The sequence below is a fragment of the Rhopilema esculentum genome, chromosome 7 (assembly GCF_057945365.1).
Source record: "Rhopilema esculentum isolate cy_ngs chromosome 7, ASM5794536v1, whole genome shotgun sequence".
Taxonomy (NCBI): Eukaryota; Metazoa; Cnidaria; class Scyphozoa; order Rhizostomeae; family Rhizostomatidae; genus Rhopilema; species Rhopilema esculentum.
The window spans coordinates 14,349,674-14,493,852 of NC_142821.1; the positions used below are offsets into that span (position 1 = coordinate 14,349,674).

The following is a 144,179-nucleotide window of genomic DNA, read 5'->3' on the forward strand; positions in this document are numbered from 1 at the left end:
TTAAGAACCCCTGGTTTAGATAAAATGCTCTCTTTGGAAGGGAGTGATGAATGAAGAGTGAGGGTAACCTATGTTTAAAGTAAAAAACACTAAATTAAAAGCTTGAGTGAAATTTAACGTGTAAAAACCAGCCTTCAATTCGACTTGCTGAATTAATGCAGGTATTTGTAGGTATTTGTAGGTAGTTTATAGGTATTTGCCTGTCATTTTCTAGAAAAGGGGCTAGCTGATCATTAAGGGAATAAGGTTTTAGAATTTTCTAAAAGAGTGGAACTGTAGCCTGTCTCAACAGGCACTAGAGGGTATGCAAAAGTTGGGATGGTATCTTGCATGTCTGCAGGTATTGGGTTTTTGTCTTATTATCTTGTTTATTAGGAAGGACGACGTTTCTAGTTTGCTTGATCCGATTTTGTTTGATTTATTGTAGCTTTTTTGATTTTCTTTTTTCTTTTTTAGAAAAGTCGACACGAATCAGTCGAAACTTCAACGTCACAGCTTCCTTCGACGTCATCTATTCCCTCAGGAGACTTGGATCTTGGATGATTTGTTGCGCGCAAATAAAGTTATTCCAATCTGGTTAAACATCAACCGTTTGCCAAATAAATTTGGTTCAACAAATTTGGCTAATTTTATTAACAACTATTTATCGCCACCTCTGTGCAAAAACGATATTCAAATTGGTTATTTAGGGTTGTGCTAGCTAGCTTCCAATATCTTGTAGATAGAGTTATTAATGTGCTGGTTGCCGAAAGAATTCGATTCATTTCATACTAGACTGAAAAACATAATACAGTTAAGGAGACCTAATTTATATGAAGTGATTGTGGCCTCGAAAATCATGCATTTCGTGTGCTTGAGAGAGCTACAGGTTGTATGGGTTCCATATTTTGCCATTCTACAGGTTCCACTTCTATGAGAAACGGGTGGGTCTTTATTTTTCGTATGGTTAGATATTGATACTATTGTGAGCAAACTTTGATGGTGCACTCCTTGAAATTGTAGAGAGTAAAAAGCTTGAAGCAGTGGCGGACACCTGGGGGCGATGGCCCCCAACACTTTGAAAGACAAACAATGGGAAAGTATGACACCATCTTATCAAAGCAATTAACTCGCCACCCCCTCCCCCTATATTTGGCCAAGTGTCCGTTACTGCTGAAAAGCCAGATTAATTACCAACTCACTGGTATGAATTGATTTCATTTTTATGAAATTTTTGGCCAGCTTTCTATCTCGTTTGGAGATAACGTATCCTAAGTAGTGAGTCTGTTATCCAGGTTAGAGATAACGCTGAACAACTGTATAATACAATGTTATTTTCAATTACCCTAAGTTATTCTCTTTACAAAGTCTGGCCTCGTCTTTCTCTAGCAAGTTCATATAAAATGTATCATTTTGGAGCTACAAAAATGAACTGTGAATGAATTTGACGTTATTAGTGTCAGAGCCCCTTCCTCCAGCCTGTAAGATACTATTCACCCAAAATGACTTTGTATAACGAAAAAAGAATTGACATAAATTATCATATATAAGCTACTCGTGTCCAGACCTATTACAGCCTGAAAATCCAGAATTTGGCTTCTTCCTGTTTGATTTGCCGAGTATGTAGTATAATGATTTGGAGTTTTCAAACTTAAAAGGGTCATTGATTTTAATGGGGTTGGGGGTCGAATTATACCCCTTTTGTTTGTCGTAGGGTAGAGAGTGTACTGTCTGTTGAAGACCTTCTATTTATGTTTATTTGTATTATGCAGACGTCCTTCATCGTAAAAGAGTGATATTGAAGTGTTTATGTTGGCATTTTTTGTGGCTACCTCCATAACTATGCATACAAAAGTTGAACGAAGTTTGTAATTTCATTGACTTCTCCAAATAGAATGTGCTGAATTGACAAGCCTGGACGTCAAGCCGCGGTGTGGCAAAAGTAAGAATTAAAGGGATATGAAAGAGGGGAGTTGGAGCGAGGCCAGGAGGAAGGTCCTTTACCAAGTGCCGTCGTTGCTAGGTGACAGGGTCCACGAAAATTTTGTATCTGTAATCAGCATGAGAAGGTGATTCCAAAGCAAGATGTAGACGAAGCGTTTTGTGAAGACAGCAAATTAATGAAAAAATTTAATTTAAAATCTGCCTATTCGAATCTGTACACTTTGTAGTACAAGATGACTGCAACCTTACTAACTGGCTCTACCAAACGTGGGCTCGCTTTTTCAAAGCTCTATATAACCGTTGGTTTACTGTTGATTACAAATACTGATTACTGATGACAACTTTGAAACAAAGTTCGAATATGGGTGTAACGCTACTTTTGCAAAAGACAGATTGTGTTCCATTGTGTTCCATATCCTTCAGCAGCATGAAAAAACGGCGCATGCGCTTGATGACGTCATTATTCTTAAATGTGAACCAGTTGTCGGAATATTTGCAAGCGGTGCCCCCTTTGACCAATGGCTTTTACTTTGATTTCAAGGGTATCTCTCAAAGCCATGCTTGGTATGAGCTGCACGCTGCTCTTGACAAAATTAGAATCTGGGAAGAAAATAGTTTTAAAAATTGAACAGAAGGGGCAATTTAACCACCAACCATCTTTGTCAAGGAAATTATTTACATTTTTAGTTAGGAAAAAGCCGGTATCGGGATATCGTTGGCCATGTTGCATAAACAGAAAGGTTAGGAACAAGGTAACTAAACCAACACTTTTGTCTATAAGAGCAGTGGTGGCGCCGGAGGTGGGGGAAGAGGGGCTATAGCCCAGCCGTCAGAAGATATACGAAGGAAATTTATAATTTTGTCAGAGAAAAACTTTTATGAAAGAAAAGGAGTAACTGATTACAGAAATCCCATTGAGTATAAATGTACAAGCAGGTAACTCCCAGGTAAATACACCATATCGGGGAATTCTCTCTTTCGGCATACCGAACGACAATCGGACAATCAATGTAAGTAAAACTCTTAAAGACCACTGGGGCATAACTTTAAAGATAAAGAACCAAAACATCTATAGAAACAACCCTCTATACTTGAGGACACATGGGTGACACCCCAAGATTTCTGAATCTGTTCTTAACTCAGCAGATGCCGCAGCATTCTTTGTGCTTACTCGGCAAACATGGTGGTGGCATCAGTGCCGGATATAGGGGGGGGTGGCAATTAGGGGCAGTTGCCCCTCCCTCACCGAGTTGGAGCAAGTCTGGCGCCCCTTTCTTGAAAATTGTGCGCCCTTTTTGAAGAATGAGAATCAGGTGAAAAGGTTTCTGAGACTTCAAGGTTCTTACAAAGTGAATACAGCGTGCACTCGTCATCAATTTCTGAAACTTTTTCAGCGCCCCCACTAGCAACTGCCCCTCCTTTAAATTTGCTCTAGATCCGCCCCTGGGTGGCATTAATTAAAAAATCAATGATAGTCGAGGATAAATTTAATTGTTTTCACTTTCATTTCGATTTGTTCTTCTTCGCTTCTCGGTATGTTAATTTCTATCTCTTAAATGGCAAACTGTAACCAACAAGAAGCAAACACCACATTACAATTTTTCAGGGTTGGGTGCGCGAATGACGAGTAAATAAATTGAGTAAAAAATTGAGTAAAATTAGGTTCCTATTTCTATTCTGTTCAATAATTAAAGGCAGTCTGTCCCCTCAATGATTGGCTTATATGAACAATGGGTCTTCCCGCCTTAACGGATTTGGCTGGTCTAGCTGCGGCAGTGGACGACATTTGAAACTGCGAGCAAAAAGCTATCAGGAATGGCAATAATATTCAATTACTGGATTTGATTGGTGATGGTGAAAACATTTCCTCTCGCTATTGACATATCTGTCGCAAAAACCAAACAGAGAACAAAATTTTTCCAGCCACAGCTTCACTTCAACTGGAACACAGCCACTTGATTCAAAAGCTCTAGAATCCATGTTGTCTCTGATTGGTTTGAACCGTTTAATTATCTATCAAGCTCAACGGTGCATAAATCTTACTCCCCTGAAAAAAATTTTGAGCACAATAGGGGACAGACTGCCTTTAAATGACGTCTTTTTAATTATTCAGAAATGTTTAGAATGTTGAGAATATAGAAAATCACGGAAAAAGATCTACAAAGAACTTTCTTGATATTTGTCTTTTGTCTTTTTATGGACACTTTGTTATAAAAACCCCCACAAAAAGGTCCCCGTTTTTTTGCCACTGGGATTCCATGTTTTCTCTCCGGTTGCCTAGCCCCCTGTCAGAAGGTCAAGCTCATCCGTCGGAGAATTTCTAGCGCGTCAAGCTCATCCGTCGGAGAATTTCTAGCGCCATCAGTGTATAAGCGGCTTTGAAACGTGCTTGTCGGAAAAAAGTTTGAGATCGGGCGGGGGCCAGTTTGCCGGAAATAGTTATACGTCAAGGCACTAGAAAAAGCCCTGTTATGTATACGAAGATTGTGAATCATTTGGTTTGCATTGATTCTACGATATATTTGACTGAGAACAATTATGTTGTCAACGGAAAAAGTTGTTTTGGATCGAAAAGTGTTTGACAATTAAGCTCGGACAAATTCTACATACGTGCTTTGAGGTGGAAGCTGTAGAGAATCTAGCCATCAGTGTATAAGCGGCTTTGAAACGTACTTGTCGGAAAAAAGTTTGAGATCGGGCGGGGGCCAGTTTGCCGGAAATAGTTATACGTCAAGGCACTAGAAAAAGCCCTGTTATGTATACTAAGATTGTGAATCATTTGGTTTGCATTGATTATACGATATATTTGACTGAGAACAATTGTGTTGTCAACGTTGTTGTTTTGGATCGAAAAGTGACGAATAAGTTCGAGCAAATTCTACATACGTGCTTTGAGGTGGAATCTGTAGAGAATCTAGCATTAAATTCTGGGGGGGGGGGGGCTAGGCGGGGACCAAAGGCTCAGTTATAGGGGTCAACTCTAGCCAATGCTGTGCAAACTAGTAGAATGTGAAGCAGTGGCGTGGTGGCTCAAAATTAGCTACAAGATACCGATTTTTAGTGCCCTTTAGATAAGTGTGTCTTTGGTACAGCTCTATCAAGGCTGTTATCATTATGCCAAATAATTTTATTAGTGGCGCAACGAGCAGCTGCTTACCCAAGGAAAAATTGTTGCTGGAAGCCCCTAAAGATGCGGGACCCTTTGTTATTTAGATAAAGGTAACTTTGGGCTTAACTCTACTGAGTTTTATCTGCTATCTAAAAATGAAAGGACAATAGCTTTGTGAAGTTGATTTGTAAAATTTTTCCAAAGTAGTTATGTCTTATATCCAACCTCTACAGGATTAAGCAAATAATACTGTTACACAGAATTTCAAACCATAAAAATTCGATAAGCAAAAGTAGATTGCCAAGGTATACTGGGAGAATAGTGGTATTTCCCTACGCTGGGTTCTAGAGTGAAAAGGGTTTTCAATGGGATGCAGAGAATCTTGGTTTGGGCTTACCCTGCGCACTCCACCCCAAAAAGGTGTATCTTCCTGATAACATATAGTAAATATAGAATTTAAATGCTTGTCAAGAATGATTTTTCTTGGTAACTGCAGAACGGATTGCCAAAATTTCATTGATTATCAGGGTCCCTAGCTTGTTAAATAAATGCAATAAAGATCGCATTGAGAAAAATAAGGAGAGCAACCCTTACAAAGTCAAAAACGATTGAACAACTTTGAAGAAACATTGAATTTTCAATAAAAACTTTCGAAAATGCTGGGGGGGGGGCAAACACGGGGCAAAGAAAATTTCTGTTGAGGCACCTGGCCCCCATGGTCCCGTCCCGTAGAAACACCACTGGAGGTGGAATCTGTAATTTGGCAAGTACCGTAAATCCTCGATTTGCACATAGCCCCCACCCCCGAAAAAGCCCTATCCAGGAAGTAAACGTCATCAATAAGCTCTAACACTCGAATAAGCCCCCACCCCAACATGCCAATTTTTGAGTAATAAAACGTGCCACGGGGTATAATCCAAATACACGGAAAGATATGCCAGTTTACCACGTGACTGATAACGTATTCAATCAGTAAATGAAAAAGAACAAAACAACAGACAATGACGATATAAATATCAAAATTTTGGGCTAAAATTTTATTTTTGTGCTTTGATGTTTACTTTGATATGATATTTTATAAAGGGAGTATTAAGTAATATTGCAAACGAAATGATTTTGAAAATTTAAAAAAAGCTGCAAAACAATCTAGTTTTATGACAAGCTGAAGAAGAGTTTTATGACAAGCTTAAGCTCCTCTCGAGTAAGCCCCCTCGAATCAGCCCCTCTTGAATAAGCCCCTCTCGAATAAGCCCCTTTCAAAGAAGCCCCTTTCAAATAAGCCAATAGACTCAAGTACAAGCAGCTTAAAATTCTGGGCAGGGAATGGACAAGAAAAGTTCACTTTTCCCCACCATAAAGCCGATGCACCACACCAGTCCTACCTTAGTAACATACGAGAGGGGAAGAGAAAACATGGCTGAATTAGGGATTAAGAGCTTAGTCTTTCCTAAACGAAAAATAGCAAGAACTTTGAAATGAATCCCGTGATGTAAACTGGCCCTAGCCTAAACCAATAGAATAAATAAGAATCTGAAGAAGCACACTACGCCTGATATCAAAAGGGGAGGGAGGGACGGGAGAAGAGAACAGCGTGGAAAAAGCATACGAAGTAAGCAAGATAATCCCGACCCAAAGAATAGAGTGCCAAAGTGATGACGTAATAAAAATCTATTTTTAGAATTTCTAAATTTTGATCCCGGAATCTGAAAGAGCATCATGAAATACCTTTAAATATGCAAAATCAGTTAAAGGCATTACGAATTGGCTGAGATATGGCCACTTGAGCACAGGCTCTTGCCCCATCAAACCTTTGTAATTTGGTCTTGGTTCATAACTTTATGAACTAGGCCAGAATAACAGTAATCCGTTAGCAAACTTGAAATCTTTTATTGGTTATATCTCGTCCAATTTGGAACATATCTAACTAATTCTGCAAGTATTTTATGCTGTTCTTTCAGATTATGTGGCCAAATTTGAAAAATTCTAAAAATAGATTTTTGATGAGGTCACTCTTTGGTACTCGCTGTGTCCAAAGTCCAAACTACAGAACTCCTTTTTTCTATTATTCCCAATAGCATCAAAGAAGCACACAAGGACTTAAATACCAAACTGAAGCATGAAAAATGACATCCAAATGAGAATAATACAAATAATCTAAAATAAGAACCCCTAGCGAAATCAAGTACTACAACATCCCTTGTAAATAAACTCTGATAAAATTTCACTTGATCAGCATTATACTAGTGTATATTTTGACAAAAATCGATAATATGTTATCGTTCTAGTAGTAGTACGGAGTGCCGAGGTCAGATGCAATTTCAAAAAATGGACATGAACAAAGGCGACAACATGTGATAGAATAAAGTCACAGACCCAAAAATTGCCTTATATCTGGCAATTAATTACAAACCCAAGACAGAAAGTATCTTAGGGAACCCTGTTCTGTTTGGTAGAACCCTGTTCATTTGAAAAAATCTCGAAAAAATTTATACACAGCAAAAAGTATTCTTGTTCGTTCCCACATCAAACATCTAACTTTTTACAAGGAAGAGACAAATCATCAAAGGGTATCGTGCTGCATCTAAGAAGGCGGAAGCCCTCGCAAAAATTTACTCAGGAAAGAACAGGTTACTTTTAGCAGTGACAAACAGCCTCAGTGCCCTAAGTCTTCACCCTCCAGAGTCATCTGAAAATATGTAGGCAGGGAAGGCTGTCCCAGCAGTCACTTAAACAATGTCCCTTCATTGAATTGCAGATACAAATTCTCACAACCGGAAGGCGAAATAGCGATTACTCTGAAAAAATATACTCTGATGAGGCCCGCTATGCTGGGGCGAAATATTTGCTTACATGTTATTTATTTTCAATATTTTGGTTTTTCACATTAAATTTACATTGAATTTTTTATTTGTTATATTAGGTTGGCTCTCGTAATAGAGTTTTCAAGTGTGACGTCAAAAAAAACTATTCTTACAATTTTAAAATTTTGACCACATAACATGAAAGAACACCATAAAATACTCACATATATGCAAAATCAGTTAAATTTGTCAAAAATTGGGTGAGCTATGGCCAGTAGAAGATTTCAAGTTTACTAAACGGATTACTTTGAAAAAAGCAAACATTTTACAACATACTTAAAGCTTTTTCGTCTGACACTCCTCAGAGCATAAAACGTCAGAATAGGTTCCGAAAAAAACACGTTTGAAAAATATATACCCAGTTGTGGATCGAAATAGGCCAATCAGAAAAACGCAAGCACAAGACCGGTATAGTTGACCAATCAGTGCCGCGAGCCTAAAGAAAAATTATTAGTAGACAAAATGAGTAGACAATTATGTGTAGACAAAAGGAGTTCGTTTTCTCTCTTGGACTCCATTGGTAATTTTTCTTTAGGCTCGCGGCACTGATTGGTCAACTATACCGGTCTTGTGCTTGCGTTTTTCTGATTGGCCTATTTCGATCCACAACTGGGTATATATTTTTCAAACGTGTTTTTTTCGGAACCCATTCTGACGTTTTATGCTCTGAGGAGTGTCAGACGAAAAAGCTTTAAGTATGTTGTAAAATGTTTGCTTTTTTCAAAGCCATTTTCAAATTCTGTACCGCAAAAAAAACGGATTACTGTTATTTTGGCTGAGTTCATAAAGTTATGAACTGAGACCAAATTACAGAGGTTTGATTGGGCCAGAGCTTGGGCTCATCTGGTCATATCTCAGCCAATTCGTGATACCTTTACCTGATTTTGAAGATTTAGAGGTATTTCCTGATGCTCTTTCTGGTTATGGGAAAAGATTTCGAAAATTCTAATAATAGATCTTTCTGACGTCATCACTTGACAACTCCATTCTGCGATATTTTTTCCTAAAATTTCTAACCCTGTCAATTATATACCTCATAAACTGATGCAAAATTAGAAAAAATTGCATATCAGTTGAAAGAGCAAACAAATATAATTACAAATTTAATGGTATATTTTATGGGCGATTTTCAAAAACATGAAGTTTGGATTGTTCCTTTTTTCGAGCAAAAATAAAAAAGATGAACCATATTTTACTGCGGAGAAGCTTGAATCAAAGTTGTCGCTATAATTAAATTTGCACCAGATTTCTGTATTCTTGACTAACAAAACTGAATCCTTGAAATCAATTGCAACATTAATGATATGACTTGCACCTATATTTGTTAAAATAGCCTCAAAAAGAACATCTGACGCTTCTTGAGGCCGCAGCCATCTATTTGCACCTCTGCGGAGGCTTTTGCAAGAGGGGCCTCAGTTTTATGTTGACCATTTATATATCCTAATGTCGGAATAAGTGTCAAAACAAAGTTGCGGAAATTTGGTCACAGACCCTAAGCAATTTTCCCTTACTAGTTGTGTATATGCAATCATTCAAACTATCCAACGACACAAAAAGACTGATAAGAAATTGCTCATTCGTGAGATGTTTATAATTAAATATAGGGTTGCCAACACGGAATTCGTCCAACGAAATATGAACTCACTTGTTAAGGGGGGGGGGGGAGGGGCCAAAATAAATCTGAATTTGAGGGAAGGGGCTGAGCTCCCCTTTCCACGGCACCACAAATTTTCAGTGATGAATTTCAACGGATCAAGATTCAGATATTTCATCACACTACACTGATGATCACCTCTCAGGTGTCCTTCGCATATCCACCTCTAATATTTTAAAATGGATATTGCGTAGAATAAATTTATCGTTGGTTTGGCCCTTCTACACAGTTCACGTTTTTTCATATGGCCCATTGTAAAAATAAATCATCCACCCCTGTTGTAGAGCATGTGGAATTCAATAGCAAGATGTAAAATTGAGAATTTATTTTCGTCAACTGGAAGATGGATGTGTTATATAAGCTTCAGTTGAAGAACTTTAAAGTTTTTTGGAAATGTGGCGATCTTGAGCGAAGTCTTAAAAACATGGATATAAAATTAATTTGGGGGGCCTCTTTTGGACGGGGGCCATCAGTTATAGAACAAAATGTTATGCCACTACTCACGTTCTTTATGGTACATTTAACTTGGGTTGTGTAATAAAACTTTGTGCCCCACTTGACACTCTGGAACCCAGGGCAATGAAACTCTAGTACTGCCCAGTAGCGCCGCCACAGGGGAAGGACTGGGGGACACGCACCCCCAGTTGCAGCAAATATTTTGTATTTCGTCTTAATTCGATAAGAAAATGTTGGGGGAGGGTTAATATTTTGGCAACTTAATATTTTGTGATGTAATCCTATTATTTTCCATCTGCATTTACGTAACCAAAAGTTAGTCATGGGCGTTACCTTCAAGTAAAATTGGTGTTCCTTGTTGATAAAAGGGCGTTTTCTGGTAGTAAGAAGGGCGTTGCCTAACATATTTTGCTTTATCCGCCCCAGATCTCAGTGGCTGGCGCCGTCATTGGTACTGCCAGAGGATGGGCTTTGCAAACTATATTGCACTTCAGGCCCGATCTTCAAACGCATCAAAATTTTAAATTTTGGCAATGTTCATAAAATAGTAATGTCTCTTGAAAAGGAATTACTTGAAACAAATAGACACAATACAAGACAAAATTCCCATGGTTTTTCTTTTCAATCTGGCTCCTTACTAGCTTAACAAAACTTTCCTACATTCGATGGCCTAAAAATATGAAACTCCTCACAAAGTGATATAAGAATACGCGTAAAAAAGCTCTTTAAAAAGCTGATGGAAATTCATCTCACACAAGATTTTTCAACTGTCTATGAAAGCTGACTCAATTATAACTCTGCATCCCTTCCTTAAATTCTCTATATGATGTGACCCTATTAGAACACGTCATTAAATACTTTAGTTATTGTCATAAATTTTGGCTTTTAAGTAATACCCACTTTCAATTAACTTTGTTTTATTCTAGGTACTGTTTCATTAAATCCCAAATGGAATCTTCCAAATATCACCAATCATACTGTATGTCTCGGGCACATGACTTTTGTATTTCTAAAAACAACTTGAGTTCAAATTTGATTTTGAGATATCACTGATTTTTTTATTAGATTGGTACTTGATTGGTTGACTTCTCTACATGATTTCCCCTTCTCCTGCGGAGGAGCCTAGGATGGGAAGCACTGGCGCGTGGATGAAAAAACCAACCAAGGATTCGTGAAAGAAACCGGAATAGAAAGAATTAAATTGTTTTGTAATGGGATGGAGTTATTTGCGCAAAATCACCGACTCAAATAAGGAAGCCAACACATTCACAAATGTTAAGTATGCGGTAAAACGTCAGCGAAACGGTTTTATCGGCTTGCGGAAATAAATGTTTATTGACTAAAGCTGGCCTACTCCCAATTTTTCTTGCAAATTCATTGCAGCAGATTAAATTAAAATGTTATTGATGATGAAGAAACTTGTCTCATTTCAATGAATGAATATGTACAAGAATCAAAAGTCTTTTGAATGGGTGCATATTGCCCTGAAACGCTTCAAAACCCAGGTAAAGTGTTATTCTCTCGTGCATGGCTAGTTTGCCTACCGTTAGAGCAGGAAATAGACCTGGCGCTACACACCTACATTTCTATCGTGCATTTTAAATACAAACCGAACACCGGTTTACTTCAAGATTTCTTCATTTTGTTTTTTAATGCAATTGTTGAGATATATTTATATATAACTCGTTGAGCTACAGGTCTAAAAATAGTTTTGAGGTCTGGTTAAATTAATTTATCCATCAACAAGTGAACTCGTTCAAAATTGCGAAATGTTTATTAAGCGAAGGGATTATATTTATTTACTACCAAAAACTGTTATTTATGTTAAATACCGTAAAACTGGCGCTTTAAAATTGTAACAAGAAATTAAGTGGATTTTGATCCAAAGCTAGAGGAATAATGAATGCCTTTGTTTCCTTATGAATTGAATGAAGTGCCTCATCTACACAATTTGAAACCACAAATCGCCAAATAGGATTTTATTACTTTCAAATAATCCCTGCTTTGTTTAAAAACTTAAAATGTGAATTTTTGCCAAGTATTTCTCCTTGTTAGTTGACAAATCCCAGAAACCCAAATAAAACAGTTTGCTGCTTGACCTGTTTGGATTCTAATTGCCACAAAAAGCAAATGAACACCTTAATAGGGATCTTCTTTTGTTTTGGGGTCAATCTCCCATATTTGATAATAATGTGTCCTGAGATTGGGATATAAGAATTTTCTTAGGGTAAGGAAGCAAGAGACCAACCAGTTTTATTACTTTGACATCTTTTTAGAAGTTAGACATAATTATGCAAAAAATTCTTGTCCCTGTTAAAATGCTAATGCCATGGCTGCATCTCACATTAGTTTTTTTATTTTAGCTGCCATGCTATGGGGATCAAAGCTGCTTGCAATCAGAGCAGTCAATAAGTCTTGTGCGCCAAAGTCTTATCAACCTTTCACAACACCAATTTACTGCCATTGTCACAGCTTTGACAACCTTCATCAAAGATGTCAACTATTTGGTGAGCTTTTTTGACACACACTTTCCTCTCTTTTATAATTCATTATGGAAATATGCAAGTGGCTAATTTTGTGCAGGTTTCACAGTTAAACCTTCTTGATAAGCACTAGACTCGGAACACACCCTCAAAGTTGCTAAATTATTATATCACCAACTTCCAGAAGCAGTAAGATCAATAACAACAGTTACCCTAGGAAATCAAGGGGGGGGGGAGGTAGAGCTGGAGATGGCTTGCACCCTATGTTCAATTTCCTTTGTTTACTATCAAGTCTTTGGAAATCAAAGCTATTTCCAAGAACCAACAAAATAATTATTTTTGGCTGAATTTTTAATATTTATCTTAAAAACCTTGAGCTAATCAATTTAACCTAATTATAAGATTGCCAAAGTTTGTTTCATAATATTATTCTTTCATAATTTCCATTAAGCTGTGAGTAAAATGTACAAAAGTTGAAAATGATAATTTTAGAATTAGTTGCTTTGGTTATTTGTCTATATGATGTATATTATTCTTTTTTCAGCATTCTCAGTCATCTGAACAGCAAGAAAGAATGTGTCTCTCAAACATAATTGTTTTGGAAACAATCCTACAATGCTTCAAAAAAGTAAAGCTGTTTTAGGAATATTTTGTTCTTTTTTAGAAAATTTTATCTAAATTCAAACTTTCAGATATTCATCATTCATTTTTGATTTCCTTTAAATTTTGGCTAAAAAGATATCATCCAATGGTTTTTAAATATTTATTTTTGTTCTTTAATTTTAAGTATATTCCTAATAACATACAATTTCTTTTTTCATACTGTTTTTGGTCCTTCAAAATATAGTCCAATCTTATCTTCATTACCAATTTTAGCATGTGAATTGCAATGCCGCAATGTCGGATGATGTTGTTTCCAAGCAGCTCTTGCCAACTTTTTGTCCTGTAAGTGTTAGTTTTGGTTTTTTTATGAATACAAAAGTTGGGAATTTATCCCATTAGTCAACCATTCCATGTTGACAATAGGCTTTGCTGCACATTTTTATTTCAGAAAACTTTTAGAGTAAGTCCTGCATTGCCCATTGGAAAAAAAAGAATAGTCTAATTGTGTGTATACTAATGTCATTAAGTCCTCTGGACATAGTTTTTGGTTAATAATTGTTTGATTTGTCACTGATTCAAGATGTGATTGTTTTGGAAAGAAAATACATCAAATGTAAAGTTTAAATCTGTATGTTTTGAAGACTTTAAACATTGTGATATATCATTTGAAATCTTTAGAACTCATTATAAGGTACACATTTTCAGTAATAATTAAATTGAAGAAACCCAGTTTTGGTGAGATTTTAGAGTTTCATTCTCACTTTTAAAAACAAACAAAATCAAACCAGATAAGACCAAATGTTTTTCATTTATATGTTTTCATCCTTTTTTTATTGAAGATTTCTTTCTTGTTGTGTATCAGCTTTCTTTCCATTTTTATGATGCAGTTTGCCCTTCAACAAGAAGCTGCTGGTCATTACAAAAAGATGTATGAACTTAGCGGAAGTATCTTGTCTAAAATCAGCCAGTTTCATTTCACTGCAGTTTTCAATAGAGTCATGACTAGGTAACCAAAAAAGTTCTTTCTAACACAATATTCATTTATTTATCCTATTAGTGGAAAAGTGAATCATTATATGACATATTTTGGCTCATAAATCTTTTATTTGAAAATTAACAAGGCCTGTCAAGTATTTAGTTATTTGTTTGTGTAAGTGAAATATTGTAGTGATTGGTAGTGATGTTCCATCCAAGATGCTCTGAATAGCCTAGCCTCCTTTGGAAAAATCTATACAAAAGTTATAGACAGTGTTTGTTACTTCTACTTTAATCATCAGGGTCCGGATACTTATGCTTTCAATAATTAGAGTTGACCTAGAACCCTGAAATTTTGGTTGTGGGCTCCTCTTATGAAGCCTTACACCCATACAAATTTTCATGAAGATCCATGAGGGCCACTGTGCAAATGATGTCTTTTTGGGTACACTTGTTATGGAATATCCCGTATATGAATTGTTCCAAACAAAATATAAAATTATTCCCCAAAAAAAGTTGTTTTCTTTAGTTAAATATCACAGAAGTCTTGTAAGCTGATTATTTTTTTTTAAAAAAATCAGCTATTAAGGTAAAGATATTCCCAGGATTATTTGTTTTTATTTCAAGGATTACACACTTGGCTGAGGCAGGAGAAGATGGCACATCAACAGTGGATGACATCGTCTTGATGAAATTTCTTCATGTTAACAGGAAATCATTGGTAACAGTTTTGAGTGGTAAGACACATCTACTTGGTCTTTGTATCATCATTAATCATAACCATCTTTTGTCATTTTGATTATGGTTATCAGTCAGTGACAGTCATCACCATCAACAACACCATTATATCAAATGTTCCTATTTTGCAACTCATGTTTTGGCACTTTAGTAAACTCAGCGCATAAGAAACTCATTCATTGGGACCAGACAGTACAGTTTCTTTTTAAAGGAATAAATATTGATGAGTTCGTGATGAGTTTATCATAACACGAAGAAAAGAACCAGATTTGCCTGAAAATAAATAAAAGGTATTTATTTTTACAGAAAGTAACGAGTTTTAAAGAGCAGTGTTTTTGATTCATTAAATTGAAAGCTAGTTCTAAAAACCACTGATAAGAAACTGGGAAGAATTCAGGCTCAACACTTTCTTATATTTTGGTACCTTGCTTTGAAATGGTCAGCCTGCCGTTTCTTATAATGAGTTTCCTATACACGGGTTTTTACTGTTTATACTTCATCTTTCTTTCTCCTTCAGAGGTTGTAAAATTTTTCAAATTGCTCAAGAAGCATTCGCAGCTGTCCCTGCTGAAATCTCTTGACAAGGTAAGTGTATATCATAAACTAGCCATCATAAACAAAACTTAGTAAATTGACCGTGTATTTAAAGAATACGCTTTGTTGTGAGTATGACAGGGTAGGGCATCATCGAATTTCACGCAAATAAAAACAGTCATCCGAACATGACAACAAGATCGGCTCTGTGTAGAAAAGAAGTATCATTTAACACACTTGTTAAGAGTCGTCTTAATCATTTGAGAATATATTTCTATACATGAGCTGGTCGTATAAGTTGTCACTCGGTGTAACAGCAAACGTGGCTCATCTTTTCTTTAGAAAATTAAACATCTAACATTTCAATTGCTCTTTGCCCCTGTGCATCGGATACTGTTTTGTCAAAAAGACAGCGCATTCAAGGACATGCATTGAGTATAAACATAATTTCATTTGAAAATATAATTTTCGATGAAGAAACAAATGAGGAGCAACATATTACGGTGTGGGTGTTACGAAAGATTTAGAAAGAAGTTTTATAAAAGTCGGATAAGGATGATTAAGAATAAAGAATCTCGAAACTATTGCTTTGTTTTGATTTGAAAAGATCCACTGTAATGACAATTGAAGCTGAATGCAGCCTTCATGATATAAGGATTATTTTTTTGTTTTCAGATGATCTGGAACTGGATTGAGAATTACCCTGAGCAATTTGGAGCTTTGTACAGGGAACAACAAACCCAGCTTTCGGGTAAGTTTAGACATTGTAGTTGGGTATTTTTCATATTGGAGTTGTTTATCTGTTGCTCGAAAGATTGGAAAGATTAAACGCTAATTGGCAATAGTTTACTTTTAGTCAGTATAATTGCTATTATTATGATAAATGGTATTAAGTCTTGCGAAAAGGTCATCTTCTGAAGTGAAGTAGATTTATCTGTTTAGATTTCGGAGAAGGAATTAAATTTTCTTTTTCCGAAAATTTGTGGAAATCTTTCGTTTGTGATTTTTTTCTTTTTTTTTTCTACGAATTCCCACATTCGTTTTTAGTGGTTTTGATTTTTGATATCATTAGAATGGATTATGTCCTTTTTTTAGCATACGTAAGAAGTGATTTTATGCAGAAAGTGAACACCTGCACATATTTGGTTGCTTCTCATTGAAATATTTCACGAAACGCGGATTAGAAATCCCTTAGTTAGCAATGCAGAACAGTATGAATAAGGGGCAGTGTGGATACAAGATTCACATCATTCTTTAGATATTAAAAAAGACAACTCAAAATGGAAAGTTTTGTTTATTATGACAAGTTTATTAAATAATAAAATAGAAAGACAAGTGAAAATTTTGAATTTTTCCAAGTATTAAAATAAAGAGCAACATTAAGGTCAGGTCATCCAACCCAATTTTCTCATTACCAATAAAACCTTTTGGTCAACTGACAAAACGAACGAGCGTATCTATAACTGAAGGCAAAACATTTGGCACTAAATGAATCTCTTTTTCTGCTTGACAGATGTCAGTGACAAGTTGTTTGTCGTTGTTGATGTTTTCTCTGAATCTTCAAAGAAGCGCTCGGCAACTTGGCCTGTTCAAGTGATGGTGCTTCTGTTGTGTCAGGTAAGGAAACTTTATGGTAGAAAGCGATCGAATATACAGGTGTTTGTAGCTTGGAGGGGGTTGAAGCTTCGTATTCAAAGCTGTTTCGCTGCGTTGAATTTGAGGGTTTTTTCCGACTCACCTTCAGGTTTGAGATTGTGCTTCTTTTGCCCTATGATTTTATAATTTCATTGGCCCATTGTTAAAATTTTAGCACTGTAGAGCTTTACATTGAAAATTATTGTTTCAACAAGAAAGCTCTAACATACATTCAAACTTTGAACCAGAAACTTGAAGGAGAGATTGAATCCAATATATTTTGTTGATATAACTGTTGCTCGCAAAGATTGCCTTGATATTGCTATTGTGTCTCACTTGATGAATAGTGCCAGTTTAGGCCTATTCGTTGTGATGCTGTCAGACAGTGTGTCGTTGATGTGGTACATTTAATTTTCATGCCCTGTCATTACACTCACTTGCAGTGTGAATTTTCTGTTATTTTTGGGCCATATACTTGTCAAAAGCATTCTTGTTAATTTTCTTTGTCAGCAATCTGTTCGAGAAGCGGCTGGTAATGGTGAGCTATCGAAAGGGCAGAATTATCTAAAGGTAATTTGGAGATCACATTATGTTCACTCCATGTGAAGCTTTCTGTACAATGGCATTTATTTACCTATTTATACAAGTATGTACGTAAACCTCTATAAGCATAAAACGTTTCATCGCCCATCAGCAATTCTATGACGTTATTTTAAATTTTTCACGATATGAAAATTGTCCATAAATTTTACACCATTCTGCATCTACCAATGAAATATGAGAATTACATAAATTTTTTGGCTCTTCTTTCCACCTACATTTCATACAATTCAAAATCAATCCTGTCCTCAAACCTTGTCTCAGTAGTACAAAGTAGTACCAAACCTTGTAAGTTTATCGCCATTTTTTTTGTAGAGAACATTTCTGGACAACCTGAAGAAAGCCCTAGTAAGCGGCAAAGCTACTGCCGAAAGCTCAGTCATTGCGTGTGTTCAACTTTGCAAAGCATCTACTTATATAAACAGGGAGGATAACGTCGTGTGCTTTCTTGTCGCGGAGGTTCTCAACGAGCTTAAGGTAATTTTAGAAATTTTTCCTTATCATGTTGGGTTTAAGCCTAAGTTTCTGCTTTATACATGTACACTTTGTTAAGTGTGTTAAATTTTGCTCTAATTCTGTGATTGATTTTAGAAGAATTCTGAACGTGAAAGAAACAATGAGCAAAACGGAAAATTCCAGCGAATATTTGAATCAAAAATACCATATTCATTACAACTCGTTAGCAACAAAATGGAATTCAAATGATTAAGTTATTATCAGTGATAGCACCAGGAGTAACTGGGCTAGTTTGATATTCTTTAAGTTCGATACTATATCAGCTTTCGTGATGTTTGTGTTTTTGGTTTAAATATCTTATGTGTATCAAATTGAATTAAATTGCTGGGAGTAGACTTAAAGAGCAAGACATCTTTTTTCTTAAACCTTGAGTTTCTCGCCTAATTTGATCATTAGGCAACTGAAAACCACTCCCCAAACTAGATTTTATGTCAAATATGCTATTTAGTCATGTTCCCGGATATTCGAAAACTTTCTTCAATTATTTTTGTTGATTGAAGTAGTTACCTATTGGCTACTCGGTAATTTTATTGTATTTTTCTTTTGTCTATTCAGATTTTTTCTCTTTGAAATCGACCACCCAAAACAGTGAGTGCTATTCAACCCCCTGCTGTGAGAGTTTGCCCTCTTTTTGAAACATAAAGATGCTGATCAATTATTGTTTTCGTTACCTTTTCGTGCTATTCTTGATTTTTTTTGTCTTTTTAGTCCCTGCTGTTCAATTCCTCAAGGACGTTTACATTCTCCCAAAGCGTCTCGGTTGTTGATATCATGACAGACTGCTTTGTTGCCAGTTTTCGCATCAATTTTCGTAACAATCAGCATTTCGAAGTTTGCTTCCAAATCGACGCCCCATTGACTTTCCAGCTGTCCCTGGTGAAGGGCCTTTACCGTATCGTCAAAGAGGTTCGTGATTTTGCGGTTATAACACGCATTTTATAAAATTGTCAATTTTTATAAAGTAGATTAGCTTTTTGTTCTCCTCAATTCTAAGTTCAACATTTCAAAATTTTTTCCTCAAATTGTAATATCTCTTTGTGTATAGGAAGCTTTTTCACAAACTAAACAATATATCAAGAAGTAACCAATATCTTCCTTCAAGCATTTTGTAAAAAACTGCGCTAAAAGAGAACAACTATCTCACATTTTTGAATGTCTGAATGTCCAAGCACAATTTGCATTAGCCAAAGACCTAGGGTGAATCTGCTTGAGAATCGTTGGTGCACCAGCGCGTTTATTGGCTGTGATTATAAAACCCATCACAAGTAAGGTCTTTTTTTCGTGTTGGTATTTGAAAGATCCTTTTATGCTTAAACCCACGCTGGGGGTGGACATCGCTGATTGATCAAACAAAGACAAGTTGGCCATTATCCGACATCTCATACTAAGTGTAGTTTAGGAACGAAGGCTATCGAGCTATTTTGAAGCGATTTATTAAATTTAAGGAAATTTCACCATCATTGTACCAATGTACTATGAACATTTGCTTTTTGGTCTAGCTTATTTATCTGCGGCTTGTATCAACGTACATGTTAAAGGCAATAAAATCCGTCACTTCCACTTTCTTAATGAAACTGAGATATGATTTGTCTCCGTGGAAGAGGTCTAAGTTTCGTACATTGTTCTTTTCTTAGAAACCGTTAAGGTGGTGGCCCAAAGTGGAAGTATTGTACAGCAAGGCAAATCAGCTACGAGCTTTGTTTCAGGTAATGCTTTGTATTTTAATGAAGAGTAGAGACCAATTGATCGGTACAATGCATTTGATAAATCACATTGCTCGTTGTAATATAAATTTTTTATCTTATTTCACATGTTATAATTCACCCTGCTTTGAATAATTTCTCTAAGAATATTCTTTTTTGAATTTTTTCTCTATTTTCGTTAGGCCTCGATTAAAAAGGTGACAATGGCAGATGGGCAGGCAACAAAATCTTCGCATCGCTCATCGGTAGGTTTCATCGATGAAAACTTGATTTTCAGGGTGCAAAATTTTCTTTTGTACATGAATTATTTCTGGTGTAAAACGAGTTTTTGAAAATTTATGCTATTAAAATTAATGTTTACGAACAATCGATGTTTGAGAACACCTTTTGTGAAGGTCCATTGCAAATTCTAAAAGTCTTACAAAAATATATTTTTAATCAAGTCTGATTAATAAATTTTTAGTTTTCTGTATTTTGGGCAATTTTGCTTAGCACTCGTTTACCGTCCACTTGATCAAAGTGGCCATTTTCTCACAATGTCAAGCACTTTGCACATTCTTTGTCAATGTTAGGACCATTTTAAAATAATTTGTTCATACCCTTCACTCACCTTCACTGAATGAACAGCTAGATCCATATGCTTTAAGGGCGTTGATAGTTCGCGAAAGGAAAGTACCGAACAACGGGACTTTTGTTTACGTTTGAGCCAGCGCAAGTAAAAAAGGCCCACAGCATATTATGCAGCTTCCAAACAAAGATACTATTATAGAGCAAGCGAGGTTGTTTATCCAATTCTTTTAATCTTCTTTAGATGATGAAAATCAAAGACAGGAGGAAAGACGACGAGGCTAGTCAGTTGCAAAAGGAGGCCCAGTTGTTGCTGTGGCTCGTGAAGCTGTTTAATGCAGACCCAATGCTCGCTTTGCACGTAAGCAATTTTTGCCTTGTGTGCCTGGCTCTTCTATCGATACGACCAAGTAGAACCTGTCGCTTTTATTAAGCGAAATATGCACAGGAATCAATTCAATTGCTGAATTTAGATTTAGATTATTAAATGTTACATATGAAATGTTAATATCAAATTTGTAAATAGTTAGCTAAGAAAAATCATTTACATGTAGCATAACTGGGCTGTAATGTATTTTCCTTAGTTTTTTAATGTTGATATCAAATTTTCCGATAAATAATTAAACATCGCCTATTTTACTTTGCTTGTGTTGATACAAAGTCAAACACTTTCTATACCCGCTTGATTTCTCTATGCCCGCAAGGTGTCTTAATGGGTCAAAAAAGTTGTGCCTCGATAACCAGCTCAACTACTTTACACATTCGATCCACTGTCTCTACGTATCCTATTCATGTCAGTACTGTTAGTTTCATTAAGTTAATCTTTCTTTTATCCTTCAGAATCCAGAGAGAGCTGGCCACGAGATCCAAGCCAGCTCCATGCAGTTTATGGACGGTTTAGTTTCTGTTGCAATGTGCGACAATATTCCTGACGTAGCTGCGGAGGCAGCAGAGGTAAAAGTGACTTTATTCCTTTACTCTAAAGTTAAACAGGAATCGATTGAATGGTTCTGAAAAGATTAATGTTTGCAGCACACAGGCCCGTTAGTATGCTTAACTTTGAGAAATAGCAGATAGATTTAAAAATCAAATTATTTTACATTCAGCCAAAAAGCCATCATTTGCCGGCATTTTCGTATCCAACCAATTTGTTTCTTGCGCTTTCAGCCGTGGATCTAGATAGCTATAAATTCAGTTTTTTTATACCTCGCATTCTTTACTTGTTGCCTAAGCCCATTGAGAAATGCCAAACTTTCCTCTTTGGTTGCTCTTGGATATCATTAATAATTTTAATTTCAGACATTGATCTGTTTGCACTCAACGGACAATGTTGAATTGTGGAACCCTGAAGCCCCGATTGCCACATTTTGGGAGATCAGGTATGCGATTTTCCTTAATATGCATTGGTTCAGTACCATGGTGCAAAAATTTGTATCAAATTTTATTCAAATAACGGCAGTTGTGAAAACCGAGAGGATGATTTCACGTTTTTTAAGCTATGATGTATTATACTAAGGAGAATATCGCAAGTTTTACGGCTGTTCAAAAGTTTGGTCCGCAAAAGTGCCCAGTTTATCTGAAACTACCATGGATTGGCAACACTTCCTTGCAATTTGAAAGTCAGATTAAACAGGCCATCACAAAATGTTTCTTTGCTTTCCATCTCCGTATTGTTTACAGCAATAGGAGAGCCCTTCCATTCATTCAAAAGGATTGCGTTCCTACCAACCAAAAAAGTTTCGTTGTTTATGAATTCATGTGTCAGTGTGATTCTGGCTTCGTAGGACGCACAACCCAAAGGTTGGGGGATAGGATTAAACAACATGTTCCTTCCAGTATAAGAAACAAAACTACCCCTCAAAGAAAACAGCCTCCTCGATCTTGTAGGTCTAGAAACACTGTTAAAACAAGAGATTCTGCCATCGGTCAACATCTTTAAGATAACCCAGATTGTGCAAAACTCTATAATGACGACATGTTTCAGATATTTCGCAGAACCCGTCGTCTTTCCATCTAGAAGTTTTGGAATCGATCTACATACAAACGAAAAAACCGTCATTGTTTAGACAGAAGGAGTTCGTTTTCTCTTTTGGACTCCAGTGGTAATTTTTCAATAGGCTCGCGGCACTGATTGGTCAACTATACCGGTCTTGTGCTTGCGTTTTTCTGATTGGCCTATTTCGATCCACAACTGGGTATATATTTTCCATCTTGTTCTTTCGGACCCTTATTCTGACGTTTTATGCTCTGAGGAGTGTCAGACAAAAAAGCTTTTAGCCAGTATGTTGTAAAATGTTTGCTTTTTTCAAAGCCATTTTCAAGTTCTGTACCGCCCAGAAACTGTTAAGCTATGATAATGGGATATATACTTTGAACAACATTATCTGGTACAAACCGGATGTTCAGTGTATTTTTTTGCGAACTGCATGGATACCTTTTTTTGATAATAATTACTTGTATTTTTATCCATTTCTGGGTGTAAATCGAGGCACTACATTTTAGACGATCGTTTGTTCGCTGTTCTTATAATTCTTTTGTTTATTTCCGCATTTCAAGAAAATAAAGATTTACAGAATGTCCTATTATTGGTTAGACTAGACTAGACTAGAAAGTATTTATCTCGCCATGTAATTTTTATCTCCTGGGAGCATTTTTACCCGAAACGGTTTTCAACTTCGTATATTTGATAAATATATTTTGTCTTTGTAGCTCCCATGTGATTTGCAACATTGCCGAAAAACTTCAACAGGAAAAGATATCTAATCAATTGAGCAAAATGAAGTGGCTTCAGCAACTTCTAAGAAAGAGAGTCCAATTTCTCAGAAAACACAAGGTAAATATTCTTTTGGTGGTTGTGGGTCCACAACTGGGTATATATATTTCCTAGCGTAGAGTTTACTAAATTTTTGCTCTTTTCAGAGCCATTTTCAAAACACAAGGTATGCGCTTTTTCCATATCTAAATTATCAAACCTTGTTATGTAGCAGAGCGGTCGAGGGAGGGCGGGAGGTGTCGGGCATTGCCATCCGTCAATGGAATGCATATCTTTATTTTTTCAACGGGAGTAAGCAAATTTCAATTTACTTGATTCCATTTTGAACTGTTCTTTTGGGTTATTCAATGGTGAGTTATTCGAGTTGATTCTCAAGCAAAAATGAAGCCAATAAGAATGTAAGTTTAGTTTTATTGCAAAACAAATGAGCCGTTTACAAGACTTGCTAAGTTCTGTAGATAGCATATTTTCTTGGCAGTTTTGATTATTTCATATAGATTGTTGGTCTTTCATTGCAGGAGCAAGCGGCCATTGGGACTCACATATCCGTTTGCGCTAAAGCAATATCGAAACTCGAGGTGAGGGTCTGATCACAATCTGGATAAATATCTCTCTCTGCATCATAGGTGTTGTAGGCTAATGAAAATTACTGTTTATCAGTCTGTCATAAAGTGCTCGATTCCGTATAGACAGAGCTGCACACGCTATTTGGTGTATTAGAACCGCCCAGTTCTATACACTGAATAGGTTGTATAAATAATAATAAATATAATAAATAATTTGTTCAAAAATGGCATACTAAATGAGCGTCTAATTGCTATAAAGAAGCTAATTAAGGCCAACTATCTATGAAGAATTGGTATAAAATAATTATATGGTACAATGTTAAAAATTTTCAAGTTATAATATTCTAAATAAAACCTAACCCAGCAATAAATATTCTACATAATCTACAGTCGCATTCTACAGGGTGTGCGCTTAATTCTTTTTTAAATGTTGCCAATGATTGGGACTCTCTTATTTGCCACAGTTTTTGACCTAAATATCTAAGATTATTTTTAGTTCGCAGATCATAATGTACATTTCTTGTTTCAAAAATCTCACTCATGAAACTAGGGTTTAGGTTATGTAGCAGGCTAGATATTTTCATGATGTTGAGATGCGACTTTTAGCAATCTTCTTGGTTGCCAGCTTGGTTTAAGTATTTGTTGTAGTTAGCGTATTGGCAGGGAACTGCACGGTTGTAGTTTCAAGTCAAAAGGAAATCGACTTCTTAATATATCAGCAACTATTGTGAAGTAAGCTTTGGTTAATCAAGGTAGCAGCTTAGTAGATCTAGTTCAAGCATGATACAATTGTCAATAGATCTAAGTTTAGGTGCTTCTAAAGCCCCGTCCAAACGCTCTCGACTTGGTCGGGCTCTAGTATTCACAAAATACGCCTACCCACTGTGTATTCAACAATAGCTTCTTTTTTAGGTGATATTTCTAATGTCGCTGTGGAGCTCGGAACAGAACTTAGTGCTTTTGTCAATGGAATGTTTTGCCTTGCTGAACGAAGAGGCTAGCCTCGTGATGACGCTGGATGGCAACAACCAGATACATCCTCCTCCGCTGTACACCGTGTATTACAAATTTGGCCACGAAAGTCAGCAGGTGACTACTGGTCGGGCTGCATTGCAGAAAAGGGTCATGGGTATTTTGAGACAGGTGAACGTAGCAACTGCAGGAAACCTCGAGGTTTGTGATGCCATCTTGACTTAGCTATTTTTCTTTCACTCTTTGTGTTATGTCGGTACAGCCAAGTTTCTGCCAAGTCAGCCAAGTTGTTGAGAGATGGTACAGCCAAGTTTCATGCTTATGCCACAATTGTATTTATATCATTAGAATAAGCCTTGGCACCTGTGTTTATATTGTGTTTCGTCCTAGATACCAAGTTCAAAGCAACAGTTTCAATCATTCATGAATGCCATGTTTATGAAGGTTCTTTAACAAGGTTTTTTCAATGTCATGTATTTCAGTGTGTGTAAAACATTTTTCTCATTCAGGCCTGGGAATTGACATTGAATCGCTGGCATAAGTTGACACAAGCCTTAGTCCATTATCCTGTGAAAGAATTTCCTCCAGTCGAGCCTTGTAAAATGACGGGCCTTAAGAAGACTGGGTCGGGTGTTTTTCCGCAACTACCAAATGACCTTCTCGAAGTAAGAACTCAAATACTAGAATTTTTCTTCAATATGATATACTGTAATGTATCGAAAGAACGCTCTACTTATTATTGTTGTCAAGACCATTTCATGCATGGTTGTTTAGTGACCCACTTCAAGATTGCGTATAAAGCTTTCCTTTGTTGAAACGGTTAATGTGCCTGTGAAATGAAATTTTACTCAAAGTTTTTTTAAAAGAAATTGAAACTTCTATGTGGTAGAATCTGCACATTTACTAAAATGAATTAAAACATACAATCTCACAAGTTTGATTTCTTTGTGCACTGGCCTAGGCTATACTTTGTATCATGCGTCAATGATGCCATAGGCGACTTTTTGTGTCAGCTGATTTTATATCTCTTTCTTTGCAACTAGATGTATCTTGCTGAGTGGACAAACATGACTGGTTTCTTATGCTCTCTTGGGGGAATTCACGAAGAAAATGAACCAGGGTATGTGTGAAATATTAATTTTGCTAAGAATGTTTACAGTTTATTGTGATGTTAGTTGCTTTACTTTCATTTATCTGATTGTTTCAGTTTATCTCCTTTCTTTCTCCTCCTTTCCCCCAACTGAGAAACGGTTGTTTAAAACCAAAGATGTGGCTGGTGCAGTGCTCATGGATTTATCAAAAGCATTTGATTGTTTACCCAATATACTTCTACTAGCCAATCTAAAATCTTATGGCTTCAGCGACAACGCAATGGAATTTATATATAGTTATCTAGATAAAAGAGTACAACGAGTAAAAATAAACTCAGATTTTAGTGATTGGATGGAAACAAAGCAAGGAGTTCCTCAAGGATCAATCTTAGGCCCTTTGCTTTTCAATATTTACATAAATGATATTTTTCTGCATTTGAACAAAAGCAACTTATGCAACTATGCAGACGATGCTGGCTCTAGCCAGGATTGCTTCGTATATGGACGAATCTAAGCGAATTATTTTAATGAAAACGTTCATATTATCATATTTTAATTATTGTCCTCTTATTTGGATGTTTTGCAGTAGGAAAAGTAATAATCGAATAAACCGGATTCATAAAAGAGCAATGAGAATAGCTCATGATGATTATGAATCAACTTTTGAACAACTTTTAATAAAGAATAAAACAATAACTTCTCATAAGAAAAATTTACAATATCTTGCGGTAGAAATTTACAAAACATTTAACGGATTGAATTCACTTTTTATGGATGAAATATTTTCCATAAATGAATGCCCATATTCCTTAAGAAACTCCCAATTCAAAACAGCGGAGCCACATAAGAAAATATATGGATTTAACAGCGTATCATACAGATGTAGCCAAATATGGAACTCAATTCCAAATGAAATAAAGTACTCCCCTACTTTATCAATATTCAAGAAAAAAATCTCAGAATTTACATCGTTTAATTGTACTTGTAATCTTTGCAAGGAATATGTTAGCAACAACGGTTATATTTGATTCATATTATATTTTAGCGTTGGTAATTTAAATTAGTTGGTTTTAATTAGCTTGTATAGCTAGCGATTGTACCAACTTTAAATAAAGAAAGAACAAAAAAATGTAGAACTTCTGGAGACGGTTTCAAAGTACTTGAAATCTTATTGGTGCGACGTCATGCGTAAACTTTTATACACTGGCTTCGTTTAATTGAATATTGCATAATTTCCTGACACATAATCTGCATATCTATAGATAAATATAAATTATATATATTTATAGATTATGAACAATAAAATTTTTATACTTAGCTAATTTTTCTAGATATAATTGGCGAGAAAAGACATTATGAGTGCAAATGCTTGATTCTAGTTCTCAGGGTGAATTGATATAAATGTTTAGCAGTTGTTCCTTAATTGACGTTATCTTTGATCGAAAATAAATGATCTTCATTAGACCTTTGGCAAGGACATCAAGCATCGTGATACAGAAGTCATTTACAAGTGGCAACTTCGCGCCGACTTTGGCAGAAACCTTGCCAGATTCCCCTGTAAACAGGTCAGTGAATTGTGATGTCAAAAATCCACCATTTGTTCTCGAACTACAAAGAATTATGTTCAAGTTTTGCTTTTCTCTTTTCTAGGCCAAAGGCTAAAAGTTTTTCGGTTTTTGCTGCTTTTTCGCTAGGATAAGTTCCTAAATGTTACATTTATCAATGTTCCTCAATGCAAAATTTTCAAATGAAAACATTGTTTAATCTTTGATTTGATTAAAATCTTACCCATATCTTTCATCGTCAGGTTTATTAGCCAGTTGCTCACACTTCTGGTTTGTCAAAACGAGCAAACAGCTCTTCAGGTTCGAAGTGGTGTCAAGGAATCCCTTGGAGTCGACTTGAGTCCTGCTCTATTCAGATCTTTTTTCACTTTGACAAAGGCAACGAAGCACTGTTTTTTCCCAGAGGGACAGGTAATGCCTCTTTTCTTAGTCTTTTGTACCGTTTTTCGATCTATTGTCATAAAGGCAGTTTCCGCATTCCAATGTGGAAGTTTTCGTTCTCGTTACTTTCGATTATTTATTCAAAAAGTGTTTTAGTTTCTTTGTGAGTTCTGAAAAAGGAAAATGTTTTAAGACGCTATCATTTTTTGTCTTCACATGCCCACCTCATTTTATTTTTGCGTTTTTACGTAGGCCAGTTGAAAGCTAAAAACATATGTATAAAGTGCAAGTAAAACCCTGAAATTCGAAAATACCCTTTAAATTGCTTATTACGTAAAGAACACTCGCCAAACTGGCTAGCCAATATAATTTTTTCTTAGGTTGAAATCAACGAATCCAACACAGTCTACATCGAACAAATAATTTACATTTTTAAAAGCATGCTGGATGCTAAGTCAGATCAAGTTACTCTCATGTTAGGCTACATGCCAACAGAGGAATTGATTTTGCCAATTATAAAGTAAGTACGATTTCGTGTTTTTCAAACTCTTTTTATAGACTCTTCAATTATTGTATTTGTTCAGTTTGTTCAGTAATTTTGATGATTTTTTTTATAAACAAATCCATTACAAACATAGTTAATAGGAAGTTAGCATGGTATTCGAGTCCGAAAACACTGCTTTGCATCATTTATCAATACCAATTTATCTTCCAGGTATGTAAGGGCACTTCCGGTCACAGTCCAGAGCCTCATCATCAAATCGAAGCTGTGCCAGCTCGTTGAAAGTGTGAGTTACTTAGAATACATCTCTATGAGGACATTGGGCTGTTATGCAAAGAAACGTGCCTTAAGTTTTCAAATTTGATAAACTATTTTGCTACCCTTATGGATCAGATTAATTCTGTTGGTTTAGTTTGCAATAGATAGTTTTGTTTAGAATGTGGCCTTTTATTTTATCTAATTTCTTGTATCAACGAAAGTTTATTAAACTGTTTTGCTTCCAATCTAGATCATGGCACGACGGGTGGATTTAGCTTTTCGCCAGGAAATGAAATTTAGAAACAAATTGGTTGATTACATCACCGAATGGGTTTTGCATGCGTCCACAGAAATAGAAGAAGTTGCTCCAGAAATTCTTGCAATCTCCTGGTTCGTAAATCGTATTCATTTCTATTGTTTCTTGTTTATGTACGCCTTGCTCACTTTTCTTGCATGTTTTTACTTATCTGTCTTAATTTGATGGATATAAGAAGTGAGAGTCATAGAAACTTCATTGTTATTGTTATTTAAGGAAAAAATTTGAAACAGGTTGACAAGTAATAATATAGACATAGACAAGACATAGAGAAATGATGTGGACAAAGGTAGAAGAATATTCTTAGAAATGATTGTTTTTTTGTGAGTGCTCGTTGCCGTGTAGACAGAGCTGTGAACGCTATTTGGTGTTTGAAACAGGACGATTCTTTGTTGCAACTCTGAGTTTCACGCTTAATGCGATCATCAAACATCCATCATCATTGATGTAGAGTTATATGGATGTTGTTATCAATCAGAAATTTATAAATATACAGTCAGCTTCAAAGTTGCTTAATTATTTGGTTGATACCAGGAAATTTATTGATTGCCAAACAAATCTGAAAATTGTCCAGGAATGATTATGTAGAACTGAACAGATAAAGTCAAGTTATTATTATTTATTCAGAAACTGCTTAATTTCTTTAACAATCCCTACTTTTAGGACATTAGATGAAGCAGCGATGAAAGCAATTGTGGCACTGCTAAAAAGCTTGCCTTTGCAACCAGAAAATGTGGAGTCAGATATCACTGAGGCAAAATCATCCTTATTTCTTAAGTACGTTATCTTTGGTCAGTTTCTTTTCAACTGCTTTAAATGTTTTTGTAGTTATTGGGAAATTTCTGGTATTGGAAGAGGAGTTTCTAAAAGAAAGGGAAAATATTTTCAAAAATGCTACCAATAGATGGAAATTAATGCTCATACTTACCTCTCTTCTTCTACGCTCAATTTATGAACTTTGCTGTCCTTTAATCTTGCCATTGTATTCTGACTTTTTCTGGGTAACAGTACATATTTCAAAGCTTTTGCATCGTCTGAACATCAATCTTTACAATTAAGATTGCCGTTCATTACCAAGGCTTTGATTTACAATGTGACTGGTTTTTTGTTCAAGCATTGGATAGAATAAAATTAAAAAAACTTTAGTTTGGTATAAACTTAGCACGTCACCATTTTTTGAAGTATACATGTAAATTTGTAACCCAAAAGAGATAATCTCCTTGATTGAAATCTCCGTTACAGTAATACGAATCTAATCTACTTTAGTAATTTGTATCTGCTTCTTCAAGGTACTTCACGCTGTTCATGAACATTCTCAACAAATGCTACGAAGGCCACGACGAAGGCTCGGTAAGACCTGGTGTCCCTGTGCCGCATTTTATCAACCTGCGAGGGAGCACGGTCCAAGCGATGTCAAACATGCTCAGCGCAAACATTGACAGCGGTCTTATGCATTCTATAGGTATTTACTTGGTTTTTCAAATTTATTCCTTGTTTACTTAGCATAAATATGCAATCTTTATCGTAACCATTCACACATAACATTGTTTGTCGCACATAACAACTTTATTCGATACCAGTATACTCATTGACAAATAAACTTTAATGTGTGTAGGTTTTTTCGAATTTGGAAAGCCGCTCTTCAATGGTCTGCAAAACACTGTCATTAAAGATACATGTCAATCACACGTCCTCATTTCTAGGTCTTGGTTACCACGAAGACCCCCAAACGAGGTCAACCTTCATGGAAGTACTGACGGATATCCTGAAGCAGGTGAGAGATTTCAACAGTCAATCTTCTTTTCGTACACTTTGTGACAAACATTTAAATTCCCAATTGGGTCAAGAGGTTCCCACCCAACCCTCCCGTAACTGGAGTCAAAAAAGCACTTACCCTTTCTCGGTTCGAATAACCTGAAATTTGCAAGCCTTGGTTGTATAGAAACGAAAAAGACAGCATTTGGCTTGGGTAGCTGAAATATTTTGTTTTGACGACCTTCCTTGCATTTGTCATTCATTTGACAGCTAACTTTTATGGATTCTTTTTGCAACGGTCACGAGGTTCTTGTTCTCAGAAAACAGTACCTTTGTATGTGCTTTTCAAATTCTTAAATTTTGCATCTTGCCCTGAGTTTACAAGACCTGGCCAGCTATAGTTAGACTGCAACTTTCTTTTAATTTCTTTTCAGGGGACGGAATTTGAAAATCTTGCTGACACTGTCCTGGAGGATAGGTTTGAAAGGCTTATTGGTTTGGTCACGTGGTTAAGTGAGGATGGGGATCTGCCAATCGCAATGGCTCTTGCGAATGTTGTCCAATCAGAGCAGCTGGTATTTACAAATATCTTTGATTTCATTTTTATAAAGCCAGAACAAAATAATGATCCTGTATTAAGATTCTACGCAACTTCCCCCGCCGAGAATATCTTTTGAAAAAGTGAATCTTTAAAAAGACATGCTCTAATTTTTAACTTTTACTTAACTAACTATGTTTTTAAAGCTTGAAAATACAGTGCTGTAAGAATATTAGATTATCGAGTTTTAAGCAAACTGGTACGAGCCTTAACGTCCAGCTCTTTTTCAAAGTTTTGTAGCTCTTTTAGTTTTTTTGTTTGGTCACAATACGGGAGTGGATGGAGAAAGTTTGAGTAGACGAAGATCGGGGGTTATGGCATCTAATAATTTAATTGTTTGTTTTATGTTCAAATGTCAAATTTCTGCTGAGAGGGAATATTTTTGTGACAAAGGAGTCGCTCAACTTTTCATTCATGTTTTCATTTATTGTCCATCATTTCTGCAAAGCTAAGTTTTTAATTTCTAGTTTCTTAATCTATTATTAAATTGTTTACCTTTTTCTGTGAAATGAAGACAATTTTTATCACATTTGCCAAATTTTTCTACTTTTATTTTTTGTTGCAGGATGACTTAACTCAAGTTTTTGTCAATGTTTTTGACTCTAAGAGCATGTTGTCCGAGCTGCTGACAAATCTTTTTCGGCAAGAGGTAATCAACATTGTGCATTGTAATCAAAATTTATATGAAAGTTGGCGATTAGAAATATTTATTTGATTTGTGAAATATAGAAATATTTATTTGATTTGCTATCGACAACTTTTGCTTTTGGACTTTGTATAATTCTCTTTCGTTTTCTGCAAACAAACTTATGATGTCTACGAGGAAAAATGTAGGGTATACCCAAAGTGTTCGGGATTCGCTGTATTTGAGTCAGATTGTCATTATTTTTGTTGAGAACGTAGCCATTTATTGTCGTTTTTGTCGAACTTTTGATTTTCTGTCAGAAGCGATCGAGTAGCAGTCAATAGATACTTTATTACTGGGGCTTTGAACTCTCTAACCCCTAAAGTCACGAATTCCCACGCGGGCTTTCAGGCTCGTAGACCAGAGCTCCTTGGATTCAGAGTGCACGATGCGTTTTCTTAGGCCAGTTCTCAATGGCTTACAAACAGTATCGTTGGATGCTCGATGTGAGTTTTATATCATGATAGGTAGAGTTGGCAGAGGGCATGCAGACATTGTTTCGAGGTAACAGCCTGGCAAGCAAGGCAATGGCATACGCATTCAAGCTCTACGGCTGTGGGTATCTACAGGAGCTGTTGTCACCTTGCATGGCGATTATGGTCCATGAGAAAGAGAAGTCGTACGAAGTAGACCCAACCAGGTGAGGGCTGACTTAAACTTGCTTGGGAGATCGGCAGAATAAAAAATATGATTGATTAATCTTTGCTTAGCTCCTTTTTGCTCGTGAATGTGCGTGGAAGACATTTTTCAAAGTTTAACACCAAAAAATTACTTGGAAAATATTCGAGAAACATACAAAGAAATGATAGTTTACTTAATGGTCTGAGTTTAATTTATGTGTGTATATCTTATCTATCCAACTATTTGTTCACAGGAAGATATCTTGCTATTTTCTATCAAATCTAAAAAGCTAAAAGAAAACTACTAGAGATAAACCCTAAACTGTACCAATTGCAAAGGAAAAGACAAAGTTCATCAAAGTTCCACTATGACTCGCATGTTTAAGAACGAAAATGTAAAAACGTGCTTAGGTTCGACATAGCCTTGTTATTAGTCTCGTTGTCTTTTCATTTTCCTATGCTTCCTATGTAACGTGCTATGCTTCTATTTGCAGAATCGAAAATGGTGATGATATAGAGGCCAACACGAACTCAGTTCTAACTTTGGTGAAGATGCTTGTTAATCAACTGATTGAAACTAAAGAAAGGTAACGGAAAGTTCATATTTTGCCAATTTGTGATTTTTCATTCCATTTCTGAATCTTTTTTATTCGCACTTGTTTTCACCAGATCTCAAGTCATCACCACATTGCAGTTTTAATTTTTTCGTACATTTTCAAAAATTTTTCTTTTTATGAATTGTTTTCCTTTGCCTTCGATAGTTTCCCGGAAAAGCTGACATGTCTTTGCCACTGCTTAAACAAGGTTTGCTATTTTAAAAATTTTCAGTAACTCAGAGATTTTTCTTATTAACATTAGAATTTGTTCTTCATCATCTGAAAAGATTTTCCAAGTCAAGTAAGCCGAATTCAAACCCAGTTCCGTTCGTTTTAATAATTTCATACTAGTTCAACTTACAACTGCAGAGTTGCACAAATTGTTTGAAGATTTTGGAAGTTAATTCTATGTTTTACCTTTTTAAAAATTCTGAGGATAGTCACGGATAAAGTTTCTTAACAAGATATGAATGGTTGCCAAAAATTGTATAAATGCAGATCTTCGTCGACTTCTTTTTTATTCTTCAAACTGAGTTCCTTTTCTGCTATATTGTGTTTGAAAACTTTCAGAGCCTATTTTACAATCTTTTACTGCAATTTTACAATCTCCTGAATTGAGACTTTTCGTCCAATAAGTCACAGTCACTAGAAGTGAAAACAGCACTTTGATCATAAAGCATAGTTATTATCTAATTTTGAATGCTTCGAATTTTGAAACCAAACTTAGATTTTTTAACTGCCCGTCTCTAGGCAGTTCAAGAATTTTAACTCCTGAAATAATATATAAGACATGCATTTTACCCTGACGGAGAGTTGTTTCATCATAGTAAGCAAATCTTACCTGATTTGTTTTTGATACCGCAAAATTTGAAGATTGTACTAAATACCGGAAACATATCATACTAAAGTATTTTTCGTCCGACAATCTTAAGAGAATAAATGTCTGATATCGACCGAAAGTAAGCTGAAAATTCATCTGATTTAATCTTACCTTACTAACATTCCGTTTTTCCCGCCTCTTATTTAATCAGCCCTCTTGTCGACCCGGCCTCATTACGACGCTTCTTTGTTTTAGGCCGTCCAGGAACGATTTCCATCGGAAACTTACGTCGCTGTTTCAAGCGCTGTCTTCCTCAGATTTCTCAACCCAGCAATAGGTATTCCAGTTAAATCTTGCCTTTATTTTGCCTTTATTAGATAATTTAACCGATAACCGTTTGACCTTACATTTAAAGGTCATCCTATGATCTTTAATTTTGGTTCCCCTATGGTCTTAGGTTAAGGTTGCCTAGTGACCATGTGATTATCATAACCATCTTCCTTTCTGTTTTAGTGTCTCCACATACATTTGGATTTCTCGAACATCCTCCATCAGATAAAATGCGTAGAGGCCTGCGGTACATCTCCAAGGTGGGTCTCATTTTATTAGAGACTTTTTTGATCTCAAACGTTCTTGTGACATATGGTTTGAGACAGTCATTTGTAGTTTTAACTTTATGAAATGGCTCCGGGGTAGTCACAGTTTTTGCTCCCCGGAGTATCGCTCCCTGTTTTGTTGTAAAGTAGTTATTGTTAGAAGTGTTGTCTGTAGTTTATATTGTAACTTTTCAGTTTAATGTAAAAAAGGTATGTTATTGTTCGCAGCTTTTTCATAAGGTCACAGTTTGACACAGCTTTGCGAATCTCGAATTATATGCGAAGGCACTCGGCCTAAAGGTCCGTCCATGCTACCCCTTGATACCTTGAAACCTTTCAAAATAAATGCAAAGGTATGCTTTAGGACTGACTGTTTAATTTCTTTTCTCTAACTGTTATCTTGGGTAGTGGTCATCCCCTAGTCGTTACTCGATCAGCATATAATTTAGATAATCATCATATCAGAATTAAACAGGAACTTGCTCTCTAGCTATCTTACGCCTTATTTTTATTTTTTTCCTTCGTTTTTACAGATTCTGCAGAATTTAGCAAACCAGATACTATTCACAAAGGAGCCGCATATGGAAGTTTTTAATAACTTTTTGACAGACCATTTTGAGAAAGTGCACGGGTGAGAAAAAGCTTGATTTTATATGACCAGTCAAAATTAATTCATATTTTTAATGCATTTGTGTTGAGAATCTACTAGCAACTACAAACGTGCTCAGAAGTATATCATTAAGGTTACGGTAAACGTTTTGAACACGAAAATTGGTTTTTCCTTCCTAAAGGCCAAACGGCTCAAGAAATCTGGATAAACTATATATCATTCGATGCACAAGATTATGGCGTATCTAGCCAGATAACAATTATTGGCAAATAATGTTAAATGTTATTTTCCATGCGAATTTACTTGTCAAAAAGTGTACCACCTTCAAAAGCTATTATGTACCCTTGCGTTTGAGGTAACAAAATCTGACTTAGACCAGCAGGAAGTGCAGGTCCTAAGCTACCAAAGTGTGTCTCAGATTTTTTAAATTCCTCCTCTTTATGAAACTATACCCTGTCAAAAATTGGCAAATAATTTTTCCACCCTCCCGCAGCTGTATTTGGGTATAAAAGACGGACCAGAGAAAATAAAAAAAATTTGAGACACACTTTGTTTGCCCAACGTCTGCCCTGGCCGTGTGCAAATTTTCGAGCCATTCGATTGGTTCCTTGGGTACATAATAGCTTTTTCGTACCTGCATGTAGAGGAATTTCGAGTCCGGAGAAAACGGGATTTTACTGATCGCACTTGCAAGATACACTCGTAAACCACAGTGTAATCCGGGTCAAGTCACTTGAAGATTTAAGATCAATAAGCCTGTTTAAATAAACACGGCCGTTCATTGGATATATGGATGTGCCATGCGATATTGTAAATGAGACATGCGACCACAACCGCAAAGCAACGATAATCGGCTTAACAGGTCAAGAGATTTTCAGGCCTCAACTAAAAGTTTTGATAAAGAAATTATGGAAACCTTCGGTTACATGGGATTTTTTCCACTTTCAAAATTTCTGTTTGTTTCAAATTTGGTATCATTGTGTGCCTTGAAAGTTCGGCTACTTGAATGTGAAAAAATCGAAAAAATGATGTTTTCATCAAGAAAACGTTTACCGTAACCTTAAGTTGGTGTATATTGCAACTCGAATTTACTCAACGTTGTTTTAAAATAGGGCCCTAAAAGTATGAGTTCCACATGGATCACACCTTGGCCCCCTTCTTTTTTTTATCACTTCCATAATATAAGAATGGCCTTCAATACCTTTGGGATTCTTTCATAATAGCGGTAACGAATCCCTTATGTATTTCAGGTTTTTCGCCGCGCTTTCGGCAAATTCCCTGGAGACAAAGGCCCAAGTCGACATCGAGTACTCCATGTTTAATGACTACGATATCGCTGCACTTCACAAACTTTTGTGGGCAAAACAAGAGAATATTGGACAATATTTGTCGGTGAACAGGTGGGTCGCAATGTTCTTTGCATCTTTGGTATAAAAAGGGCTAAAAGACCTTTTTTAAAACTTGTAAGCCTAGGTCTGTTGGTACATTAATTCACCGTCCAAAAATGTATATACCTTAGATTTCGAGAAACCACAGGCTGACTTCTTTGATGAAGCACCTTGTTATGAAGCACCTTGTTATGAAGCACCTTCTTTGATGAAGCTCTTTTTTGCGTGACAAATCATAGCGTTTTTAAAGGACATTGTCCTCTGAGCCATCTGTTCTTACCAGACACCTTTATCGCCAGGCATTACCAAGAACATAAATTTCACAATCAAAAACATCTTTAGATCAGAGCCTTATTTTAGATCCATTGACCCTGGGCCTATATGCCACGTGCACTTTTGAGGCACTACCCATGAAGAGCTTGACTCTTGAAAAAGAATGTTCTCTACTTGCAACGATCTACTGAAGTAGATATTCTACTTCTGTGTTTCTCTCACGTCCGTTTTTTATGTATTCTTAAACCAATTTGCAGTTAATTTTATTGCAAGGGAATTTCCAGTAAAAGCAGCTCCTCGCATCGATGGAAGTAAAATTTCCAGTACAAACAGGTCCTGACCCTTAGGACTTGTTTTTCTTCTTGGCCTAAATGGGATTTTGCAAAAAAATTACCTTGCTTTATTTGGTTTTCCCAGGTAAGACAATATAATGTGCTAATTATCGGATCATCACAATCGATAAAGATTCCCCCCCCTCTCAATACTCACGTGAGCGATCGTACGGAAGGTGAATGCTTTGTTAAAGGAGCCTTGTTGGTTGTAAAGGACAAGCAGTTTGTTCTTTGACACGAAAATTTGTTAGACCCATGCCTTGGACTGTCTCAAATCTAATTAATTAGGGGACAAAATGAACATTTGGACATATATGCTTGTTGCTAGCGTATTAAAGAAATAAGAGTTAATTTGCACCTTTATTGTCCTTCACACCATTAACCTTAAATGCATTGCCTCCTTATTTGCAGAGACTACAAATCTGTAGGCAGAGGTCCTTTCGAAAGATTGGTGACACTTCTCGCTCATTTGGGACCACCGGACCATCAGCCTTCCAAGCTTCAAAAAGGAACTCTGTAAGTTTCAGTTTCAATACTTTCTTTTTCGATTTTCTTAGTAAAACAGTTACGTTGAGATGAAGAGTGCAGCGATGGTGATCATTTACCAAGAGGTGGCAATAGAACAAAGCATAAGTTCTGGAAAACTCATGTTTGCATTTTTTTGTTTTAAGCTAATGTTTTATCATAAAGATTTATAAGAGATATCATTTCTAAAAAATCTTTTCTAAATGGGTTGCATGTCAACTAGAACATCAGATATTTTTTCCATCTTTTATCTCAAAGTTTCATTTTTGACATAGAATCCTAATATTTAGCTAACCCCAAAAACTATCAAATTCGAGAGTATTGTCCCGAAATGGATCCTATTTGTGCTGCTTGAAACACGGCACCCAATCTACATAAAGGATGGCCGATTTTTATGCTTCGAGCTAGAAAGACTCCTAAATTACAACTGCAATAATTTTACCCAAACTTTAAAAAACCCTACATTAAAGCAAGACTCTTTTAAATATCAATGCATTTGTTTACATCACTAGTTTTCTATTGCAATGAAATTTGACACCTTTGAGTTCAGCCTCTGCCCTGTATTGGTCTATTTTCTTGACATGGATAAACATTGTTGCTTAGTATAAATATATGCCAGTTCCAGTGCAGTTTAGTATCGAATAAAGATGAGTTCAGATACATCGTTAAGAGTAAGGATCGTAAAGGGCCTTATTTTACCTGCAGATGGCATCGAACAAGCAGCATGGGCTCGAAATTCCGAGAGTTCATGATGAAACACGCAGGACAAAACAACGATGAGCTGCAGGCAATTAAATCGCTTCAACTATTCTACCAGGTAAGCCATTGCTGTCTAATTCTTTAGCAACATCTTCTGTTTGCTATTTTGTTTTATTCGGTAAAATATGCTGATTTCAATGTAATTTTTCATATTGAATCATTGTCTTAATTTTTAGGAGGGAAAGTCCAAAGCTGGAAATCCTGTTTTCTATTTTGTTGCAAGAAGATACAGGTATCTTTCGAAGTTTTCTAAGATTTTGGAGTAAGAACAGAACATTGATTTTCTAAACCTAATGACCATCATATCGAATATAATAAAATGACTCTTAGCATCTTGCGCTAAATGGCAAATTCGTTATTTCATTTTTGTTTAGGAGAAGAACAAATTAAAATCTTCAAAAGAGTAAGCCACGCCCTTATAGTAAATTCTAAGATCATGAGCGCTGAAATCGATAGCTTTTTGGCATGGTTTTGGCAGCAAGAACTGGGAATAAGTTGCTCACTAGGTTCTTCCGCTTCCTCTTCTCCGAAAAATTTCCTTTAAAAATACTGAATGCCAAACCTGGTCGTGTAATTAGTTGATGCTTAACTCATACGTTTCCGCATTGATTTAGTGTCTTTGCATTTTGACTGATGGCAAAAGTTGACCAACATGCCATCAAAGATTCAATGATTGTCAATTGAGAACTGTAATCTTGGTACGTCAGCTATTGCTGTTTTTAGGAGTGGGCTTGCTACTATAGATTAAGTTAATTTGAACATACCTAAAGATGCAATTTGGAAAAAAGTATATCCTAGTGCAACATTGTAGTCATTTCATATCTAATTCCGGCCAGTTTATGTTGACAGCTTTTCAGAAGGGTGTGGCTATTATCTGCAGAGAAAATGGATTTGAGCATACATGAAAATCATTTTACTAAGCAACAACATATACTTGAGCCATTTTAACCATTAACATATAAAATTTGAATATTTATCTCCAGAGCCGACCAAATTAACGATGAAATCCTGATCTACCACGTGTTCTTAACACTCCAACCAGTATACGGCCAATCATGGGAAGTCATCTTCGATTTCACTCACACAGGGCCAGATAACAGATTCAAGGTTTGATTCTGTTTGATGTTGGCTGCGTATTAATGTTTTTAGAAAGCAAAGAGGAAATAACATTTTGATTAAGATGGAGATGACTATGTATTGGGCCAGGTTTTAGCATATGTATTGTCTGTAGCAAGAGGTGTATGTAATTGTTATTACAGTTATTAAGAAACTCTAAAACTACAGATGGTATAGTTTGTACCGTGGAGAATATTGGACTGACTTTCCACGGAAAATGTATAATATAACTATATGTCATGAAAAATTGCTTAGAAAATTCCTGAAATGTCTTTCATACGTCTTTGCTTGCAATGACATCGCATCGAACATTTCATTCACAGCAATGATTACCTAGTACATTTATTTTTAATCGATGAACTACAAATTACAATGAATTTTTAAAAGGGAAACTACAATCAGTGGATAGCTTTTACAACTCCATCTTGCAAACCATGATTTGCTTGTCTTCCCATTAGTTTTCGTTAAGCAGAAACATGCGATTGATTAAATCTGAATAATCTCAGCAACTATTCTTCGTTGCATTTTAGCCGGAAACTTTGGCAAAGGCTTTTGCTGTTCTCCCAGAAGCACAATTCAAAAGCTTATCAGTAATCTATGTATACAACGTGAATAGCAGCGTGCGCCAATTTGTTAAAGTCCACGAACGCACACTCGCTCCCTTCAAGGTACAAGTGTTATTTTACTCATTAATATTTTTCCGTTGTTATTTATTATTAACGGTTTCGTACATATTTATTTCTATAATCACGGTTATCATGTCTATGTCAACATGTATCGATTCATGAAATTGGCAAAGTACAGTGAAACATCCCTATACTCTGTCGCACTGCCCAATTACCCTTTGTTGTCGGAAGTTGTCTGTTGTTAGGACACTTTTTGAAAAAATGTTTTATCACAGGACGAAAATTTGAGAGGTTTGGTGTACAGCGAAACAGCAATCAATATAGTAATTTAATTATCATCCATCGACTTATATGTTATTTCCAGCCCAGAGAATCTTATGTGACGTGTGGAGAACAAGGAGCCAGAGAGAGAGGCAGTAGGTTCCCTGAAGAACTCTGATCTGAACTCACCAACTGACTCACAAATTAACGTACTTATATACAAACTGAAGTGCTGAAAGTAAATATACTGAGTAAAGATGTGTTTGGTATATGTTGTGGTGATGCAGCGTGATGTAATGGAGAAGGAAAGATCTAGGTTCAGAGCGGGAGGAGCTGAGTCTGCATGACTTTGAGGGATTAAATTTCAAACAATGTAAAAGGGGATGTCCTGTTGTATGCGATGCCTTGAATGACTCAAGGGGATGTCACGGTTATGGCATGATCGATGAGAAAGAAATAATAACGCATACAGGCCTAAGCAGAGCCACTTCAAAGTATTCGCTAATTGGAGGTTTCAACCGATCGATTGATTAGTTGGTTTAGGATATTCATCAGTGTTTAGTGTCTAGTCTTCGTTATTTTTAACGTGATCTTTTGTTTATATGCAGGGAAAATCAAACGTGCTGTTGATCGACTCTTTGAATCGCTTCTATGACTACCTGGCACAGGATGAGCTCAAGCTGCCCAATTCAACAACTTCTTTAGAAGACGACCTAAAAGTACGTTTTACGCATTTTTATCGTGCTTGCTTTCTTACTAAAACTTTATATATGAATTTCATATATAAAGTAGGTAATTGTAAATAAGACTGTCATTATACGTCAGCAATTGTACATTATATATATGTTCATCTTGCTAATTTTTCTGTTCAAATCTCGTGTTCAAGGCTCTTGAGCTTGTCTTGCTACAGTTGAACTTTTCTCGTTTTGAAATCTTTACCACATTGTCTGCTCTTTACGTTACGAATTCAACAATTATTATAAATTCAAGCACAAACTAATGCTACAAAGGATGTCAGTAAAAATGTGAATTTCTTTTTCGAAATTATTATTTTTGATATATAATGTGTTTACTGCAAGAATATCTGCCTGTTCACTTTACTGATGATTTGTGTTTATTTCGAAAGGTTTTCTCGGCTCAGCGAATCAACAAAGGAACTGTTTTTATCAAGGTAAATTTAAAATATTATTGAATAATGTTGTTCGTCTGTTACTTTAAGTGATATCGATAGCTTTTAAATATTAAAATTTTTAACAAAACTATTTGCTGGTTATTTAACATTCTAAAGATCTCATTGAAGTATATGAGAAAAATGTTCTTCAAACGAACGTGCCTCATGCCCTTATGCATGTCAAAGCATTTGTTTTCGTTGCTACGTAGCTTTCAAAGGTATCTTTAGGACACCGAGAGGCCACCGCTATCGAGCAGTGGTCTTGTACTTTCTCTCGATGTGACCACACCTCATGATTCCTATGCCTGGAATTACCCAGAGCTGGCGACTCTTCTTATTCTAAGTGCAAGTTTGGTCATGCCAGGGACTCGAACCACGGACCCTCGGATCCATAGTCCGCGGCCCTAACCACTGAGCCATCCTCACAGCAGAGTCCAGAAAAATGGCGAACCTTCCTGCGGCCAAGAAAATGGTGCTATAAAACCTTTCTAATTTTTAATAGGTTTAAAATGAGCATATTTTGGAGATTGGGGGCACTCAACTAGTTTCCTCTCCTCGCAATTCTGTTTCAGCTTGTTCTCAACAATCTATATTTTTTAGACGGATCGATTTTTAAGAAAAGCGTGCCACAATTTAGATGAATAGATTATAAACAGTCTGTGCCTGAATTTTACAGTACAAAGCAGTTCTGCAAACACAATCATATGGAAAAAACAGGAGGTTTATATATTTTGTAAACATACTTTCCTTCTCTTCACATTTGCTTCTTCATGTTGCATAAAGTTTAACATGGCAATTTAACATTTCAGGTCGGACCAACTTCAGTGCAAATACAAGCAGCAGAAAAAGCGAAAGTTCTTGGTTATACCTGTTCTGTGAACGACGTGTTTTATGCATCAGAAATTGAACAGGTGAACTACTTTGCGGGCTGCATATGCCATTCTGGTTCTCTTCTTCAATTCTGTCTACTTTTGAGCAACTTTCGAGACCCAATGTATTATCGCCTTCGAGTTTATTGTGTTCCCGTTATCTATTCAGCTGCAAGGATTCAGATGCAGGACTTAAGTATTCGAACATGAGAAACATTTGCCGATAGTCGTACACACTTTTTGTTTATTGAGCGAGCATCAAACCCGACATCGCAGAAAGGAATTTATCTTAATAGGATTGTAAGAGTTGAATCAGACTGGTCTCCACTGATTTCCTGAAACTTTCCTCGAATTTCCAGATATTTTATCTCAGATGAATTTGCAGAACTCTTCAACAATTTCCACTTATTGAACCTATTTGCATTTATTTTGATCTTGGGACATTGAGCGCCATATCGATGTGTGTTTTGCTCAGCTTTTGTTCTTGCTTGAACCTTCGCCAATTCTTCTCTAGGCCTACTTTCAAGAAGATCTTCTAGAACTGCATTTTTCAATTGGAGGACCTGGTCTCCGGTTTATTAGCGCAAGTGCGGAACAAATAACAGTTGCTGTGAACCGAGTCATGTCAAGGTGGAAACTTTCTCAACCGGTAAGAATTATTTTCTAGAACCCATTCACTAATTCTCTTTTGACTATTAGTATGCACCAGCACGTCAGCGACATAATTGAATTGATTACACATTTATATTAGAAAATAACGCTTAAGCTTTAACTGTACCTCTGTTATCATCTGTTTTTCAAATGTAAGTCATTTTTCTCTCTTGCTAGCCAGTAAAGCCTTATATTTTAAAGTTTTATGAACTGTTCTTGTATGTATTGAGAAACTTTATTTCAAGTCAATACATCTTCCTAAGGGTTCCAAAACATCGGCAGCTGAAAAGAAAATTCGGCCCAAAGATGTCCCAGGAACGCTGCTCAATATGGTTTGTCTTTTATTGTTGTTTTTGGCCAATCATTTCGATTTTATTTATTTATTATTATCCTGTTTAAAAAACAAAACATAGCTCCTTAATTTATTCGATTTGCTTTCTCCAATCTACTTTTATGTTTAGTGTTTAAATATCATCACAATATCTGTATTTTGTATCAGCTTAATGATTTTTTGTCAAACAATTTTAGGCCTTGTTGAACCTTGGAAGTAAAGACCCAAGCCTGCGTTTAGTAGCATATAATTTGCTCTGTGCATTGACAGCTACTTTCAACCTGCACGTAGAGGAACGACTTCTAGAAGCAAGAGGTAAAAAGCAAAGTTTGCGATACAAACCTCTTGCGAATGGCCTTGTAAAATTACTAAGGCATCGTTGTTTTTTTCTTGTGTTTAGACGAATGACAAATACTGGAAATTTTTTATCTGAGGTGCATTTGGAGGAATTCTAACGAATCGATAAAATGCCTTAATGCCTCAATTTCCAATTGATCGTTTACAAACATCTTTTCTTCGGTATTTTCAACCATTTTTCTAGATGATTTTAGATTCAAGCCAATTTTTAGGGTTTAATGCAACGTCATAGCGTAGTAGATATTGTTCAAGGTGTGAGAAATTTGCAAGTCTGTGACATTTTTAAATCTTTGTCTTAGAAAGATATGGCCCGACTTGAAATTGTTTGTAATGAATGTGTTTTCTTTGACTGCTTCGGTATTCCCTTGTGTCCTATAAAGGACTCTCTCGAATTTAGTTCTGCAACCACTTACTCAAAGTTTTTGCGTCTAATTTTTCCAAAAGTCTTGTGCAATATTAACGAAGTAAGTATCACAGGAATCACGCAACATGGCTCAACGTGATTTTCATCCCCGGCTTAAATATGCATGTTTTCACCTTGCTGTAGTGAAATTAGGCGTAGTGAAATTGTTCTTGTCTCTAATTGTTTTTTTGCCAAATGCAAACAGAACGGTGATGATTAAATGCACACAGTTTTACAGTCTAGAGCATTTGATGAATGTATACATTTTGTCGCATACAGGACTATGTATCCCAGCAAACAACACGATGTTTATAAAAAGTATAAGCGAACAGTTGGCGAAACGAGAGCCCAATATGACATTAGAGGTGAGTGCCTAGAGCTGCTTAAGAAGTTCTCTTGGTTGTTAGGATTGATAGAAGTTTTCTGCAGTTGTAGATTGTAAGGTTTAATCGAAGAAGAGGGCCAGAATAATCACGTTAACAGTTTGCAATTCTTTATTCGAATCAGAAACAGTTCGGCTATCCGGAATATTCATTCGGAATGTTAAGAGTATTTTCTGTGAAAATGCAAATATGAGCTGGCCTAAATTTTGTGTAATATTTGTGTTCTTATGTTAAAAACAAGTATCTAATTAAAAAAACTGGTGTTAATTTTGTAACCATCAAAAGTATTTGCCAGCTGCTATCTTGAGTCTCGTTCTGTATTTCTGCATTCAACATTGTATTTCGAATCGAAGACTTCCTGTAATCTTATCACCATCCATGAAATTTTTCATCATATCTTTTTCAGTTCTTGGATGAATGCATAAATGGTTTTAGTTTATCAGACTTTGAACTGAAGCACCTCTGCCTAGAATATATGGCCCCGTGGTTGCCGAATTTAACAAAGTACGTTCTATTTTGATTTGTGCTCATGCCAATATGTGCCTTTTTTCCTTATTCTTATAAAGCTACACATGACGTTGTTGGCTCGAGGATAGAACAGTTGCGACTATAAACTTAATATAATGCAAATTTTTATCATTCTGTCGGTTGTAAAGTGCTTGTTAGCGACACACGGAGCCCTACAGAACGGTTGTATTGAACAAGACGGACTTATCTACAACTTAATTTGATCATCAGGCAACATAGATAAACGTATGAGTTTTACGTTAAATAATGATCTTATTGGCTGTGACACTCTGAGACACAGCCAATCAATGCGTTAAATTACAATGTATGTGGTTATCTACGAGCCTCATATTTACCTGTGACGTCGAGCAAAAGCACCAGAGTTGGTGATGTTCTGTCTAACAGCCTACTCGGAAAAGCTGGGAAGATTCTTCTAAACTCATCTGAGAAGTATCCTTATGGCTCTCTTTTTTATTATTGAGACATTTTCAAAACTGTTAACCGAAATTTGTTTCTTCCCACTTAATTGCCATATGGACGGTTTCAGATTTCGGTATTTCTAAAAGATGCCCTTATGTGCCTTTCTCCAAAGAAAATTTACTTTGTATTTCTAATTAAGATCCTGTATATTATCAGATTTTTTTATCGGCATGCAAAACTTCTTCTTCATGGTATGAATTCAAAGTATACTACCTAGCTGCATTAAAATTGTAAAATTTTAATTGCCAATCTGAATCGGAACCTTTTCATTATTTTTCAAACTGTAGAGTTTTAAAGTTGTTATAAATTTTGTTTCTCTCCAGGTTTTGCAAGTGCGTTTCTGATGACCCTTCGCGAACAAAACTTTGTCAAATTTTGGACAAACTAATTCAGATGACAATCAAAGAGCGACAGGTGAAATTACGTCATTTTTTATCTCGCTACCAGGCTACCAAAGTGTGCCATCATAGACCTGATATGCAGTCTGTAATTGAGTTCCAGCGATGCTTTAATCTTAGGGTCCACAGGGTAGATTGATGCCCTGAACCTCGTAGTGGGTCTAAATGTAAACATTGTACGTGTCATTAGCCATACAGAATATGCCATGTATTGTAGAAGCCTAATCTGGCTACATTGCAACTGGAGCCCGTCTGTTTATTTCCAATGCAAATTATGTTTCTCGAACCATATTATGTCGTATTGTAGATGAACCCGTCGATCCAGGCGAAAGTTTGGGGTAATATTGGAAAGCTTCCAGAATTGTTGGATGTCGTTCTGGACAGTTTTATCAAGGTTGGTATTACTTTCATTATTATATTAACATAAAAGTGCTCTAGGAAACCTGTTGAAACCATTTATTGTAACGTTAAACGATTCTACTCATCTTGCTGTGAATTTATCCATAAAATCTTTTCATCGAGCTAAAAGATAAGTTGTAGTTGAATCTAATGGTATTGTTTTCAAGTACGTTGCCTAAATGACCTTGATGTTAATGTGACAATGTTTAAATATGTTGAAATCAAATTTTTATTTCGTTGTTTTTCTCCGTTCAACAGACCAGTGCGACAGGCGGCCTGGGCTCCTTAAAGGCGGAAGTTATGGCAGACACAGCTGTGGCGTTAGCTGCTGCCAATGTCCCTTTGGTTTCCAGCAAAATCATAAAACGGCTAAACACTGTGAGTTAATTTGTTGTCATTGCCCAGTTGGCGTGTAAATGCTTGTCCACTGCAGACAGATGGAAAAGCTGAATCTGGAACTCAATCGACATATCGAGAGAAGCAGTTTGTTATACTGGTTAATAGGCTTGTTGTAACCATGATATATGGAAAAATCACAAAAATGATCTTTTCGTCTTCTTACGAATGTGTAACACAAAGAGGTGTCTTAGGTCCAATCCTATTCATTGTCTTTGTTGATGATGACACAGTCTACCTTACTCTTGCCAAGACGGATTGTCGACGAATTTTGTTACTCAAAGGAAAAACTTTGTTACTCATCGTAAGCCCCGTAATTGACTTTAAAGGGGCAAGATTCATCTGCATACATTGTCCCCTCCTTCAGTGGCTCACCAGATGCGTCTCGCTGTTTGAATGTTTTTTCAATAGAATCAGGACAATGTCATGGTCAAGTTAATTGTTTAAAAGTTTTCTTGCTGTCTTTACTGACACGAAATCATTTCATTTCAGGTCCTTGGTCGAACCAGCATGTCACCAACGGGAAGCTTAGAGCGTCACTTGATGTGGGATGACATTGCCATTCTTGCAAGATATCTCCTTATGCTGTCATTCAATAATTGTTTGGATGGTAATGCCATTAGGATACATGTTGTAAACATTAATTTCTGGATATCAGTCTTGATGAGCTGAGCTAACCGATTTTGCAGAAAGTGCCAAACCAACAAAGAAAGTGAACGTGAATGAAGCGTTCATAATCCGAGAAAAATATCCTTCTCCTCAAATAAACACCAGAATCGCATAGCGCTCTTAAGATTGCATGATAAAGTCTGTTTTCTCTGAGCAGTTTCTTCACAATACGAAAAGTCAGAACCCATGGGTCGATAAGATGTGAGAAAGAGTTGATATATACTGGAGTGTAATGAAGAAATGTGATTTTTTATCGTATTCTCAAGAAACTATTTTTTCAGCTAAAAAGTTTAATCTCATTTCTTCTTTACAGTGGCCAATCATCTGCCAGAGATCTTCCACGTGATCACTTTGCTTGTATCAACTGGACCCCTGTCTCTAAAAGCCTCCATTCATGGGCTGGTCATCAATTCCTTGCAGTCACTGCTCACGTGCTCAGGAATCCATTTCAAAGGTGCGTTTGCTATTGGTTGCTTTCAACAAAGACAATCAAGAAAAAAAAAATGTGTTTAGCGTTTTTACTTTCGCCATGTTACCTAAAGGAACGCCAAAAAATGCCTCCAAATATTCAAAATCATGCCATTGAAAGATTCAAACTTGCAAAAGTTTACAGTTTAATTTTTCTTTGTCCAAAAGGTTTTAAACCGAGACCAAATTACAGGGGTATGATGGGGAAAGAGTCTGCCCATGTGACCATATTTGTAAAACCGTTAAGCAATTTGGCACATTCAGTGGTATATGATGCTCTTATGTTATGTTATGTTATGTTATGTTATGTTTTGTTATGTTATGCTATGTTTTGTTATGTTATGTTTTGTTATGTTATGTTATGTTATGTTATGTTATGTTATGTTATGTTATGTTATGTTATGTTATGTTATGTTATGTTTTGTTATGTTATGTTATGTTATGTTATGTTATGTTATGTTATGTTATGTTATGTTATGTTATGTTATGTTATGTTATGTTATGTTATTGTTATTGTTATCAAAACTTCAAGAGTGTTTAAAGTGGTTTTGAAAAAAGCAAACAATTTAAGTCATACTAAAGCTTTTCGTCTGACACTCTCCAGATTATAATATGTCAGAACAAAGATCGAGAGCAGATAAATTTTTCATTCTATTTTCTGGCGTTTTATAATCTGAGTGTCAGACAAAAAGTTTTAGCATAATTCAAAATGTTTGCTTTTTTTCGAAAAAGTGTTAACACGAAAAGAGTGTTAAAAGTATATTTTTTAGACGTCATCACTTATGAACTCTATTGTTTAAATAATTGTTTTGCTAACATCATATTGCATGTAATGTTGTCACCTTTTATACATTATTTGCCAAAACATGTGTTAAGAGATAATGAAGCAGTGTTAACAAAATTCTTCACCTTTTCATGAAGTTTTCAAAACCTCCCTATGAAAACAATCAGTGGTGAAGATTGAACTTTTCAGTGTTAGATCGACCCCAGTGGATTTTCCTAATTCATTATCTGAGTGGCCTATCCTGTTCAGTTCCTTTTGTCACAGACTCAAATTAATTTTTCAAGTAAAGAGTCTAATCAAGTAAAGATCTAATGTACTTTTGTTGATTTATTTTTAAAGGCAGAACACAGAAGTTGCTTAAAGCTAGACTGGAAGATTTTTCCGAGCAGAAATACTATCTTTTATTCGGTAAGTGATTTAATTAAAATGTTACTTGTTAGGAATACCAAACAGGACGACTTCAAGTAAATACATGTTTTAAGGTTTGCTAAAAAAACTTGCGATTTATTTTTTGTTTATCAATATTCACTATAATAGTTGAATTTATCAATAGTTTGTCTTTAAAAGTGGTATACATGTTTCACAGTATTGAGGCAAGTTGTCTTTAACTATGTGAATATGTATTTTCTTGCTCAACCTGTTGATATACTCGAGCATTTCAAGACCATAAAGCACCAAGTTCGACCTGATAGCGATCTTGGCGTTCAAATAGACTCGATCACATAAAGAATAGGTTAAAAAATGCTTAAGTATAATCTTGTTATTATTCATCAAGTTTTTCCGAAGACGCCACTTATGTATATTTTTTCGAAGGAATCTCTAAGGTGAAGTCAGCTCCTGCGAAGGCATTCCAATCGTCATTTGGTCGCAGCCGAAGTCGTACGTTCAATGCAGAATCGGAGGATGATGGAATTTCTATGTCAGCTCTGGAAACGATTGTGGAATCATTACTTGAGATTATGGAGGTAAAATGACCTGCAACTTGCCGTGCATACACTTATTAGTGGATTTTGTTTTGATTTATAAGCAACTGGTGCAATTTCATACAATGTTGATGCAGATAACATTCCATAATCTTTTTAAGGATGCACTGTGACGTAGTTACACTATGTATTTAGGCATATTTTAAAGTCAGATTTCCATTGATTGTTTAAAGAAAATGTCTTCATTCATAAATTCTCTTTATCGGTTTTCTTGTTATGCTTCATCTCAACACAGTATTTTTCTCTTTGAGGCGTGTGCTATGGACATCCCTAACTGCAACTGGGTTCGGCGGTGGCACGAATTGGCTCTTGGGTAAGGCAATTATATTTCAGTCATTTTCTTCAAAGGGTTTTTGCAAAGGATTGTTTTTGTTGTTGTGTTAAATCTAGTTGCGTATCATGTTAGTATGATATTGTTTTGAAATTCAGGTAGGGTTTGGATCTATTGAAATCTAGTGTCATTTTTATAAGCGGGTTGTATTTTGAGTTCAATACTAGAAGGAGATCTTTTTCTTTTTCACCAATAAAGCACAGCTAAATCAGTGCATCTACCCATAGGCAATAGAACTCAATCAGTCTTAAGCTTTTGTCCTCTGCCCCATGTGGTCTGCTCCATCGCAGCAATTCATAATCTAAGGACAGCGTATCATCCTTATTCACCGGGAAATGTCCATCAAAATACCTATTACATTTCAGATTCGCGTATACCCACAATCCCGCACTGCAGTCTCGTTCCATCATTGTCCTTGGCTGCATAAGCAAGGAAGTTGACGACACGTTTATTAGAAGTTTGCTGCAAGTTTTAGTCAAGGTAACTTATTTTTTTAGGTATTTGTCATTGCCCTGTCTTTGCAATTTTTGCATACTCCTTGTTATCTTTAGAATTTTCTGTTTTCGAACGCCATTTTCATGCTACCTTCATTTTTCTTTCAGAATAGGTAATCCATGATTGTAATCTTCTATCATGCCTCTCTATATATAAACAATTCCTTCATTTCATACCATTTCTTCAGGCTGTCGGGGTTTACAATGAAAATCGCCTTATCGAGTCAGTGATAATGTGCCTGGCAAAGCTTCAACCATTATTGCCGCAGGTTTGCTTCTAATATTTGAGTGACGTTAAACATAATAAAAAAATTGCATGTACTTCGATCATCTTTCATGTTTGCTGGATCGTTTCTCGTCGTTTTGGCCCTTCCTGCCTTCTGTTTATGATTTAGGTTTAACTACTAAGAACACAAATATTTTACATTCTTACGCAGTCTTGATACATTATTAATACATTATCTTTTTTGCCATTTTATTAAAGCATAAATAAAGAGTGTTTTTATTAGTTTCTCATTCAATGTTTTTTCAACGAGTGTTTTCTGCAGGGGTCAAGGTACCACAGAGGACTCTTCTGGATTGCTGTTGGAATTTTGCAGGTATAAACTTCTTGTCGTTCTCCGCTTTAAGCTTGCTTCTCCTACGTTTATAACGACGCAGACACAATAGCGAGAGGACGAGTGTTTGCAATGCTTTGCTTATTAAAGAATAGCTGAAGCCGAGTGTTTCGAAAGTCAGACTTTATCACTCTGTTTTATACAAAGTGTCGTGTCATAAACTTCACTATATTTTGTCCTGTTTTTCTTAGCAATTTTACATCATATTATTTTGCCTTTTGGCATCTTGCCTTTTGGCATCTTGCCTTTTGGCATCTTGCCTTGTTGTATCTCGCAGCTGTTGTATTCAAGCAAATACGGGCCCATGCTTCGATTCATACAAATTTGTTTCCCCTTTTTATCCCGCTAAGGTTCAGTAATATGTTAGTTTATCAGTTCAACTTGCAAGATTTCTTTTTTCAAATTTTTGACTTCAGAATCATTCTAGAACTTTAGTTTTTTTATTTGAAAGTACTTTGTAACTGATGGTGAAAAGTTTCTTTGGGAAGATTTTTGCCGTGAAATCCTTGCAAGGCTAATAAACTGTACAAGCTACAATGCAAGCATAAACAATGTGAACTCGAAATGTTGGTTTTAATCCAAATAAAATTTGATCCATAGTAATTTCCAAATTGAAGCCATAAATTGAATGATTTTATTGCTATCTTACTTTTATATTTTTTCTTATAGTTGGCAGAACTTACCCTGTATCCATGTGGCCTAATTTTGTTGGAAAGATCCATCATGACTCTTGATAGTCACGGAGATTTCGACAAAGAGGTGAGACTAGTTGTCATGGCTCCGGTAGAAATGACGTCAAGGGTTTGATTTTACTGTTTTTATGTGCTATCGTCTGTCGTTTTCACCTGTGTAGAACAGGATGTTTCCAATGTGCAGCTCACCTTTTTTCATAAAGGCACTACCTATATAATATCACGCACTACATGACAGTCTGGTAAACAGTATTTTCACTTTCAAGTGAGTGCACGTATACTCTTTTTTGTGTTGCAGAGTCTAAGTGATGTTTTGATGGCTGTACGAACCAATGGAACGCTGGATTGGGTTTGCAAGCAGATGGATCATGTTGTTGGTCTCAGCTTTAATACGGACTTCAATTTCGCTTTGGCCACCCATGTATTGAAAGGTAGCTAGACTGTGTATAGCAACAGTTTACTGTGTTTAGTGATGCGAAAGATATCAAAGGGATGTGTTTGATAGGTCTATGGTAGGAAAGATGTTATTAAATGCGAAAAACAATTGCTCGTTTTGCTAAAACAAGAAAACAACTGGAGTCAAAATGTTGACTTCATGATTTTGGCTACATATTCAAGTTTCCAAAGTATATGCAAGTTGTCTTATTCTACTTAACATCATTCTTATTGTAACTTCCATTTTAGGCCTTCGACATCCTTGGGCAAAAACCAAATCTTTGACTGTTAGAATCATGAACCTACTCCTTGATTCATGCAGAAAACGAAAAAACTGGTGAGTGAGTACTTTTATCGTTTGTTATCATCTCGTCAAGCATGAAACCTCTTAGCCATGTAAGAGAAACGTTTATGAAACTCATTTTAACAAATCAATGTTTTCTCGTGCAGCAAAGACAAATTTGTTGTCAGCAAAGAGACTGTTCCGTACCTTGCCGGTATGTATGCTTGAATTTGTATTTTATTCACTTCAAGCCTCTTTGCTTTTCTCCATGACCGAATATGCTTTATCCTTTATCACTTCACAAACCTGCTTATTTTCCCCTTCTAGGTTTGCTTCCAATTTCAAACGAAGTGAGAACCCGCCTTCACGCAAGCAACAGGGCATCGACCTACTTCAAAACGATTTCCAAGAATCCACTGTGCAGCTCTATGGAAGACATTGCAGCCTCGTGTACACCGGATATTTCCATCGTAATTTCGCCCCCGGCGGAGATCACAGATCGCCTTGATGAGTTCGTGTGGCCTTCAGATTGTCACAATTTGTTGCTCGATCCAAGTATTTTGGATGACAATGCGTCAAAAGCTCTTTTGCTAGTCTTGCTGGTAAGAGAATCGCAAAGTGATTTAATTTAATTTACGCAACTGATTGATTACAACATGTTAGAAGATTTTGATCCCAAGCTAAAGTAACTAAGGTGCTAAAATTGTCTTGAAGAAAGTCAAGCCATCACTTGTCAACGTGGTAGGATTTTCAAGTACCTTTGAGGTATTATGGGTTTTACAAAATTTATCTTGCAGGTTAATCTGCGTAAATGTTATTCCAAAACACTTACTATAAAATGCGCATGATAACCTTTACAATCTTTGCCTTCCATTCTTCGGCCTTTTTATTTCCGTTTGTCATCTAAAGAACCAGATCTCTCAGGGCATCTACAGTGGTTTTTGCATGCTTCAACGTAAATCATCCTAGAAAAATTCAACGCCTAGCTGCTAGAAATAATATTTGTGATTGCATCTTTCATTAAGTTAAAAAAACATTATACACGGTTCATTCTAGGCTACACTGACTGAGTTCACAACTGACGATGCAGAATTGCGTATTTTATATGGAGTATTAGCTGAGGCCAGCATTCTTTTTCCTGAAGTCTTCCCAGTCACGTGAGTACTGTGCTAGCCACCATAACATCAATTGACATCAGTGATTTGATATAAAACTCTTGCGATGGTATTGTCTGCTATTACTAGTTCGCACGGGGACTGGTTTTGTAAGGTGTAGTTGATTATTGTTTTTGTGGTCTAAGATCATTGCAAATGGATATGGTGTAAACAAATGCTGTAAAAAACTACAAGTTTAACACAGTTTAGGCATATGCACATAAGCTGTAGTGCTCAGTGGATAACAGCAACTCTTGCGTGAAACTTGGAAGATTATATTGGATGACGATCAAGTCTTTTTTGGCACAACAGCAACCGCGTAAAGATCACAATTATAATTCAGCCCATTGACTGTATGCTATGCTAAGAAAGCATAGTATTGGTTTTATATTGATATGAATGCTACCCTGTTGTGTCCCCTTAGACATCATCGGTGCATACCTGCTTAGGCCAATTACAGTACTTTTTAAATGGGCAAACCAGAAACTATGTTATAACATTTCCAAAGATGTTGTTCCTACGAATGTTTTCTAATTCTATTTATTATTCAGAGAGTAAGCATTCACCTTTCCTTGTAGGTTTTCAATCCTCAATCGTAAGCTCTGCAATGTCTTGAGCCATAGCGATGACCCAATAACCTTGGCTGCTGTGCACACCATTGTTCAGTCTACGTCTGCAAGCTCGCGTATCGAAGCAACCATCGACTTGGAATATCTTGGCAGTGAGTTGAATGGCTTCAAATATATCTTCTTCAATCTTCTGGGCAAAGTTTTTATATATTTTCAACTTAATGAATATAACTCAGTACCAGTCTGTTGTCTATTGCTTGACGGCATGTGAGCATAATTTTACGAGCTGCCCTAGTCGCAATGGACCACAGTAAGAATTCAACGTTGAGTTGCAACTTTAACCGTCTTGTTCTAGAAAACCCTTTGTCATTCGGTCTTCCTAATCCCACCTTTTTGTAATTCTGATTGTACGAAGATTTGTGCAGTATTGTTTTTTCATATCTCATTGTTCGGTTCTAGCCTGCAACTTTTCTGGATTGCACACATTCTTAGGACCATTCTCGGAGGTAAGCAATGCTTTTTCATTTCTTATAAAGAGTTTTACAGCATTGGTGGATTTCTAGAAAGATTTTTGGTCCATGGTCTCTGAATTATTTACATTCGACCCTGCTTATAGTCACTTCGCTTAAAGTCGCACTACTGGTTGCAGTCACATAAAACTTAGACCCAAATATGCAAAACTATTCAATTTAGCTCATTTAACAGTCACACTCGACTTATAGTCACAGGTTTTTAAGCAACATTTTTTGTGTGACTTTAGCCGGAATCTACTGCATATAGTTGCATAGAAGTTTATATAAGTTAGTAAAGCATTCTGGGAAACCAATTGTTTTTTCTACTATAAACCGATATGGTGAGCTTGGATTGTATCTTTCCACAATTGATATGTTGTGATGAATACAAATCTCTATGTAATATTTTCAATCAAATACCAATTACATTTCTGGGTCAGCATGAAAAAGTGCAGCACAACTTATGGTTTTGTCATCTTTTTCTTCTTGGTTTTGTTTATTGATTTTGCCAGTTCATTAAGAATAGTTTTGAAATCTAAAGTTATTTTTTTCATGAAACTTTTTCAGTTTTGGTCAATTTATTTTTTCATCATCGTAGACGCATGACCAAGCTATTGCTCCGCACATGTTTTCGAGGTTAATCAACGCCTTCGTCGAGGAATACAGGCCCAACTCCTTTTCGCCAGATATGCGATCCAATTCAGCACTGTTCTTTCAACCAAACAAAATCCGTGATGACGGCGCTATAGTTGCAAGCTCCTCCTCACTCAGTGCTATCCCAAGTCTGAGCGAGATGAGGCGCAATTCCTCTTTTCAGCGGTCAGGCTCGTTGAAACCTTCGCAGAGGACTAGCCCGAGAAAAAGCCAAAAGGAAAGAGAAAGTTGCCTGCCTGTTAAAAGGTGACCAATTATTTTTCATGCTAGCTTTGTATTTGATTATGATTGTTATGACAACGAGGAAAGCGCTCTCTAAAGAAGTGATTGTTGTACCTATGATATGCATCAACGGCAGTATTCTGGTGGACCCATGTAAAGGCTACAATGGAGGTAGGTCACTGAAGGTATGCCAGCCGACCTGTGTCACTGAACGTATCTCAGTTGACTTGTGTCACTGAACGTATCGTTGACGCATGTCACAGATGCCTGTCAGTGTTCAAACAGAAACAGTCTGGAATGGCGTCTCCTTCAAAAAAACTGCGTAACTCTCATTCATAAAGCAATTATGTTGTAATTAAGTTCCAATTTTATTTGAATTTTAAGAAATAGGTGCTCTTTGTTGGAATTGACGTTCTACTTTTGACACCACAATGCAGTCAGTAGGAAAAGGATAGTCCTGGGTATTAGACGATAATTTTTTTACTCTGAAGATTAAGCCTACCTTGGACAATTTTCTATGATAAATGTTACTTGTTGGACATCAAATAATCCCTTGCTTAGATATCATCAGCTCAGTTTGCAGGAAAGCAATTTTGAATTTCTAATGCTTCAGAGCTTTTTCATCTGAAGGCCTTTTTGAAGATACCATATTCAGTCTGCAAGAAAATAGTGTATGTACCCGTTTACTTGATCTGAAAATATCAAACACCCTTCAAACTGGTAGAGTTAGATTGTTTGCGAATATAATCCATCGAGTATTCATTTAACACCTTTGGTCTATTTTCAGTTGTATTTTGCTGTTATGTTCATCCATCCAAACAATTAGATTAATACAATCAAGTTTGTTATCCACTTTCGTAGTTCATCCATTGTACCTTCACATAATCACCCATTACGCGTCAAATGTGTGGTTAATTTTCTAGGAACATTTACAATATGTAAATTTTGTATGTCTTGTTAGATTTCTAGTTTATATTTTGTAAAATAAATTTCAAATTCAATATTTCGAAAATAATGCATCAATTCATTAATGGCTTAAAACATATTTTAGATTCAGTCAAATATTGGTTTTAGATTGTCGACTTTGTAAATATGCAGTCATTTGATTAATATATATGAATATATGTATAAATATTTAAATCGATGTATGCCAAGGCATAACTTGGTTTTTTGTCAACGCCTCTTTGCCTTTATAGTCATGATTTTATAAATTTCATTTCCATTTTTTGTCCTTTGTTACCAATACTTGTAAGGAACAGCCGCCAAGAGGGGTCTTTTCACTGCAACACCCCCTAGAAAAAAGGGCTGATTTGTGGAAACATATTGTCGTCCACTGCCGGAAATTACAAGCACCTTTTTCATCGAAAGGCTATTTTAAGGAGATCTGTTATGCTATAACCCCCCACACGACCCCCCATTCCCCCCCACACTACTCCCCACACCACCCCCACACCACTCTCCCACACAACTCTCCCCACAATACTCCTTTCCACATTACTCCCCAGATACCATTCCCCCCACAGCACTCTCCCCCCCACAGCACTCTTCCCCCACACCACTCTTCCCCCACACCACTCTTCCCCCACACCACTCTTCCCCCACACCACTCTTCCCCCCACATTACTCCCCCCATACCACTCCCCCCATACCACTCCCCCCCACACCACTCCCCCCACACCACTCCCCCCACACCACTCTCCCCCACACCATTCCCCGTTTTATCGGAGTTTCAAATGCCGCAAAGTACAGATGGGATCAATTTTATCGATTCAAGAATGACCAGCAAGAAAGAAGCGAGTAGTGAACCGTGTCAACTTATGAACATGCAATTTGAGCCTGGTTCCTTTTGAGAGATTGAAATCAAAAACAGGCATTTGGTCTACTGGTCAATGTCATGTTATCTTGCTATCAGGCGTTAACTGGATTTATAAATTTATCAACGCAATAAGAAAATTAATAGATACAATTTGATAATGATGAGATACTAGTCTTACTTTCCTTGAAGGTTTAATGCAAATAAGCGTGAAATGACAAAAATTAACATCGCCATTTAAAAAATGTTGTTGTGATTCCGCGACAAGCCATTCAAAACAAGAATCCACTCTTTCCTTTTTAAATCTCGATGAACGACATTTCATTGTCGCTCGTATAACGTTGTTTGCTTGATAAGGATGTAACCTCTACTGGCTTCCATAAATCATGTTTCACTTCCTCATGTTGTGATCTATTTTAAACAGAGAATCCCAAATTGTTTGATGCATCGATGAGTGCATCTGGTATTACAGCTCAGCTCATTTCCGTCCTCGAAAAATTGGCCAAACTTTTATGGTGTGTTGCCCATCCCAGCTCTCCCGGGACCAGTTGCACTTAGTCCGCTCTTTTTTGGTCCGGGTTTTGGCTTCTTCTCATTTTTAAATTGCGATGCGTTTAAGCCTTTCTCTCCAGCAGAAGAACCCGCTTGAGTTTTGGCGTTCTTTGACTTGATTTTCGAATCTTTGTACTTATTCGCTGTTTTTACGAGATTCGCTGCAAGTTTCGCGACTTGTTTTACCGACTTCGCCTGTTTCTGTGCATCAGCGTCATCCTCATTGATAGTGCCCTCGTCTTTTCGTACAATATCACTCTTTTTTGCGCTTTTTTTCGCCTCCCCCGCTTCATTTTTAGATTCTTCGTTTGACTCTTCTTTCTCGTCATCAAGTGATTTTAGTACTTCTTTCGCCCTTGCAAGAATCGACTTTACCGTGTTTGGCTCCGAAACCTCGTAACTTGGCTCGTCGACTGGTGTTTCGATGCTTGCTTTTGGTAGAATCTGCTTCTTTTCGCCTGTAGCTGCAGCTGGAACAGTCTCCTGCATTTTCTTCGACGCATCGGTTTCTTTCATATCCATTGCCGGTGTCTCTTTCTGCTCCGTTCCGCTCGGTATCGACCTAATAAATCCCGCCGTCGTGCTGGCCGGTTGTGGCACCAACTCGGCAGTTGCCTTCTCGTCTGTTTTCACCGCTTTCTTCGCAGAGCTTTTTGATTTGCTGCTGCTGCTTCCAGACGCCTTTTTGTTGGTTGATTTTGTTTCCTTCTCCTTCTCCTTCTCATCGTCACTGTCCAATGCTCCCTTTTTGTTGTTGCTGTTTTGTGCTGGCTTTGTCTGAAGTTCGTTCAAATGCTTTTCGAGAAGACCCATCAGTTCCTTGGATGAAGTATCTAAACGAATTGGGAAAACTTGCTTATTACAACGATCAGTGTTTGTCACTGCCACAAGAAGTTGCTCAGTGAGGGGAAATTTGAAGGAAAGGCAAGTGGAGGTATTTAATCTTAAACATTTTGCCAAAAATGCTTGTGCTTGCGTTTAAATTTTTGCGTAGAATGAATTTTCCGTTGCTTGGCATAACGTAAACAAACCAATTTCAATTGACAATTTAAGAAGCTGTTTGGATGAAATCTCGTGATCAGGAGTTAAATGAAGAAAACTCCCTAACATTAGCTGTAAGGTGTGGCTTTATCCCTATTTGTCCCGCAGGAAAGGAGGAACACGCAAAAGTAAAGCAAAAACCTCACCCTTCAGTGAAATTGGTTTTAAGCTATAAATACTTATTGGTGAAATTTAATTGAAAAGTAAATGCTCTGTTGGTGAAATAAGATCACTCGAAATTGTGGGATATTGTGAGGGATCTTATTACATTTATTCGTACTTTTCCATTAGCTGCTACTACTGTAAAGAACGCCTACTGTAAATAAATGAATTATTATTATTGTATTACATTTAGCTGGTTCAAGTCGTAGAGCCAAATGGCACGGGCATAGTTTGTAAAAGGGTACATCCATTCGGATGCTCGACTCATGCACAAGCTTGTCAAATGGGTAACAGGCATAATATTCAAGTGAATTCGATGTGAGGAGACGATCAGGAGCTAGGCTTGCAATTACTGAGTCACCCCCGTTTGCAAATGTGGAATAGTGGTTTAAAGTTGTAGTTAAAGAGAATAGCAGTTTCATGTTATTGCGCATGTTCTTTGGCTGCATTTATGGTTGGTGGGGGATAACTCATTCGCTGGAAAGAAACCAAGTTTGCCACTCGAGCCACGTCACGCCACTTGAAAGGAATACCAATTAAGAATTCTCACCAGCAAGGAGTTTGTTTTCAACAGTTGCGTCTACATCATCGTCCACGTCAATTGTCTTTGCCCCTAGTTGCAATATAAGTAAAAGAAGGTGAGATGTTTGTAAAATGCATTTTACGGAGAGGTAATGGATTTTCCAACATATTTGTTCATAAACCTATATGAAATAGCTCTTTAAGCTATGGGCATAGACCTAAAGGCCACAATAAACCCAATTTTTTTGTGTAAGAAACATTGTGTATTAAACTCAAGTATCTCTTTAAAGCGAACCAGACGTAAGCAATAATTTAAGGAGTTTTAACTTTTACAGTGTTCTTTAATCATTTGTAAAATAAAAAACTTTCCAAAATCTATTTTGTTGGTTGGTACATTTCGCTTGATTTTCATAGTTTTAACTCCTTACAATTGTAGTTATTCTGAATAAATGACTGCCAATTTTTCTAAGCGGCGTTAAGAAATATTGGAAAATAATTTTACTTTTTGTCCGAACTCAAGAAACCAAGCTAAAAATTCATAGGACATTTTCTTTAAAAAATGAGCGTTTCCTTAATAAGAACTAAACTTGTTCTTGCAATTTCCTTTGAAAGAAGTAGATTTGCAGAGACAGCGAAAGACAGAAGTTGAACAATAGTTTTGTTGTTGAGCCCATAGATTTGGACATACCCTTTGTCGAAGAGGATCTGCATGCATAGTTCAGTAGTAAGTACAGTAAATTTCCTGGGCACACAGTTTTTTTATCTTCCAACTCGTCGGAGGTTGCTTTAACTATACACGAGCTTTGACCGTCGCACTTCTTTTTCAGGTTTGCTTTTGCCGAGGGCCCGTTATCGCACTCCATCTCTTGCATCCCTGTTGGACAGTATTTTGAGTTTGCTCTCCTGCCCCAGAATGCATCAGTGATGTCTATTCTCCAGCCTGCTTTGCACTCTAAGAGGGACTCTTCGGAATCACACAAGACGACGCCTTTGGAGTCTGGAATGCATGTGTAATTAACGACAAGATACTTGTTCACCCCAGGACAATGGTGAGTTCCATTTTTCTGTAGATACCTGTAACGCGATAAGAAGCAATTGCACATTTTGGTTGTGAGAAACCAAAAAGGTTATAAGAAAACCAACTTAAAATGTAAGTCTTCAAAGTCAAACTATTTTCGAATCATTCTTATTGGTTCCAACCAGCTCAGCGCCTCCGTACTAACATCTTTAAGAACAGAACAAAAGCAACTTACTGGTGCCTAGCTTGCAGTGTGCATCCTGGCTTGCCTTCGCAGTAGCTACGAACCAGATCAATAGTTTCTTCTGCTCCTTCGCAGTCGGTGACAGGATCACCGTCGTCTGATGGACACACCTTGTCGGAAACTCTTCCCCAGAATGCGTGTGTTATAGCAATATTAGAGCCATCCCGACATGCAATTGCTCGTTTCATCCCTGTGCAGATTGTTATGGCCTTGCCTAAGAAATAAGCATTCGACGTGATTGTCTGTAAGCTTTTTGCTACGGAGAGATGCAATATATCTGGAACTTTTTAGAAAATGTCTCAAGCTTTATTTGAGTGATAATAGAATTATCCGGTCAGTGTTGCAATGAAAATGTGATAAAGCTTACTTTTTCTGCTTCTTTTTGTTTGCAAACAAAGAAATTTCTTCGATAAGAATTAAACCTATGTTCCTCTATGATTTTCTAGAACTTATTTGAATTGAACGGAAAATTAACGAGAAAACACCAGAAACAAACAAAAGTACTAAACATTAGAGTTATTTAGTGAACATATTTATGTGCAATTCTCATTTTTACGAACATCAAAAATATTTCAGATGTTCTTACCAGCAGTGACATCCATTTGAAGCGGAGAGTTTCTGCCAAAATCATACCCTTTTGAAATGAAATATTCGTTTGATTAAGCAATAGTGGCATCGTAATCAGAAAGCAGCTAAATATAGATCGGGTACTGGTTTCAGTGTAAGATTCAGTGCTTTAATAAGTGACTTTGAAGGAGGAAGTAAAGTTGCAAATACAGCATCACATTCAAGGCTCTTGTGCAACTGGCATGCTTGGCGACTATATTTTTAAAACCGGCCTAATATCGTACTGCATGAAAAAGCAAAAGACGATCAATTTCTCAAGATAACAGCCGTTTAGCATGACGGCTGCGCAGAGCCTTTAGAGAAGAGACTAAGGAAAAAGGATCATAAGTGCGTCAATTGTCATATATTTTCTCGGGTGGAGGAGGTTACTAAGCCTAATTTTAGACGGGGATGTGCCATTTTGGATAAAAAGACTGGACCCATAATTCCGCACATGTCTGAAAAATGTGACCTATGATTCCGCAAACATGATGAAAACTATACCCATAATTCCGCAAAGCAAATAACATTTTTTAATCACAACAAAATCATCAAACATCTTAGCATATCCTTTGATCCAAAAATTTCAATATTACACGTTTCATACTTTCATTTCTAAATGAACTTTCATTTTGTCAATAATTTTGCAATATTTTCCCAAACCCATAGTTCCGCACATATTTCAACTGACATTTTTCAGATTAAAGGTACCCCTAAATAATGACACTTCCCCGTACCTTGAAACATGTTAAGGTACTCTTCGAGTATATGTTGCGCTGTGCGCATTTGTTTAATTTTTATCTTGAAGGAATTTGCAATCACCGGGCACTAACCTGCTGCGTTTGTCAATGAAACCAGGCAAATGATCAAGTTGCAGATGGCGCTTTGAAGAAACATTTTCAAGACCTAAAAATAAACGCATTTAGGCCTATTACTGAAAACAACTTCTGTTTTCGAAAATGTCATATTGGATCGATCGAGATTTGTTTAGATGACACAACACTTCTCTGTTATAAATAAAAGACTTTCATACTAATTTTGACAAACACCACAATAGCATCTTATCAAAATGTAATACTTTATGTCTCAATAACAGGGATGTTTTCACTCATAACTCAATACACAATGTAAAAACCAGGTAATTTTTGCATTGAGGCTCGATGTTCTATTTTTTATGATTTTTTGCTCAGTTCCATTAATGTCGTTCTTACTTCAACATTGAATTTTCTACAACTGCAAAATTGCTTCTAATAACAGTTGTAACTAACATCTTAGTAGCACGGTTGATTAGCCGATAATCCGCTCTTTTTTGTTAGCATTGGAGAAGATTTTCACAAAAACTCGAGACTCTACAGATAATAAGGTTGTTTTTATTTTTGGCATGCTAAGCTTTGGTTGTCAGAGAAAGTGTTTTTTATGAAAAAGAGGGTGATAAAAAAGTTTTATGAATGTCCAAAATGGAATTGCGTTAATAACGTCCAAGAACTGCAACTTCAGAATGGATAAGATCACATTGCTATACACTCATAAAGCAGTTTTTTCACAAAATCACCCAACAAATAAACTGACAAGATAAGAAATTATACACACTCAAAAATTATTATATTAAATGAATAAGACGTTTTAGATTTTCAGTAAGCCTTTTTCTTACATTCAGCATCTTTAAATCTAGACGCTCGCTAAAGTGCTCGTGGAAAAGTATTTCAAATTTTTGCGGCCAAAGCGATGAATGATCGTTGTGTTATATTCTATCCTGAAAACCCATAACCTGTTGACTGAATTCTAACAAAGATCGCGCCGTAACACTGTATCACTTTTTCAAAAGCTCGTATACGCAAGGCAATATGGCTTTTACTTACCTTTGGTCTCTCCTTTGCCCGGTTATTCATGCCTGGATGTTAATCTCGAAATTCGATTAACTCGAAAGACAACGATGCTGTGATGTAATGTATTTACGGGAAAATTCACGGAATACTCGCAAATCACAGCGCCATCGACATGCTGGAATTGCGGTGGAGACCACACTTGGCAGGTGCCGACTCACACGGTTATGAATCCCAATTGAACCGTGCAACCCTCATTATCGCCATCCAAGTCTCCAGATTCTAGTACAAAGTTGTTGCTTTTATATAAAAAACCAGCAAATATTGATTACTTGCAACAAAGCTTTGATTATCGTCGGGAACGTAAACTTTTTGCAGCGCTTTCGATTTTCTTGTTGGATTCGCCCCCAGCGCCGCGGTAGCCGTACCCAGAACCATTCGAATTCACTGCACACGTTTGCTGCCCGCACACTTTGTCAGACTGTCGACGTTTCGGGACAATGCTTTCGAACAAAGTGCTTTCTTTGAAGAGGTTTGTAATTTCTGCAGTATTTCTTCGTATTATTGGCAGTAGAATGAATATGTTGTAACATTCTGTTCGTTAATGATGTTTCTCCGATCTTTGGAAAATGCTACTTGAGGTAACACGTTGCTTTTATGCTTTGGATAATTTTCTAAGATGTAGATGAAAACAGGTGTTTTTGCACCGTCTAAAAGGCTCTTTTGGAAACTTTTTTAATAAAGTTATTTCTGAACTTATATTTATATATATATTTATCATCATGGAAGGAGCTTTAAGTGCCTCTTCCTCTCTTTTTTTTTATTGGTTGCCCATTTGACCTCCCTCAACCATCATATCGCTAATCGGACCAAATAAGATTGTTGATACTAATCTTTGGAGTTCTCGCAAAACTTAATCGCTCAAGAACGTTACTATTATGCGATGCAGTTAGCAATGTATTGTTTTGGCTGGCAGCATTGTAACAATTTGTATGAATATAATTTCAATCGCATTAATGTTTTCTACAAAACTCCAAAAGAAGAAGTTTGTTTGTTTAAATCATCAAGTTTTAAAATGGGTAAATCGGTATAATTAAACTTTTTGCACTCAAGTGTCCCCGTCGCTTTGATATGTAATTGTTTGGCTTTCACAAATCTGCATCCAACTTGAGGAACTGTGTTATTTGGAAAAGCTTTTGCCAACAGGAATACATTTTTTTCCGACCGTATGTTACGCCGTAGTTGCGTTTTACTTTATTTTAAAGCTTATATTTGTAGTGTTTCCTGCATTTCACCAAAGAAGCATTAGATATCTCCTGTCTTAAAATGAAAAATGAATTTATTATTGCCTGGTGAAATTTGTTGCTACAACCAACACCAACCAAACCATTATATATTGTGAGATAACAGCACTTGCATTATGTGTGCCTTAAGCTTTTCGCAAACATTTCTTTAGTCGCAAGTTGTCCCTAGGCACTCTGGATTTTCCAATTAATATTAATCGTCAGGTGACTAACTTGTGGAATCGTCTGAGATAAGGCAGTCGTGTCCTAATAGCTCTCGCTGCGTTGTAAACTTGACATCGATAAAGAGATTTGGTTTTACCTTCATGCAATATTTACACATTCATTAAGGCCAGCACACTCATCCAAAGATTTCATATAGGTTTATTTAATCTAGGAGGGTAGTCACAATGAGGCTAATGCAGTTATCATTCGTCATTGATGGGGGAAATGTATATGTTATTTAAAAGTGAAAAGAAAACATACTTTTTTGTTTTTTGCGAAAAATGCAAAAATCATATGTCCTTGTTTCTATTGAAAGTTTCTCCTGATTTCTCCGCAGCCGAATACAGAGCTGCGTTTTTTATGTTTTTTTACAGCAGAATGTGAAGTTAGGGCCGACAAGCGTATTTCGAGTTTAGTTGTAGACGATAAATTTCCCTTGCCTTTGTAGTAGGACGTGATGCTGTGCCAAGGCGACCAATGAAATCAGGAGATTAGGAGCCAATGAAATCAGGAGACTCACTGCGCGCGCAAACGAACAAGAAGGCTGAAGTGAAGGTCGGCCTTCGAAGTTTTCGTGTAAAAAAGGGTTTAAGCGTACTTACTGCTTCAGCTTTAACCAGGCACATTAAAGTCAAAACAAACGACCAGCCTTTTTTGGTGCTACGTAAATAAAGTATTACGAGTTTTGTAACCTCTTGATCTATCAGTTGTCATTTCTACAATGTTTGCTATGTTTTATGCATGAGAAGGTCATCCATAGTAGATACCATATCTTGTTTACAAATACCCGATCTCTTTCACCGGTATTAATTTCTCTGTTGAACTGTTATACGGAGCTTTAATATTACTCAATCGAAGAAAATCTGAAAAATAGAGAATATATCTTCAATTTTAGATGTGTCTGATGTTGTTTTCAAAACCTGGAAGAGATATTTGGTAAGTTTTTCCAAAATATTTCATCGTTTAGTATTTCAGATAAATTAATATTTAAAGAGAACACTAACTGAAATTTGAATGTTGATGGATCCCTTGAAATTCAATTGCTCAAAAGTTTCTCACCGTCATGTTCTTGTTGAAGCTTACGATTATATGTATATCATTTTCTACTTTGAAAATGATTAACCCATTTCTGATAGGAATTAAAGCAGAAATTTTATAGAAAAATCGGTTTTATCTATGATCTTTCTTTTCTTTCAAAAAGAAAACAACGAAGTTTTGAGAATGGATGTGTAGAAACTCTACTAGAAGCTAGCTCGATGACGATATAGCACTAGTTAAGGCTGTTTGCTATATGTAGGCCTAGATTTTTTGTACTGTTATCAGACATTCTGATTAAATTATTAATCGAGTTGACGAGAACCTGACCCAGGTTATGGTTGGTTTGAAATGTGAAGGAGATATTTCAAAGTAGTTTCTGAGTAAGATACAGATTTTCCAGGATTAATATTAGCAAGTACCAAACATCCAAATATGATGTTAACTTGCTATAATTGTCAAAGAAAAGAAAGATTGAAGTCGATTAAGTAGATTGCTCCTATGAATAATTAAGAATATATTTGTAACATTAACTGACTTTTAACTTGATAGCTGCTGGATATATTATTCAGTGCTCTTAATCTTTATTGCATCTCGTCTGGTGAAGTATTGTTCCAGCACAGTTTGTTTTTTATTCATATATTTATATTAACGCAGATATTATCAAGACGATGCTATCTCACTTTCGATGTCTAATTCTCTACTCCTTGTTAACCAATGTAAACTGCGGTGGTAAGTATGCTTAATTCATTTAGACTTGTTAAGAAATGGTTTGATTGGACAAAGGGCATTGATTCCATTGGCTCACTAAGGGCGTGTCAATCATACTGAGGTGGACGTCTACAACTGTTGATCACATTAGCTGGCTTGTATTGCGTGTTTTCCCCGTCTTCGAATAAATTCTCCAGAGCTCAGAAAGTCTGCTACCTCCAATTTCCTTGCCCACTTTGTGTGTGTCTGAAAAAGCATGCAAGAACCAAAACATGAAGATCTTTGAAGGCAATATTGAGCACGACGCGCATGGGTTCCAGGATAAAGATATTTGAATTGATTTAAAGATAGATCCATATAATCGTATTCGAGGTTGAGAGAGACTAGGCTAGATTATATTCAAAAGATAACTGTTGAAACTTTGTTAAGAACGATGGCTGTGTAGCTTTCAAGTTTGCAGAGCTGCTCAGTTGTAAAGACACTTCAGATTTATCTTTGATGAATCCCTTTTACTCACAGATCTTGACGGTTGGTCTTCTCTTGGCTGCTGGCGTGATCTTCCTGCTCGTGCAATCGCCGGTTTAGAAGGGCGGAGTAAATCTCTCACTGGGAACTGGAAGACGAGGCCGAATGCACTGCAGGCGTGCGCAAATGCTGCAAAAAGTGAAAACTTAAAAGTCTTTGCTGTTCAAGATGGCGGGCAATGTTTTGGTGGGCCTTACGCCCAACTCTTTTATGATCAATACGGGCCCTCGAATTTGTGCAAAGGTTGGTTTATTAGAGATAAACGAAAATTTCCATTTCTTTATATTATTGTTGCATCCCTTTTCTTTTATGATAATCCAACACCTAAAGTATATTATTCATTTCTGTAAACAAATGTTTTCAAAGAATTTTGAGATTTGAAGAAGAGTATTTTCAAAATTGACAACATGTTCGGTTGTATTTCAGGGGGCACTGGTGGTGTTTGGTCAAACAGCGTCTACGGGTAAGGATGATTTTATCATCACTTCTTGAAACATAAGTTAGTTGATATTTATTTGGCTGAAACATATAATAGCCTGTTCAAAATTAGGGTTAAAGGAGAACTGACATGCAAAAATAAGTTGGCTAAAACGGTAGTTTGTGACAAGCAATTTCCGGGATCGAAAAAATTCTTTAAATCGTAGTTACCGTTTTTGAAATACAGGCGTTTTAAGTTGAGAAACGACAATTGTTCCGACAACTTGAGACTCGAGGCGAAAATCGTCACGAGTGGGCGATCATCTTTGACGTCACAAGTGACATGTTCTCAGCACGTATTGTGTTTCTCTATAGAAACCTTTAAGAAAATGCTGCGGACAAATGTTTATTTTGTGCATCTGAAAGGAGCTAATTTTCCATTTTTGACACATAATTGACTTTTTCAATGGTTTGGGACTCTGAATCCGAGTTTTATTACACTGATTTCGAAACAAATGGAAAATTTCAGTTTCTGCTACCAACCAGCGCTGCCGCTTGGGCAGACAGTCGTTCCATGGCTCAACAGTGACGATATTATGAACAAAGAACAGACTGGAAGTACAAACTGATATGGAGTTTCTATTAAAAACATTGCTATTGCTACAATCTAAATGGGATCAGGTATCGTAAAACTAGAATTTCATTTCAGATTGAGGGGTCTTTGTCCAGACTGCTTTGTCTGTATGGCCTAATTCGCTGAAATGCCTATGATGCCCTAAACGGAACTGCAAGTTATTCATTATCAATATAGCATTCTATGATTGTTTTTCCATGTTTCAAACTCGTTAACTGTATCGTGATATTAAATAGTAAAGGCGGGTTGAAAGTCGCACTTGTGCGGATTATATGCCATTTTCACCGGGTGTGAAGGGTTTCGGGAATAACCTTGTTTCCGCTTCAGGAAATTCCCGAGTCCTGGCTGTGACGTAATTGACGGATAAAAGTGCAAATATCAGAAAAACGGTGAATCTAAGAAGAAAACTTTTTCCAGATTTGAAGTCAGCGACAAATTTTGCATAGAATAAGCTAAAGTTATTTTTGTGTGTCAGTTCTCCTTTAAATTTCGGATAAGGCCCTCATATCTTTATAAAACTTTAAAATACAATTGCATTATATGGCTATTTTAATCAATTTCAAATTCGAAGTAGGTAACGATTTTGGATCTTGCGCAGTTTGTTTCATTGCTTTGAACTGTTAAGATTCAAATCTATCAGATGACGATTCGAACCTTTTAAAATTAGATGGAAATTTTCTATTTTTGTTTAGTCCTGTTGTCATTGCTCGTTCTAGGTCGGCGTCTTCTTATCGACGTGTTTTGCAATCGAAGGAAAATTCAAAGCCAATCAGTGAGTATTTGCTCGATTTCTCCATTTGTTACCCCTCCGAAGAAGACAGTCACCCTCAACCCTCGTCAATATTGCAGGGTAGTACCCTCACAATGTCATCTCAAATGAAGGGCTGCTAGAATTAGGGAATAATTCAAATTTAAATCGCTTAACCTACTAAAAATTGACTCCATGTGTTTAATAGTTGTTGCAAAACTTTCACTTCTGGAACTGTAACAACTTCGTTTGATAGATTTGTAACGTTATAGATTTGTAACAACTTCCTTGGTTTCCTCTTGCAGAATGCAGCAAGCCTCTAGATCTGGTTTTCCTTGTCGATGGTTCTGGTAAATCCACCAGTGAGAACAAGCTCCGTTGGACCGAGATGCTGCGATTCGTTGCCAGGGCGACCGAGATGTTCGACCCGGCTACTGCCCGGTTCGGTGTGATCTCTTATGGATCCAAGCCGAAGGTAATAGTAGACTTGGCGAAAAATCCTGAAGAAATCGCAATGAGGGACCAAATAATAGGATCGGATTTTCCAGGCGGACAAAGGACAGTCAATGATGCCTTAAAAGCCGCTTGGCAGGAGCAATTGAAACATTCTAAAGGGGACAGGAATAAAGTAATTGTTGCCATGACAACCAGTAATATGGACTATGGACCTTGGGGTTCATCACTGTTTTTGACGAACAGGGGGGTTCGTTTGCTTGCGTTCGGCATTGACAAAAAGCCCACTTACCGCTTTTTGGAATCAATTGCATCTGGGAGACACCCGGAAAATATTTACTCCCTGGATTCAGATCAAATGGATAAAACATTGCCCTTTCTCACTAAAGATATTTGCACTGGTATGTTTCGTTCCATTTTGCGTGTTTAGGGATTTCATTGCAAAGCAACGGGTTGCTCTTTATTTACCTGTTTTTAGCATCAACCAATGACTACCTTGATGAAATAGGAATGCTGAAATGGTATGACGTTGATTGGTTGATTTCAAAGGTATTAGAACATAACTGCTTGTTACAGAAAGCTGTTACCTTCAAAGCTTAAACAGAAAGCTCTTACCTTCAAATTGTGGATGTGATTGCAATAAAAAGAATGATTTATATGAAATTGCAGCTGCCTTACTTAACATTGATGTTTCTTTTATTTTTCAAAAGCATATTATCATATTTTCATAGCTAAAGAAAATTTAGGATTGAAATATATAAGCATCATAATTTATATTTTTCGTTTATATTGCAGGAGCCAAACGAAGTAGGGTAGAGACTGTGAGAAAAGACAAAGAAATTGACTTTATATCTAGTCGCGAGTTTGAAACTGTTGGCTCAGTTGTAGAGCGGCCAGCAAAGAAAAAATCGCTGAAGAGTGTGCCCGGGAGCGGTGAGCTAAATCAGACAAAATTGAACAATGAAAGAAATGAAACATCTTCTGCTTCATCAACACCGCAGGAGGACGACGCAAAGGACCTAGTCAATCAATGGAATACGGGGAATTGGCGGGACAAAGAAGAGGAGGACACTCAGAAGAACACAACAACTGAAGGTGGGATGTTTAATAAGTCTCAAACTTGGTCGGGAAATTTTATGTATGAAGGGTCTTACCAAACTGCACGCGAAGATGTTAAAACGACAAAAACTGTAACTGATGATAACAAGGTGACGAACAATGAGACACAAAATGTCCAATCAAAGCCGTCACGAGTTATGGCAGTCAATAATTCGTCGTTGTCTGACGGCGACATTGTCGAGAAGCTTAAAGAGAGCGCAGTAGAGATGTTGAAGAAAAATGACAGCGGCAAGCCCTCTTTGGGCCAGGCGTCAAATGCGCCTCTTCAAAGTTTCGCCTGGACAGGGGATCCAGTGCTGAGGGAAAATGCGCAGGGAAGCAGTGAATGGAAAGGGAAAACGCTCGGATCAAATGAGAAATTGAATGTGAAATATGCTGGTTCGGGGAATGGATATCTTATGGAGGAGGGACAAAGGAACTATGGAAATGTTTCAGCTGGACAGTTTAAAGAAGACAAGCACGTTAACAAAACAATCTTGGCGGAAAATAATAACCTGCGGCCTAATCCTGTAAGCTCCAAAGAAAATACCGAAAACTTTAGCATTAAAGGAAAAAAGTTACCGCTGACTGGGTTCACGGGTCATGCTAAGAACGGAATTAAATCTGCGTTCGACGATCACAATGCATTAGGGAAAGCGGAACAGCCAGAGATACAAATGAATGAAGGGCAAATGGTGACAACACTGCAGCAACGTGATAGTGCTTTGAACCATACCATTCCGGAAATGACATCAAAATCAAATGCGACCGTTCAAAAGTCGAAACACGAAAGTAGGCCCGAGGCTGGTTTACAAGAGCAAGCTGATTTGAAAGAAAACACGTCAAGCAATGACACTACTGTTGCTAATAAAGATGAACATCTAGAGTTTCACGGCAGCAACAATGCAAAATCAGATGAAGATGACGATAAGAAAGTATTCGATGATATAGAAAAACAACGCCAATCTATAGGGGAGGACGATGAAGGATTTAATTCTAGCAGCTATATGGAGGAAGACCAGAAAGAGGCCACGTCAACAAAAAAAGGAGACGGCAATAGTCCAGAGGGAGAAGAAAAGCCGCTGAAAACAGAACCATGGGAGGATGATTACTCTCTTGAGGAGGATGAGCTGGCCACACAGCGTGCTTTGGACGAAAAAAGAAAGGAAATAGACATTCTCCTAAAGAAATTAGATGAAACCCGCAAACGCAGAAAGAAGCGCAAGGTACTGCATCGTATCAAGGGATTTGATGACGTAACTAGCGATGACGATAAAGATTTTGAGAGTTTTGAAAATATGGATGATGAGGGCCGTAAAGATGGAGAAAAGTCGGAGAGCACAAGAGGTGAGCAAGAATTTGAAAAAACTGACCAGACTAACATTGACAATTTTAATGATAAATCAAAGGAAGGTAGTTTGGTGGGAGAGAAAGGTAACTCGAAATCTTTGAAGGATTGGCTTCTCAGTAAGTCAAACTCACTTGTCAAACAGCATCCTAAAGACACTAATTCGCTAATACGTAGATGAATTGTCAAGCTCGTCTCATTAGTAATAAAATAATAGGTGACTAATAAATTTCAACATGAACTTGTAATTGTTTCTCTACTTGCAGTTTTGCAAGGGCATGAAATGACTGTTTAGATTTTTAATGGATATTTCTTTGAAAATTTTCTTGATAAACACACGCTTGTTAGCACTGAAAATTCCTCTCTTAAGGAACCTAAAACTGAGCAGGGATTTTCTTGGTTAATAGTTGGTCGTGCTGGCCATTTACCATTTACAAAAGAACCTCACAAGTAGATTCAAAGAATGACGATTTTATCAATTATGCAATATTACTAACCTTTGAGACCAGTATTTATTTTGGTCAAAATGCCCAGCAAGAAAGGCTTGCCGCCCTTACAAGATGGTCACTTTGTAAAGGACACCGTTTTATAAAGATGGTCGCTTTTTCATGGTGATTGCTTTATATAAGTGGTTACCTTCACAGAGACGTCGTCTTTAAGCAATGTGACTATGATGGATGCTATATTTATCTGTTGTATCAAATGCAATTGGCTGTAAATCTCCCGAAAAATGTTTGTATTCCGTATTGTATATCAATGTAACGTTGATACTGACTGGCACATAAGTATTAAGGACTTTCTAAACATCCTCACTTCCTTCTAACAGGTAAACACCACAAACATTACAGACAGAAAATCAAGTACAACAGACCGATTGCACGTCACGTCTTGACAAAACACGCTAAAAAGCCTTTCAGGGCCATACCAACAAAAAAGGCAATGCTTTTGCTAGATAAGCTGTACAATACTGAAAGCAAGACCAACCTCACTGTGAAATATGACATTTTTGACCCTATATATTCTTCAAATGGTAGGCAACAAATGACACGGGACAGCTACAAAACGTCTAAGAGTACGCCGAATAGAAAGGGGTTAACTGGTCCTGGGCGTGGCACCACATCCGGAAAGGTAGCTGCGATGCAGCCGTCAGACAAACAACAAATGTTTCTAAGGCACACGATTGCTAACAACACGATTCTTTTTAAGACTGGACGGACGCAGAAGCCAAATGAAGGTAAACGCAACAAAGTCTCTTCACGAAACAAAACAAAGTCACGAGGAAGTGATAAACAAAGTCATCATTTCGAAACAAAGAATAGTCAAAATGAATTGTATCAAAAAAAATTCTCTGAGGCCAGCAGAGAATCAGGATGGAAAGCAAACCCATTGGAGAACACTCTGTTAGTCAAAATGAAGACCCAGCGTTCTGTTGATGATCGTAACAAATTGAAATCTGTCAACAAATTAAGTGCCAAACCACAAAATATCATAGGTCCAAAAAGTGCAATATTACAAGAAGCTATTGCTCCACTTAGTGCTGTGCGCCAGAGAAGGCCCAAAACTGCAGTAGAAGAAAACGCTGTGAAACGAGATGAGACAAGATGGGCCTTGAGGAATCGTGTTGCAGCTAATGCGAATAAAGATTCAGGGGAGAACAGCTTTAATTTGTCAAATTTTCAGTTCACTTTTTTATCCAAAATTGATAGCGGAAATTATTCGATCTACAGGGTTTCAAATCACAAAATACTTGTCAATCTACAAAGTACAACAGGGAAGCTAGAGTCATTTTACGGCAAAAGTGTGTCACGAATTAGCCGTGTAGGGAATGGTAAGTCGTCGGGAAAAAGCAGTGACAACTTAGCACTAGATTTGGCAATGGCGCCGAAACCTGAAAATGCAAAACGGAGAAGCAAGGGCTCTTCTTCTCGAAACAATGCCGAGATTTCTTTCTCTACTGGCAACGTTAAGCTGACAAATGATACAAGGTTTGTTGACAATATGGATTACTTCCAAAGTTCACTGGACACAGAGCAAGGCTCTACCAGATCTGTTCATCGCTTTAAGCCAAGGCGAAAGAAAGCGAAAAAGAGCAAAGCTGCTAAGAAGCACATTAATAGGAATGCTCACTACAACGCCACGACAGAGAGACTTGACAACATAAACAGAACGAGGTTTGACCTTTACGACAATCGGCTTGCACACGTTGACAAACCGATAAGTTACTTTGTTAAAGACGCTAGATACCGCGATCCGGACCGACTTATTGTAACAGAAAATAATGATCCGATAACGGACTCAAGAATGGTTAAATTATTTGTCAATTCAGGTGATGAAAACTCATTGATGCCGGCTGGATCGAATGGGCTGAGCCGTTATGAAGGAGGAACAACCAAAAGCATGAAGGTTGTGGCTGGAAAGGACGAGGACTTTTCTGATTGGAATAAAGATGTAAATGCGTATTCAAAAGCACAAGGGAGCAAGGATGATCAAATGAGGCAAGGTTTGAATGGTACTGTGAAAAGTGTAGCCCATAAACACGATGCACCTCCAGAAGAGGGCCTAATGAAAAATGGCATCAGAAAAATAGTTGAAACCAGCAACGCAAATGAGAAAACAGATAGCAAGGAAACGATTGATAAGAAAACAGCAACGAAAAGTGAGGAAAATAGGCCAGCTGTAAATGCAAGTCTAAATTTGGGAAATACGGTAAACCCAGTCAAGGTACAAAAGCCCGAAAGGGGTAATAAAATTTTGGCTGTGACAACCGCGAGGCCTTCAAAGGCATCTGTTATTGAGGAAAAGCAGTTGAGGCAGCACAGCGCAACACAGAAAATCCATGCTAGTAATGACGACAAAGATGTATGGGTATTCAAGCCTGATTCAGTGCAAAAAGAACAGAGCTCTGAAAGACAACACAACGAAGACAAGGGGACTAAAAGCGAAACACTGCAAAGGAATTCAAGCATTGTAGGAAATCATGCAACAGCATTGAAAGCAAAGCTGGAAAGTAACCATGCAACTGAAGAAAGCAATGCTGTAGAGGAGAAAGATGAAGCTGTAATTTCACAGCTAGGACAGGCTGTTGGTGAGTCATCATTTTCATTTGAAGTTTGTCTTTGAGGTGTCTTTGTTTCTACAATATTATTTAAATTGAACAATAACTTCCTTTTTCAGACAATGAAATCTGGTTGTTTTGTGAATCATTTCAGTTTGTTTTATTTACCACGATGTTTTTCAACACGCAGATATCCCAGCAGTTGTCAATGATATTTTCCTAATCGTTTTGGCCTTTGTAAAAGAACTAGAATCCCACTATTGTTTTAATCATGTTCTGCTTCCTTCTGGAATTCGAATAAGCCTCAAGGGAAGGTAATGAGGGAGTCGGCTTACTCAAAAGCCTGGTCCTGATTCAAAGTTTCTGCTTATTCAAGAGCCTTGGCTCAAAAGCAATAGACAGATACTTCAGGGGTCTTATTCTGCTTGCAATAGATATTGACCAATCAGTAAGTTTGATTCCATTCACACGCTTATTATTGGTTTAATATTGATTGAAAGATGGCTTAAGCTACTTCTATGTATCTGTCGATTGCCTTATATCGAAGCCCTTGGATAAATCCAATCATAAGGATAGTCTCCTTTCTATGCTCGCAGGATGCACTCGCCCAGTCAAGGTGTTATTCTTGATCGATGTGTCGGATGCTATTGGAACTGGACCTACGAGACAAAGAAAATGGAACCACATGAAACGGTTTCTGCGTTCTGTCAATGATAGAGTAACACACAGTGGCACCATGGGATACATTGTGTTTGATACTGAGCCGCGATTTTTGCATCATTTAGAGCCATGTGACGAGAAAACAGAATATTTTGTCACCAATGGCGAATGTCTTTGTGACCATCGTGCGCCCTCGTACGTACAGGGAAGGTCCTCCTGTAGTACGCATGCGCCCACAGCAGATGAGAATGTAGAGGACTGGGGCAAACAAGGCCCTCGAACAGCCAAAGCTTTACAGCTGGCGCAGCGCTACTTCCAAGATCCAATGTTTGGGGATTCAAAGAAGCTTGTCGTTCTCATTACACATCAGGCATCGACAGATGATGTATCAGCCGCGGAAAGAAGCCTAAAGGATGATTCTATCAGCCTCGTTGACATTGAAATTGGCGAGCGACATAACATCAAAAAGAGATCAAACACCTTTGATGATGTAATTCCAAGAGATCACCAAATGGAAGTATCTTTTTATAAACTCGACAAAGCCATTGAGAATATATTCATGAAAATCTGTAAAGAGAAAGACCCTACAAAATCGCGAAGGTCGCGAATATACGCGACTGTGAAGCGGCATAGTAAGTGGTGGTGAGGCTGGTCTTTTTCTGAAGGAGTAATCGTTAATCGCGAGAAGGCGAAAGGAGAGTGGCACTTGCTATGAGATGCCGAAATCCTATTGAAGGTGGGATCCAGACGTTATGTTGAATGAATGAGTTGAGATGCAAAATCCTACTGATTGATGAAGTTGGGACGCAAAATCGCACTAATGACGACTGACGAGGGTCGATTATACCTGATCCTTGTCTAGGAATGTCAGTTCCTAAGGCGACCAGCCTTCGCAGCCAACATTTTAGACCGGCTGATTTACCGTGATTATGAGGTAAAAGGCTTATAATGAATGATATCATAAATCATCGTATGAAAGTTACGTATCAAACAAGTTAACGACAGTGTATAAATAGTTATAAACGTTTGAATATGTTTCTTAGAATCCCTATTAATATCTGTTGTCGTTCTTATTGCGGGCAAAAGTCCTTGCCGAATTTATTTGCTTTGGTTGCTGTAATGTTGTTGATGTTTGTTAATCAGAATATTTCTCAGTGTCCTAAACTGGAGTTATGCAAATAGCCTATTTGAAAATATGGGAGATTGCGAGGAATAATGTGAAGTTGTGAAGCATACGAAATGGGTAAAACAAATTGATTGGATTCATACAAAGCTGAAAGATAGAAAGTCTGTCAGTATTTCTAGTGATTTTTCGTCTTTTGAGAATCATGATTAAAACTGGAGTTTGGAATTGAGCGCTTAAACATATGGGGATCTTAACTAGCGCTTTCAATTTATTCAAATTCCTTTCCTGCGAATTACTTTGTCTGCATTATTATTAGCCTTTGCTTTTGCATGTTAAAGATTTTTTCAAATAGGCAGAATAAACAGCGCTGGCTTGGCTTTGACAAAGTGTAACATTAAGGCGTGCATATCATAGCTTTGACATTAAAATGTGACCGAATGTTTTTGACAAGAATCGACAACATGCTTCCTTTAAAAGTTTGACATAAAGCTTGAGTTTGGCGCTTGTTGTCGAAGAACAGCTCTGTTTGTATTGGATGTCGACCGCTTTATATTCATTTTTACCCCCTCCCCCTTTTTGTCTACATTTTTACCCCCTCCACTACCACAAAAACAACACTGAAAAAGAGTTAACTTTTTTCCGTTTTACTTCATCGGTGACTGATTAAGCAGTGTTAATCGAAGGAGTAATCGAGATTATCTGGGTAAGTTTCCATAAATTTGAACTATTTAGAAAAAAATTAATATCAGTTTTGATCTTCCATAGAGAAATTCACGCCTGCCTTTGCAGTCATTCTATGACCTTCCTAATAAGACCCTCATACTTTTGCTGTATCACATTAAAGGGGCCTAGTCTGATGACTGAAAAGGGTTTTTGGCATAAGTCTCCATTAAGTATTATGTAACTACCACAGACAAACACTTTTTTGCATTTACTACCATTTTCGCAAAAATTTGGCTCGCTACATTGATTCATGTTCTACTCTCTGTGAGGAGCCACATCTTCGGCTTTTGAATTTGTCGGCAGCTCCTAACTTAAATAATGACCTCACTACAGTACGTTCACCACGTACACACTAGGGCATGTAAATTGCTACAATTGCCTAGGAACCGCAGACAAACCGCGTCGCGCCGCAGGCAAATTTGTACTTTCACTAAGCGGTCTTTATATATCATTACTAAATTGCAAGTCTTCATTAACAGTAGCACGGTGATTGTGGATTCGAGAGTCATGCAATTAACGATGTACGCTTGTTTTGTGTTTCTTGGTTCCCTCCTCTACACTAAAGCACTGCTGGTCGACGACTTTGGTAATTTAGAAAGTCAATTTTCATTATCTTTAGCTTTCTTTCAATATTCATATCTTGTTAGCTTGTCTTAAATAAAATTGTTTGCTTTCTACAGGAAAGATAAAGGATACATGAAAGATGAAGGATATATTTGTTAGCTTTTGCTCCAAAGACTCACAAGATGGGGCTATGTAATCAACTTCCCTTTTTATATTGATTCTTACCTTAAACAACCACGTTATTACAAGCAACCAACTCATCGTAAACAAAAATACCTCGATATTTATATTTTTGCAGAAAACCTCAATGGTGAATGAAAACAAATGCTCGTGATTTCTCCACAGAGTTTTGAACAAAAAGGAGTAGATACACCTTGAACCTTAAAATCTTATTCAAAGTTGAAAATGGAAATGTTTTGTGTTACTGAATCCTTTTTTCTTTGCTTTCAATGAATAAACTAAAACAGAGTTTCGAACTTTGCCTGATTGAATATCAACATTATTTCTTTGAATTCAGAAGTGCAGCAATGCCTTGCGGCAAATAATCCCTCGGTACTTGCAGTTCTCAAAAGCACCAACACTTTCATGTTTTTAACCATAGAACATCTTTGCAAATAGAATCGTTTGCATCTTGGGAAGGATCTCTTCGCTCAGTTTCAATAGATATGTTGATGATTAGATTAAGTACGATGTTGTTGTTGTTGTCGAGTTTGTCAACATGTGTGTGGTAAAGACATTGTCGATAAACTACCACTCATCCTTCAAAAAAAGAATGTGCACAAAGTTTAAACCAAGCATGTTTTTGATTTAATTTGTTATAAATGACGCCATGTTTCCTTTTCCCGCGCCGTTTGTCTATGCCTTGGCAAAATGTGAGTAGTTTCTTAACAATTCAAAACTTCAGACCATTCGCACGCGGACTATACCTGTTTCATGTCAGATATCTTTAAAAGGGGAATGGGGTTAATAGATGGTAGCACAGACCTTTTTTTAGTTTGCCGGGATCTTGTGTCATAACCTGTATTTAGCGTCAGGCTGAAGCGACTTTGCAGTTCCGTAAAAGAAACTTCACCATTTCTTTCAACCATGGCTTTTTTATGATTTCTCTTCTAAATAACGTGATAATATGTCGCCAAGCGATTCTCGAGGCACACTAAGTTATTCTTGTTCAAGATAGTTACTCTACTCCAACTATCCGCAATCGGCTATCAGTACTTTAAGGTCCTTAATAGAAGGAGGGTTCGCTTATTATTTTCTTGATTTTTTTCTGATCCCCCACCCCGGAGCTTAATTAGACCCCCCTCCCCGTTTATTGATTTTTATATGCAGTCATTCATATCCCTTATTTCATTTGTCCTTTGATCTTGCAGGTGTGAAATTTCTGTAAAGTTTCTCTTAAATGAAGAGGTTGCATTGTACAAAAGTTTTAACATAGAGAAGTAGTGACATCCCAAAAAGATTTACATAGGCCTGACTGATGTACACAATGATAATTAGCCTGCTCATTTTAGTAGTTCAACAATACATTATTACATGGTGATAATTGTCATTTTGCTATGGATTGTATTCAGAAGAAAACCTCATTTGACCAAAAAAGAATCATCACGTGATTTTTCAGACTATTAATTCTTTATTTATTCTATTCGATTACGCTTATTTATTCTTTGAAAGATTTCTGACCCCCCCCCCAACTATCAAGACCCCCCCTTCTATTAAGGACCTTAGAGTATCATGCAACAGTCTTCCAGATTCATCTCCTAGGCGGCACCTCATGAAAACCTTCAGCTCTACTTTCGTTTTAGCGGAGAAATGCTTTGTCTACCAAACAACGGCGCTAAGAAAGAGAATCAGAAAAATCAACTTAGAAAAGAAGAAAAGTGCCCACAAATAATACCATCAACAAACAAACATACAACCTTTTTTAAAATGTTCTTTGAAACAAGAGAAACGAATCTTTTAACGGGTTTTTAAAATGAGATCAATGAACATCAAGAGCCAGGACCTGGGGTACAACTTGAGATTAAAACAATACATGGATTATCCCATTCATTAATTGAACTTTTCATCCGGTCCAGGCCTTGGGGTTCTTAAACCCAAATGCCCCCTCCTCTTGATGTCCCTGCAAGCAGCTCGATGATAAACATATTTATCGTCCCTCTTAGAAATCGAGCTAAAAAACTTTTGCTGCGGAACGACTTTTGTTGTTGACGAAATATTTTAGTTCAAACATGTTTGATATTTTTTACTTGTAGAAGATCAAAGGGAAATCGTCTTATGTGTTTAGGGATAACAATCGCCTTGGATTTTTGTTACTAATATTTTCAGAGAGAATGGAACAGAAGACAGATGGCGGGTAAAAATTATTAATAATCAAGCTAGAACGTATATTCCGACTTAGAGTAAAGTAGAAAGAAACCAGTAACTTTTCTAATTGAGTTTGATATGGCTCGTTCACAAAATCTGCTTTATGGAACATGTGGCAGAAACGACATTTGGCCTGTGTGATGTTGTTTTCACGTTATGTAACTATTCATATATGTATCATGCTCCATGGCTATTTCTCATTTCAAGGTACATGTGTGTTAACAGTTTCTATCATAATTTGTTTGCAGGTCTCTTTTAGAGGCAATCTAGATAAAAATCTTCAATAATTAAGTCGATAAACGACGCGTATTGGGCTAAGCGATTTCAATAACTTCTAGATATAAAGACCTAGTTACGTGGGTTTTGTGGCGTTTAGCCCGTTCTTGTTTTGATGAAATGTCCCAAAAAGCCACTTTTGTGTTACAAGTAAGCTGACTATCATCACCGATTCAAAACACGAAATTCAAACATAGGATGTAAGATTTTTAGCTACAATCTTGGCACTATAAAATGACAAACAATGTTCTGATAGGCGCAAAAAATCATTTTTCTCTGCAAGAAACATTATGCCAAGCTTTACCCACAAATACTACCAGGCAATTAGACATGGCTCCAATGACATCTAATCTCGATATTCAATTAACTTTGAGGGGTGCTACAGACCAAATCCTAGACAAATCTGTTCATTGCGCCAATGTGCATTTGGAGGTAGCGAGTTAGCCTAGACTGTGGTTTAGATAAAGCATCTCTTCTTCCCATTAACTGCCCATTATTGATTAAAGAAAATTGGATTTATAAACACAGCACATGAACAAATTCCAAACAATTCTTCTGCTAATTGCTGCCCAGCGATTAGTCCGCCACCAACAGATTATTTATCTAAAATGATCTTATGTAAATGTTTTAACAAAAAATCTGTATTTGAGAATAAATTGAAAAAAATTTCCAATGGCTAAAATACAGCTAAGCTGATTTGACAAGGTTAACACTTCATAAATAAGTACTTTTCTAAACCACTTAAAGCAATTTTAACACTATTCAGGAATTTTAAATCAAAACTAGTAGACAAAATTGTTTCTGATGAGACTATTTTATGTTGCTCATCCCACCCCAACTTTTCAAGTTGCATCGGAGAATGTTGCAGACTCAACCACGGTAGGTAATTTACTAAAAATTTTACATTTCTGAAAGATTTTTATCCTTAGAATGTAATTTTTTGTTTACTTTTTTAGCTCGAACTGGAAATCTTTCTCTACTTCTCTCTAAACACCTTCTGCAAACTCGGAGTCCTTATGATTATTTCTTAGTAAAACGGCTGTTCCAGGCTTAATGCCTTAACTTTTAGCGATTGAAAAAAAGATTTTAAAAAATACTTTTCTTAAGTTTTTTCTTCGTGTTTTAGAAACAAGCCCCTTGTTCGTCAGCAGAGAAGCAAAGATCGAGAAAAGAATAAGAAAAGGTTTGAATTATTCAACGGTGATGTTGAAACAGCATCGTTTAAATGAACTTGGAGAGCCCGTTTATTATTGCCAAGGAGCAAATTGCTCCATGAAAATCTCTTTCATCTTTGGCGAGTATCGTACAGACTTTCTTTTATAAGAATACAATCTATATATAATCTGTAAAAATAATATAAAATCACTGGAATTTAAGAATAATGCAAGGCACAAGCTTCACCGAGAATTAAATTTTTGGTTAATTTTGGTTTTTTGAAAGCAAAAGTATCTTGAAAGTCTTTGAGATAGAAGTATCTGGCCCTGGAGTCATTGGAAATTTAAAAGCAACCCGGTTATACCTTGGGTCGCTTAAGAGTAATTTAAGAATAATCTTAGACTCAAAATAAAAAAAATTAATGATCATGAGCCTAAGCAAAAAGTTAGGTATTTTTATACAAAAGTGTGTATTGCTTATTTGAAATTCCCTTGAATTTGTCGATGTTCTCATTTCGTATGCTACTTGCAATAGTAAAGATTTCAATGTTTCTAGATAAAGTGTTTCAATTTGTGCTTAAAAACTAACTTGTGAACTAGCCTTAGTTTGATGAAACATTTTTTGTACATTAAACAAAACTAGAAATAATAAAGAGTGTCTGCCCTGAGCTTTGTTAGTCTTATACGAACTGTCTGCTATTTTCAATTTGCTAATTTTTGCAATTGGCTTTCTTCCATCAAAAGAGGAGGTAGAGTGCAACGACAATGGAGAAGCCAACTGTGGCTACTTTGTCAAATGGAACCTGTGCAAAGTTTACAAGCAGTTTTTGAGAAGAAAATGTCGCAAAAGTTGCGGGATGTGCGGTAAGTATCCAGCCACATTTTTCAACATTTTTCAACTCATCGCCAAACAGATGCCTCAAAGTAGTGGTATTGGTAGTTTTAAGCAAAGTTAAAAAGTATCTCAAAATTTTCTGTTCGCACTTCTTAACATAGGATAAACGCTTGTGCCGATTTAATGTGTTGTTTCGTCTGTATCGGAAGGCTAAATTATCTAGAGAGCCTAGCCTAGATCTTCCCTTAGTTATTTGCTGTTAACAATAATGGAATCCAATGATATTGTCTCATGAAGACTCCTCAGCAAATCGCGACATTTGAGTCATCGAAGTTTTTAAGCCCGGGTCGAACTGTCTAGCTTAGGCACAAAAGAGCATACAAAATAATTGGATAACACATACTGTATTCAATTGGTTGCCATGACTTGCGATGTCTGATTTCTTTTAACCTAATTTTTCTGATATTTTTTTTGTCAAAAATTTTTATAAAACATATAATGTTTCTCCTGTTGCAATAACGCGCGCGTTGTGCCCCGTTTTTAATTCAAACAAAGCGAAAGAACGGTTTTTTCTATAGCAATCTTAATAGAAGCGACATTATCCACCAGCACGGTGGATTTTGCTGAGAAAATACTGGCCTCTGATACGACCTCTGATTCTGTACGTGCTCGTTTAAGCTCATTATTAAACAAGAAGCTTTGCAGTAAACATTGTTGGGCCGAATCTACTTCGCAAAAATTAGGTATATGGCTACAAATGTATGCAATCGATTTAACAACCTTCATGACTCAAATATATCTTGTAATAATCTTTTAAAGTGTATGTAATTGGCAAATATACTTTTTAGGACATGAAAATTGTGCTTACTCTCTTTACGGTTGTTGTTGGGATAGAAAGACCCCAGCAACTGGTCCCAACGGAATAGGGTGTCCAAGTGAGTATCGTATTCCTTTGAGATTTTATTGTCTTTCATTGTCTTTTTATGAAAAATGGCGTGTTTGGAAGCCGCGGGGCATTGTAGAGCACGGATTTAAGCATTTTACTCCTTTTTTTATCATTGTATATGTATGAAAAAACAACTGGCACATAAATCTTTTGATGCCTTCTACAACACAGCGAATGAGAATTGAAAATCATTGTGACAATTTCTCCAGGGTATTGCGACTTAACGGGAACAAATGCATTCATATATTCTTGCGTTTTGTTTGCAAGATACCAAATGAAAATATTTGCTGAAAGCAAGACACCTCGGTTAAATTTTATAGTGGATAGAATTTGTCGACCAACCAGCAACATCGAACATTACTTGAGAAACCTAACGCCCATATGGCTGAGGTTCCAAATTTCATGCACTTTATTCCCCGTTTTCTGCAGGAAACTGCCACAACAGGCTTGGCACTCACAGATGTACCCTGCTCAAAATACTTGGCGGTTGTTACAGGTTCCAGGAGCTTATGTTCGACAAATGTTACGGAGTGTGTTTTTGTGACTGGGGTAAGTAAGCATGAAGGTTATTGTTATCATTCAGATAAACCCATTTTTATGTGAAAACGTCTAGAAGAATCATAAGCAAAAGAGACATTGGAGCATTTCGGGCTCAACTCGGGTAATTCTACAGTATGTCGATATAGCAGCTATATTTGAGCAAGATCCATACTAACCCCTAAACGTTTTGCCTCCGCTACACGCTTATTCTATGAGGACATTCCCCTGTATAAAATCGCAAGAGTGTTTGTTCTATTACAGGCGGAGAACAAAATTAGTCTTGAACTGACCGAGGAAGTTGGCCTCAAATTTCAAATAGAACGGTTAAAGAGAAATTCTGGGCATTTTTGCAGAGAAACGAAACTTGCAAAAGAGGGGAACAATAGACTAACTAGGAACAATAAAATCTCAGCTTTCACATGCATGGGTCGTGAGGAAATGAAAAAATGCCTGGGTCATTCAATTTTTTGAAATTGGGCTCCGCCGTCAGAAAATTGTTCACCTGGGACAGTATTCACCGTGCTTGTCACACAGAGCTGTTCATGGGGACATTGTCTTTTTAGTAGACATCTCTCTCTTCAAATGATAAGAAAAAATATGCAAGTAATTCTTAGTTTCAAGCCTTAATTTTTTAGGAAACATAACACTTTGTACAGAAAATACCTTTGTTGTTTATGACATAACCAAGAAGAATTGTCTTCCATCACCAGTAGAAAACACGTTCACAACAGACTGTCCAGAAAGCAAATATGGATGTTGCTGGGATGGATTCTCTCCAGCCGATGAGAACCAAGAAACCTGTCCCAGTATGTTATTGTTTCTTTCATTCATTTCAAATATAAAACACCTTTCCTGGATAATTCTTAACTGGTCTGAGAATATTCCGAGAGCTCTTTATTCTGAAATGCACCCAACAGAATTATCTTATTATACCCCTATGAGCGCCTACAGCAAAATATTGAAAACCATCATCCAAATGTGCAACCCTTGTGAAAATTATCTTCATATTCAAACCTTGAGCTCAATGCTAGCTTGAATTCAAAAGAAAAATCCCATTTTTTTGTAGCAAAGTAGGGTTTGCTTTAACGGAACTTAACGGTATATACAGGCTATAGCCCCCTAGATATTCCTTTGAGTTGTCTGCCTTAATGTAATGAAGTTCTTGCGGAAGTTTTTACTCTGTTTTAGAACTAAAACGAATCACCAAAACTGATGCCCATTTATTTTTAAGTTTGCAGGGATTATCTGCCAAAGAGAATATGCGAGGAATTCCGCACTCTTTGTGGAGCATATGGCTATCTCAGTGGATGGCAGATGCGAAAAGCATGCGCGGAAACCTGCGGGATTTGCACGAATTTCAACCAACTTTCTTTGTCAAGGTACACTGAGGCATTAGTGAAAACTTCTTGACTCTTGTTTCCATTTTTGATTTAGAGTCTAGGGCATAAAGAATTAAAATTTTTTTCCAGTGGCGGTCACTTGGACAAATATTTTGGGGGCCAAGCCTATTGTTTTGATAAGATGACGTCACATTTTCACATTGTTTGGGAACAAAAGACCATTGTCCTTGGAAATATTGTGGGCGAGCGGTCCCCTCCCACTTCGCCCCTAGGTGTCCGCCACTGGTTATTTCATCATAACAAAAGCCAAGTACATTGTGACAAGAGCAAAAGAAATGACTGCTGAATTGTGAAATTATGAAGTCGCTTCAATTCAAAACTTAATACTTAATATGATTACGAATTTTGATATTATTACATAATTGTTTCCTTAATCTAAGGTTGCAGGGTTAATACCGAGTCTTAATGAATATCAACATTAATATCTACCAACAATTGATCCATATTTTATATGCAAGATTTATATAGTTATATGCAAGAACATTATAGTTATCATATAATATGTGACTGACATCCATAAAAGAAGTAATTGACATGATTCTTGAAAGAATTTTGCGTCTGCTTTTAGTGTCATTTTTAGGAAAAGAAATGTATTTTTGTCAGGGCAGCTGAGCAATTTCCACCAGATATTGGATAATCAGTTTTTTGAAAAATTGTTAATGTACAATGAAAAATTGGAAATTTGCGTATAGAGCCAAATTAGAACCTCGGTGAAATTGATTGAGATGAGAAAAATACCTCTTTTCAGTGAAACGAAGTTTTTGCAATAATGTTTAGGGCTATGAGATACCATTTACCCTTTGAAAAAATATATCTTTGTTCTACAAGAATGAAATCAGGACATTTGGAGAAATGTATCTACATAAATTGTTGCCAGTTGCGGCAGACCACGGGGGCGCGGGGATACAGGGTAACTGCCCCTTGCCCTCGGAAATTAAGCAATTTACTTTACTCTGCCGTCGTCTTACCCATTTTTCTTTGCGCTTTGCGTTTTTCTTTATTGGTTTATACAAAGGACATTTATTCAACAAATGTGCAAGCTATCTCTTCGCCCCAATGCATCGGTGCAACCAAAACAGACCTAACTTGACCTTGAATTACTTAAAGTTAATGTATGATGAATAAAAAGTGTAGCCTTTTAAGCCAGCCTTAAAAATGTTGCCACTAAAGATACCGTAAACTTAATTTGAATTTTGGGGCCCCTTTCTCGACGAATTTGCCTGGGCCCTAAATCTGGGGCCAGTCCACCCCCTGATAGAAATCCAAAATATTGATTGCTAAGTCATACTATGTGATCACCGTACCTGCACCGCGTTTCCAAGGTCACCCTATCTTCATTTAAAGAAATTTCTGATAGAAATACAGAATCTATAGTCTAAATTTTCAAGCGATGTGATAGATCATTCGATGAATTCTGAAGTGTTTGCTTTGCTATTGTGCACATTGCAATTATCGGCGTTTTCAGACAGTTGTGTATATTGTCTATACTTTAATGATACTTGTAGGTTTCATAAACATTCGATGCTATATTGACGTCTTGCGATTAATCTGTCGATTCAAGAGAAGCTTGCTTCACTTACATGAAACATAAGTTGAAAGATACTTGAAACAAGAAAGATGATAAAATTGTTCTCTGAGGATCCTGATGCCCACATTCTCTTGGAGGGGGTCTCCTAGAAATTTGGATGAAAACCACTGACTAGACAATGCCTGTTTCACACTTTTATAATTATACCGATTTTTTTGCTGAGCCCCAATATTCTTAATTTTTTTTATTTTCAGCCTAAGATTATTCTTAAATCACTCTTAAGCGACATAAGGTGCAGCCAGGAAGTTTCTATAATTCCAAGGCCTATACATTTTTAAGATAATAGCGTGACACTCGCATTTATTTTGCTTTCCAAAAACAATAAACCAAAATATAATTCTTGACGAAGCTTTAGTCTTGCATTATTCTTAAAATATTTTTTTAATTTCAGCAATTTTGAGCCATTATATTCTTATAGACATTATTCGTCTGTACAAGGAAGTGTGTACGTCATCTTATAATCCACTTTTTAAATGAAGCCTGGTTCCCAAGATCATTTTTGTTTCAAAATAGCGATTCTTTTACTCCTTATTGTTTTATTTGAGAAAAAAGGGTTTCTTTGCATCTTCTTATCTTACCATAGCTATATTTCCTAGAATGATGTCCAGGACTTCAAAGCGTCATCTAAAAGGTTTTTAAGGAGAATACTAAGCAGCTGCTTAAGATTTTCTGCAAGTTTAATCTAATCAGCTAACTGAATCGACCCATGGAAGTTTTCATCGGCCGTTAATTATGTACGACGATACGTTTGAAAAAGCCTTGTTGATGATGAAGAATTTGGTTTGCAGGAATTAAGCAGAAAAAACATCTTAGATTTTAATACCACTGGTATCGTCGAGAAGTTTTGTAGCAGAAGATCGTTAGAGTTTCTTTGACAGGGGACATCTTCATCACAACCAAACAAGGCCTAAACCAGCAGCACTCCTGCATGTTATTGTAAATTATGTTAATACCTCTGAAAACGACATTTTCTTAACTCAGAAAAACACTTGTCAATTTGGCTTAAGATCTGTTCGTTTTTCTGGTGCTGAATCCTTGAATAGTATTCCTAATGCCATCAAAGAATCTGTATCATTGGTTTGCTTTTGTTATAAATTGAAATCATATCTGCTTGCAAAAAACATTGACCACTAAACCTCGAAATTTCACTTACTGTTTTTCACTTCCCACTGACAGAAATCGGAATTTCATTTTCGGTTTTATTTATTTTGAAACTTTTGAAGTGCTGAAATATCTTTGTGTATAGGGTTCCTCCTTTAAATCATTCCCTATACATACATATCCCATAGATAATTTGTGTTCCACATCTTATTGTTATAATGATTGTTTGATACTTTAATTGCTGTATTTTTATTTAGTATTTTGTAGAAATGTATGTTGTTGAATTCAAAATATATTGAACCTGAACTAGAATACCCAATAAGAGATGCTAAAATCGCCGATGAAAAACTTGTTATGCCACGTGTTAAACTCTGGAACTAATTGACGAGTAATGCCACGTCATTTCATGTCAAGCCTGGTAGTACGGAGAAACAAAAACATAATTGTTGTATTTACTAATGAGAGTTCATGTCCGAATATAACACATAAATACTGCTAATCATCTGTTAAAGCTACATTTTCATTTACTGCAAGATTAAACAAAATATGACTGAAGTTCCATAATAGTTTGCACATTGTGTGTCTTGGTATTCAGCCAACTGTAGCAAGTTTATCCAAACCTGACAAGAGTATAGCCCTGGTTTATATCTACTCGTGAACCTTCATTAGCAGGATCTTTGTAGAAACGATGAAAACCGTTATTGCAAATAAAGCATCCCAAAACATTGTATTTGATGACAGTTCTGTGTAGAAATATATAGCCACTTTCAAAGCAAGGTCGACCCCAATTGGCAAAAGCAGGACATTTTCCTCGCCTTATGGCAGTTTGCTGATGCATTTTTCGCAATTTTTTTTCCAAGCAGCAACTGAAACTGCAAACGTTGCCGGAGATAATGTGGCCTTCTCTGGCGGCGTCGCATCCTATCGCAGTTGCCTTCCCAAAGCCATCGCATGACACCATAAATGAAATAGCAAACAACAGAAAAATGATTTTGGTCATTCTGGAAAAATTCTGTAATGCAAAAAAAAGAACAAGAGATTGAGGATTTGTCATCCTCTCGATAATGCATTTGAATGCATAGAAACTTACGGTTAATTTGTACTGATTTAATTTCTTAAAACAGTCATAGAAACAAATCTTGAGTTCTCGTCGATTAGGGAGTGGCTTCATTGTTCACACGATGAATCAATCTTTTTATGTCACTGTCGATTGACCGGATGATAATAATAATAATAACAAGGGGGGAAAACAAGGACGTTGCCTCTTGATACATCACATTGATACAAAGAGATAAAAATTAAATTTCTTGGAAGCATTTGGTTAATCATTAATGAAAGTGAGAAAAAACAAGGAGCCTATTACAGAACCTTGAGGTACACCATAAGTGACTGAAAGTAAGTTGGAATTGCCTCCTTTAACAGAGTCTTGATACATCAATTAAAACGTCTTGAAAAACAAACGAGATTATTGTTGGCTGACGTTGCTCTGGTTTAGGGTGGAGTGAACACAAGGTAATGTATTCAAAAAAGGTTTACGGTGCGGGGGGAACATAACTATTCAAAGTTCCTGACTTTTGAGTAAGAGGATGATGGAAAGAAGCTGCTACAGTCAAAAGGAAAAGCGTTGTGTAAAACTTCACGTGAAACTGAAAATGCACCCACAAAAATTTGCAACAATTTGTTATATCCATACTACGGCAGGGAAATGTAGATTTGAAACATTCAGATAAAAGGCTACACGATAAGAAAAGCGATCCTAAAATGTTGAGCATTCACGAAAATGTTCTGTTTTTACCACACAAATTCTGCTGCTTACAACAAGAGCTTTCTTAGTCTTTAGCAGTTGTAAACTACAGTTTAGATAGACAGATATAAATTCAAATAGGCACATTTTTTCGTTAAGTTATTAGCCCAAAAAGGAATAATTACCTATCTGTAGGAGCCGGTTGTGCAGCTTGTGGAGCAGTTGCTAGTAATATGTTGTGATTTATTCCAGCACTCAATGCTATTCATCTTCAGTTTTTGTTGTTTGAATTGCTTATCTTTAGCTATGGGTTCCGGGAGGTATGCAGTACTACGATGCATAAAAAAGAAAAAACTGCGGACATTTTTGTTCTATTCATTCAAAGTGTAATGCAAAAAAACAATAGATGTATTAAATATTTAGGGCATCAAGCGTTTAAAAACTTTAATTGGAAAGGCATAGGGTCTAGATATTTGTTAATATTTGTATTTGTTTCTACCTAGCATTCATAGGTAGTATTTAGGTCACTGAGAAGCTATGTTTATCAAGCAGTGTCCTGGCCCCCTTCATATGACCACACTTCGCGATTCCCTCGCCTGCAACTAAAGAGACCCAGTGACTCTCCTTACTTCTAGTGAAATTCTCGTCATGTTTAGAACTTGGACCAAGACCCTTAGATCTATAGTCCACGACCTTAACCACCGACCTATCCTCGATTTGGGTCAACCACGTAGCTGTAGAGTCTACATACAGTGTAGATGTCAGCTAGGGTGGGTAAACTCGAGCAAGAACCATACCTGAGGCGGGTAGGCTTTAAACCAAGAAAACAGATATATAAAAAACAGATAAATCAAGCTCACGGAATATAATCATGCCAACTTTTCAAAATATCATTTGCAATAACTGTAGGCAGAGGGGGCAAGTTGTTGTCAAAATTTTAATTTGCAGGGGCACAGCCCCCCCGTGCCCCCTACAACAACGTAGCTGATTTGGGTTAACCCTTGAAAGATACCGTTTTTTACCAAATTCGTGGAAAAATGGCAGTCGCCTCATCGTGGCATTTATCATGACATATTGCAGTTTATTTATCATGGCAAAGAAAAGCCACTGATTTTGCAGCCACAGAGCCCCCGTGCTATATTGCGTTTCCTTGCCAACGATAGATAGACTTCAAAATTATTTTGAGAGCAAACAAACAATTTTAACTAGCTCAATTTTTCTAATTTGAATGAATTAATAGCCACTTGTCTGTCGGTATAGCCATTTACTGTACCGCCAGACAGCCAAAAAAGCTCTGCCGATCGTTGTTAGACCGAAATGAAAAGCTTCATAGACGTTAAGCGGTTTTGGTTTGTCCAACGTTTGTAGGTAGTCCAAAAATGGTGATATAAAAATGGTGTTGGTTAGGAGTCTAAGCACAGGCGTTTACTCGCCTTAAAGACTCATTGCTAACAATGAGCCATTGCGCTACGCAAGCATCCCATAATGCATTTTCAGACAGTCTGAAATCAATTATGGTTAATCCGTAGAAGTTTACTGCCATTGTTTGGATTGTCGCCTGGATAATTTGCCACACGCGCAAAGGCTCATTGTTAGGAATGAGTCTTTAACACAGTTACGTGTTGGACTCAGCAAACTAAATTTTCAAAAATTTAAACAGAATTTCAGGGATACTTAAATACTCAGTGCCTAATCAACTGTAATTCCTCGAATTGCCCCCCCCCCTTCTCTCGAAAAAGCCCCTCTCCCCATGAAAAAGTCCCACCCTAGAACTAAAAAATTGTCAATAAGCCCCCCTTGAATAAGCCCCCACTGCTACCGTGAATTCTCGAATTGGACCCCTCAATTTGATGATTTTCGTCATCTGAGGATGGCTTTGGCATTTTTTTGAATTACCACAACAAATTCCTACTTTTGGTAGTAATAATCAAATGCTCATAAAGAAATTTCTACTGCAATAAACGAGGTCTTTTGATTATGTCTACTTAATGTCTACAATAAATCTATAAGCCCCCCCCCCCCCCCCCCAATCCCTCCTCGTATAAGCCTTTCCTCGTATAACTCTCGAATAGGTCCCCATCCAAAAATATAAAAAAATAGGCCCCAGGGAAGCTAATTCGAGAATTTACGGTGTATAATCACAAGGCAAAGGCTTTTATTAAAGAATAAAACAAAATATTCTTATAAGAAAAATTTTAAATATCTTGCGATAGAAATTTACAAAACATTTAACGGTTTGAATGCACCTTCTATGGATGAAATGTTTTCCATAAATGAATGCCTATATTATTCAAGAAACTCCCAATGCAATACAGCGGAGCCACATTACAAAATTTATGGATTTAATACAGTATCATACAGACGTAGCCAAATATTTAGCGTTGGTAATTTAAATAAGTTGGTTTTAATTAGCTTGAGTATGCATAGCTAGAAATTGTACCAACTTTAAAATAAGAAAGAAAAAAGGAGCCCTGCCCTAGCCGGTCATAGCATATTTGTGGCATATTTGACTTTTTAGGTCGGGAAAAGGTTACAATCCGTGTAGTACAATAAAAGTGCTCCCTCAGAAAAACATGCGAGCGACATCAGCATCTCAGTTTTGAGTCTACATTCCCATATTCCCACATTGTTTATTTACTTTCAGAAAAATTGGAGAGTCTATCTCTGAATGCCAAGGAAACATAATATAGCACGGGGGCCCTGTGACTGTAAAATCAACGGCTTTTATTCTACAAGAATATGTGACGAATTGAATTTATACAATTGTTTAGCTAAACAATATAAAAAACTATAAAAAGCTAGAAAAACCCTTGTTGCAGTTATAAAGTTCTCGTGATACACTAGAACCGATGTGGTAAGAATTTAACATTTTTCACGTGTTTTACTATATCAAATTGTTGTTATATCATTTAGATTTTTATCAAAATGTTTTTCAGTTATCAGTGGCCTCATTCGTAACTTTGTTTTTAAGTGCTCTCCACAAGTCACCATAGAGGCCTATAGAACCATTTTTCGAATACATTCCAGGGATTATCTTAACGCGCAATGATAACCAATTTGTACAGTAATAAATCGTTATTGTGCAGTGATAAACTCAAGTTTTGTGAAGTGATGAAACTAAAGAGATTTGGTAGATAAAAAGTAAAATTGCAGCAACTACCAGTAGACACAGAAAGCTTATAAAAGATCATAACAATATCGAATTCAGTACCTAAAAGCTCTCTAGTTTGTTTTGTTCTGCATCATCTTCCTTGAGATCTTTGTTTTCGGAAACTTGTTTCAACCTAAACAACTTTTCATAGTTGAAATCTCTTGGAAGAGAGCTAGTGTAATTCGATAATTTCACATACAGCTAGTTCGATAGGTGTGGTCATGAAAATTTTCAGAAAGCAACACCCAACATTTTAAAATTTTCAAAATGTGCAGCAGCAAAAGTTCATTAAAGTAAACCCTGATACCTTCCCTTAGTTGGATTTTTGAGCGATGTATCAAGAGATAACATCCTTGTTTTTTCTGCTCATCATTATTATTATTATCACCCAGTTAATCGACAGTGACATAAAAAGATTGATTCATCGTGTGAACAATGAAGCCACTCCCTAATCGACGAGAACTCAAGATTTGTTTCTATGACTGTTTTAAGAAATTAAATCAGTACAAATTAACCGTAAGTTTCTATGCATTCAAATGCATTATCGAGAGGATGACAAATCCTCAATCTCTTGTTCTTTTTTTTGCATTACAGAATTTTTCCAGAATGACCAAAATCATTTTTCTGTTGTTTGCTATTTCATTTATGGTGTCATGCGATGGCTTTGGGAAGGCAACTGCGATAGGATGCGACGCCGCCAGAGAAGGCCACATTATCTCCGGCAACGTTTGCAGTTTCAGTTGCTGCTTGGAAAAAAAATTGCGAAAAATGCATCGGCAAACTGCCATAAGGCGAGGAAAATGTCCTGCTTTTGCCAATTGGGGTCGACCTTGCTTTGAAAGTGGCTATATATTTCTACACAGAACTGTCATCAAATACAATGTTTTGGGATGCTTTATTTGCAATAACGGCTTTCATCGTTTCTACAAAGATCCTGTTAATGGAAGTTCAAGATTAGATATAAACCAGGGCTATACTCTTGTCAGGTTTGGATAAACTTGCTACAGTTGGCTGAATACCAAGACACACAATGTGCAAACTATTATGGAACTTCAGTCATATTTTGTTTAATCTTGCAGTAAATGAATATGTAGCTTTTACAGATGATTAGCAGTATTTATGTGTTATATTCGGACATGAACTCTAATTAGTAAATACGATAATTATGTTTTTGTTTCTCTGTACTGCCATGCTTGACGTGAAATGATCTGTAGTTCAGTTTAAGATAAAAATTATTGTAATGCTGTGGCATTACTCGTCAATTAGTTTCACACTGCTACAAGTAAACTCTTTATGAAAGTTTTGAATTGATTCAAAGTTTTTCACCGGCGATTTTAGCATCTCTTTGTACGTATTAGCATAATATACGATAATGTGCAGGAGTTCTACCGATTTAGGCCTTGTTTGGTTATGATGAAGATGTACCCTGTGCAAGAAACTTCAACGATCTTCTGCTACAAAACTTCTCGAAGAACAGTGGTATTAAAATCTGAGAAATCACTCTGTTTGCTTTTCGCAAGCTAAACCCTTTTTTATCAACAAAGCTATTTTGAACATACCGTCATTTACTATTAGCGGCAAAGAAAAACTTCAATAGGTCTATCTAGTAAGAGGTTCAGATAAAATTCGTCCAAAATCTTTAAGAGCTATTTTGTTTGAAAACCTCATCTATGATACTTTGACGGTTCCTTTATATCATTTCTCTTTCAATGATGTTTCGTGCGTGATGAAATTTTGAAAACCTTGCCAAATAATTTTTGTTAATGACGTTATCAATAGTGTCACATGTATTGCTTGGCATAAAATGTTGTACGGTCTTAAGGTTACGGTAATCGTTTTTGACACGATATTTGGTTTTCTCTCCCTAAAAGCCAAACTATTAACGCAATCAGATTAAGCTATACATCATTCGATGCACAAGAATGCGGTGATTTCCATAATTGGCAAATATTGAAAAATGATACTTTCCAGGCAAATTTATTGCTGAAATGAGTGTACCACCTTCAAAAGCTATTTTGTACCCTTGCGTTTGAGGTATCAAAATCGGAATTATATCAGCAGAAAGCGCAGATCCTAAGCTACCAAAGAGTGTCTCAGATTTTTCAAATTCCTCCTCCCCTTGAAACTATACCCTGTCAAAAATTGGCAAACAAATTTTTTTCCTCCCTCTAATAACTGTATTTGGCTAAAAAAGACGGACCAGAGCAAATACTAAAATGTTGAGACACTCTTTGCTTACCCGACACCTGTCCTGGCCGTGTGCATTTTTTGAGCCATTCGATTGGTTTCTTGGGTACAAAATAGCTTTTTCATACCTGTATGTAGAGGATTTGTGAGTCCGGAGAAAACGGGATTTTACTGATCGCGCGGGATTTTACTGATGCAAGGTACACTCGTAAACCACAGTGTAATCCGGATCAAGTCATTTGAAGCTTTAAGATCAATAAGCCTGTTTAAATAAACACGGCTGTACATGGGATACATGGATGTACAATGCGATATTGTAAATGAGACATGCGACCACAACCGCAAAGCAACGATAATCGGCTCAACAGGTCAAGATTTTCAGGCCTCAACTAAAAGTTCTGATAAAGAAATTATGGAAACCTTCGTTTTCATGGGATTTTTTCCATTTTCAAGATTTTTGTTAGTTTCAATTTTTATATCATTGTGTGCCTTGAAAGTTCGGCTACTTGGATGTGAAATAATCGAAAAATGATTGTTTTCATCCAGAAAACGTTTACCGTAACCTTAAAATAATTAGCGACAAAAATAGTAAATGTCCCTGACGTCCAAGCAAGGTTTAGGCACTTCGTCAGGTTATTTAGGATTGTTCCCGGTCTATGTAGGTCAAGTGAGCAGATCTCGGTTGGTATATGTCCCATAGGCCTTCGGGGCATACCCGAAAGGTAGATAACCTGTCGCTGTGTACGTAGAATGCTGGTAGTCCATTAGGCAAACTTGGCTATTATGAAGTCCATTTTGCGATTGATAGATTATTACGATTCCAGGCTGAAGCTCGTTCGATGGAGCCACGACGTACAATGTCGCGAGTCGCAGGTTTGCGTCCAGCCCTGGACTTGTTATTTTCTACATTCAGTCAAAATACAGTGTACTTAAGCTAATTCGCATTGACACAATTGTTCTTGTAAATTGTTATTATTTCTAAATTGTAGCAGAGATGACTTTATAGTCACAAGAGCCGACAAAGGCGTAGCAACCGTAATTAGGGGCATTGAAGAATATTTTGAAATGGCTAATAAACAACTAATGAATGTGAATTCTATCAAGAACAAAGTACAATCACTGCCAAAACTCTTGGAACACTTGTAATATTTTCAACGTTTTCATGCATCCGTTCCCCTCCCCCCCTTCAAACAATGTTGTCTCACAGCTAAGTTAAGAAATACTTTTGTGGCAAACCTTTTTCTACCGGTCGCCCTGATAAACTGCATTGTAAACAACATTGTTTTAGGGGGGGAGGGGGGTTTGTCTATTAGAAACACGGGAAATATACGAAAAAAGCAAAAAATTAGCAAAATACGTAGGTGTTCCAAGGAGTTTTGGCAGAGATTGTAGATCTGCAAAGAAGGGTCGTAAACCATCGAAACAGCTCAAGCGTCTATGCAATTCCGATGTGGCCAAAATGATCCTAAAAAATGCAGTAAAATCTCGTTTAGATCTTCTTGCGCTAGCCAAGACCTCTGCTGGAAACGGTGATGAGCGTCTGTATGCATTCGTTCTGAATAAAAACGAAAAAAAATTACAGGAATTGGTTGACACTGTGTGGGAAATGGAGACGGCAACAGAAAAGCTTCAACGGGCTAAAATGACGAGGCTTGAGATTTTACAGCAGCAGTTATCTGTTGTTTGCATTTGCAAGGGCGAGTGGCTCAAATGTGCCTTGGAGATTCTTGAAAACAACTCCATCTCAAGAGCTGATTTTGCTGAGGCCATTTTGACGTTGCTTGACAAGGGTAGAGGCAAGGGCCGTAACATTTTTATTGCAGGTCCAGCGAACTGTGGCAAAACGTTCATTTTAGACCCACTAAGAATTGTGTACAATGCTTTCCTGTCTCCTGCCACTTGTTCTTATGCGTGGCTTGGTGTTGAGGAGAAGGAAGTAATATTTCTCAATGATTTTAGGTGGTCACCTGTCATTTTGCCATGGAGTGATATGCTGCAGTTGTTGGAGGGGGCCGTTGTACACTTCGCTGCTCCAAAAACTGTGTATAGCAAGGATATAGAGCTCACCCAGAACACTCCTGTCTTTGCCACATCAAAGGCTCCAATTTCCTTCATCGCAGGCTCCATGTTAGATGAGAGAGAGACAGAGATGATGAACGTTCGTTGGCGAATATTCAAATTCAAACATCAGTTTGATGAACGGGTGCAGAAATGTGTTCCTGCCTGTGGTCATTGTTTTGCCAAAATGATCCTGTGACATTAGGCATCATCAGCAATTGTTAATCACAATAGGCATTATTTGATACAAAAGGCATCCTTGGCAGGGGCAAGGCCTCGCAAGGCTTCCCTGTTGATGCGAAACGTGGCACGACTGTTAACCGTAGTGTTAACCGTGGCTGTTTTTTTCATCTCATTCGTTATTTAAGATACTTTTTCGCCCCAAAGCTCCTCAACAAGGTGTCTTCTAATTTAATCTACCCAAAAATCTACGTTTGGCCTGAATTTAATGCCTGAAAATGAAAAGATTTGCAAAAACTCACGGTTAACACTTGAAAATGGAATAGTCTTAGATCATATCAAATTCAATTTTCAAGAAAAGTGTAGACCGTGGACTGTTTCTCAATTTTCTCCTTTCGCATGTACGAAATCCAAGTCAAAGTTTATAGAGCATTTGAAACATACATTGCACACCTCTTGGCAAAATCTGGATTGTTTTTTCTCGTCAACACAACTTTTGCAGGCATTTTAAAAATCGTTAACCGTGACTGTTAACCGTGGGGAAGACATTTTCGGACTACGAGATGGCCCTACGACAATTGAATACCAATAGTTTTCAATTCAATTTCGTGTAAGGTCTAATGATTTTAAGTATTGAAATATATTGAGATGCCAATCTTCTACTATGATTAAGTTGAAGATTCCACACAAAAGCAGAGATAAGCATGAAATCTTAAGGAATCACAAAACACTTTCTCTACCTTGCTGATGTCTGTAGGTGCGAAGGAGCAACACGCTGAAAAAAATTCTACTTGTTTGTGATTTACGTATGCATTTTTAGCTATGTCATTTTTTACTCAGCTGTTTATAAAAATATATGTTTACAACTATATACAAATTTACATTATTTCAGTATTTTGTTCTGTATCCTCCATTTGTAGTTAACGTTTTTAGACGTTTATGCATAGTTTTGATAGTTCCGTCAATGAGTGAACCACTGCAATTGGCTAGTGTCCGTAACACCCTCTCCTTAAAAGTTGTGAAATCCTCCTTCTCTATCCTTTCCTGCAATGCTTCTTTCAACATTTTCCTTTTAACGTTGTGGAAAACATTTTCTATTGGGTTCAGATCTGGTGATCTTGGTGGTATCTTGACAAGTTCAGCTCCAATTTCTTGTAGGGCATCTTTGGCTACTCTACTGTTCTGGCTAGGGTCATTATCCATTACAAAAAGCAGTTTCTCTTTATTTTTTAAAAAAGCACACTCTAACAGTGCCTGTTGTAATGTTGTTTCAGCAAATTTTGCAAACCAAGGTCCATTCATCTTGTCATATTCTTCAGCAATTATGACGCCTGATGAGAATGCAATGCCCACCATAACATGACATCTTCGACCCTCTGGTAGGCTTTTACTTCCTTTCGTGGTGTACTTCAGACCCTCATTTGTTTTTCTCCAAACTCTTCCACTCGGCGTTAATGCATCCCTGTAAGGGTTCTGTTTATGTATAAATGAAACAGCATCTAAGTAAATCAGGACGTCGTCTGTCCAAAAATTCTCGTCGTACTTTTTAAATGCCTCCCTTGCATAACGAACTCTGTGTCTTCTATCTGCATTTGAAAGAACTCCTTTACGTCTGGGTCGTAAGCATCTGTACCCAGCTTTATTCAATATTCTGACCAAACTTCTGTAGCTAACGTCCGTTATTTGGCTTTCTCTTGCTATATCCACCACTCTAATATTTGCATTTTCATCTCTCATCTTTTTGAAAGTTCTTAAAAACTTTGCTTTTTCCCTCTCTTTCAAAACTGGAGGTCGGCCTGTACCTTTATTCTTTGTCTTCCTCTTCCCGTTCAAGCCCTCCTGACAAATGCGAACAACACTTGATGGAGAAATTTTACAAACATCAGCAATTTTGCGATAAGACAGCCCCTTGTCTTTTCGCAGATAGTATGCATAGGCTCTTTTCCTTTGGTTAATCATCGTATGGAAGACCATTGTTCCTAATATCGCTATGATTTCTTGTAGACTCTAAACTGCCTATCGGCTCTTTCTCTCTTTTATATACTTGCAATTACAGTTATGGTTCTATTTTTATCTCTTATTGGTGTTTCCTTATTTAGAAATATCAAAAGAAACATCTTTCTCAAGATACAAATGGCGCCGATTTGCGTCATAAAAATGCTGTAATCTGTTGTGTTAAGGGAAATCGATCATCACAAAGGAAAGGTGCCATGAAAACAATTCACGCTTTCAACGCATTCATATCTACCAAATTCCTCTACACAACTACTGCAATAACACTAAATTTTGTAACTAAGTAATGAAAAATAACGGAATGAAACTATTGACAACATCTACTACTGTTAAAAACAACGGCTAAAGCCCCCCCTACCCCCAAACTGAAGAAAGAAATTAAAAAATCGCGATTTTTTTAACAGATTTGAAATCAGCACCATCGAAAACCCTATGTTACCCCATGTTTATTTTACTGTACCTTTTGATATTCCAGATAGGTTTCAGACAATCACTGCCAAAACTCTTGGAACACTTGTAAAATTTCAACGTTTTCATGCATCCGTTCCCCTCCCCCCCTTCAAACAATGTTGTCTCACAGCTAAGTTAAGAAATACTTTTGTGGCAAACCTTTTTCTACCGGTCGCCCTGATAAACTGCATTGTAAACAACATTGTTTTAGGGGGGGAGGGGGGTTTGTCTATTAGAAACACGGGAAATATACGAAAAAAGCAAAAAATTAGCAAAATACGTAGGTGTTCCAAGGAGTTTTGGCAGAGATTGTAGATCTGCAAAATAGGGTCGTAAACCATCGAAACAGCTCAAGCGTCTATGCAATTCCGATGTGGCCAAAATGATCCTAAAAAATGCAGTAAAATCTCGTTTAGATCTTCTTGCGCTAGCCAAGACCTCTGCTGGAAACGGTGATGAGCGTCTGTATGCATTCGTTCTGAATAAAAACGAAAAAAAATTACAGGAATTGGTTGACACTGTGTGGGAAATGGAGACGGCAACAGAAAAGCTTCAACGGGCTAAAATGACGAGGCTTGAGATTTTACAGCAGCAGTTATCTGTTGTTTGCATTTGCAAGGGCGAGTGGCTCAAATGTGCCTTGGAGATTCTTGAAAACAACTCCATCTCAAGAGCTGATTTTGCTGAGGCCATTTTGACGTTGCTTGACAAGGGTAGAGGCAAGGGCCGTAACATTTTTATTGCAGGTCCAGCGAACTGTGGCAAAACGTTCATTTTAGACCCACTAAGAATTGTGTACAATGCTTTCCTGTCTCCTGCCACTTGTTCTTATGCGTGGCTTGGTGTTGAGGAGAAGGAAGTAATATTTCTCAATGATTTTAGGTGGTCACCTGTCATTTTGCCATGGAGTGATATGCTGCAGTTGTTGGAGGGGGCCGTTGTACACTTCGCTGCTCCAAAAACTGTGTATAGCAAGGATATAGAGCTCACCCAGAACACTCCTGTCTTTGCCACATCAAAGGCTCCAATTTCCTTCATCGCAGGCTCCATGTTAGATGAGAGAGAGACAGAGATGATGAACGTTCGTTGGCGAATATTCAAATTCAAACATCAGTTTGATGAACGGGTGCAGAAATGTGTTCCTGCCTGTGGTCATTGTTTTGCCAAAATGATCCTGTGACATTAGGCATCATCAGCAATTGTTAATCACAATAGGCATTATTTGATACAAAAGGCATCCTTGGCAGGGGCAAGGCCTCGCAAGGCTTCCCTGTTGATGCGAAACGTGGCACGACTGTTAACCGTAGTGTTAACCGTGGCTGTTTTTTTCATCTCATTCGTTATTTAAGATACTTTTTCGCCCCAAAGCTCCTCAACAAGGTGTCTTCTAATTTAATCTACCCAAAAATCTACGTTTGGCCTGAATTTAATGCCTGAAAATGAAAAGATTTGCAAAAACTCACGGTTAACACTTGAAAATGGAATAGTCTTAGATCATATCAAATTCAATTTTCAAGAAAAGTGTAGACCGTGGACTGTTTCTCAATTTTCTCCTTTCGCATGTACGAAATCCAAGTCAAAGTTTATAGAGCATTTGAAACATACATTGCACACCTCTTGGCAAAATCTGGATTGTTTTTTCTCGTCAACACAACTTTTGCAGGCATTTTAAAAATCGTTAACCGTGACTGTTAACCGTGGGGAAGACATTTTCGGACTACGAGATGGCCCTACGACAATTGAATACCAATAGTTTTCAATTCAATTTCGTGTAAGGTCTAATGATTTTAAGTATTGAAATATATTGAGATGCCAATCTTCTACTATGATTAAGTTGAAGATTCCACACAAAAGCAGAGATAAGCATGAAATCTTAAGGAATCACAAAACACTTTCTCTACCTTGCTGATGTCTGTAGGTGCGAAGGAGCAACACGCTGAAAAAAATTCTACTTGTTTGTGATTTACGTATGCATTTTTAGCTATGTCATTTTTTACTCAGCTGTTTATAAAAATATATGTTTACAACTATATACAAATTTACATTATTTCAGTATTTTGTTCTGTATCCTCCATTTGTAGTTAACGTTTTTAGACGTTTATGCATAGTTTTGATAGTTCCGTCAATGAGTGAACCACTGCAATTGGCTAGTGTCCGTAACACCCTCTCCTTAAAAGTTGTGAAATCCTCCTTCTCTATCCTTTCCTGCAATGCTTCTTTCAACATTTTCCTTTTAACGTTGTGGAAAACATTTTCTATTGGGTTCAGATCTGGTGATCTTGGTGGTATCTTGACAAGTTCAGCTCCAATTTCTTGTAGGGCATCTTTGGCTACTCTACTGTTCTGGCTAGGGTCATTATCCATTACAAAAAGCAGTTTCTCTTTATTTTTTAAAAAAGCACACTCTAACAGTGCCTGTTGTAATGTTGTTTCAGCAAATTTTGCAAACCAAGGTCCATTCATCTTGTCATATTCTTCAGCAATTATGACGCCTGATGAGAATGCAATGCCCACCATAACATGACATCTTCGACCCTCTGGTAGGCTTTTACTTCCTTTCGTGGTGTACTTCAGACCCTCATTTGTTTTTCTCCAAACTCTTCCACTCGGCGTTAATGCATCCCTGTAAGGGTTCTGTTTATGTATAAATGAAACAGCATCTAAGTAAATCAGGACGTCGTCTGTCCAAAAATTCTCGTCGTACTTTTTAAATGCCTCCCTTGCATAACGAACTCTGTGTCTTCTATCTGCATTTGAAAGAACTCCTTTACGTCTGGGTCGTAAGCATCTGTACCCAGCTTTATTCAATATTCTGACCAAACTTCTGTAGCTAACGTCCGTTATTTGGCTTTCTCTTGCTATATCCACCACTCTAATATTTGCATTTTCATCTCTCATCTTTTTGAAAGTTCTTAAAAACTTTGCTTTTTCCCTCTCTTTCAAAACTGGAGGTCGGCCTGTACCTTTATTCTTTGTCTTCCTCTTCCCGTTCAAGCCCTCCTGACAAATGCGAACAACACTTGATGGAGAAATTTTACAAACATCAGCAATTTTGCGATAAGACAGCCCCTTGTCTTTTCGCAGATAGTATGCATAGGCTCTTTTCCTTTGGTTAATCATCGTATGGAAGACCATTGTTCCTAATATCGCTATGATTTCTTGTAGACTCTAAACTGCCTATCGGCTCTTTCTCTCTTTTATATACTTGCAATTACAGTTATGGTTCTATTTTTATCTCTTATTGGTGTTTCCTTATTTAGAAATATCAAAAGAAACATCTTTCTCAAGATACAAATGGCGCCGATTTGCGTCATAAAAATGCTGTAATCTGTTGTGTTAAGGGAAATCGATCATCACAAAGGAAAGGTGCCATGAAAACAATTCACGCTTTCAACGCATTCATATCTACCAAATTCCTCTACACAACTACTGCAATAACACTAAATTTTGTAACTAAGTAATGAAAAATAACGGAATGAAACTATTGACAACATCTACTACTGTTAAAAACAACGGCTAAAGCCCCCCCTACCCCCAAACTGAAGAAAGAAATTAAAAAATCGCGATTTTTTTAACAGATTTGAAATCAGCACCATCGAAAACCCTATGTTACCCCATGTTTATTTTACTGTACCTTTTGATATTCCAGATAGGTTTCAGACAATCACTGCCAAAACTCTTGGAACACTTGTAATATTTTCAACGTTTTCATGCATCCGTTCCCCTCCCCCCCTTCAAACAATGTTGTCTCACAGCTAAGTTAAGAAATACTTTTGTGGCAAACCTTTTTCTACCGGTCGCCCTGATAAACTGCATTGTAAACAACATTGTTTTAGGGGGGGAGGGGGGTTTGTCTATTAGAAACACGGGAAATATACGAAAAAAGCAAAAAATTAGCAAAATACGTAGGTGTTCCAAGGAGTTTTGGCAGAGATTGTAGATCTGCAAAGAAGGGTCGTAAACCATCGAAACAGCTCAAGCGTCTATGCAATTCCGATGTGGCCAAAATGATCCTAAAAAATGCAGTAAAATCTCGTTTAGATCTTCTTGCGCTAGCCAAGACCTCTGCTGGAAACGGTGATGAGCGTCTGTATGCATTCGTTCTGAATAAAAACGAAAAAAAATTACAGGAATTGGTTGACACTGTGTGGGAAATGGAGACGGCAACAGAAAAGCTTCAACGGGCTAAAATGACGAGGCTTGAGATTTTACAGCAGCAGTTATCTGTTGTTTGCATTTGCAAGGGCGAGTGGCTCAAATGTGCCTTGGAGATTCTTGAAAACAACTCCATCTCAAGAGCTGATTTTGCTGAGGCCATTTTGACGTTGCTTGACAAGGGTAGAGGCAAGGGCCGTAACATTTTTATTGCAGGTCCAGCGAACTGTGGCAAAACGTTCATTTTAGACCCACTAAGAATTGTGTACAATGCTTTCCTGTCTCCTGCCACTTGTTCTTATGCGTGGCTTGGTGTTGAGGAGAAGGAAGTAATATTTCTCAATGATTTTAGGTGGTCACCTGTCATTTTGCCATGGAGTGATATGCTGCAGTTGTTGGAGGGGGCCGTTGTACACTTCGCTGCTCCAAAAACTGTGTATAGCAAGGATATAGAGCTCACCCAGAACACTCCTGTCTTTGCCACATCAAAGGCTCCAATTTCCTTCATCGCAGGCTCCATGTTAGATGAGAGAGAGACAGAGATGATGAACGTTCGTTGGCGAATATTCAAATTCAAACATCAGTTTGATGAACGGGTGCAGAAATGTGTTCCTGCCTGTGGTCATTGTTTTGCCAAAATGATCCTGTGACATTAGGCATCATCAGCAATTGTTAATCACAATAGGCATTATTTGATACAAAAGGCATCCTTGGCAGGGGCAAGGCCTCGCAAGGCTTCCCTGTTGATGCGAAACGTGGCACGACTGTTAACCGTAGTGTTAACCGTGGCTGTTTTTTTCATCTCATTCGTTATTTAAGATACTTTTTCGCCCCAAAGCTCCTCAACAAGGTGTCTTCTAATTTAATCTACCCAAAAATCTACGTTTGGCCTGAATTTAATGCCTGAAAATGAAAAGATTTGCAAAAACTCACGGTTAACACTTGAAAATGGAATAGTCTTAGATCATATCAAATTCAATTTTCAAGAAAAGTGTAGACCGTGGACTGTTTCTCAATTTTCTCCTTTCGCATGTACGAAATCCAAGTCAAAGTTTATAGAGCATTTGAAACATACATTGCACACCTCTTGGCAAAATCTGGATTGTTTTTTCTCGTCAACACAACTTTTGCAGGCATTTTAAAAATCGTTAACCGTGACTGTTAACCGTGGGGAAGACATTTTCGGACTACGAGATGGCCCTACGACAATTGAATACCAATAGTTTTCAATTCAATTTCGTGTAAGGTCTAATGATTTTAAGTATTGAAATATATTGAGATGCCAATCTTCTACTATGATTAAGTTGAAGATTCCACACAAAAGCAGAGATAAGCATGAAATCTTAAGGAATCACAAAACACTTTCTCTACCTTGCTGATGTCTGTAGGTGCGAAGGAGCAACACGCTGAAAAAAATTCTACTTGTTTGTGATTTACGTATGCATTTTTAGCTATGTCATTTTTTACTCAGCTGTTTATAAAAATATATGTTTACAACTATATACAAATTTACATTATTTCAGTATTTTGTTCTGTATCCTCCATTTGTAGTTAACGTTTTTAGACGTTTATGCATAGTTTTGATAGTTCCGTCAATGAGTGAACCACTGCAATTGGCTAGTGTCCGTAACACCCTCTCCTTAAAAGTTGTGAAATCCTCCTTCTCTATCCTTTCCTGCAATGCTTCTTTCAACATTTTCCTTTTAACGTTGTGGAAAACATTTTCTATTGGGTTCAGATCTGGTGATCTTGGTGGTATCTTGACAAGTTCAGCTCCAATTTCTTGTAGGGCATCTTTGGCTACTCTACTGTTCTGGCTAGGGTCATTATCCATTACAAAAAGCAGTTTCTCTTTATTTTTTAAAAAAGCACACTCTAACAGTGCCTGTTGTAATGTTGTTTCAGCAAATTTTGCAAACCAAGGTCCATTCATCTTGTCATATTCTTCAGCAATTATGACGCCTGATGAGAATGCAATGCCCACCATAACATGACATCTTCGACCCTCTGGTAGGCTTTTACTTCCTTTCGTGGTGTACTTCAGACCCTCATTTGTTTTTCTCCAAACTCTTCCACTCGGCGTTAATGCATCCCTGTAAGGGTTCTGTTTATGTATAAATGAAACAGCATCTAAGTAAATCAGGACGTCGTCTGTCCAAAAATTCTCGTCGTACTTTTTAAATGCCTCCCTTGCATAACGAACTCTGTGTCTTCTATCTGCATTTGAAAGAACTCCTTTACGTCTGGGTCGTAAGCATCTGTACCCAGCTTTATTCAATATTCTGACCAAACTTCTGTAGCTAACGTCCGTTATTTGGCTTTCTCTTGCTATATCCACCACTCTAATATTTGCATTTTCATCTCTCATCTTTTTGAAAGTTCTTAAAAACTTTGCTTTTTCCCTCTCTTTCAAAACTGGAGGTCGGCCTGTACCTTTATTCTTTGTCTTCCTCTTCCCGTTCAAGCCCTCCTGACAAATGCGAACAACACTTGATGGAGAAATTTTACAAACATCAGCAATTTTGCGATAAGACAGCCCCTTGTCTTTTCGCAGATAGTATGCATAGGCTCTTTTCCTTTGGTTAATCATCGTATGGAAGACCATTGTTCCTAATATCGCTATGATTTCTTGTAGACTCTAAACTGCCTATCGGCTCTTTCTCTCTTTTATATACTTGCAATTACAGTTATGGTTCTATTTTTATCTCTTATTGGTGTTTCCTTATTTAGAAATATCAAAAGAAACATCTTTCTCAAGATACAAATGGCGCCGATTTGCGTCATAAAAATGCTGTAATCTGTTGTGTTAAGGGAAATCGATCATCACAAAGGAAAGGTGCCATGAAAACAATTCACGCTTTCAACGCATTCATATCTACCAAATTCCTCTACACAACTACTGCAATAACACTAAATTTTGTAACTAAGTAATGAAAAATAACGGAATGAAACTATTGACAACATCTACTACTGTTAAAAACAACGGCTAAAGCCCCCCCTACCCCCAAACTGAAGAAAGAAATTAAAAAATCGCGATTTTTTTAACAGATTTGAAATCAGCACCATCGAAAACCCTATGTTACCCCATGTTTATTTTACTGTACCTTTTGATATTCCAGATAGGTTTCAGACAATCACTGCCAAAACTCTTGGAACACTTGTAATATTTTCAACGTTTTCATGCATCCGTTCCCCTCCCCCCCTTCAAACAATGTTGTCTCACAGCTAAGTTAAGAAATACTTTTGTGGCAAACCTTTTTCTACCGGTCGCCCTGATAAACTGCATTGTAAACAACATTGTTTTAGGGGGGGAGGGGGGTTTGTCTATTAGAAACACGGGAAATATACGAAAAAAGCAAAAAATTAGCAAAATACGTAGGTGTTCCAAGGAGTTTTGGCAGAGATTGTAGATCTGCAAAGAAGGGTCGTAAACCATCGAAACAGCTCAAGCGTCTATGCAATTCCGATGTGGCCAAAATGATCCTAAAAAATGCAGTAAAATCTCGTTTAGATCTTCTTGCGCTAGCCAAGACCTCTGCTGGAAACGGTGATGAGCGTCTGTATGCATTCGTTCTGAATAAAAACGAAAAAAAATTACAGGAATTGGTTGACACTGTGTGGGAAATGGAGACGGCAACAGAAAAGCTTCAACGGGCTAAAATGACGAGGCTTGAGATTTTACAGCAGCAGTTATCTGTTGTTTGCATTTGCAAGGGCGAGTGGCTCAAATGTGCCTTGGAGATTCTTGAAAACAACTCCATCTCAAGAGCTGATTTTGCTGAGGCCATTTTGACGTTGCTTGACAAGGGTAGAGGCAAGGGCCGTAACATTTTTATTGCAGGTCCAGCGAACTGTGGCAAAACGTTCATTTTAGACCCACTAAGAATTGTGTACAATGCTTTCCTGTCTCCTGCCACTTGTTCTTATGCGTGGCTTGGTGTTGAGGAGAAGGAAGTAATATTTCTCAATGATTTTAGGTGGTCACCTGTCATTTTGCCATGGAGTGATATGCTGCAGTTGTTGGAGGGGGCCGTTGTACACTTCGCTGCTCCAAAAACTGTGTATAGCAAGGATATAGAGCTCACCCAGAACACTCCTGTCTTTGCCACATCAAAGGCTCCAATTTCCTTCATCGCAGGCTCCATGTTAGATGAGAGAGAGACAGAGATGATGAACGTTCGTTGGCGAATATTCAAATTCAAACATCAGTTTGATGAACGGGTGCAGAAATGTGTTCCTGCCTGTGGTCATTGTTTTGCCAAAATGATCCTGTGACATTAGGCATCATCAGCAATTGTTAATCACAATAGGCATTATTTGATACAAAAGGCATCCTTGGCAGGGGCAAGGCCTCGCAAGGCTTCCCTGTTGATGCGAAACGTGGCACGACTGTTAACCGTAGTGTTAACCGTGGCTGTTTTTTTCATCTCATTCGTTATTTAAGATACTTTTTCGCCCCAAAGCTCCTCAACAAGGTGTCTTCTAATTTAATCTACCCAAAAATCTACGTTTGGCCTGAATTTAATGCCTGAAAATGAAAAGATTTGCAAAAACTCACGGTTAACACTTGAAAATGGAATAGTCTTAGATCATATCAAATTCAATTTTCAAGAAAAGTGTAGACCGTGGACTGTTTCTCAATTTTCTCCTTTCGCATGTACGAAATCCAAGTCAAAGTTTATAGAGCATTTGAAACATACATTGCACACCTCTTGGCAAAATCTGGATTGTTTTTTCTCGTCAACACAACTTTTGCAGGCATTTTAAAAATCGTTAACCGTGACTGTTAACCGTGGGGAAGACATTTTCGGACTACGAGATGGCCCTACGACAATTGAATACCAATAGTTTTCAATTCAATTTCGTGTAAGGTCTAATGATTTTAAGTATTGAAATATATTGAGATGCCAATCTTCTACTATGATTAAGTTGAAGATTCCACACAAAAGCAGAGATAAGCATGAAATCTTAAGGAATCACAAAACACTTTCTCTACCTTGCTGATGTCTGTAGGTGCGAAGGAGCAACACGCTGAAAAAAATTCTACTTGTTTGTGATTTACGTATGCATTTTTAGCTATGTCATTTTTTACTCAGCTGTTTATAAAAATATATGTTTACAACTATATACAAATTTACATTATTTCAGTATTTTGTTCTGTATCCTCCATTTGTAGTTAACGTTTTTAGACGTTTATGCATAGTTTTGATAGTTCCGTCAATGAGTGAACCACTGCAATTGGCTAGTGTCCGTAACACCCTCTCCTTAAAAGTTGTGAAATCCTCCTTCTCTATCCTTTCCTGCAATGCTTCTTTCAACATTTTCCTTTTAACGTTGTGGAAAACATTTTCTATTGGGTTCAGATCTGGTGATCTTGGTGGTATCTTGACAAGTTCAGCTCCAATTTCTTGTAGGGCATCTTTGGCTACTCTACTGTTCTGGCTAGGGTCATTATCCATTACAAAAAGCAGTTTCTCTTTATTTTTTAAAAAAGCACACTCTAACAGTGCCTGTTGTAATGTTGTTTCAGCAAATTTTGCAAACCAAGGTCCATTCATCTTGTCATATTCTTCAGCAATTATGACGCCTGATGAGAATGCAATGCCCACCATAACATGACATCTTCGACCCTCTGGTAGGCTTTTACTTCCTTTCGTGGTGTACTTCAGACCCTCATTTGTTTTTCTCCAAACTCTTCCACTCGGCGTTAATGCATCCCTGTAAGGGTTCTGTTTATGTATAAATGAAACAGCATCTAAGTAAATCAGGACGTCGTCTGTCCAAAAATTCTCGTCGTACTTTTTAAATGCCTCCCTTGCATAACGAACTCTGTGTCTTTTATCTGCATTTGAAAGAACTCCTTTACGTCTGGGTCGTAAGCATCTGTACCCAGCTTTATTCAATATTCTGACCAAACTTCTGTAGCTAACGTCCGTTATTTGGCTTTCTCTTGCTATATCCACCACTCTAATATTTGCATTTTCATCTCTCATCTTTTTGAAAGTTCTTAAAAACTTTGCTTTTTCCCTCTCTTTCAAAACTGGAGGTCGGCCTGTACCTTTATTCTTTGTCTTCCTCTTCCCGTTCAAGCCCTCCTGACAAATGCGAACAACACTTGATGGAGAAATTTTACAAACATCAGCAATTTTGCGATAAGACAGCCCCTTGTCTTTTCGCAGATAGTATGCATAGGCTCTTTTCCTTTGGTTAATCATCGTATGGAAGACCATTGTTCCTAATATCGCTATGATTTCTTGTAGACTCTAAACTGCCTATCGGCTCTTTCTCTCTTTTATATACTTGCAATTACAGTTATGGTTCTATTTTTATCTCTTATTGGTGTTTCCTTATTTAGAAATATCAAAAGAAACATCTTTCTCAAGATACAAATGGCGCCGATTTGCGTCATAAAAATGCTGTAATCTGTTGTGTTAAGGGAAATCGATCATCACAAAGGAAAGGTGCCATGAAAACAATTCACGCTTTCAACGCATTCATATCTACCAAATTCCTCTACACAACTACTGCAATAACACTAAATTTTGTAACTAAGTAATGAAAAATAACGGAATGAAACTATTGACAACATCTACTACTGTTAAAAACAACGGCTAAAGCCCCCCCTACCCCCAAACTGAAGAAAGAAATTAAAAAATCGCGATTTTTTTAACAGATTTGAAATCAGCACCATCGAAAACCCTATGTTACCCCATGTTTATTTTACTGTACCTTTTGATATTCCAGATAGGTTTCAGACAATCACTGCCAAAACTCTTGGAACACTTGTAATATTTTCAACGTTTTCATGCATCCGTTCCCCTCCCCCCCTTCAAACAATGTTGTCTCACAGCTAAGTTAAGAAATACTTTTGTGGCAAACCTTTTTCTACCGGTCGCCCTGATAAACTGCATTGTAAACAACATTGTTTTAGGGGGGGAGGGGGGTTTGTCTATTAGAAACACGGGAAATATACGAAAAAAGCAAAAAATTAGCAAAATACGTAGGTGTTCCAAGGAGTTTTGGCAGAGATTGTAGATCTGCAAAGAAGGGTCGTAAACCATCGAAACAGCTCAAGCGTCTATGCAATTCCGATGTGGCCAAAATGATCCTAAAAAATGCAGTAAAATCTCGTTTAGATCTTCTTGCGCTAGCCAAGACCTCTGCTGGAAACGGTGATGAGCGTCTGTATGCATTCGTTCTGAATAAAAACGAAAAAAAATTACAGGAATTGGTTGACACTGTGTGGGAAATGGAGACGGCAACAGAAAAGCTTCAACGGGCTAAAATGACGAGGCTTGAGATTTTACAGCAGCAGTTATCTGTTGTTTGCATTTGCAAGGGCGAGTGGCTCAAATGTGCCTTGGAGATTCTTGAAAACAACTCCATCTCAAGAGCTGATTTTGCTGAGGCCATTTTGACGTTGCTTGACAAGGGTAGAGGCAAGGGCCGTAACATTTTTATTGCAGGTCCAGCGAACTGTGGCAAAACGTTCATTTTAGACCCACTAAGAATTGTGTACAATGCTTTCCTGTCTCCTGCCACTTGTTCTTATGCGTGGCTTGGTGTTGAGGAGAAGGAAGTAATATTTCTCAATGATTTTAGGTGGTCACCTGTCATTTTGCCATGGAGTGATATGCTGCAGTTGTTGGAGGGGGCCGTTGTACACTTCGCTGCTCCAAAAACTGTGTATAGCAAGGATATAGAGCTCACCCAGAACACTCCTGTCTTTGCCACATCAAAGGCTCCAATTTCCTTCATCGCAGGCTCCATGTTAGATGAGAGAGAGACAGAGATGATGAACGTTCGTTGGCGAATATTCAAATTCAAACATCAGTTTGATGAACGGGTGCAGAAATGTGTTCCTGCCTGTGGTCATTGTTTTGCCAAAATGATCCTGTGACATTAGGCATCATCAGCAATTGTTAATCACAATAGGCATTATTTGATACAAAAGGCATCCTTGGCAGGGGCAAGGCCTCGCAAGGCTTCCCTGTTGATGCGAAACGTGGCACGACTGTTAACCGTAGTGTTAACCGTGGCTGTTTTTTTCATCTCATTCGTTATTTAAGATACTTTTTCGCCCCAAAGCTCCTCAACAAGGTGTCTTCTAATTTAATCTACCCAAAAATCTACGTTTGGCCTGAATTTAATGCCTGAAAATGAAAAGATTTGCAAAAACTCACGGTTAACACTTGAAAATGGAATAGTCTTAGATCATATCAAATTCAATTTTCAAGAAAAGTGTAGACCGTGGACTGTTTCTCAATTTTCTCCTTTCGCATGTACGAAATCCAAGTCAAAGTTTATAGAGCATTTGAAACATACATTGCACACCTCTTGGCAAAATCTGGATTGTTTTTTCTCGTCAACACAACTTTTGCAGGCATTTTAAAAATCGTTAACCGTGACTGTTAACCGTGGGGAAGACATTTTCGGACTACGAGATGGCCCTACGACAATTGAATACCAATAGTTTTCAATTCAATTTCGTGTAAGGTCTAATGATTTTAAGTATTGAAATATATTGAGATGCCAATCTTCTACTATGATTAAGTTGAAGATTCCACACAAAAGCAGAGATAAGCATGAAATCTTAAGGAATCACAAAACACTTTCTCTACCTTGCTGATGTCTGTAGGTGCGAAGGAGCAACACGCTGAAAAAAATTCTACTTGTTTGTGATTTACGTATGCATTTTTAGCTATGTCATTTTTTACTCAGCTGTTTATAAAAATATATGTTTACAACTATATACAAATTTACATTATTTCAGTATTTTGTTCTGTATCCTCCATTTGTAGTTAACGTTTTTAGACGTTTATGCATAGTTTTGATAGTTCCGTCAATGAGTGAACCACTGCAATTGGCTAGTGTCCGTAACACCCTCTCCTTAAAAGTTGTGAAATCCTCCTTCTCTATCCTTTCCTGCAATGCTTCTTTCAACATTTTCCTTTTAACGTTGTGGAAAACATTTTCTATTGGGTTCAGATCTGGTGATCTTGGTGGTATCTTGACAAGTTCAGCTCCAATTTCTTGTAGGGCATCTTTGGCTACTCTACTGTTCTGGCTAGGGTCATTATCCATTACAAAAAGCAGTTTCTCTTTATTTTTTAAAAAAGCACACTCTAACAGTGCCTGTTGTAATGTTGTTTCAGCAAATTTTGCAAACCAAGGTCCATTCATCTTGTCATATTCTTCAGCAATTATGACGCCTGATGAGAATGCAATGCCCACCATAACATGACATCTTCGACCCTCTGGTAGGCTTTTACTTCCTTTCGTGGTGTACTTCAGACCCTCATTTGTTTTTCTCCAAACTCTTCCACTCGGCGTTAATGCATCCCTGTAAGGGTTCTGTTTATGTATAAATGAAACAGCATCTAAGTAAATCAGGACGTCGTCTGTCCAAAAATTCTCGTCGTACTTTTTAAATGCCTCCCTTGCATAACGAACTCTGTGTCTTCTATCTGCATTTGAAAGAACTCCTTTACGTCTGGGTCGTAAGCATCTGTACCCAGCTTTATTCAATATTCTGACCAAACTTCTGTAGCTAACGTCCGTTATTTGGCTTTCTCTTGCTATATCCACCACTCTAATATTTGCATTTTCATCTCTCATCTTTTTGAAAGTTCTTAAAAACTTTGCTTTTTCCCTCTCTTTCAAAACTGGAGGTCGGCCTGTACCTTTATTCTTTGTCTTCCTCTTCCCGTTCAAGCCCTCCTGACAAATGCGCACAACACTTGATGGAGAAATTTTACAAACATCAGCAATTTTGCGATAAGACAGCCCCTTGTCTTTTCGCAGATAGTATGCATAGGCTCTTTTCCTTTGGTTAATCATCGTATGGAAGACCATTGTTCCTAATATCGCTATGATTTCTTGTAGACTCTAAACTGCCTATCGGCTCTTTCTCTCTTTTATATACTTGCAATTACAGTTATGGTTCTATTTTTATCTCTTATTGGTGTTTCCTTATTTAGAAATATCAAAAGAAACATCTTTCTCAAGATACAAATGGCGCCGATTTGCGTCATAAAAATGCTGTAATCTGTTGTGTTAAGGGAAATCGATCATCACAAAGGAAAGGTGCCATGAAAACAATTCACGCTTTCAACGCATTCATATCTACCAAATTCCTCTACACAACTACTGCAATAACACTAAATTTTGTAACTAAGTAATGAAAAATAACGGAATGAAACTATTGACAACATCTACTACTGTTAAAAACAACGGCTAAAGCCCCCCCTACCCCCAAACTGAAGAAAGAAATTAAAAAATCGCGATTTTTTTAACAGATTTGAAATCAGCACCATCGAAAACCCTATGTTACCCCATGTTTATTTTACTGTACCTTTTGATATTCCAGATAGGTTTCAGACAATCACTGCCAAAACTCTTGGAACACTTGTAATATTTTCAACGTTTTCATGCATCCGTTCCCCTCCCCCCCTTCAAACAATGTTGTCTCACAGCTAAGTTAAGAAATACTTTTGTGGCAAACCTTTTTCTACCGGTCGCCCTGATAAACTGCATTGTAAACAACATTGTTTTAGGGGGGGAGGGGGGTTTGTCTATTAGAAACACGGGAAATATACGAAAAAAGCAAAAAATTAGCAAAATACGTAGGTGTTCCAAGGAGTTTTGGCAGAGATTGTAGATCTGCAAAGAAGGGTCGTAAACCATCGAAACAGCTCAAGCGTCTATGCAATTCCGATGTGGCCAAAATGATCCTAAAAAATGCAGTAAAATCTCGTTTAGATCTTCTTGCGCTAGCCAAGACCTCTGCTGGAAACGGTGATGAGCGTCTGTATGCATTCGTTCTGAATAAAAACGAAAAAAAATTACAGGAATTGGTTGACACTGTGTGGGAAATGGAGACGGCAACAGAAAAGCTTCAACGGGCTAAAATGACGAGGCTTGAGATTTTACAGCAGCAGTTATCTGTTGTTTGCATTTGCAAGGGCGAGTGGCTCAAATGTGCCTTGGAGATTCTTGAAAACAACTCCATCTCAAGAGCTGATTTTGCTGAGGCCATTTTGACGTTGCTTGACAAGGGTAGAGGCAAGGGCCGTAACATTTTTATTGCAGGTCCAGCGAACTGTGGCAAAACGTTCATTTTAGACCCACTAAGAATTGTGTACAATGCTTTCCTGTCTCCTGCCACTTGTTCTTATGCGTGGCTTGGTGTTGAGGAGAAGGAAGTAATATTTCTCAATGATTTTAGGTGGTCACCTGTCATTTTGCCATGGAGTGATATGCTGCAGTTGTTGGAGGGGGCCGTTGTACACTTCGCTGCTCCAAAAACTGTGTATAGCAAGGATATAGAGCTCACCCAGAACACTCCTGTCTTTGCCACATCAAAGGCTCCAATTTCCTTCATCGCAGGCTCCATGTTAGATGAGAGAGAGACAGAGATGATGAACGTTCGTTGGCGAATATTCAAATTCAAACATCAGTTTGATGAACGGGTGCAGAAATGTGTTCCTGCCTGTGGTCATTGTTTTGCCAAAATGATCCTGTGACATTAGGCATCATCAGCAATTGTTAATCACAATAGGCATTATTTGATACAAAAGGCATCCTTGGCAGGGGCAAGGCCTCGCAAGGCTTCCCTGTTGATGCGAAACGTGGCACGACTGTTAACCGTAGTGTTAACCGTGGCTGTTTTTTTCATCTCATTCGTTATTTAAGATACTTTTTCGCCCCAAAGCTCCTCAACAAGGTGTCTTCTAATTTAATCTACCCAAAAATCTACGTTTGGCCTGAATTTAATGCCTGAAAATGAAAAGATTTGCAAAAACTCACGGTTAACACTTGAAAATGGAATAGTCTTAGATCATATCAAATTCAATTTTCAAGAAAAGTGTAGACCGTGGACTGTTTCTCAATTTTCTCCTTTCGCATGTACGAAATCCAAGTCAAAGTTTATAGAGCATTTGAAACATACATTGCACACCTCTTGGCAAAATCTGGATTGTTTTTTCTCGTCAACACAACTTTTGCAGGCATTTTAAAAATCGTTAACCGTGACTGTTAACCGTGGGGAAGACATTTTCGGACTACGAGATGGCCCTACGACAATTGAATACCAATAGTTTTCAATTCAATTTCGTGTAAGGTCTAATGATTTTAAGTATTGAAATATATTGAGATGCCAATCTTCTACTATGATTAAGTTGAAGATTCCACACAAAAGCAGAGATAAGCATGAAATCTTAAGGAATCACAAAACACTTTCTCTACCTTGCTGATGTCTGTAGGTGCGAAGGAGCAACACGCTGAAAAAAATTCTACTTGTTTGTGATTTACGTATGCATTTTTAGCTATGTCATTTTTTACTCAGCTGTTTATAAAAATATATGTTTACAACTATATACAAATTTACATTATTTCAGTATTTTGTTCTGTATCCTCCATTTGTAGTTAACGTTTTTAGACGTTTATGCATAGTTTTGATAGTTCCGTCAATGAGTGAACCACTGCAATTGGCTAGTGTCCGTAACACCCTCTCCTTAAAAGTTGTGAAATCCTCCTTCTCTATCCTTTCCTGCAATGCTTCTTTCAACATTTTCCTTTTAACGTTGTGGAAAACATTTTCTATTGGGTTCAGATCTGGTGATCTTGGTGGTATCTTGACAAGTTCAGCTCCAATTTCTTGTAGGGCATCTTTGGCTACTCTACTGTTCTGGCTAGGGTCATTATCCATTACAAAAAGCAGTTTCTCTTTATTTTTTAAAAAAGCACACTCTAACAGTGCCTGTTGTAATGTTGTTTCAGCAAATTTTGCAAACCAAGGTCCATTCATCTTGTCATATTCTTCAGCAATTATGACGCCTGATGAGAATGCAATGCCCACCATAACATGACATCTTCGACCCTCTGGTAGGCTTTTACTTCCTTTCGTGGTGTACTTCAGACCCTCATTTGTTTTTCTCCAAACTCTTCCACTCGGCGTTAATGCATCCCTGTAAGGGTTCTGTTTATGTATAAATGAAACAGCATCTAAGTAAATCAGGACGTCGTCTGTCCAAAAATTCTCGTCGTACTTTTTAAATGCCTCCCTTGCATAACGAACTCTGTGTCTTCTATCTGCATTTGAAAGAACTCCTTTACGTCTGGGTCGTAAGCATCTGTACCCAGCTTTATTCAATATTCTGACCAAACTTCTGTAGCTAACGTCCGTTATTTGGCTTTCTCTTGCTATATCCACCACTCTAATATTTGCATTTTCATCTCTCATCTTTTTGAAAGTTCTTAAAAACTTTGCTTTTTCCCTCTCTTTCAAAACTGGAGGTCGGCCTGTACCTTTATTCTTTGTCTTCCTCTTCCCGTTCAAGCCCTCCTGACAAATGCGAACAACACTTGATGGAGAAATTTTACAAACATCAGCAATTTTGCGATAAGACAGCCCCTTGTCTTTTCGCAGATAGTATGCATAGGCTCTTTTCCTTTGGTTAATCATCGTATGGAAGACCATTGTTCCTAATATCGCTATGATTTCTTGTAGACTCTAAACTGCCTATCGGCTCTTTCTCTCTTTTATATACTTGCAATTACAGTTATGGTTCTATTTTTATCTCTTATTGGTGTTTCCTTATTTAGAAATATCAAAAGAAACATCTTTCTCAAGATACAAATGGCGCCGATTTGCGTCATAAAAATGCTGTAATCTGTTGTGTTAAGGGAAATCGATCATCACAAAGGAAAGGTGCCATGAAAACAATTCACGCTTTCAACGCATTCATATCTACCAAATTCCTCTACACAACTACTGCAATAACACTAAATTTTGTAACTAAGTAATGAAAAATAACGGAATGAAACTATTGACAACATCTACTACTGTTAAAAACAACGGCTAAAGCCCCCCCTACCCCCAAACTGAAGAAAGAAATTAAAAAATCGCGATTTTTTTAACAGATTTGAAATCAGCACCATCGAAAACCCTATGTTACCCCATGTTTATTTTACTGTACCTTTTGATATTCCAGATAGGTTTCAGACAATCACTGCCAAAACTCTTGGAACACTTGTAATATTTTCAACGTTTTCATGCATCCGTTCCCCTCCCCCCCTTCAAACAATGTTGTCTCACAGCTAAGTTAAGAAATACTTTTGTGGCAAACCTTTTTCTACCGGTCGCCCTGATAAACTGCATTGTAAACAACATTGTTTTAGGGGGGGAGGGGGGTTTGTCTATTAGAAACACGGGAAATATACGAAAAAAGCAAAAAATTAGCAAAATACGTAGGTGTTCCAAGGAGTTTTGGCAGAGATTGTAGATCTGCAAAGAAGGGTCGTAAACCATCGAAACAGCTCAAGCGTCTATGCAATTCCGATGTGGCCAAAATGATCCTAAAAAATGCAGTAAAATCTCGTTTAGATCTTCTTGCGCTAGCCAAGACCTCTGCTGGAAACGGTGATGAGCGTCTGTATGCATTCGTTCTGAATAAAAACGAAAAAAAATTACAGGAATTGGTTGACACTGTGTGGGAAATGGAGACGGCAACAGAAAAGCTTCAACGGGCTAAAATGACGAGGCTTGAGATTTTACAGCAGCAGTTATCTGTTGTTTGCATTTGCAAGGGCGAGTGGCTCAAATGTGCCTTGGAGATTCTTGAAAACAACTCCATCTCAAGAGCTGATTTTGCTGAGGCCATTTTGACGTTGCTTGACAAGGGTAGAGGCAAGGGCCGTAACATTTTTATTGCAGGTCCAGCGAACTGTGGCAAAACGTTCATTTTAGACCCACTAAGAATTGTGTACAATGCTTTCCTGTCTCCTGCCACTTGTTCTTATGCGTGGCTTGGTGTTGAGGAGAAGGAAGTAATATTTCTCAATGATTTTAGGTGGTCACCTGTCATTTTGCCATGGAGTGATATGCTGCAGTTGTTGGAGGGGGCCGTTGTACACTTCGCTGCTCCAAAAACTGTGTATAGCAAGGATATAGAGCTCACCCAGAACACTCCTGTCTTTGCCACATCAAAGGCTCCAATTTCCTTCATCGCAGGCTCCATGTTAGATGAGAGAGAGACAGAGATGATGAACGTTCGTTGGCGAATATTCAAATTCAAACATCAGTTTGATGAACGGGTGCAGAAATGTGTTCCTGCCTGTGGTCATTGTTTTGCCAAAATGATCCTGTGACATTAGGCATCATCAGCAATTGTTAATCACAATAGGCATTATTTGATACAAAAGGCATCCTTGGCAGGGGCAAGGCCTCGCAAGGCTTCCCTGTTGATGCGAAACGTGGCACGACTGTTAACCGTAGTGTTAACCGTGGCTGTTTTTTTCATCTCATTCGTTATTTAAGATACTTTTTCGCCCCAAAGCTCCTCAACAAGGTGTCTTCTAATTTAATCTACCCAAAAATCTACGTTTGGCCTGAATTTAATGCCTGAAAATGAAAAGATTTGCAAAAACTCACGGTTAACACTTGAAAATGGAATAGTCTTAGATCATATCAAATTCAATTTTCAAGAAAAGTGTAGACCGTGGACTGTTTCTCAATTTTCTCCTTTCGCATGTACGAAATCCAAGTCAAAGTTTATAGAGCATTTGAAACATACATTGCACACCTCTTGGCAAAATCTGGATTGTTTTTTCTCGTCAACACAACTTTTGCAGGCATTTTAAAAATCGTTAACCGTGACTGTTAACCGTGGGGAAGACATTTTCGGACTACGAGATGGCCCTACGACAATTGAATACCAATAGTTTTCAATTCAATTTCGTGTAAGGTCTAATGATTTTAAGTATTGAAATATATTGAGATGCCAATCTTCTACTATGATTAAGTTGAAGATTCCACACAAAAGCAGAGATAAGCATGAAATCTTAAGGAATCACAAAACACTTTCTCTACCTTGCTGATGTCTGTAGGTGCGAAGGAGCAACACGCTGAAAAAAATTCTACTTGTTTGTGATTTACGTATGCATTTTTAGCTATGTCATTTTTTACTCAGCTGTTTATAAAAATATATGTTTACAACTATATACAAATTTACATTATTTCAGTATTTTGTTCTGTATCCTCCATTTGTAGTTAACGTTTTTAGACGTTTATGCATAGTTTTGATAGTTCCGTCAATGAGTGAACCACTGCAATTGGCTAGTGTCCGTAACACCCTCTCCTTAAAAGTTGTGAAATCCTCCTTCTCTATCCTTTCCTGCAATGCTTCTTTCAACATTTTCCTTTTAACGTTGTGGAAAACATTTTCTATTGGGTTCAGATCTGGTGATCTTGGTGGTATCTTGACAAGTTCAGCTCCAATTTCTTGTAGGGCATCTTTGGCTACTCTACTGTTCTGGCTAGGGTCATTATCCATTACAAAAAGCAGTTTCTCTTTATTTTTTAAAAAAGCACACTCTAACAGTGCCTGTTGTAATGTTGTTTCAGCAAATTTTGCAAACCAAGGTCCATTCATCTTGTCATATTCTTCAGCAATTATGACGCCTGATGAGAATGCAATGCCCACCATAACATGACATCTTCGACCCTCTGGTAGGCTTTTACTTCCTTTCGTGGTGTACTTCAGACCCTCATTTGTTTTTCTCCAAACTCTTCCACTCGGCGTTAATGCATCCCTGTAAGGGTTCTGTTTATGTATAAATGAAACAGCATCTAAGTAAATCAGGACGTCGTCTGTCCAAAAATTCTCGTCGTACTTTTTAAATGCCTCCCTTGCATAACGAACTCTGTGTCTTCTATCTGCATTTGAAAGAACTCCTTTACGTCTGGGTCGTAAGCATCTGTACCCAGCTTTATTCAATATTCTGACCAAACTTCTGTAGCTAACGTCCGTTATTTGGCTTTCTCTTGCTATATCCACCACTCTAATATTTGCATTTTCATCTCTCATCTTTTTGAAAGTTCTTAAAAACTTTGCTTTTTCCCTCTCTTTCAAAACTGGAGGTCGGCCTGTACCTTTATTCTTTGTCTTCCTCTTCCCGTTCAAGCCCTCCTGACAAATGCGAACAACACTTGATGGAGAAATTTTACAAACATCAGCAATTTTGCGATAAGACAGCCCCTTGTCTTTTCGCAGATAGTATGCATAGGCTCTTTTCCTTTGGTTAATCATCGTATGGAAGACCATTGTTCCTAATATCGCTATGATTTCTTGTAGACTCTAAACTGCCTATCGGCTCTTTCTCTCTTTTATATACTTGCAATTACAGTTATGGTTCTATTTTTATCTCTTATTGGTGTTTCCTTATTTAGAAATATCAAAAGAAACATCTTTCTCAAGATACAAATGGCGCCGATTTGCGTCATAAAAATGCTGTAATCTGTTGTGTTAAGGGAAATCGATCATCACAAAGGAAAGGTGCCATGAAAACAATTCACGCTTTCAACGCATTCATATCTACCAAATTCCTCTACACAACTACTGCAATAACACTAAATTTTGTAACTAAGTAATGAAAAATAACGGAATGAAACTATTGACAACATCTACTACTGTTAAAAACAACGGCTAAAGCCCCCCCTACCCCCAAACTGAAGAAAGAAATTAAAAAATCGCGATTTTTTTAACAGATTTGAAATCAGCACCATCGAAAACCCTATGTTACCCCATGTTTATTTTACTGTACCTTTTGATATTCCAGATAGGTTTCAGACAATCACTGCCAAAACTCTTGGAACACTTGTAATATTTTCAACGTTTTCATGCATCCGTTCCCCTCCCCCCCTTCAAACAATGTTGTCTCACAGCTAAGTTAAGAAATACTTTTGTGGCAAACCTTTTTCTACCGGTCGCCCTGATAAACTGCATTGTAAACAACATTGTTTTAGGGGGGGAGGGGGGTTTGTCTATTAGAAACACGGGAAATATACGAAAAAAGCAAAAAATTAGCAAAATACGTAGGTGTTCCAAGGAGTTTTGGCAGAGATTGTAGATCTGCAAAGAAGGGTCGTAAACCATCGAAACAGCTCAAGCGTCTATGCAATTCCGATGTGGCCAAAATGATCCTAAAAAATGCAGTAAAATCTCGTTTAGATCTTCTTGCGCTAGCCAAGACCTCTGCTGGAAACGGTGATGAGCGTCTGTATGCATTCGTTCTGAATAAAAACGAAAAAAAATTACAGGAATTGGTTGACACTGTGTGGGAAATGGAGACGGCAACAGAAAAGCTTCAACGGGCTAAAATGACGAGGCTTGAGATTTTACAGCAGCAGTTATCTGTTGTTTGCATTTGCAAGGGCGAGTGGCTCAAATGTGCCTTGGAGATTCTTGAAAACAACTCCATCTCAAGAGCTGATTTTGCTGAGGCCATTTTGACGTTGCTTGACAAGGGTAGAGGCAAGGGCCGTAACATTTTTATTGCAGGTCCAGCGAACTGTGGCAAAACGTTCATTTTAGACCCACTAAGAATTGTGTACAATGCTTTCCTGTCTCCTGCCACTTGTTCTTATGCGTGGCTTGGTGTTGAGGAGAAGGAAGTAATATTTCTCAATGATTTTAGGTGGTCACCTGTCATTTTGCCATGGAGTGATATGCTGCAGTTGTTGGAGGGGGCCGTTGTACACTTCGCTGCTCCAAAAACTGTGTATAGCAAGGATATAGAGCTCACCCAGAACACTCCTGTCTTTGCCACATCAAAGGCTCCAATTTCCTTCATCGCAGGCTCCATGTTAGATGAGAGAGAGACAGAGATGATGAACGTTCGTTGGCGAATATTCAAATTCAAACATCAGTTTGATGAACGGGTGCAGAAATGTGTTCCTGCCTGTGGTCATTGTTTTGCCAAAATGATCCTGTGACATTAGGCATCATCAGCAATTGTTAATCACAATAGGCATTATTTGATACAAAAGGCATCCTTGGCAGGGGCAAGGCCTCGCAAGGCTTCCCTGTTGATGCGAAACGTGGCACGACTGTTAACCGTAGTGTTAACCGTGGCTGTTTTTTTCATCTCATTCGTTATTTAAGATACTTTTTCGCCCCAAAGCTCCTCAACAAGGTGTCTTCTAATTTAATCTACCCAAAAATCTACGTTTGGCCTGAATTTAATGCCTGAAAATGAAAAGATTTGCAAAAACTCACGGTTAACACTTGAAAATGGAATAGTCTTAGATCATATCAAATTCAATTTTCAAGAAAAGTGTAGACCGTGGACTGTTTCTCAATTTTCTCCTTTCGCATGTACGAAATCCAAGTCAAAGTTTATAGAGCATTTGAAACATACATTGCACACCTCTTGGCAAAATCTGGATTGTTTTTTCTCGTCAACACAACTTTTGCAGGCATTTTAAAAATCGTTAACCGTGACTGTTAACCGTGGGGAAGACATTTTCGGACTACGAGATGGCCCTACGACAATTGAATACCAATAGTTTTCAATTCAATTTCGGGTAAGGTCTAATGATTTTAAGTATTGAAATATATTGAGATGCCAATCTTCTACTATGATTAAGTTGAAGATTCCACACAAAAGCAGAGATAAGCATGAAATCTTAAGGAATCACAAAACACTTTCTCTACCTTGCTGATGTCTGTAGGTGCGAAGGAGCAACACGCTGAAAAAAATTCTACTTGTTTGTGATTTACGTATGCATTTTTAGCTATGTCATTTTTTACTCAGCTGTTTATAAAAATATATGTTTACAACTATATACAAATTTACATTATTTCAGTATTTTGTTCTGTATCCTCCATTTGTAGTTAACGTTTTTAGACGTTTATGCATAGTTTTGATAGTTCCGTCAATGAGTGAACCACTGCAATTGGCTAGTGTCCGTAACACCCTCTCCTTAAAAGTTGTGAAATCCTCCTTCTCTATCCTTTCCTGCAATGCTTCTTTCAACATTTTCCTTTTAACGTTGTGGAAAACATTTTCTATTGGGTTCAGATCTGGTGATCTTGGTGGTATCTTGACAAGTTCAGCTCCAATTTCTTGTAGGGCATCTTTGGCTACTCTACTGTTCTGGCTAGGGTCATTATCCATTACAAAAAGCAGTTTCTCTTTATTTTTTAAAAAAGCACACTCTAACAGTGCCTGTTGTAATGTTGTTTCAGCAAATTTTGCAAACCAAGGTCCATTCATCTTGTCATATTCTTCAGCAATTATGACGCCTGATGAGAATGCAATGCCCACCATAACATGACATCTTCGACCCTCTGGTAGGCTTTTACTTCCTTTCGTGGTGTACTTCAGACCCTCATTTGTTTTTCTCCAAACTCTTCCACTCGGCGTTAATGCATCCCTGTAAGGGTTCTGTTTATGTATAAATGAAACAGCATCTAAGTAAATCAGGACGTCGTCTGTCCAAAAATTCTCGTCGTACTTTTTAAATGCCTCCCTTGCATAACGAACTCTGTGTCTTCTATCTGCATTTGAAAGAACTCCTTTACGTCTGGGTCGTAAGCATCTGTACCCAGCTTTATTCAATATTCTGACCAAACTTCTGTAGCTAACGTCCGTTATTTGGCTTTCTCTTGCTATATCCACCACTCTAATATTTGCATTTTCATCTCTCATCTTTTTGAAAGTTCTTAAAAACTTTGCTTTTTCCCTCTCTTTCAAAACTGGAGGTCGGCCTGTACCTTTATTCTTTGTCTTCCTCTTCCCGTTCAAGCCCTCCTGACAAATGCGAACAACACTTGATGGAGAAATTTTACAAACATCAGCAATTTTGCGATAAGACAGCCCCTTGTCTTTTCGCAGATAGTATGCATAGGCTCTTTTCCTTTGGTTAATCATCGTATGGAAGACCATTGTTCCTAATATCGCTATGATTTCTTGTAGACTCTAAACTGCCTATCGGCTCTTTCTCTCTTTTATATACTTGCAATTACAGTTATGGTTCTATTTTTATCTCTTATTGGTGTTTCCTTATTTAGAAATATCAAAAGAAACATCTTTCTCAAGATACAAATGGCGCCGATTTGCGTCATAAAAATGCTGTAATCTGTTGTGTTAAGGGAAATCGATCATCACAAAGGAAAGGTGCCATGAAAACAATTCACGCTTTCAACGCATTCATATCTACCAAATTCCTCTACACAACTACTGCAATAACACTAAATTTTGTAACTAAGTAATGAAAAATAACGGAATGAAACTATTGACAACATCTACTACTGTTAAAAACAACGGCTAAAGCCCCCCCTACCCCCAAACTGAAGAAAGAAATTAAAAAATCGCGATTTTTTTAACAGATTTGAAATCAGCACCATCGAAAACCCTATGTTACCCCATGTTTATTTTACTGTACCTTTTGATATTCCAGATAGGTTTCAGACAATCACTGCCAAAACTCTTGGAACACTTGTAATATTTTCAACGTTTTCATGCATCCGTTCCCCTCCCCCCCTTCAAACAATGTTGTCTCACAGCTAAGTTAAGAAATACTTTTGTGGCAAACCTTTTTCTACCGGTCGCCCTGATAAACTGCATTGTAAACAACATTGTTTTAGGGGGGGAGGGGGGTTTGTCTATTAGAAACACGGGAAATATACGAAAAAAGCAAAAAATTAGCAAAATACGTAGGTGTTCCAAGGAGTTTTGGCAGAGATTGTAGATCTGCAAAGAAGGGTCGTAAACCATCGAAACAGCTCAAGCGTCTATGCAATTCCGATGTGGCCAAAATGATCCTAAAAAATGCAGTAAAATCTCGTTTAGATCTTCTTGCGCTAGCCAAGACCTCTGCTGGAAACGGTGATGAGCGTCTGTATGCATTCGTTCTGAATAAAAACGAAAAAAAATTACAGGAATTGGTTGACACTGTGTGGGAAATGGAGACGGCAACAGAAAAGCTTCAACGGGCTAAAATGACGAGGCTTGAGATTTTACAGCAGCAGTTATCTGTTGTTTGCATTTGCAAGGGCGAGTGGCTCAAATGTGCCTTGGAGATTCTTGAAAACAACTCCATCTCAAGAGCTGATTTTGCTGAGGCCATTTTGACGTTGCTTGACAAGGGTAGAGGCAAGGGCCGTAACATTTTTATTGCAGGTCCAGCGAACTGTGGCAAAACGTTCATTTTAGACCCACTAAGAATTGTGTACAATGCTTTCCTGTCTCCTGCCACTTGTTCTTATGCGTGGCTTGGTGTTGAGGAGAAGGAAGTAATATTTCTCAATGATTTTAGGTGGTCACCTGTCATTTTGCCATGGAGTGATATGCTGCAGTTGTTGGAGGGGGCCGTTGTACACTTCGCTGCTCCAAAAACTGTGTATAGCAAGGATATAGAGCTCACCCAGAACACTCCTGTCTTTGCCACATCAAAGGCTCCAATTTCCTTCATCGCAGGCTCCATGTTAGATGAGAGAGAGACAGAGATGATGAACGTTCGTTGGCGAATATTCAAATTCAAACATCAGTTTGATGAACGGGTGCAGAAATGTGTTCCTGCCTGTGGTCATTGTTTTGCCAAAATGATCCTGTGACATTAGGCATCATCAGCAATTGTTAATCACAATAGGCATTATTTGATACAAAAGGCATCCTTGGCAGGGGCAAGGCCTCGCAAGGCTTCCCTGTTGATGCGAAACGTGGCACGACTGTTAACCGTAGTGTTAACCGTGGCTGTTTTTTTCATCTCATTCGTTATTTAAGATACTTTTTCGCCCCAAAGCTCCTCAACAAGGTGTCTTCTAATTTAATCTACCCAAAAATCTACGTTTGGCCTGAATTTAATGCCTGAAAATGAAAAGATTTGCAAAAACTCACGGTTAACACTTGAAAATGGAATAGTCTTAGATCATATCAAATTCAATTTTCAAGAAAAGTGTAGACCGTGGACTGTTTCTCAATTTTCTCCTTTCGCATGTACGAAATCCAAGTCAAAGTTTATAGAGCATTTGAAACATACATTGCACACCTCTTGGCAAAATCTGGATTGTTTTTTCTCGTCAACACAACTTTTGCAGGCATTTTAAAAATCGTTAACCGTGACTGTTAACCGTGGGGAAGACATTTTCGGACTACGAGATGGCCCTACGACAATTGAATACCAATAGTTTTCAATTCAATTTCGTGTAAGGTCTAATGATTTTAAGTATTGAAATATATTGAGATGCCAATCTTCTACTATGATTAAGTTGAAGATTCCACACAAAAGCAGAGATAAGCATGAAATCTTAAGGAATCACAAAACACTTTCTCTACCTTGCTGATGTCTGTAGGTGCGAAGGAGCAACACGCTGAAAAAAATTCTACTTGTTTGTGATTTACGTATGCATTTTTAGCTATGTCATTTTTTACTCAGCTGTTTATAAAAATATATGTTTACAACTATATACAAATTTACATTATTTCAGTATTTTGTTCTGTATCCTCCATTTGTAGTTAACGTTTTTAGACGTTTATGCATAGTTTTGATAGTTCCGTCAATGAGTGAACCACTGCAATTGGCTAGTGTCCGTAACACCCTCTCCTTAAAAGTTGTGAAATCCTCCTTCTCTATCCTTTCCTGCAATGCTTCTTTCAACATTTTCCTTTTAACGTTGTGGAAAACATTTTCTATTGGGTTCAGATCTGGTGATCTTGGTGGTATCTTGACAAGTTCAGCTCCAATTTCTTGTAGGGCATCTTTGGCTACTCTACTGTTCTGGCTAGGGTCATTATCCATTACAAAAAGCAGTTTCTCTTTATTTTTTAAAAAAGCACACTCTAACAGTGCCTGTTGTAATGTTGTTTCAGCAAATTTTGCAAACCAAGGTCCATTCATCTTGTCATATTCTTCAGCAATTATGACGCCTGATGAGAATGCAATGCCCACCATAACATGACATCTTCGACCCTCTGGTAGGCTTTTACTTCCTTTCGTGGTGTACTTCAGACCCTCATTTGTTTTTCTCCAAACTCTTCCACTCGGCGTTAATGCATCCCTGTAAGGGTTCTGTTTATGTATAAATGAAACAGCATCTAAGTAAATCAGGACGTCGTCTGTCCAAAAATTCTCGTCGTACTTTTTAAATGCCTCCCTTGCATAACGAACTCTGTGTCTTCTATCTGCATTTGAAAGAACTCCTTTACGTCTGGGTCGTAAGCATCTGTACCCAGCTTTATTCAATATTCTGACCAAACTTCTGTAGCTAACGTCCGTTATTTGGCTTTCTCTTGCTATATCCACCACTCTAATATTTGCATTTTCATCTCTCATCTTTTTGAAAGTTCTTAAAAACTTTGCTTTTTCCCTCTCTTTCAAAACTGGAGGTCGGCCTGTACCTTTATTCTTTGTCTTCCTCTTCCCGTTCAAGCCCTCCTGACAAATGCGAACAACACTTGATGGAGAAATTTTACAAACATCAGCAATTTTGCGATAAGACAGCCCCTTGTCTTTTCGCAGATAGTATGCATAGGCTCTTTTCCTTTGGTTAATCATCGTATGGAAGACCATTGTTCCTAATATCGCTATGATTTCTTGTAGACTCTAAACTGCCTATCGGCTCTTTCTCTCTTTTATATACTTGCAATTACAGTTATGGTTCTATTTTTATCTCTTATTGGTGTTTCCTTATTTAGAAATATCAAAAGAAACATCTTTCTCAAGATACAAATGGCGCCGATTTGCGTCATAAAAATGCTGTAATCTGTTGTGTTAAGGGAAATCGATCATCACAAAGGAAAGGTGCCATGAAAACAATTCACGCTTTCAACGCATTCATATCTACCAAATTCCTCTACACAACTACTGCAATAACACTAAATTTTGTAACTAAGTAATGAAAAATAACGGAATGAAACTATTGACAACATCTACTACTGTTAAAAACAACGGCTAAAGCCCCCCCTACCCCCAAACTGAAGAAAGAAATTAAAAAATCGCGATTTTTTTAACAGATTTGAAATCAGCACCATCGAAAACCCTATGTTACCCCATGTTTATTTTACTGTACCTTTTGATATTCCAGATAGGTTTCAGACAATCACTGCCAAAACTCTTGGAACACTTGTAATATTTTCAACGTTTTCATGCATCCGTTCCCCTCCCCCCCTTCAAACAATGTTGTCTCACAGCTAAGTTAAGAAATACTTTTGTGGCAAACCTTTTTCTACCGGTCGCCCTGATAAACTGCATTGTAAACAACATTGTTTTAGGGGGGGAGGGGGGTTTGTCTATTAGAAACACGGGAAATATACGAAAAAAGCAAAAAATTAGCAAAATACGTAGGTGTTCCAAGGAGTTTTGGCAGAGATTGTAGATCTGCAAAGAAGGGTCGTAAACCATCGAAACAGCTCAAGCGTCTATGCAATTCCGATGTGGCCAAAATGATCCTAAAAAATGCAGTAAAATCTCGTTTAGATCTTCTTGCGCTAGCCAAGACCTCTGCTGGAAACGGTGATGAGCGTCTGTATGCATTCGTTCTGAATAAAAACGAAAAAAAATTACAGGAATTGGTTGACACTGTGTGGGAAATGGAGACGGCAACAGAAAAGCTTCAACGGGCTAAAATGACGAGGCTTGAGATTTTACAGCAGCAGTTATCTGTTGTTTGCATTTGCAAGGGCGAGTGGCTCAAATGTGCCTTGGAGATTCTTGAAAACAACTCCATCTCAAGAGCTGATTTTGCTGAGGCCATTTTGACGTTGCTTGACAAGGGTAGAGGCAAGGGCCGTAACATTTTTATTGCAGGTCCAGCGAACTGTGGCAAAACGTTCATTTTAGACCCACTAAGAATTGTGTACAATGCTTTCCTGTCTCCTGCCACTTGTTCTTATGCGTGGCTTGGTGTTGAGGAGAAGGAAGTAATATTTCTCAATGATTTTAGGTGGTCACCTGTCATTTTGCCATGGAGTGATATGCTGCAGTTGTTGGAGGGGGCCGTTGTACACTTCGCTGCTCCAAAAACTGTGTATAGCAAGGATATAGAGCTCACCCAGAACACTCCTGTCTTTGCCACATCAAAGGCTCCAATTTCCTTCATCGCAGGCTCCATGTTAGATGAGAGAGAGACAGAGATGATGAACGTTCGTTGGCGAATATTCAAATTCAAACATCAGTTTGATGAACGGGTGCAGAAATGTGTTCCTGCCTGTGGTCATTGTTTTGCCAAAATGATCCTGTGACATTAGGCATCATCAGCAATTGTTAATCACAATAGGCATTATTTGATACAAAAGGCATCCTTGGCAGGGGCAAGGCCTCGCAAGGCTTCCCTGTTGATGCGAAACGTGGCACGACTGTTAACCGTAGTGTTAACCGTGGCTGTTTTTTTCATCTCATTCGTTATTTAAGATACTTTTTCGCCCCAAAGCTCCTCAACAAGGTGTCTTCTAATTTAATCTACCCAAAAATCTACGTTTGGCCTGAATTTAATGCCTGAAAATGAAAAGATTTGCAAAAACTCACGGTTAACACTTGAAAATGGAATAGTCTTAGATCATATCAAATTCAATTTTCAAGAAAAGTGTAGACCGTGGACTGTTTCTCAATTTTCTCCTTTCGCATGTACGAAATCCAAGTCAAAGTTTATAGAGCATTTGAAACATACATTGCACACCTCTTGGCAAAATCTGGATTGTTTTTTCTCGTCAACACAACTTTTGCAGGCATTTTAAAAATCGTTAACCGTGACTGTTAACCGTGGGGAAGACATTTTCGGACTACGAGATGGCCCTACGACAATTGAATACCAATAGTTTTCAATTCAATTTCGGGTAAGGTCTAATGATTTTAAGTATTGAAATATATTGAGATGCCAATCTTCTACTATGATTAAGTTGAAGATTCCACACAAAAGCAGAGATAAGCATGAAATCTTAAGGAATCACAAAACACTTTCTCTACCTTGCTGATGTCTGTAGGTGCGAAGGAGCAACACGCTGAAAAAAATTCTACTTGTTTGTGATTTACGTATGCATTTTTAGCTATGTCATTTTTTACTCAGCTGTTTATAAAAATATATGTTTACAACTATATACAAATTTACATTATTTCAGTATTTTGTTCTGTATCCTCCATTTGTAGTTAACGTTTTTAGACGTTTATGCATAGTTTTGATAGTTCCGTCAATGAGTGAACCACTGCAATTGGCTAGTGTCCGTAACACCCTCTCCTTAAAAGTTGTGAAATCCTCCTTCTCTATCCTTTCCTGCAATGCTTCTTTCAACATTTTCCTTTTAACGTTGTGGAAAACATTTTCTATTGGGTTCAGATCTGGTGATCTTGGTGGTATCTTGACAAGTTCAGCTCCAATTTCTTGTAGGGCATCTTTGGCTACTCTACTGTTCTGGCTAGGGTCATTATCCATTACAAAAAGCAGTTTCTCTTTATTTTTTAAAAAAGCACACTCTAACAGTGCCTGTTGTAATGTTGTTTCAGCAAATTTTGCAAACCAAGGTCCATTCATCTTGTCATATTCTTCAGCAATTATGACGCCTGATGAGAATGCAATGCCCACCATAACATGACATCTTCGACCCTCTGGTAGGCTTTTACTTCCTTTCGTGGTGTACTTCAGACCCTCATTTGTTTTTCTCCAAACTCTTCCACTCGGCGTTAATGCATCCCTGTAAGGGTTCTGTTTATGTATAAATGAAACAGCATCTAAGTAAATCAGGACGTCGTCTGTCCAAAAATTCTCGTCGTACTTTTTAAATGCCTCCCTTGCATAACGAACTCTGTGTCTTCTATCTGCATTTGAAAGAACTCCTTTACGTCTGGGTCGTAAGCATCTGTACCCAGCTTTATTCAATATTCTGACCAAACTTCTGTAGCTAACGTCCGTTATTTGGCTTTCTCTTGCTATATCCACCACTCTAATATTTGCATTTTCATCTCTCATCTTTTTGAAAGTTCTTAAAAACTTTGCTTTTTCCCTCTCTTTCAAAACTGGAGGTCGGCCTGTACCTTTATTCTTTGTCTTCCTCTTCCCGTTCAAGCCCTCCTGACAAATGCGAACAACACTTGATGGAGAAATTTTACAAACATCAGCAATTTTGCGATAAGACAGCCCCTTGTCTTTTCGCAGATAGTATGCATAGGCTCTTTTCCTTTGGTTAATCATCGTATGGAAGACCATTGTTCCTAATATCGCTATGATTTCTTGTAGACTCTAAACTGCCTATCGGCTCTTTCTCTCTTTTATATACTTGCAATTACAGTTATGGTTCTATTTTTATCTCTTATTGGTGTTTCCTTATTTAGAAATATCAAAAGAAACATCTTTCTCAAGATACAAATGGCGCCGATTTGCGTCATAAAAATGCTGTAATCTGTTGTGTTAAGGGAAATCGATCATCACAAAGGAAAGGTGCCATGAAAACAATTCACGCTTTCAACGCATTCATATCTACCAAATTCCTCTACACAACTACTGCAATAACACTAAATTTTGTAACTAAGTAATGAAAAATAACGGAATGAAACTATTGACAACATCTACTACTGTTAAAAACAACGGCTAAAGCCCCCCCTACCCCCAAACTGAAGAAAGAAATTAAAAAATCGCGATTTTTTTAACAGATTTGAAATCAGCACCATCGAAAACCCTATGTTACCCCATGTTTATTTTACTGTACCTTTTGATATTCCAGATAGGTTTCAGACAATCACTGCCAAAACTCTTGGAACACTTGTAATATTTTCAACGTTTTCATGCATCCGTTCCCCTCCCCCCCTTCAAACAATGTTGTCTCACAGCTAAGTTAAGAAATACTTTTGTGGCAAACCTTTTTCTACCGGTCGCCCTGATAAACTGCATTGTAAACAACATTGTTTTAGGGGGGGAGGGGGGTTTGTCTATTAGAAACACGGGAAATATACGAAAAAAGCAAAAAATTAGCAAAATACGTAGGTGTTCCAAGGAGTTTTGGCAGAGATTGTAGATCTGCAAAGAAGGGTCGTAAACCATCGAAACAGCTCAAGCGTCTATGCAATTCCGATGTGGCCAAAATGATCCTAAAAAATGCAGTAAAATCTCGTTTAGATCTTCTTGCGCTAGCCAAGACCTCTGCTGGAAACGGTGATGAGCGTCTGTATGCATTCGTTCTGAATAAAAACGAAAAAAAATTACAGGAATTGGTTGACACTGTGTGGGAAATGGAGACGGCAACAGAAAAGCTTCAACGGGCTAAAATGACGAGGCTTGAGATTTTACAGCAGCAGTTATCTGTTGTTTGCATTTGCAAGGGCGAGTGGCTCAAATGTGCCTTGGAGATTCTTGAAAACAACTCCATCTCAAGAGCTGATTTTGCTGAGGCCATTTTGACGTTGCTTGACAAGGGTAGAGGCAAGGGCCGTAACATTTTTATTGCAGGTCCAGCGAACTGTGGCAAAACGTTCATTTTAGACCCACTAAGAATTGTGTACAATGCTTTCCTGTCTCCTGCCACTTGTTCTTATGCGTGGCTTGGTGTTGAGGAGAAGGAAGTAATATTTCTCAATGATTTTAGGTGGTCACCTGTCATTTTGCCATGGAGTGATATGCTGCAGTTGTTGGAGGGGGCCGTTGTACACTTCGCTGCTCCAAAAACTGTGTATAGCAAGGATATAGAGCTCACCCAGAACACTCCTGTCTTTGCCACATCAAAGGCTCCAATTTCCTTCATCGCAGGCTCCATGTTAGATGAGAGAGAGACAGAGATGATGAACGTTCGTTGGCGAATATTCAAATTCAAACATCAGTTTGATGAACGGGTGCAGAAATGTGTTCCTGCCTGTGGTCATTGTTTTGCCAAAATGATCCTGTGACATTAGGCATCATCAGCAATTGTTAATCACAATAGGCATTATTTGATACAAAAGGCATCCTTGGCAGGGGCAAGGCCTCGCAAGGCTTCCCTGTTGATGCGAAACGTGGCACGACTGTTAACCGTAGTGTTAACCGTGGCTGTTTTTTTCATCTCATTCGTTATTTAAGATACTTTTTCGCCCCAAAGCTCCTCAACAAGGTGTCTTCTAATTTAATCTACCCAAAAATCTACGTTTGGCCTGAATTTAATGCCTGAAAATGAAAAGATTTGCAAAAACTCACGGTTAACACTTGAAAATGGAATAGTCTTAGATCATATCAAATTCAATTTTCAAGAAAAGTGTAGACCGTGGACTGTTTCTCAATTTTCTCCTTTCGCATGTACGAAATCCAAGTCAAAGTTTATAGAGCATTTGAAACATACATTGCACACCTCTTGGCAAAATCTGGATTGTTTTTTCTCGTCAACACAACTTTTGCAGGCATTTTAAAAATCGTTAACCGTGACTGTTAACCGTGGGGAAGACATTTTCGGACTACGAGATGGCCCTACGACAATTGAATACCAATAGTTTTCAATTCAATTTCGTGTAAGGTCTAATGATTTTAAGTATTGAAATATATTGAGATGCCAATCTTCTACTATGATTAAGTTGAAGATTCCACACAAAAGCAGAGATAAGCATGAAATCTTAAGGAATCACAAAACACTTTCTCTACCTTGCTGATGTCTGTAGGTGCGAAGGAGCAACACGCTGAAAAAAATTCTACTTGTTTGTGATTTACGTATGCATTTTTAGCTATGTCATTTTTTACTCAGCTGTTTATAAAAATATATGTTTACAACTATATACAAATTTACATTATTTCAGTATTTTGTTCTGTATCCTCCATTTGTAGTTAACGTTTTTAGACGTTTATGCATAGTTTTGATAGTTCCGTCAATGAGTGAACCACTGCAATTGGCTAGTGTCCGTAACACCCTCTCCTTAAAAGTTGTGAAATCCTCCTTCTCTATCCTTTCCTGCAATGCTTCTTTCAACATTTTCCTTTTAACGTTGTGGAAAACATTTTCTATTGGGTTCAGATCTGGTGATCTTGGTGGTATCTTGACAAGTTCAGCTCCAATTTCTTGTAGGGCATCTTTGGCTACTCTACTGTTCTGGCTAGGGTCATTATCCATTACAAAAAGCAGTTTCTCTTTATTTTTTAAAAAAGCACACTCTAACAGTGCCTGTTGTAATGTTGTTTCAGCAAATTTTGCAAACCAAGGTCCATTCATCTTGTCATATTCTTCAGCAATTATGACGCCTGATGAGAATGCAATGCCCACCATAACATGACATCTTCGACCCTCTGGTAGGCTTTTACTTCCTTTCGTGGTGTACTTCAGACCCTCATTTGTTTTTCTCCAAACTCTTCCACTCGGCGTTAATGCATCCCTGTAAGGGTTCTGTTTATGTATAAATGAAACAGCATCTAAGTAAATCAGGACGTCGTCTGTCCAAAAATTCTCGTCGTACTTTTTAAATGCCTCCCTTGCATAACGAACTCTGTGTCTTCTATCTGCATTTGAAAGAACTCCTTTACGTCTGGGTCGTAAGCATCTGTACCCAGCTTTATTCAATATTCTGACCAAACTTCTGTAGCTAACGTCCGTTATTTGGCTTTCTCTTGCTATATCCACCACTCTAATATTTGCATTTTCATCTCTCATCTTTTTGAAAGTTCTTAAAAACTTTGCTTTTTCCCTCTCTTTCAAAACTGGAGGTCGGCCTGTACCTTTATTCTTTGTCTTCCTCTTCCCGTTCAAGCCCTCCTGACAAATGCGAACAACACTTGATGGAGAAATTTTACAAACATCAGCAATTTTGCGATAAGACAGCCCCTTGTCTTTTCGCAGATAGTATGCATAGGCTCTTTTCCTTTGGTTAATCATCGTATGGAAGACCATTGTTCCTAATATCGCTATGATTTCTTGTAGACTCTAAACTGCCTATCGGCTCTTTCTCTCTTTTATATACTTGCAATTACAGTTATGGTTCTATTTTTATCTCTTATTGGTGTTTCCTTATTTAGAAATATCAAAAGAAACATCTTTCTCAAGATACAAATGGCGCCGATTTGCGTCATAAAAATGCTGTAATCTGTTGTGTTAAGGGAAATCGATCATCACAAAGGAAAGGTGCCATGAAAACAATTCACGCTTTCAACGCATTCATATCTACCAAATTCCTCTACACAACTACTGCAATAACACTAAATTTTGTAACTAAGTAATGAAAAATAACGGAATGAAACTATTGACAACATCTACTACTGTTAAAAACAACGGCTAAAGCCCCCCCTACCCCCAAACTGAAGAAAGAAATTAAAAAATCGCGATTTTTTTAACAGATTTGAAATCAGCACCATCGAAAACCCTATGTTACCCCATGTTTATTTTACTGTACCTTTTGATATTCCAGATAGGTTTCAGACAATCACTGCCAAAACTCTTGGAACACTTGTAATATTTTCAACGTTTTCATGCATCCGTTCCCCTCCCCCCCTTCAAACAATGTTGTCTCACAGCTAAGTTAAGAAATACTTTTGTGGCAAACCTTTTTCTACCGGTCGCCCTGATAAACTGCATTGTAAACAACATTGTTTTAGGGGGGGAGGGGGGTTTGTCTATTAGAAACACGGGAAATATACGAAAAAAGCAAAAAATTAGCAAAATACGTAGGTGTTCCAAGGAGTTTTGGCAGAGATTGTAGATCTGCAAAGAAGGGTCGTAAACCATCGAAACAGCTCAAGCGTCTATGCAATTCCGATGTGGCCAAAATGATCCTAAAAAATGCAGTAAAATCTCGTTTAGATCTTCTTGCGCTAGCCAAGACCTCTGCTGGAAACGGTGATGAGCGTCTGTATGCATTCGTTCTGAATAAAAACGAAAAAAAATTACAGGAATTGGTTGACACTGTGTGGGAAATGGAGACGGCAACAGAAAAGCTTCAACGGGCTAAAATGACGAGGCTTGAGATTTTACAGCAGCAGTTATCTGTTGTTTGCATTTGCAAGGGCGAGTGGCTCAAATGTGCCTTGGAGATTCTTGAAAACAACTCCATCTCAAGAGCTGATTTTGCTGAGGCCATTTTGACGTTGCTTGACAAGGGTAGAGGCAAGGGCCGTAACATTTTTATTGCAGGTCCAGCGAACTGTGGCAAAACGTTCATTTTAGACCCACTAAGAATTGTGTACAATGCTTTCCTGTCTCCTGCCACTTGTTCTTATGCGTGGCTTGGTGTTGAGGAGAAGGAAGTAATATTTCTCAATGATTTTAGGTGGTCACCTGTCATTTTGCCATGGAGTGATATGCTGCAGTTGTTGGAGGGGGCCGTTGTACACTTCGCTGCTCCAAAAACTGTGTATAGCAAGGATATAGAGCTCACCCAGAACACTCCTGTCTTTGCCACATCAAAGGCTCCAATTTCCTTCATCGCAGGCTCCATGTTAGATGAGAGAGAGACAGAGATGATGAACGTTCGTTGGCGAATATTCAAATTCAAACATCAGTTTGATGAACGGGTGCAGAAATGTGTTCCTGCCTGTGGTCATTGTTTTGCCAAAATGATCCTGTGACATTAGGCATCATCAGCAATTGTTAATCACAATAGGCATTATTTGATACAAAAGGCATCCTTGGCAGGGGCAAGGCCTCGCAAGGCTTCCCTGTTGATGCGAAACGTGGCACGACTGTTAACCGTAGTGTTAACCGTGGCTGTTTTTTTCATCTCATTCGTTATTTAAGATACTTTTTCGCCCCAAAGCTCCTCAACAAGGTGTCTTCTAATTTAATCTACCCAAAAATCTACGTTTGGCCTGAATTTAATGCCTGAAAATGAAAAGATTTGCAAAAACTCACGGTTAACACTTGAAAATGGAATAGTCTTAGATCATATCAAATTCAATTTTCAAGAAAAGTGTAGACCGTGGACTGTTTCTCAATTTTCTCCTTTCGCATGTACGAAATCCAAGTCAAAGTTTATAGAGCATTTGAAACATACATTGCACACCTCTTGGCAAAATCTGGATTGTTTTTTCTCGTCAACACAACTTTTGCAGGCATTTTAAAAATCGTTAACCGTGACTGTTAACCGTGGGGAAGACATTTTCGGACTACGAGATGGCCCTACGACAATTGAATACCAATAGTTTTCAATTCAATTTCGTGTAAGGTCTAATGATTTTAAGTATTGAAATATATTGAGATGCCAATCTTCTACTATGATTAAGTTGAAGATTCCACACAAAAGCAGAGATAAGCATGAAATCTTAAGGAATCACAAAACACTTTCTCTACCTTGCTGATGTCTGTAGGTGCGAAGGAGCAACACGCTGAAAAAAATTCTACTTGTTTGTGATTTACGTATGCATTTTTAGCTATGTCATTTTTTACTCAGCTGTTTATAAAAATATATGTTTACAACTATATACAAATTTACATTATTTCAGTATTTTGTTCTGTATCCTCCATTTGTAGTTAACGTTTTTAGACGTTTATGCATAGTTTTGATAGTTCCGTCAATGAGTGAACCACTGCAATTGGCTAGTGTCCGTAACACCCTCTCCTTAAAAGTTGTGAAATCCTCCTTCTCTATCCTTTCCTGCAATGCTTCTTTCAACATTTTCCTTTTAACGTTGTGGAAAACATTTTCTATTGGGTTCAGATCTGGTGATCTTGGTGGTATCTTGACAAGTTCAGCTCCAATTTCTTGTAGGGCATCTTTGGCTACTCTACTGTTCTGGCTAGGGTCATTATCCATTACAAAAAGCAGTTTCTCTTTATTTTTTAAAAAAGCACACTCTAACAGTGCCTGTTGTAATGTTGTTTCAGCAAATTTTGCAAACCAAGGTCCATTCATCTTGTCATATTCTTCAGCAATTATGACGCCTGATGAGAATGCAATGCCCACCATAACATGACATCTTCGACCCTCTGGTAGGCTTTTACTTCCTTTCGTGGTGTACTTCAGACCCTCATTTGTTTTTCTCCAAACTCTTCCACTCGGCGTTAATGCATCCCTGTAAGGGTTCTGTTTATGTATAAATGAAACAGCATCTAAGTAAATCAGGACGTCGTCTGTCCAAAAATTCTCGTCGTACTTTTTAAATGCCTCCCTTGCATAACGAACTCTGTGTCTTCTATCTGCATTTGAAAGAACTCCTTTACGTCTGGGTCGTAAGCATCTGTACCCAGCTTTATTCAATATTCTGACCAAACTTCTGTAGCTAACGTCCGTTATTTGGCTTTCTCTTGCTATATCCACCACTCTAATATTTGCATTTTCATCTCTCATCTTTTTGAAAGTTCTTAAAAACTTTGCTTTTTCCCTCTCTTTCAAAACTGGAGGTCGGCCTGTACCTTTATTCTTTGTCTTCCTCTTCCCGTTCAAGCCCTCCTGACAAATGCGAACAACACTTGATGGAGAAATTTTACAAACATCAGCAATTTTGCGATAAGACAGCCCCTTGTCTTTTCGCAGATAGTATGCATAGGCTCTTTTCCTTTGGTTAATCATCGTATGGAAGACCATTGTTCCTAATATCGCTATGATTTCTTGTAGACTCTAAACTGCCTATCGGCTCTTTCTCTCTTTTATATACTTGCAATTACAGTTATGGTTCTATTTTTATCTCTTATTGGTGTTTCCTTATTTAGAAATATCAAAAGAAACATCTTTCTCAAGATACAAATGGCGCCGATTTGCGTCATAAAAATGCTGTAATCTGTTGTGTTAAGGGAAATCGATCATCACAAAGGAAAGGTGCCATGAAAACAATTCACGCTTTCAACGCATTCATATCTACCAAATTCCTCTACACAACTACTGCAATAACACTAAATTTTGTAACTAAGTAATGAAAAATAACGGAATGAAACTATTGACAACATCTACTACTGTTAAAAACAACGGCTAAAGCCCCCCCTACCCCCAAACTGAAGAAAGAAATTAAAAAATCGCGATTTTTTTAACAGATTTGAAATCAGCACCATCGAAAACCCTATGTTACCCCATGTTTATTTTACTGTACCTTTTGATATTCCAGATAGGTTTCAGACAATCACTGCCAAAACTCTTGGAACACTTGTAATATTTTCAACGTTTTCATGCATCCGTTCCCCTCCCCCCCTTCAAACAATGTTGTCTCACAGCTAAGTTAAGAAATACTTTTGTGGCAAACCTTTTTCTACCGGTCGCCCTGATAAACTGCATTGTAAACAACATTGTTTTAGGGGGGGAGGGGGGTTTGTCTATTAGAAACACGGGAAATATACGAAAAAAGCAAAAAATTAGCAAAATACGTAGGTGTTCCAAGGAGTTTTGGCAGAGATTGTAGATCTGCAAAGAAGGGTCGTAAACCATCGAAACAGCTCAAGCGTCTATGCAATTCCGATGTGGCCAAAATGATCCTAAAAAATGCAGTAAAATCTCGTTTAGATCTTCTTGCGCTAGCCAAGACCTCTGCTGGAAACGGTGATGAGCGTCTGTATGCATTCGTTCTGAATAAAAACGAAAAAAAATTACAGGAATTGGTTGACACTGTGTGGGAAATGGAGACGGCAACAGAAAAGCTTCAACGGGCTAAAATGACGAGGCTTGAGATTTTACAGCAGCAGTTATCTGTTGTTTGCATTTGCAAGGGCGAGTGGCTCAAATGTGCCTTGGAGATTCTTGAAAACAACTCCATCTCAAGAGCTGATTTTGCTGAGGCCATTTTGACGTTGCTTGACAAGGGTAGAGGCAAGGGCCGTAACATTTTTATTGCAGGTCCAGCGAACTGTGGCAAAACGTTCATTTTAGACCCACTAAGAATTGTGTACAATGCTTTCCTGTCTCCTGCCACTTGTTCTTATGCGTGGCTTGGTGTTGAGGAGAAGGAAGTAATATTTCTCAATGATTTTAGGTGGTCACCTGTCATTTTGCCATGGAGTGATATGCTGCAGTTGTTGGAGGGGGCCGTTGTACACTTCGCTGCTCCAAAAACTGTGTATAGCAAGGATATAGAGCTCACCCAGAACACTCCTGTCTTTGCCACATCAAAGGCTCCAATTTCCTTCATCGCAGGCTCCATGTTAGATGAGAGAGAGACAGAGATGATGAACGTTCGTTGGCGAATATTCAAATTCAAACATCAGTTTGATGAACGGGTGCAGAAATGTGTTCCTGCCTGTGGTCATTGTTTTGCCAAAATGATCCTGTGACATTAGGCATCATCAGCAATTGTTAATCACAATAGGCATTATTTGATACAAAAGGCATCCTTGGCAGGGGCAAGGCCTCGCAAGGCTTCCCTGTTGATGCGAAACGTGGCACGACTGTTAACCGTAGTGTTAACCGTGGCTGTTTTTTTCATCTCATTCGTTATTTAAGATACTTTTTCGCCCCAAAGCTCCTCAACAAGGTGTCTTCTAATTTAATCTACCCAAAAATCTACGTTTGGCCTGAATTTAATGCCTGAAAATGAAAAGATTTGCAAAAACTCACGGTTAACACTTGAAAATGGAATAGTCTTAGATCATATCAAATTCAATTTTCAAGAAAAGTGTAGACCGTGGACTGTTTCTCAATTTTCTCCTTTCGCATGTACGAAATCCAAGTCAAAGTTTATAGAGCATTTGAAACATACATTGCACACCTCTTGGCAAAATCTGGATTGTTTTTTCTCGTCAACACAACTTTTGCAGGCATTTTAAAAATCGTTAACCGTGACTGTTAACCGTGGGGAAGACATTTTCGGACTACGAGATGGCCCTACGACAATTGAATACCAATAGTTTTCAATTCAATTTCGTGTAAGGTCTAATGATTTTAAGTATTGAAATATATTGAGATGCCAATCTTCTACTATGATTAAGTTGAAGATTCCACACAAAAGCAGAGATAAGCATGAAATCTTAAGGAATCACAAAACACTTTCTCTACCTTGCTGATGTCTGTAGGTGCGAAGGAGCAACACGCTGAAAAAAATTCTACTTGTTTGTGATTTACGTATGCATTTTTAGCTATGTCATTTTTTACTCAGCTGTTTATAAAAATATATGTTTACAACTATATACAAATTTACATTATTTCAGTATTTTGTTCTGTATCCTCCATTTGTAGTTAACGTTTTTAGACGTTTATGCATAGTTTTGATAGTTCCGTCAATGAGTGAACCACTGCAATTGGCTAGTGTCCGTAACACCCTCTCCTTAAAAGTTGTGAAATCCTCCTTCTCTATCCTTTCCTGCAATGCTTCTTTCAACATTTTCCTTTTAACGTTGTGGAAAACATTTTCTATTGGGTTCAGATCTGGTGATCTTGGTGGTATCTTGACAAGTTCAGCTCCAATTTCTTGTAGGGCATCTTTGGCTACTCTACTGTTCTGGCTAGGGTCATTATCCATTACAAAAAGCAGTTTCTCTTTATTTTTTAAAAAAGCACACTCTAACAGTGCCTGTTGTAATGTTGTTTCAGCAAATTTTGCAAACCAAGGTCCATTCATCTTGTCATATTCTTCAGCAATTATGACGCCTGATGAGAATGCAATGCCCACCATAACATGACATCTTCGACCCTCTGGTAGGCTTTTACTTCCTTTCGTGGTGTACTTCAGACCCTCATTTGTTTTTCTCCAAACTCTTCCACTCGGCGTTAATGCATCCCTGTAAGGGTTCTGTTTATGTATAAATGAAACAGCATCTAAGTAAATCAGGACGTCGTCTGTCCAAAAATTCTCGTCGTACTTTTTAAATGCCTCCCTTGCATAACGAACTCTGTGTCTTCTATCTGCATTTGAAAGAACTCCTTTACGTCTGGGTCGTAAGCATCTGTACCCAGCTTTATTCAATATTCTGACCAAACTTCTGTAGCTAACGTCCGTTATTTGGCTTTCTCTTGCTATATCCACCACTCTAATATTTGCATTTTCATCTCTCATCTTTTTGAAAGTTCTTAAAAACTTTGCTTTTTCCCTCTCTTTCAAAACTGGAGGTCGGCCTGTACCTTTATTCTTTGTCTTCCTCTTCCCGTTCAAGCCCTCCTGACAAATGCGAACAACACTTGATGGAGAAATTTTACAAACATCAGCAATTTTGCGATAAGACAGCCCCTTGTCTTTTCGCAGATAGTATGCATAGGCTCTTTTCCTTTGGTTAATCATCGTATGGAAGACCATTGTTCCTAATATCGCTATGATTTCTTGTAGACTCTAAACTGCCTATCGGCTCTTTCTCTCTTTTATATACTTGCAATTACAGTTATGGTTCTATTTTTATCTCTTATTGGTGTTTCCTTATTTAGAAATATCAAAAGAAACATCTTTCTCAAGATACAAATGGCGCCGATTTGCGTCATAAAAATGCTGTAATCTGTTGTGTTAAGGGAAATCGATCATCACAAAGGAAAGGTGCCATGAAAACAATTCACGCTTTCAACGCATTCATATCTACCAAATTCCTCTACACAACTACTGCAATAACACTAAATTTTGTAACTAAGTAATGAAAAATAACGGAATGAAACTATTGACAACATCTACTACTGTTAAAAACAACGGCTAAAGCCCCCCCTACCCCCAAACTGAAGAAAGAAATTAAAAAATCGCGATTTTTTTAACAGATTTGAAATCAGCACCATCGAAAACCCTATGTTACCCCATGTTTATTTTACTGTACCTTTTGATATTCCAGATAGGTTTCAGACAATCACTGCCAAAACTCTTGGAACACTTGTAATATTTTCAACGTTTTCATGCATCCGTTCCCCTCCCCCCCTTCAAACAATGTTGTCTCACAGCTAAGTTAAGAAATACTTTTGTGGCAAACCTTTTTCTACCGGTCGCCCTGATAAACTGCATTGTAAACAACATTGTTTTAGGGGGGGAGGGGGGTTTGTCTATTAGAAACACGGGAAATATACGAAAAAAGCAAAAAATTAGCAAAATACGTAGGTGTTCCAAGGAGTTTTGGCAGAGATTGTAGATCTGCAAAGAAGGGTCGTAAACCATCGAAACAGCTCAAGCGTCTATGCAATTCCGATGTGGCCAAAATGATCCTAAAAAATGCAGTAAAATCTCGTTTAGATCTTCTTGCGCTAGCCAAGACCTCTGCTGGAAACGGTGATGAGCGTCTGTATGCATTCGTTCTGAATAAAAACGAAAAAAAATTACAGGAATTGGTTGACACTGTGTGGGAAATGGAGACGGCAACAGAAAAGCTTCAACGGGCTAAAATGACGAGGCTTGAGATTTTACAGCAGCAGTTATCTGTTGTTTGCATTTGCAAGGGCGAGTGGCTCAAATGTGCCTTGGAGATTCTTGAAAACAACTCCATCTCAAGAGCTGATTTTGCTGAGGCCATTTTGACGTTGCTTGACAAGGGTAGAGGCAAGGGCCGTAACATTTTTATTGCAGGTCCAGC

General features: G+C 37.5%; 5 protein-coding genes and 1 long non-coding RNA gene across 11 annotated transcripts in view; 4 read left to right on the forward strand and 2 right to left on the reverse strand.

Annotated features, from left to right (window-relative positions):
* Window positions 1-1,785, forward strand: part of LOC148960060 (uncharacterized) — a 4,518-nt gene extending 2,733 nt beyond the window's left edge. Inside the window, exon 2 of the long non-coding RNA XR_016143884.1 lies at window positions 457-1,785. This is a non-coding gene — a long non-coding RNA (uncharacterized LOC148960060). The remainder of the gene's footprint in view (window positions 1-456) is intronic.
* Window positions 1,786-11,126: 9,341 nt separating this feature from the next.
* Window positions 11,127-56,850, forward strand: LOC148960061 (neurofibromin-like). The gene is made up of 72 exons (XM_089109241.1): window positions 11,127-11,508; window positions 12,367-12,510; window positions 13,031-13,114; window positions 13,363-13,431; window positions 13,977-14,095; window positions 14,692-14,801; window positions 15,320-15,387; window positions 16,012-16,087; window positions 16,850-16,953; window positions 17,482-17,541; window positions 17,887-18,048; window positions 18,796-18,993; window positions 19,722-19,793; window positions 19,973-20,035; window positions 20,602-20,718; window positions 21,198-21,311; window positions 21,657-21,736; window positions 23,067-23,190; window positions 23,649-23,708; window positions 24,609-24,869; window positions 25,178-25,333; window positions 25,712-25,788; window positions 27,223-27,324; window positions 27,567-27,735; window positions 28,086-28,225; window positions 28,421-28,493; window positions 28,716-28,855; window positions 29,445-29,558; window positions 30,071-30,243; window positions 30,485-30,555; window positions 30,971-31,111; window positions 31,700-31,783; window positions 32,287-32,459; window positions 32,934-33,026; window positions 33,201-33,243; window positions 34,111-34,192; window positions 34,369-34,445; window positions 34,985-35,082; window positions 36,312-36,461; window positions 37,466-37,570; window positions 38,285-38,396; window positions 38,515-38,570; window positions 39,322-39,445; window positions 39,985-40,122; window positions 40,950-41,060; window positions 41,468-41,512; window positions 42,322-42,423; window positions 42,896-43,030; window positions 43,296-43,364; window positions 43,561-43,678; window positions 44,403-44,488; window positions 44,913-45,010; window positions 45,817-45,907; window positions 46,199-46,285; window positions 46,549-46,668; window positions 47,179-47,296; window positions 47,669-47,809; window positions 48,947-49,015; window positions 49,421-49,572; window positions 49,842-49,903; window positions 50,287-50,401; window positions 50,604-50,684; window positions 50,964-51,014; window positions 51,702-51,791; window positions 52,023-52,155; window positions 52,409-52,496; window positions 52,610-52,656; window positions 52,770-53,044; window positions 53,499-53,599; window positions 54,175-54,317; window positions 54,625-54,671; window positions 55,276-56,850. Exons 1-72 carry the CDS (start codon window positions 11,440-11,442, stop codon window positions 55,579-55,581), a joined length of 7,926 nt encoding a protein of 2,641 aa, XP_088965367.1. The 5' UTR covers window positions 11,127-11,439; the 3' UTR covers window positions 55,582-56,850.
* A 576-nt stretch (window positions 56,851-57,426) lies between these two features.
* LOC148960062 (uncharacterized) lies at window positions 57,427-63,548 on the reverse strand. The gene is made up of 7 exons (XM_065199131.2): window positions 63,371-63,548; window positions 62,345-62,417; window positions 61,492-61,539; window positions 60,897-61,119; window positions 60,332-60,717; window positions 59,672-59,734; window positions 57,427-58,751 (listed from the first exon to the last, which is right to left on the reverse strand). The coding sequence occupies exons 1-7, from the start codon at window positions 63,398-63,400 to the stop codon at window positions 57,877-57,879; spliced, it is 1,698 nt and encodes a 565-aa protein (XP_065055203.2). The 5' UTR covers window positions 63,401-63,548; the 3' UTR covers window positions 57,427-57,876.
* Window positions 63,549-63,661: 113 nt separating this feature from the next.
* On the forward strand, window positions 63,662-77,899 carry LOC148960063 (uncharacterized). 3 transcript variants are annotated; one of them, XM_089109232.1, is made up of 10 exons: window positions 63,662-63,866; window positions 65,738-65,778; window positions 66,535-66,609; window positions 67,108-67,356; window positions 67,540-67,576; window positions 68,881-68,936; window positions 69,218-69,766; window positions 70,161-71,810; window positions 72,638-74,896; window positions 75,463-77,899. In XM_089109232.1, exons 3-10 carry the CDS (start codon window positions 66,549-66,551, stop codon window positions 76,170-76,172), a joined length of 5,571 nt encoding a protein of 1,856 aa, XP_088965358.1. In that variant the 5' UTR covers window positions 63,662-63,866; window positions 65,738-65,778; window positions 66,535-66,548; the 3' UTR covers window positions 76,173-77,899. The 3 variants fall into 3 exon arrangements, with proteins under 3 accessions (XP_088965358.1, XP_088965359.1, XP_088965360.1); XM_089109233.1 differs by having other exon boundaries at window positions 63,864-63,975; XM_089109234.1 differs by lacking the exon at window positions 63,662-63,866 and having other exon boundaries at window positions 64,088-65,778; window positions 74,138-74,896.
* Window positions 77,694-89,137, forward strand: LOC148960064 (uncharacterized). 3 transcript variants are annotated; one of them, XM_089109235.1, is made up of 7 exons: window positions 77,694-77,961; window positions 81,706-81,762; window positions 82,478-82,597; window positions 83,417-83,503; window positions 83,944-84,063; window positions 84,765-84,860; window positions 85,286-89,137. In XM_089109235.1, exons 1-7 carry the CDS (start codon window positions 77,694-77,696, stop codon window positions 85,462-85,464), a joined length of 927 nt encoding a protein of 308 aa, XP_088965361.1. In that variant the 3' UTR covers window positions 85,465-89,137. The 3 variants fall into 3 exon arrangements, with proteins under 3 accessions (XP_088965361.1, XP_088965364.1, XP_088965362.1); XM_089109238.1 differs by having other exon boundaries at window positions 85,293-89,137; XM_089109236.1 differs by having other exon boundaries at window positions 84,768-84,860.
* Window positions 89,138-100,261: 11,124 nt separating this feature from the next.
* LOC148960065 (uncharacterized) lies at window positions 100,262-110,311 on the reverse strand. 2 transcript variants are annotated; one of them, XM_089109116.1, is made up of 4 exons: window positions 108,067-109,937; window positions 104,442-107,654; window positions 100,817-104,029; window positions 100,262-100,404 (listed from the first exon to the last, which is right to left on the reverse strand). In XM_089109116.1, the coding sequence occupies exon 3, from the start codon at window positions 103,059-103,061 to the stop codon at window positions 101,976-101,978; it is 1,086 nt and encodes a 361-aa protein (XP_088965242.1). In that variant the 5' UTR covers window positions 103,062-104,029; window positions 104,442-107,654; window positions 108,067-109,937; the 3' UTR covers window positions 100,262-100,404; window positions 100,817-101,975. The 2 variants fall into 2 exon arrangements, with proteins under 2 accessions (XP_088965242.1, XP_088965241.1); XM_089109115.1 differs by lacking the exons at window positions 100,262-100,404; window positions 100,817-104,029 and having other exon boundaries at window positions 106,926-107,654; window positions 108,067-110,311.
* Window positions 110,312-144,179: the final 33,868 nt, after the last annotated feature.

Bases quoted from the DNA above. Each gene is read 5' to 3' on its own strand.
- LOC148960061 (XM_089109241.1), top strand. From the start codon at position 11,440: ATGAATATGTACAAGAATCAAAAGTCTTTTGAATGGGTGCATATTGCC. The intron at 25,789-27,222 runs GTATGTGTGAAA...GATCTTCATTAG, and splicing joins CACGAAGAAAATGAACCAGG to ACCTTTGGCAAGGACATCAA. The intron at 31,112-31,699 runs GTATTTACAAAT...TTTTTGTTGCAG, and splicing joins TTGTCCAATCAGAGCAGCTG to GATGACTTAACTCAAGTTTT.
- LOC148960062 (XM_065199131.2), bottom strand. From the start codon at position 63,400: ATGAATAACCGGGCAAAGGAGAGACCAAAG. The intron at 60,718-60,896 runs GTAAGTTGCTTT...ATCGCGTTACAG, and splicing joins ACACTGCAAGCTAGGCACCA to GTATCTACAGAAAAATGGAA. The intron at 59,735-60,331 runs GTATGTCCAAAT...TATTGCAACTAG, and splicing joins CAGATCCTCTTCGACAAAGG to GGGCAAAGACAATTGACGTG.
- LOC148960063 (XM_089109232.1), top strand. From the start codon at position 66,549: ATGCTATCTCACTTTCGATGTCTAATTCTCTACTCCTTGTTAACCAAT. The intron at 67,357-67,539 runs GTTGGTTTATTA...GTTGTATTTCAG, and splicing joins GCCCTCGAATTTGTGCAAAG to GGGGCACTGGTGGTGTTTGG. The intron at 74,897-75,462 runs GTGAGTCATCAT...CTATGCTCGCAG, and splicing joins ACAGCTAGGACAGGCTGTTG to GATGCACTCGCCCAGTCAAG.
- LOC148960064 (XM_089109235.1), top strand. From the start codon at position 77,694: ATGACCTCACTACAGTACGTTCACCACGTACACACTAGGGCATGTAAA. The intron at 82,598-83,416 runs GTAAGTATCCAG...TATACTTTTTAG, and splicing joins CAAAAGTTGCGGGATGTGCG to GACATGAAAATTGTGCTTAC. The intron at 83,504-83,943 runs GTGAGTATCGTA...CGTTTTCTGCAG, and splicing joins CAACGGAATAGGGTGTCCAA to GAAACTGCCACAACAGGCTT.
- LOC148960065 (XM_089109116.1), bottom strand. From the start codon at position 103,061: ATGGTCTTCCATACGATGATTAACCAAAGGAAAAGAGCCTATGCATAC.